Source organism: Rhinoraja longicauda, chromosome 1 (assembly GCF_053455715.1).
Source record: "Rhinoraja longicauda isolate Sanriku21f chromosome 1, sRhiLon1.1, whole genome shotgun sequence".
NCBI lineage: Eukaryota > Metazoa > Chordata > Chondrichthyes > Rajiformes > Arhynchobatidae > Rhinoraja > Rhinoraja longicauda.
In genome coordinates this window covers 68,737,094-68,881,272 of record NC_135953.1, presented here as the reverse complement: position 1 = coordinate 68,881,272, position 144,179 = coordinate 68,737,094, and the positions used below count along the sequence as shown (strand labels likewise).

At 40.3% G+C, this 144,179-nt stretch overlaps 2 protein-coding genes across 5 annotated transcripts in view; one reads left to right on the top strand and one right to left on the bottom strand.

Moving 5' to 3' along the window:
• Window positions 1–77,766, top strand: part of wdr19 (WD repeat domain 19) — an 85,962-nt gene extending 8,196 nt beyond the window's left edge. For 2 of the 3 annotated variants that reach the window (XM_078399836.1, XM_078399854.1), the window contains exons 3-37: window positions 2,485–2,550; window positions 2,831–2,956; window positions 4,302–4,417; window positions 6,239–6,354; window positions 9,140–9,220; window positions 14,477–14,589; window positions 16,183–16,356; window positions 16,619–16,689; window positions 17,617–17,789; window positions 18,109–18,223; window positions 19,352–19,458; window positions 27,620–27,742; window positions 29,638–29,787; window positions 30,131–30,278; window positions 32,789–32,993; window positions 35,768–35,927; window positions 39,587–39,697; window positions 40,592–40,701; window positions 43,096–43,153; window positions 46,521–46,667; window positions 48,847–48,929; window positions 50,033–50,116; window positions 52,009–52,155; window positions 52,748–52,872; window positions 54,081–54,190; window positions 55,459–55,527; window positions 63,850–63,927; window positions 64,678–64,774; window positions 65,741–65,865; window positions 66,409–66,490; window positions 69,786–69,936; window positions 72,761–72,884; window positions 75,092–75,168; window positions 75,425–75,568; window positions 77,628–77,765. In XM_078399836.1, coding sequence (XP_078255962.1) covers window positions 2,485–2,550; window positions 2,831–2,956; window positions 4,302–4,417; window positions 6,239–6,354; window positions 9,140–9,220; window positions 14,477–14,589; window positions 16,183–16,356; window positions 16,619–16,689; window positions 17,617–17,789; window positions 18,109–18,223; window positions 19,352–19,458; window positions 27,620–27,742; window positions 29,638–29,787; window positions 30,131–30,278; window positions 32,789–32,993; window positions 35,768–35,927; window positions 39,587–39,697; window positions 40,592–40,701; window positions 43,096–43,153; window positions 46,521–46,667; window positions 48,847–48,929; window positions 50,033–50,116; window positions 52,009–52,155; window positions 52,748–52,872; window positions 54,081–54,190; window positions 55,459–55,527; window positions 63,850–63,927; window positions 64,678–64,774; window positions 65,741–65,865; window positions 66,409–66,490; window positions 69,786–69,936; window positions 72,761–72,884; window positions 75,092–75,168; window positions 75,425–75,536 — 3,934 coding nt within the window. In that variant the 3' untranslated portion in view covers window positions 75,537–75,568; window positions 77,628–77,765. Of the gene's footprint in view, window positions 1–2,484; window positions 2,551–2,830; window positions 2,957–4,301; window positions 4,418–6,238; window positions 6,355–9,139; window positions 9,221–14,476; window positions 14,590–16,182; window positions 16,357–16,618; window positions 16,690–17,616; window positions 17,790–18,108; window positions 18,224–19,351; window positions 19,459–27,619; window positions 27,743–29,637; window positions 29,788–30,130; window positions 30,279–32,788; window positions 32,994–35,767; window positions 35,928–39,586; window positions 39,698–40,591; window positions 40,702–43,095; window positions 43,154–46,520; window positions 46,668–48,846; window positions 48,930–50,032; window positions 50,117–52,008; window positions 52,156–52,747; window positions 52,873–54,080; window positions 54,191–55,458; window positions 55,528–63,849; window positions 63,928–64,677; window positions 64,775–65,740; window positions 65,866–66,408; window positions 66,491–69,785; window positions 69,937–72,760; window positions 72,885–75,091; window positions 75,169–75,424; window positions 75,569–77,616 lie in introns of all 3 variants that reach the window. The other variant, XM_078399846.1, reaches the window with a different exon arrangement.
• A 2,732-nt stretch (window positions 77,767–80,498) lies between these two features.
• On the bottom strand, window positions 80,499–139,510 carry rfc1 (replication factor C (activator 1) 1). 2 transcript variants are annotated; one of them, XM_078399814.1, is made up of 26 exons: window positions 139,446–139,469; window positions 135,450–135,536; window positions 132,178–132,294; window positions 131,944–132,019; window positions 127,819–127,926; window positions 126,637–126,872; window positions 122,788–122,862; window positions 122,149–122,226; window positions 119,288–119,384; window positions 117,544–117,956; window positions 116,567–116,674; window positions 114,414–114,593; window positions 114,010–114,114; window positions 111,528–111,903; window positions 109,262–109,371; window positions 106,258–106,372; window positions 106,070–106,155; window positions 105,147–105,284; window positions 104,488–104,583; window positions 102,756–102,854; window positions 102,186–102,340; window positions 98,270–98,387; window positions 95,362–95,507; window positions 94,277–94,490; window positions 93,923–94,117; window positions 80,499–91,452 (listed from the first exon to the last, which is right to left on the bottom strand). In XM_078399814.1, the coding sequence occupies exons 1-26, from the start codon at window positions 139,446–139,448 to the stop codon at window positions 91,357–91,359; spliced, it is 3,627 nt and encodes a 1,208-aa protein (XP_078255940.1). In that variant the 5' UTR covers window positions 139,449–139,469; the 3' UTR covers window positions 80,499–91,356. The 2 variants fall into 2 exon arrangements, with proteins under 2 accessions (XP_078255940.1, XP_078255949.1); XM_078399823.1 differs by lacking the exon at window positions 135,450–135,536 and having other exon boundaries at window positions 122,149–122,244; window positions 139,446–139,510.
• Window positions 139,511–144,179: the final 4,669 nt, after the last annotated feature.

Sequence of the window (144,179 nt, the reverse complement as noted above, 5' to 3'; positions counted from 1 at the left end):
GACGGAGGAACTGAAGGAAATCCACATTAGGCAGGAAATGGTGTTGGGTAGACTGATGGGACTGAAGGCTGATAAATCCCCAGGGCCTGATGGTCTGCAACCTAGGGTACTCAGGAGGTGGCTCGAGAAATTGTGGATGCATTGGTGATCATTTTCTAATGTTCTATAGATACTGGATCAGTTCCTGTGGATTGGAAGGTAGCTAATGTTATCCCACTTTTTAAGAAAGGAGGGAGAGAGAAAGCATGGAATTATAGACCAGTTAGCCTGACATCAGTGGTGGGGAAGATGCTGGAGTCAATTATTAAAGGTGTAATAGCGGCACATTTGGATGACAGTAACAGGATCGGTCCAAGTCAGCATGGATTTACAAAGGGGAAATCTTGCTTGACTAATCTTCTGGACTTTTTGAGGATGTAACAAGTAAAATGGATAAGGGAGAGCCAGTGGATATAGTGTATCTGAACTTTCAGAAAGTCTTTGATAAGGTCCCACACAGGAGATTAGTGGGCAAAATTAGAGCACATGGTATAGGGGGTAGGGTATTGACATGGATAGAAAATTGGTTGGCAGACAGGAAACAACGACTAGGAATTAACGTTAAAAGTAACATTAGCAGATTTGCAGATGACACAATGCTGGGTGGCAGTGTGAACTGTGAAGAGGATGCTATAAGGGTGCAGGGTGACTTGGATAAGTTAGGTGAATGGGCACATGCATGGCAGATGCAGTATAATGTGGATAAATGTGAGGTTATCCACTTTGGTGGCAAGACCAAGAAGGCAGATTATTATCTGAATGGTGTCAGATTAGGAAAAGGGGAAGTGCAATGTGACCTTGTCCTTGTACATCAGTCACTGAAAGTAAGCATGCAAGTACAGCAGGCAGTGAAGAAAGCTAATGGCATGTTGGCCTTCATAATGAGAGGATTTGAGTAGAGGACCAAAGAGGTCCTTCTGCAGTTGTACAGGGCCCTGGTGAGACCACACGTGGAGTATTGCGTGCAGTTTTGGTCTCCTAATTTGAGGAAAGACATTCTTGCTATTGAGGGAGTGCTGCGTAGGTTCACAAGGTTAATTCCCGGGATGGTGGGACTGTCATATGATGAAAGAATGGAATGACTGGGCTTGTATTCACTGGACTTTAGAAGGATGAGAGGGGATCTTATAGAAACATAAAATTATTAAGAAATTAGACACGCTAGATGCAAGAAACATGTTCCCGATGTTGGGGGAGTCCAGAACCAGAGGCCACAGTTTAAGAATAAGGGGTAGGCCATTTAGAACTTAGATGGGGAAAAACTATTTCACCCAGAGAGTTGTGAATTTGTGGTATTCTCTGCCTCAGAAAGCTTTGGAGGCCGATTCACAGGATGCATTCAAAAGAGAGTTACATAGAGCTCTTAGGGTTAGTGGATCAAAGGATATGGGGAGATGGCAGGAAGGGGGTACTGATTGTGGATGACCAGCCATGATCACATTGAATGGCGGTGCTGGCTCGAAGGGCTGAATGGCCCACTCCTGCACCTATTTTCTATCAATCTATATACTAAAACTCTTGTTTGTTTGTTTGTTCCTGAACTACAGCCAAAACATTACATGATAGCGCGACAATTTTAGGCCCACCTTACTCACCGTCGTCCCTTTGGTGCTAACGGAAAAAGTTTCATTGAAATCGGTGTTATATTTTTAGTTATTCACATTTTAAAGTTTAAATCTATCTCCTAGGGAGGAATGGAGGGAGGGAGGGAGGGAGGAGGAGGAGGAGGGAGGATAAGGGGGGTTGAGGGGGATGGAGTGTGGGGGAGGGGAAGGGGGGAGGGGAGGGGGAGAGGAGAATGGAGGGGGGGGTTGGAGGGAGGGGATGGGGAGGGGATGGGGAGGAGGGAGGGGGACAGAGGGTGGAGGAGGGAGGGAGGGGGATGGGGGGAGAGGGGAGGGGAGGGGGGGAGGAGAGGGTGCTGCACCAATGAAGGAGAGGGTTGGACCCAACGGGTCCACTTGGTCTAGTCTATAAAAGTGAGCATGAAGGTACAGCAAATAATTATGTTTTGCATATTGAGTGGACTGTAAAAGTTAGGAAGAGACAAGAGACCACAGATGCTGTAATTTGGAGCAATAAAGTAAAAGTAAGGAAGCCTTGCTAGAAAGGCTTACAAGGAATTATATGTCCACATCAGATATAGTGCATGGCTTCAATCAGGAGCAACATGCAACCTGATGTGGAGATGGCTGGTCACAGTACTTTTACAGATTTGCTGGTTAAATGAAAACAAAGACGATTAGAAAACATATCCTACCCACATTTGATGATGATGATGATTATTCCCACAATGATTTTGGTTTGATGGTCATAGAAAAACTGCAGAATGGATTTAACAATTAACTGCACTTCGTCAATGCATGGTCATAGTCATTTAATCTTTGAGGAGCTTACACATATTGATGTTTTTAAACTTACTGTAGACTTATTGGTTTGTCTCAGGTCTGACCACACAGTGAAGATCTTTGATCGACATGGACACAAAAGGAATGAAATTAATCTTACAGGGTATGAAGAAAATCATTGTATTTTGAATGGCTGCTTATAAAGGCAGCATCCCCCAGTGTGATTAAAATTACTTTAGAATTTTTTTAAATTTGCACCTTACCACTCAGGTGGGAGTTTATAGTCCAATTTAACTGTATATTCATCAATAATCTGCACCATTAAATAAATATAACATTTTAGAAGTGGGAATCTCCAACAATTACCTCCAAGCAAATAAAAATAAATTCTCAAGTTAAGGTTAAGCTTATATATGAATATCTTTTCCTTCTGGGTCATCTAGACTTTGCATTTCTATGGATTGGGATAAAGATGGAGATGCCTTGGCTGTGATTGCTGACAAATCAAATACTATCTACCTATGGGATGCAAACACTCATAAAACATCACAACTGGACAGTGGTATGAGGTGAGCTGACTAATACTGAAGTAAATATTTTTCTTATTTTCTAATAAATTCCTTTACTTTTGGGAAGTTACATATTTTCTGTAGCTATTTTGCTCAAACTGGGTTTTCTGGGTCACCAAGAGAATAATTATAGTATCAAAAATTACTAAACAAGTACAAACTACAGATGCTGGTTTACAAAAAAAGACACAAAGTGCTGGAGTAATTCAGCGGCTCAGGCAGCATCTCTGGAGAATGGATCAGGGCCCTTCAGGCCCTCTGAAGAAGTGTCCTGACCCAAAATGTGAGCTATCCATGTTCTCCAAAGATGCTGCCAGACCCACTGAGTTACTCCAGCAGTACGTGTGCTTTTAAAAAAGCTATTGTTTTTAATAACTTTTAATTTTTTCAGCTTTCCCAGATGTCTCTGAAACAATGAAAAGAACTTCTGACAGCACGGGCTGTCAGAAGACAGTCTTTGAAGTCTAATGTCCATTTACTGCTCATGCTGTGCAGAATAGCTGCAAGGGTGAGGTTTTGGTTATTGGGATTTACAATGATTACTATAAAGTTGAGATGGTTCCAGCAAGATCTGAACCATTGAAGGTGAAGTGGGGGGGGGGGGGGGGGGGGCGTGGAAGGGGGAGGGTGTGTTGATGGTAATTTTTTTAATGGAAATTGAAAACACATGACAGCTTGCATGTAATATCCAATTTAGGAAATTATGACCAAAATAGATAAACAGAAGGTAGACAAAATGCTGGAGTAACTCAACCGGACAGGCAGCAACTCTGGAGAGAAGGAATGGGTGACGTTTCGAGTCGAGACCTTTCTTCAGACTGATAAATAGATAAACAGAAACTTGAACGTCATTAGTATTATTAGAAATAATTTGTCCGTTAATTGCATTAACTGCAAGATGTTCTATTTCAGAAAGACAATTGGCTAATTGATATTTTAAAGTAGTTAATGTAACATAACTTCAATTTAGGCATAAGAATAAGTACTGTTGAATTAGAATTGTTAATTAGGGATAGGAGGCTGCTTCATTATGAGTTGGATAGACTACATTAAAATTTCTTTATGTGTTATTTTATGTAAATTACATGTTAAGTCTCAAGCAAGATCTGAAAGCTTTTGTATGTTGGAAGTTTTTCCTTTCGTGGCAGCAGTTTGGATGAAGTACTATTTACCAAGATCTGGTAGATCTTTCTGGATAATAACCATCCAATTTATTTTCTCACCTCTGCCGAAAGTTATGCAGTTTCTGCAAATTCTTGGCATGCGACGCAGGATTTACTTTGATAACCCTCTGCATTTCACCTTCAGTCTATTTATTATTCTTAGTTATGATATATTTTTGCAGGGACCAGATGTCATTTTTGCTGTGGTCAAAAGCAGGATCACAACTTGCTGTCGGAACAACCAAAGGAAATCTGCTTGTCTATAACTTACAGACTTCCCGTAAAGTCCCAGTCCTAGGTGAGTAAAATGTGACCTATGTGAGATCCAAAATATTTATGTTCCTCTATCTTTTGAAAGTTTACAGTGATTTTGCCAGTTAGTCTGAAGCTGATTTACATTTCCTATGTGTTTAATATCAAAATTCTGGAGTAACCTTTTATATTTACACATCTTAACCTTAATTTCCTCTTGTATGTGGTTGGATGATGTCTTACGTGGATGGAGAATCACTTTACACTGAAATGGATTTCAGCCAATGTTCTGACTTAAAAGGAGAATAGCAAAAATACAAAGATTCTGGAAATCTGAAATAAAAAACTCTGAGAATGTCACATTGCATGTGTACAGAAAAAAATAATTAATGTTTCAGGTCCATAAATATGCATTAAACACCAAGTAGGAATAGTCATTTGTAGGAGTGGGAAAGAATGGAGAATTATGATGTCCACTGCCACTCTGACTCTCAATCCTTGCCCTCTTACACCAATTTAACAAATCCATCACAGGCTTGAGGAACAGAATCTCATCTTCTGACTATGCCTGTAACAGCATTTAAGACTCCATGTTGATTACACCATCTTTAGATAATCAACCTTTCCAGTTTGTATTAGAATGTGTCAGTTCTGATTTTAAAAAGTCATCCAACTCCAACGTTATTTCAGTTTTTCTCTCTTGGATTTGAGTCAGAGAATGTATTAACTGGGAGTGGGAGTGTGAGTGGGTTGATAATAATGGTGGTAGAACAAAGAGAGGCCTCGGAGTGTAAACAGGGCAGAGAGAGGATTGAAGGAATGAGGAAATGTCAATGAGAGGAAATGAAAGTATACATGTTTGAAAATCTCAGGAAGTCCGACAAGATCTGTGGAAGAGAAACAGTTAACATTTCAGGTTAAAAAGAGGATTATGGATGTATGGTGGAGCACGGTTTGGGCAGGGCAGGTGATAAAAATGATTATGGGAACATTTATGCAGCTGGATATTTAGGGAGGATGATTAGCATTGGGGATTTGAACAGTTAACAGAAAAGTTTGGATAGTTGATGACGGAATTCAGAAAGATGATTGATGGTTGCATTACTGCAGAGAGTTGAGAGATTTGTACAGTCGATAGAGATGTTTGAAGAATGATGTGAAGAATTGGATTTGGTGATAATAAGTTGACAGACTGATCAGATCTGTTCCGTAAAGCTGTATTCTGTGAAACGCTGCCCTATTTGGTGCCTTGAAGAGAAAAAATAAAAGGGCAGGTGTTCTATAATCTGTGATTGCATGGGAAAGTGCTGTGGGAACAGAGTTTGTTCCCAGCGCTGGTTGAAGTATCCTTGACATGAAATATTGACTCTGATGCTGTTTGATATTCTGTTTTTCTTACCTTTTGTACAGGCCATCACCAGGTTACGAACACCCAACTTATGGGTGCCTGAAGTGTGAATAAATTCACATAACATTATTAAATTCAGAAGTCCGATGTATGAACAAACCATTGTTTTTATGAACAACGAACTAGCTTCCTTTTTCCACTTTTAGTAATCGTTCTTATCAGTCTTATATGCTTTTGATGCCATTCATCACAAAACCGTAGCAGTCTGGTTATCTTACCCAGTGATTTTTGTGTATTTTCCAGCCTATGGACAAAATCAACTTCTGGATGTGTGTAAAAATGGAACCTGTTCATTACCTGGAGCGGCCTGTATACTGTTAGACATTACCGCACGTTCTAGCTATTCCTGTGCTTCACTTGCATGGAAATGTTAGCAACAGTATCTGTTCCTGAACTTATTCACTAAAACTTTGGGCTTCTTTAATCTAAACTAGCTTTCCTATCTATTTTCTTTCTCAGGGAAACACACAAAACGCATCACTTGTGGTTGCTGGAGTACCCAGAATCTGCTTGCATTGGGTAGTGAAGACAAAGCAATAACTGTTAGCAATCAGGAGGGAGATACCATTAGGCAGGTAAAAGAGAGAACATGTTATAGTTTTCTTTTCCAATTGATATTATGTTAAAACTACTGACATTTGAAATATGTTAATTTTGATATTAAAATTATCCCAGATAGGAAATGTAGTCTTAAAAGCCTGCAGAGTCTTTGAATAAAATTTATTGTGTAGAATTTATAAGTTCGTGATTAAAGACTGCATATCGTATAAACTACATCGTGACCTAAAATGACAGAGTTCTGAACTTTTAAGAAGTCCAAATTAAACATTATTGAATTTTTAAAAATAAAATCCAGGAGTTGGGATAATCCAATGTTTTTCTTTTATTGAACTAATTTAAAGTTGCTGATGCCTACCTCCAAAACTGTAAAATATTCCTTTATCCTCAAAATTGCTAAAATGGCGAAATAGTTTGCATTCTCCTAGCCCCAAACTATACTACAGCAAAACCTTCTTCACAAAGTCCATCAATGAAACATGTAGGTTAATTGGCTGGGTAAAATGTAAAAATTGTCCCTAGTGGGTGTAGGATAGTGTTGATGTACGGGGATCGCTGGGCGGCACGGACTTGGTGGGCCGAAAAGGCCTGTTTCCGGCTGTATATATATGATATGATATGATATGTGAAATCTTACTTCTCAGTAGAGGTTACTTGGTCTGTTGGTCATTTTGAACGCAGTTAACAATGAAACTAATCCTGCCAGACTCATACAGCACAAAAACAGACTCTTCAACCCAATTTGCGCACGCTGAGCAAGATGCCCTATTTATACTAGTCACACCTGCCCGTGTTTGGCCCATATCCCTCTAAATCTTTCCTATCCATGAATCTGTCCAAATGGCCTACTCCTGCACCTATTGTCTATTGTCTAAATGTTGTTATAGTACCTGCCTGAACTACATCATGTGGCAGCTTGTTCAATATACCCACTACTCTCTTTGTGAAAAAGTTGCCCCTTGGGTTCCTATTAAATTTTCCCCCTCTCATCTTAAACCCATGTCCTCTGATTCTTACACACTCCTTCCTGTAGCAGGGTGACCACAATACTCCAAATCTGGCCTCACCAATGTCTTGTACACCTGTAACATAACATCCCAACTTCTATACTCAATACTCTGAATGATTAAGGCCTTCTAGATCACCCTATCTACTCCTCAGGGCCCTGAAATTCACTGTGAAGGTCCTGCCCTGGGTTTGACTTCCCAAAAAGCAATACCTTGCACTTACACCAATGAGCCAAAATATCATGACAGGTAAAGTGAATAACATTGATTATCTTGTTACAATGGCACCTGGCAAGGGATAGGATATATTAGGCAGCAAGTGAACAGTCAGCTCTTGAAGTCGATGTGTTGGATGCAGGAGAAATGGGCAGGAGTAAAGACCTGAGCGACTTTGACAAAGGCCAAATTGTTATGGCCAGACGACTGGGTCAGAGCATCTCTGAAACAGCAAGGCTTGTGGGGTGCTCCCGGTCAGCAGTGGTGAGTACCTACCGACAGTGGTCCGAGGAGGGACAAACCACAAACCGGCGACAGGGTGTTGGGCGCCCAAGGCTCATAGATGCACAAGGGCAACGACGGCTATCCCGTCTGGTCTGAAACGAAAGAAGGTCTACTGTGGCACAAGTCACAGAAAATTTTAATGGTGGTCACGGGAGGAATGTGTCACAATACACAATGCATCGCATCCTGCTGCGTATGGGGCTGCGTAGCCGCAGACCGGTCAGAGTGCCCATGTTGACCCCTGTCCACCGTCAGAAGCGCCTACATTGGGCACTCTAGCGTGGGAACTGGACCTTGGAGCAGTGGAAGAAGGTCGTCTGATCCGATGAGTTCCGTTTTCTTTTAGATCACATGGATGGCCTTGCATGTGTGCGCGGTTTACCTGGGGAAGTGATGGCACCAGGATGCACCATGGGAAGACAACAAGCCGGTGGGGGGAGTGTGATGCTCTGGGCAATGTTCTGCTGGGAAACCCTGGGTCCGGTCGTTCATGTGGACGTCAATTTGACACGTGTCACCTACCTAAACATAGTTGCAACCAGGTACACCCCTTCATGGCAATGGTATTCCCTGATGGCAGTGGCCTCTTTCAGCAGGATAATGCGCCCCGCCACACTGCACACATTGTTTGGGAATAGTTTGAGGAGCATGATGAAGTGTTCACGGTGTTGCCCTGGCCTCCAAATTCTCCAGATCTCAATCCGATTAAGCATCTGTGGGATGTGCTGGTTCGACAAGTCCGATCCACGGCGGCTCCACCTCGTAACTTACAGGACTTGAAGGATCTGCTGCTAATGTTTTGGTGCCAGATACCACAGGACACCTTCATGGGTCTTGTAGAGTCCATGCCTCGGCGGGTCGGCACTGTTTTGCCAGCACACAGAGGACCAACGGTATATTAGGCAGGTAGTCATATTGTTTTGGCTCATCAGTGTTTATGCATTGAACTCCATTAACCATTTCTCAGCACACTTGCCCAACAGATCAATATCCTGTAAGTAATATAAAGGAACTACAGATGTTGGTTTATACCAAACAAAGACACAAAATGTTGGAATAACTCTGCGGGTAAGGTGGTGTCTCTGGAGAAAATGGATAGGTGACGTTTCAGAGCAGAACCATTCTTCAGTTAGACCCAAAGCATCACATTTCCATTTTCTCCAGTGATGCTGCCTGACTTGATGAGTTACTCCAGCATTTTGTGTCTAAGATCCTGTAAGTCTTGTTCTTATTTTTTAAAGATTTCTCTGGATTTATTCCATTTGATCATCCGACATCATTTTTGTTTCCACAGACCACCCTGAGAGCAGAGCCAAGCGACATTCAATTCTCGATGATGAAGACTGATGAGCGGGCATCTGTGGGAGAAAGCACGGTTTGTTCCAAAGAAAAAACAATGATATATGTTCATGCAATTCTTATGAAATGGATTGACCACCTGAAAATTGTGCTGTGAGAAGGTGTGTTGAGATTGTTCAGAGTTGTTTTACTTAGAAGGACCAAAATTCCCTGAGGCCTCATTCACCACTGGATATTTAATGAGGTTTAAATCCAGCTCTCCAGGTATATTGTCAGTTCCTTCCCAAAGGCTATGGGTTGTCAAGAAACGAAAGATGAGGGTTTGCACTATTTATAGAATGTTGTGGTTATCTGTCCTATGGTGTACCAAGAAGATTGGAGTAACTTCTGAATAGTCCATCAAGCAGTGTAATTTTGTCGTAAAGATAGAAACATAGAAACATAGAAAATAGGTGCAGGAGTAGGCCATTCGGCCCTTCGAGCCTACACCGCCATTCAATATGATCATGGTTGATCATCCAACTCAGTATCCCGTACCTGCCTTCTCTCCATACCCCCTGATCCCTTTAGCAACAAGGGCCACATCTAACTCCCTCTTAAATATAGCCAATGAACTGGCCTCAACCACCTTCTGTGGCAGAGAATTCCACAGATTCACCACTCTCTGTGTGAAAAAAAACTTTCTCATCTCGGTCAATAGACAATAGAAAATAGGTGCAGGAGAAGGCCATTCGGCCCTTCGAGCCAGCACCACCATTCAATGTGATCATGGCTGATCATTCTCAATCAGTACCCCGTTCCTGCCTTCTCCCCATACCCCCTGACTCCGCTATCCTTAAGAGCTCTCTCTCTTGAATGTATTCAGAGAATTGGCCTCCACTGCCCTCTGAGGCAGAGAATTCCACAGATTCACAACTCTCTGACTAAAAAAGTTTTTCCTCATCTCTGTTCTAAATGGCCTACCCCTTATTCTTAAACTGTGGGCCCTGGTTCTGGACTCCCCCAACATTGGGAACATGTTTCCTGCCTCTAACGTGTCCAACCCCTTAATAATTTTATACGTTTCGATAAGATCCCCTCTCATCCTTCTAAATTCCAGTGTATATAAACCTAGTCGCTCCAGTCTTTCAACATATGACAGTCCCGCCATTCCGGGAATTAACCTAGAAGACCTACGCTGCACGCCCTCAATAGCAAGAATATCCTTCCTCAAATTTGGAGACCAAAACTGCACACAGTACTCCAGGTGCGGTCTCACTAGGGCCCTGTACAACTGCAGAAGGACCTCTTTGCTCCTATACTCAACTCCTCTTGTTATTAAGGCCAACATTCCATTGGCTTTCTTCACTGCCTGCTGTACCTGCATGCTTCCTTTCAGTGACTGATGCACTAAGACACCCAGATCACGTTGTACGTCCCCTTTTCCTAACTTGACACCATTCAGATAATAATCTGCCTTCCTATTCTTACCACCAAAGTGGATAACCTCACACTTATCTACATTAAACTGCATCTGCCATGCATGCGCCCACTCACACAACCTGTCCAAGTCACCCTGCAACCTCATAGCATCTTCCTCACAGTTCACATTGCCACCTAGCTTTGTATCATCGGCAAATTTGCTAATGGTACTTTTAATCCCTTCATCCAAGTCATTGATGTATATTGTAAATAGCTGCGGTCCCAACACCGAGCCTTGCGGTACCCCACTAGTCACTGCCTGCCATTCTGAAAGGGACCCATTTATCCCCACTCTTTGCTTTCTGTCTGTCAACCAACTTTCTATCCATGTCAGTACCCTACCTCCAATACCATGTACTCTAATTTTGCCCACCAATCTCCTATGTGGGACCTTGTCGAAGGCTTTCTGAAAGTCGAGGTACACCACATCCACCGGCTCCCCCCTGTCAATTTTCCTAGTTACATCCTCAAAAAATTCCAGTAGATTAGTCAAGCACGATTTCCCCTTCGTAAATCCATGCTGACTCTGAACGATCCTATTACTGCGATCCAAATGCTCAGCAATTTCATCTTTTATAATTGACTCCAGCATCTTCCCCACCACTGATGTCAGACTAACTGGTCTATCATTTCCCGTTTTCTCTCTCCCTCCTTTCTTGAAAAGTGGGATAACATTAGCTACCGTCCAATCCACAGGAACTGACCCGGAATCTATAGAACATTGGAAAATAATCACTAATGCGTCCACAATTTCTAGAGCCACCTCCTTAAGCACCCTGGGATGCAGACCATCAGGCCCTGGGGATTTATCAGCCTTGAGTCCCATCAGTCTACCCAAAACTTTTTCCTGCCTAATGTGGATTTCCTCCAGTTCCTCTGTCACCCTAGGATCTCTGGCCACTAGAACATCTGGGAGATTGTTTGTATCCTCCTTAGTGAAGACGGATCCAAAGTACCGGTTCAACTCGTCTGCCATTTCCTTGTTCCCCATAATAAATTCCCCTGCTACTGCCTTGACTATTTTTTTCCTCTTCACATACCTAAAAAAGCTTTTACTATCCTCCTTTATATTATTGGCTAGTTTACCCTCGTACCTCATCTTTTCTCCCCGTATTGCCTTTTTAGTTATCTTCTGTTGCTCTTTAAAAGAGTCCCAATCCTCTGGCTTCCCACTCTTCTTTGCTATGTTATACTTCTTCCCTTTTATTTTTATGCTGTCCTTGACTTCCCTTGTCAGCCACGGGTGCCTCTTACTCCCCTTAGAATCTTTCCTCCTCTTTGGGATAAATTGATCCTGCAACTTCTGCATTATTCCCAGGAATACCTGCCATTGCTGTTCCACAGTCTTCCCTGCTAGGGCCTCCTTCCAGTCAATTTTGGCCAGCTCCTGCCTCATGCCTCCATAATCCCCTTTGCTATACTGTAATACTGACACCTCCGATTTTCCCTTCTCCCTCTCAATTTGTAGATTAAAACTTATCATATTGTGGTCACTGCCTCCTAATGGCTCTTTTACCTCAAGTCCCCTTATCAGGTCAGGTTCATTACATAACACTAAATCCAGAATTGCCTTCTCCCTGGTAGGCTCCAGTACAAGCTGTTCTAAGAATCCATCTCGGAGGCACTCCACAAACTCTCTTTCCTGGGGTCCATTACCAACCTGATTTTCCCAGTCTACCTGCATGTTGAAATCTCCCATGACCACCGTAGCATTACATTTGCGACATGCCAATTTTAGCTCCTGATTCAACTTGCACCCTATGTCGAGGCTACTGTTTGGGGGCCTGTAGATGACTCCCATTAGGGTCTTTTTATCCTTACAATTCCTCATCTCTATCCATATTGATTCTACATCTCCTGATTCTATGTCACTCCTTGCAAGGGAGTGAATATCATTCCTTACCACCAGAGCTACCCCGCCCCCTCTCCCCACCTGCCTGTTTTTTCTGTACGTTGTGTACCCCTGAATATTCAGCTCCCAGCCCTGGTCCTCATGTAGCCATGTCTCAGTGATTCCCACAACATCATACTTGCCAATGTCTAACTGAGCCTCAAGATCATCCACTTTATTTTTTATACTTCGCGCATTTAAATACAACACTTTAACTTCGGTATTAACCTCCCCTCTCACACCGGTCACAATTGGCCCTGACCTTACTCTCATATCCCTTCTAGAACTTCCCTTCCCATTCATTCGAGAGTCCTTTACAATTTCTCCTGTATTCGCTTCCCCTTTAACTCCATCTTCATATTCCCAATTTGTCAACCCCTCCTCCCCACTACTTAGTTTAAACCCAAGTCCTAAAAGACTTTCCCCTTATCCTTAAACTGTGACCCCTTGTTCTGGACTTCCCCAACATCGGGAACAATCTTCCTGCATCTAGCCTGTCCAACCCCTTAAGAATTTTGTAAGTTTCTATAAGATCCCCCCTCAATCTTCTAAATTCCAGCGAGTACAAGCCGAGTCTATCCAGTCTTTCTTCATATGAAAGTCCTGCCATCCCAGGAATCAATCTGGTGAACCTTCTCTGTACTCCCTCTATAAGCACATTTGTTATGATTCTACAAATTATTTTAAACTTAGATTTTCCTTGCTTCTCTGTTCCCATCAGAAAAACAATTTATTTGATGCCACTTTTATCAAAAAACATTCATATATGGTCTCTTCATGCAAAAGTACATGGCCCATGGATGAAAAAGGCAGAACTGGTGTAAATTTTGACATCTGTCCACATCCCAGTTTTCATTCTGCCCTCCCAACCCAGTAATTTCAGAATTATTTCAGGATCTACAGAGGCTGGTTTACAAAAAAAAACATGAAGTGCTGGAGTAACTGCACTTTGTGTCTTTTTTTGTAAACCAGGTGACATTTCAAGTCAGGACTTAAAGAAGCATCCCGACCCGAAATGTCACTTGTCTATGTTCTCTGGAGATGCTGCTTGGCCCACTGAGTTACTCCAGCACTCTGTCAATTTCAGAAACATGATTGTTGATGGGTTATTATTCTTCTAAGGAGCTTCATAGTTCTACTTATTTTCATGGTCTCAATAATATTGGCTAGGATTTATGTAAGTCATGCTGGCGTGCAGCGACAAAACCCATATCTCTAGAACCTTTGCCAGCATAACCATAAGAACAGTAAAATTATTTTATGTCTCATAACTGCACATAGCAGTACAGATCAGAACCTCGCCCAATATTTTTCCACCTTTCCAACTCAGAAATGCTGAGAGCATTTATAGACTCCCAATATGATCTAGATTGAGGATGAATTCGAGTTTTGTAATAATTTGCTCAATCATTCTGAAATTCTGCTCCAAAATTTATTTTTATTTTGAGCAATATGTTGTAACTTTCCTCCTCTTCACTTCATGGGTAATCCCTCTATTACATGAATGACTTGATCCCGCTCCAGTTTTGTGAATTCTAAGATTGCTGATGAACTCACTGTGGGAACCACAGACACTTCCACAGGCATGATGGGCACCTCAGGTGAGGTGCTGCTGCTTATGTTGTGTTACTGCATGCTGCCAATGCACGGACTGGAGTTCTCCTTACCATTGCAAATGCTCTTCTTTGAGCAATCATGGGCCAGAGATCCTCAGGAGTGAATGAGTATATTGCATTGCTTCAAGAAGAATTTTGCAGAGTCAATGTTGGTAGTATTTTTTCAGTGTCTTGTGGTACCTGCTGCTATGCGTAGTCCAGGTCTCAGAAATATACAGTGGGGCAGGGATCACTGCTGCTCTATACACTGAGTTTTGTTCCGGGTCTGAAGTATTAACCTTGAAAAACCTCTTTCCTCAATAAAGCTATACTTTTGTAAAGGCTCTGTGGATTTAATTTGTTGCCCTTGTCTTTTTTTTATCAGGTCAGTGCTATTGTGGGCAAGAAAACACTCTTTCTGTTTAATTTGGGCGATCCTGATAACCCTATTGAATTGGCATTCCAGCAACATTATGGAACCATTATATCTTACAGATGGTGAGTTTATGTTAATCTGCATGATGGGAGTTAAATGGATAGCGATGAGGGTCTATTTGAATGGTTAAAAAGGGGAGAGACAATGCATCATTAATCACTGTTGCATTGCCACAGATTTGTTGGTATTATTTAAAGACTACAGAGTTCTCATTTGTGCCTGGCTAACTTTCTTGATGACATATAGGTTTCTAAATAAATGTGACATTTCATGCTTTCTCTGTCAGTCTACTTTAGGCAATTTGAGTATTGTGTTTTTCACGGTGGCAATAAATATGTAGTGTCCTTTTTTTCTAAATAAATTATAAAATTACAGTGAATTTTCCTTATCTTTCAAACGTTCAATTGTATTGTATGTTTAAAAACAGAGATAGACAATAGACAATAGGTGCAGGAGGAGGCCTTTCGGCCCTTCGAGCCAGCACCGCCATTCAATGTGATCATGGCTGATCATTCTCAATCAGTACCCCGTTCCTGCCTTCTCCCCATACCCCCTGACTCCGCTATCCTTAAGAGCTCTATCTAGCTCTCTCTTGAATGCATTCAGAGAATTGGCCTCCACTGCCTTCTGAGGCAGAGAATTCCACAGATTCACAACTCTCTGACTGAAAAAGTTTTTCCTCATCTCAGTTCTAAATGGCCTACCCCTTATTCTTAAACTGTGGCCCCTTGTTCTGGACTCCCCCAACATTGGGAACATGTTTCCGGCCTCTAACATGTCCAACCCCTTAATAATCTTATACGTTTTGAAAAGATCTCCTCTCATCCTTCTAAATCCCAGTGTATACAAGCCTAGTCGCTCCAGTCTTTCAACATATGATAGTCCCGCCATTCCGGGAATTAACCTAGTAAACCTACGCTGCACACCCTCAATAGCAAGAATATCCTTCCTCAAATTTGGAGACCAAAACTGCACACAGTACTCCAGATGCGGTCTCACTAGGGCCCTGCAGAAGAACCTCTTTGCTCCTATACTCAACTCCTCTTGTTATGAAGGCCAACATTCCATTGGATTTCTTCACTGCCTGCTGTACCTGCATGCTTCCTTTCAGTGACTGATGCACTAGGACACCCAGATCTCGTTGTACAATAGGTGCAGGTCTGTTCCAATAGGTGCTGTTCCTAACTTGACACCATTCAGATAATACTCTGCCTTCCTATTCTTACCACCAAAGTGGATAACCTCACACTTATCCACATTAAACTGCATCTGCCATGCATCCGCCCACTCACACAACCTGTCCAAGTCACCCTGCAACCTCATAGCATCTTCCTCACAGTTCACACTACCACCCAGCTTTGTATCATCTGCAAATTTGAAGTATTTTGAAGAGTAACATGCAAGATCAAACATGGTACCAATTGTTGCAATGCCACGGTTATCTTACTATTAATATTTCAGTTAAGATAGTGTCCAGTGTTTTTTACATATTGAGAAAACCTCTAAGAGATTTTGCTGTAGTATAATGTATTGGAAGTACAAAACACTTGCAATATGTTGCTATGTTTTCAATTTATACTTATTATTTCCTTTTTTTATTTGGTGAATGGCTGTTTTTTATCTTTTTGTAATACTACACCCATCTTGTGTTTCAGGTATGGCGATGGGTACATCATGATTGGCTTCTCTCAAGGTTACTTTATAGTAATTTCAACACATATTTGTGAGATTGGCCAAGAACTTTTCCAAGTCCACAACCATAAAGACAGTTTAACAAGTATTGCCATCTCTCAATCCTTGAACAAAGCTGCTTCATGTGGTGACAACTGGTATGTTATTTTTTGATTATTTCATTTATCTTGTCTGGCTTTATGGCTGTTAAGAAATTAATTATCTTTATTTGCCTTTTCTTGCCCTAATTTAAGGCGAGTCCTGTATATAATTTGTGCAAATATCTCTGTGAACATTCATAGATGTTAAGAAAAGTTTCTAACCTACTACTTTGGTAGGTAGATTGCTTCTATTGAGGAATCCTGTTTCTTAATTAGGTGTCTCTTCCGATCAAGTAATTCTAATATTATTTCTTACCAGCATTAAGATCCACGATCTGTCAGAAATGAAAGAAATGTATGCTATTATAAACCTGGATGATGAAACCAAAGGTAACTACTGGAAAAGAAAGTTTGATAAACCTTTGCACTATAATGGTATCAACACATGTTCAGTTTTGGGGTACTTTAGACATTTTGAGATTCTGAAGGTGATATATAAATGCGAGCTGTTTTTTCCTTTGCATGAGAAAAATTACTCTGAGATCAATGTACTGCACAGTCACAGTCAGAAATGTTCCTATGTCAGAAAATTCTTCAACTGAGCTAGAAGGGTACTCCTAATTTGGGCCAAGAGAACCTGACTAGCAAGGGTAAGCAGATGGACACAGATGCGGTTGATCTGGACAGAAAGGAGACAGGAATAGCAGAAATAAGAAGACAAATAGAAATCAAGAAAGGGAATACACTGATGTGGCATGCAGCTGATCTAGATGCACTAGCAGCTTCTAATGATCCTGTTACCTGTCATTGACAGAAGCTGTAAGTGATGGCCTATAAACATATGTAAGAGTCACAACCTGAGAATCGGGATTATGATTTTCAGGGCTAATCTCTGTCTCAGCAAAACTATAAAATATTTTTTAAATAAATAACCCCATGGAGAGAAGAATCATGTTTGGGACTATTTGTTAAGGTGTCAAGACCATCTGAACCAAAATGCTTTAACAATAGGTGCACGTATAGCTTTGGAAACTCCTTCATTGGACATCAGTATAATTGGATACATGTTCAACAGCTCATAAATGCTTAATGATGGAGTATAAGTTTGAACGACATAGCATAAGAAGGAACCCCACAAATGTGTATACGACATATGAACTCAAATGCATAGATAATTGAGTGGCTACATTTACATTCAGAAAATGTAATAAAACCAGCAATTCTGTTTTGTACTAGCATTTACCCACTGTATTTATCTCTGAGATTAATTAAATTGCAAACAATATTATGTACCGTATTTTAATATCAAACTTTCAGGTCTGGATCAACTATCTTGGACAGATGATGGACAGTTGCTTGCAGTATCCACACAGAGTGGGACTCTGCATGTTTTCCTTACAAAACTTCCAGTTCTTGGAGATGCATGTGGAACCCGCATTGCTTTCTTAACCTCTCTGCTGGAAGTCACAGTGGCCAATCATGTTGAGGGAGTATGTGCATTTATAAAGTTATCTTGAAATTTGACTTGTAGAGCAGAAAGTTATGAAACTCATTATTTACTCTTTGCAAATGACAGTTGATGCAAATCATTTCTCAACTCTCTTTAATTAATAAAAAACTTTGATCTAACATCAATTTACGGGGGGGAATTTGGGGCTCTTATATGTGATTTTATTATTAATTTAGAACAATTTGATTGGTGTTTGATTTTAAAAATGTTAGAGATCAAGCATTAAGTGCATCATTTTGTCTAACGTTAATTTTGTCTAACTGAAATCTTAATTAGTTACCTGTATTTATTTTCCCCAGGAACCAGAAATCACAGTTTCTGTTGAGGTAGAGCCTAACTTTATTGCCGTAGGCCCATATCACGTGGCTGTTGGAATGAATAACCGAGCTTGGTTTTATGCCTTTGGAGAAAATCGTAGGTTCACAAAAATGCATTGTCCAAATATCAAAAATTAATGAAGAATTGAAACTAATAGTTTGGAATGTATTTATAAAAGGCTTTATTTTATATTATTTAACTGCAATGAAGAGAAACATGTGAGTGCTTCCAAATTTTCTAATGGCAACAAATGAATTTTAAATTTGGTTAAAATGTTAAGCCTTTCTAAATTAATGCTCGAGATTTTTTTTAACATTTTCCGTAATTTTCTCTCATCCCCATTTCCTTTAAAACCGTTATTCATAGTCCAATCGTGTTTATTTACACCTGCCTTAAAAGATTCAGACCCTGGCTTTTCCATAGTTTGAGGAAGACCGATGACCTCCTTGTAGATTAAAATTTTGACTTATCTCTGCATTAAATGGATAATCCTAATGTTTTAACTGTGGCCTCCAGATCCTCCCACAAGAGGAAATATCCTCTCCACGTCCATCCTGGAAAGATTGCTTAGAATCTTAAATGGTGAAGGCCTCGGACACAACTGCAATGGCAGCAATGACAGAAATAATCATCAGCACCCAACCAATCTACTTTAGTATAGTTTAGAAATACAGTGCGGAAACAGGCCCTTCAACCCACCGAATCCACGCTGACTAGCAATCACCCATACACTAGTTCTATCCTACACTAGGGACAATTTACAGAAGCCAATTAACCTACAAACTCGCACGTCTTTAGAATGTGGGAGGAAACTAGAGCACCCAGAAAAGTCCCAGACAGTCACTGAGAGAACATACAAATTCCGCACATCTCTGGTCAGGATTGACCAGGGTCTCTGGCACTGTAAGGCGGCAACTCCACCACCGTCTCACCGTGCCTCCCCCCTTCCCCCACCGTACCCCCTCGGCACTTGATGCACTAGGTCAAGGGGCCTCCAGGCTTCCACAGTAACGTCACTTGCATAGAATTCTGCTCTGACATCAACTTTCTCCAGATAGCTGTCTTCTTTACCTTTGCCCTGTTACTAATTGAATTAAGAAGAGTGGTTGCCTAAACTTGGCATGAGCTCCCCTAAAATTGAGGGGCTTCCAAATTGGTTTTGTGAATGACATATTTTATCCCAAAAAGCACTTATTGATTTGTTGCTTTGTTTGACATTTTTAGGAGTGGCGAAGCTAAAAGACATGGAGTACTTGGGTACTGTAACTAATATGTGCTTGAATTCAGATTATGCAGCAGTACTTTTTGAGGGAAGAGTTCAGCTACATATGGTAAATATGCAAAATAGTTCACATTTTGTACTTCACTTTACAATTAGCTATTTTTGCTTCAGATTTTCAAGTTCGAATAAATATTTGTTTTATCAGTCTAGACTGTTAGAAACATAGAAACATAGAAAATAGGTGCAGGAGGAGGCCGTTCAGTCCTTCGAGCCAGCACCGCCATTCATTGTGATCATGGCTGATCATCCACAATCAGTAACCCGTGCCTGCCTTCTCCCCATTTCCCTTGATTCCACTAGTCCCTCGAGCTCTATCTAACTCTCTCTTAAATCCATCCAGTGATTTGGCCTCCACTGCCCTCTGTGGCAGAGAACTCCACAAATTCAAAACTCTCTGGGTGAAAAAGTTCCTTCTCACCTCAGTTTTAAATGGCCTCTCCTTTATTCTAAGACTGTGGCCCCTGGTTCTGGACTCCCGCAACATTGGGAACATTTTTCCTGCATCTAGCCTGTCCAGTCCTTTTATAATTTTATATGTATATACTAAAACTCTCGTTTGTTTGTTTGTTTGGAGGAGGGAGGGGGGGGGTTGGGAAGGGAAGGGAGGAGGAGGGAGGGGGTGGAAGGGAGCGAGGGAGGGGGAGTGGAGGAGGGAGGGAGGGGGAGGGAGGGAGGGGGAGGGGGGGTGGGAGGGGAGGGGTGGGGGAGGAGAGGGTGCTGCACCAATGCAGGAGAGGTTTGGGCCCAACGGGTCCACTTGGTCTAGTGTCTCTATAAGATCTTCTCTCATCCTTCTAAACTCATTGTTAAAGTACCTAAACAATATAGATCTTCCTCTCTCATCTGGATTTTTTTTAAAGCCTTATTTCAGATATGTACAAAGATGCATCCCTGTCAATAAAATATTCAAATTTGGGTCATCAATAATACTCTCTCATTGAGTTAATGTTTGCTTGAGATGATGTGTGCATGCACAATATCTTCACAACACTTAGTAGATTGGGTGAGCCATGCCTTAAGGGCCTTAACTATTCACAAGGGACCTACTGAGCAGTAATCAGCAAAATACATGCATCTGAGCAATTTGTTGTCAATCCAAGGGAAAATATGTTTAGGATTATATTAGAAATATAGAAACATAGAAAATAGGTGCAGGAGTAGGCCATTCGGCCCTTCGAGCCTGCACCGCCATTCAATATGATCATGGCTGATCATCCAACTCAGTATCCTGTACCTGGCTTCTCTCCATACCCCCTGATCCCTTTAGCCACAAGGGCCATATCTAACTCCCTCTTAAATATAGCCAATGAACTGGCCTCAACTACCCTCTGTGGCAGAGAATTCCACAGATTCACCACTCTGTGTGAAAAAAAACTTTCTCATCTTGGTCCTAAAAGACTTCCTCCTTATCCTTAATCTGTGACCGCTTGTTCTGGACTTCCCCATAATCGGGAACAATCTTCCTGCATCTAGCCTGTCCAACCCCTTAAGAATTTTGTAAGTTTCTATACGATCCCCCCTTGTTAGGATTATAACAAGATTCTTAGGATTATAACAAGATTATATGTGAAAGTCAAGTAATCATTTCCTAATGACAGATCTGGTCTTCCACTTCTTAGAGATGTCCATGTTATCTTGTTTGTACTCAAAGAGTATTTTGAAACATCGCACAATGCTGTATGCCTTCAGGTCTGGCATCATCATCATTTTCATCATCTGTTACAGTTTGCTATATTCAGCACAGACAACTGTAAGGAGTGAGAACATTTAATTTCAGTTCTTTAAAAATCAAGAATAATTTGTTTTTACACAAGTAGACATAAGTACGAAAAAACACGCAAAGTGCGGGAGTAACTCATAGTCAGACAACATCTCTGGAGGACATGGATAAGCAACGTTTTGGGTCTAAAGAAGGGTCTCAACCCAAAATGTCACCTATTCATGACCTCCAGAGATGATGCCTGACCCACTGAGTTATTCCAGCACTTTTTTTTGTAAACCAGGATCTACAGTTCCGAGTGTATACATAAATAAGACATTGTTGTGGTTAATCATGTAAGCGGAGTTATTTTGGGTTTCCAACCCATTTTCACATAACTATCAGCTTTGTATTAGTTTTTCCCAATTTTTATCTCTTCCCTTTCCTCACTAAACAATTTTAAATTAATATTTTGGTCAGTGTAATTCTTTGTGAAGAATGCATGGGGTTTATAATGCATGACTTGCGCAATCTGTGGACAATGTATAATTTAACAATAAGCTCATAGTATGTCTGTCCTAAATATTAGATTATTATAGACAATAGACAATAGGTGTAGGAGTAGGCCATTCAGCCCTTCGAGCCAGCACCGCCATTCAATGCGATCATGGCTGATCACTCTCAATCAGTACCCCGTTCCTGCCTTCTCCCCATACCCCCTCACTCCGCTATCCTTAAGAGCTCTATCCAGCTCTCTCTTGAAAGCATCCAACGAACTGGCCTCCACTGCCTTCTGAGGCAGAGAATTCCACACCTTCACCACTCTCTGACTGAAAAGGTTCTTCCTCATCTCCGTTCTAAATGGCCTACCCCTTATTCTTAAACTGTGGCCCCTTGTTCTGGACTTCCCCAACATTGGGAACATGTTTCCTGCCTCTAATGTGTCCAATCCCCTAATTATCTTATATGTTTCAATAAGATCCCCCCTCACCCTTCTAAATTCCAGTGTATACAAGCCTAATTGCTCCAGCCTTTCAACATACGACAGTCCCGCCATTCCGGGAATTATCCTAGTGAACCTATGCTGCACGCCCTCAATAGCAAGAATATCCTTCCTCAAATTTGGAGACCAAAACTGCACACAGTACTCCAGGTGCGGTCTCACTTGGGCCCTGTACAACTGCAGAAGGACCTCTTTGCTCCTATACTCAACTCCTCTTGTTATAAAGGCCAACATTCCATTGGCTTTCTTCACTGCCTGCTGTACCTGCATGCTCCCTTTCAGTGACTGATGCACTAGGACACCCAGATCTCGTTGAACATTGACTCTTCCTAACTTGACACCATTCAGATAATAATCTGCCTTTCTATTCTTACTTCCAAAGTGAATAACCTCACACTTATCTACATTAAACTGCATCTGCCATGTATCCGCCCACTCACACAACCTGTCCAAGTCACCCTGCAGCCTTATTGCATCTTCCTCACAATTCACACTACCCCCCAGCTTAGTATCATCTGCAAATTTGCTAATGGTACTTTTAATCCCTTCATCTAAGTCATTAATGTATATCGTAAATAGCTGGGGTCCCAGCACCGAACCTTGCGGTACCACTGGTCACTGCCTGCCATTCCGAAAGGGACCCATTTATCCCCACTCTTTGCTTTCTGTCTGTCAACCAATTTTCTATCCATGTCAGTACCCTACCCCCAATACCATGTGCTCTAATTTTGCCCACTAATCTCCTATGTGGGACCTTGTCGAAGGCTTTCTGAAAGTCGAGGTACACCACATCCACTGACTCTCCCCTGTCAATTTTCCTAGTTACATCCTCAAAAAATTCCAGTAGATTTGTCAAGCATGATTTCCCCTTTGTAAATCCATGCTGACTCGGAATGATCCTGTTACTGCTATCCAAATGCTCAGCAATTTCGTCTTTTATAATTGACTCCAGCATCTTCCCCACCACTAATGTCAGACTAACTGGTCTATAATTACCCGTTTTCTCTCTCCCTCCTTTCTTAAAAAGTGGGATAACATTTGCTATCCTCCAATCCACAGGAACTGATCCTGAATCTATAGAACATTCTGAAGTACATGTCAACAGTTTAGGGCTATACCTTCAAGGAGCTATTTTCAAAATTTCAAATTGGTATTCAAAACTTCATCTCCTAAAACTAATATGTCGAAATGATCCTATTTCTAAAGTCAGGGTTTCAGCTTCTTACTGGAGCGTTTGAATAGTTAGCTGTATTAATACAGGTAATACAATCTGCTGTAATGTATGTTTCCATAACGCAAGATGGATATAGAGCGATTGATGAATTAGTGAACACTATTTGTACCACGTAGGCCTAATTGGTAATAACGCAATTTCAGTCGTGAACTAGAGAACCACTTAAAAGTTACTTAAGAAATTTGCCAGCAGAATAATATGCTGTTTTGGAAATAAAAACTGCTTCCATGTAACTCCCCTGCAGTAATCAGACATCATTGCCTCCTAAGAACACAGAGCTACTTTTACTGTTGTGGGGCATTTGAAATTGGCAACAATTGCTTCTTTTGACAATTGTGCAATGATACTATTAAACAATGTAACATATAGCCTTAAACTTGCAATGAGAAAAATAAACATGGTTATTAAAAATACCTTTATTTTTGAAAATTCTGCAGGTAAAAATAATTGTTGCTGCGATTCTGAATTTCTCTACCCTCTAACTCACTTTTCCCATTGACATAATTATTTTTATAGCACCATTTCCTATTACACAAGGTTTTTTTAGGAGCGCAACCCTTATAGCAGAACCACCTGTACTTGGTTTGAAATAGAACAATTAGTTTTGCGTATAATGTAAAGCCTAAAAGATCTTTAGCAATTTTAGATCTTTAGAAAAAAATAGTAATTTTGGGCACCATATCTGACGAAGGATGTGCTGGCCCTGGAGGGGGTCCAGAGGAGGTTCACAAAAATGATCTCAGGAATGAGTGGATTAACGTATGATGAGCGCTTGACGACTCTGGGCCTGTACTCGCTGGAGTTTAGAAGAATGAGGGGGGACCTTATTGAAACGTACCGAATAGTGAATGGCTTGGATAGAGTGGATGTGGAGAGGATGTTTCCAGAGTGAGAGAGTCTAGGACTTGAGGTCATAGCCTCAGAATTAAAGGACCTTCCTTTAGGAAGGAGATGAGAAGGAATTTCTTTAGTCAGAGGGTGGTGAATCTGTGGAATTCTTTGCCACAGAGAAGGCTGTGGAGGCCAAGTCAATGGATATTTTTAAGGTCGAGATAGATAGATTCTTGATTAGTATGGATGTCTGGGGTTATGGGGAGAAGGCAGGAGAATAGGGTTACCTAATTCTGCTCCTATTATTTATGACCTTTAGTTTTAAAATGTTGGTTTAATTGCTTTTTCCAAAGTACCTGCAGAAACAATGTATAAAAGCAAAGGTACACATTTGTATCTGTCTGTAGTAGAATTTGTTCCTAAAACTAAAATTGTTTTCAGCAGTCACGATCGAGGCATTTTATGTTATTGCCTTCTTCCTTTATTTATTTTGACACCAAACAATTACACTATTGTGTTGGACATTGATTTATTTTCCCATTGTGTTCCAAGCTGGACCATGTACTGAATTCAAATAAATTGTATTCTAGTAAAATACAATCATCCAACCCAGGATTCTTGCTGAGGTCAAAAGTGAAGCTAGACTACCAGATGGTGGGAAATATGCTGTTACTGACATATTTAATTAGAAGACATCTTGAAATTGGAAAAGAAAACACAAAAATATCATTATGTGCCAAATATTTTCATCTTAGAGCACTCCAGTATTAATGCAGAAATAACCCTAGGACTGGCAGCATTGATCCTGCTACATTAGCAATGTTAATAAAAGAAACAACTTTGCATATAATGTTATAGTTCTTAAGCTTAGAATGTTTTTTTTTGCTGTACACCTTCCTCATAATATTACATTACACTAGAACTAAGACCATTACTAATGATGTTGAGGTTTTTTCCTTTGTAGGTCTGTTCCAGCTTTTTTTTTTGTTGCTAAGCAACAGATATAATGGTTATTTGGAAAGGGTACTGAAATGAACCAGGCAATAAGAATTGCTTTTGTTTAAATGTGACATTTATTTAGTCTAGTTATATTTGGGATAACTCATGTGTGGAATGGCAACATAGAAATATTTAATTAATCTTTAATTAATTTTTCTGATTTTTTTTTTATACTACTGGCATAGTAGTATACAATACCCGAGTTATAAAAGCCCTAACATGAATTATCTTTATGAAAATTTTCTGATAAATATCTGCACAATTTTTAAAAAAAAGTTATATTGCCCTAACATTTTAGCAGAGCTACACAGCTACACAGCTATAGAAGAAATACTGCAGAGTATTTCTTGGGAGCTTGGGACATCAGCTGGTTGGATTTTCTGGCTGCTGCAGGACTACAGGCAGCTTCTGCCTGTGGGAAAGGAGCATTTTTGCATACCTTTTCTCTCGAGCCAAGTTGATTTTTATTCCAGGACCAAATTTCCTAGCACAATCCAAACAAATTCCTGATGTACCCTTTCTGGTGCTATCACCTTTCGTTAACTATATTGTGATCACCATAAAGTATATGCAAATAGTAATCAAGTCTGGCATTACTAGTGCATTACTTGGTTCAAGCATTACCTCCATGCTCTATTGTTCTTGTTTTGTTTGCCACAACCAAAAAAAGGAAAAACAAGGAAAAAAACCATTATACCTTCTTATCAACTATCTATTTCTAATGGTATTTTCAATGAGTCAGTCACTGTAAGGTCCTTTTGTTCATTGACACTTCTAACTATCCTATCGTTTACTTTTTATTCTTTGTCTTGTTTGTTCTCTCAAATATATTCACTCAGCCTTCTTCAGATTGAATTCCATTTACTACTTTTCTGCCCACCTAACCAGTATATTGAAATTTTACGGCAGCCTACAACTGATTCTCTTTCATCAATGTGCAGCCTACAACCGACTCTCTAAATAATCAATTATACTGTCTTTCTAACTAACTCATACCTGGCTACAGTTGATTGCATGACATTATTCTTTCAACCAGAGGCCTGGAATCTTGGATTTCCCCACATGAATAAATAACATTAAAGAGTTAGGGAAGAGAGGGGCAAATAGTAATTTCCAAAATTATGAATCATATTGAGAAGGTAAATATGAAAGGTTATTTCCAATAATTGACAGATCAGATTTATTGAGGTGGAAATATAACATTTTGTAAAGTGTTAAATCAGTTGTTATCAAATTGAAAGAACTTGAAAGAAATGGGGAAGTGCTTGGGAGAAATATGTTGTGATCAATTAGCTCTAAATGGAGAGCAACCACTGCCATAGGTAATGGGCTGAATAATCTCCTTCAGCATTGTGGTTTTTGTCTTTTGGTATAGTAAAATAGGTAATTAATTACCCCATAAAAATCCTAAAAGCAGATTATAAATTCTCATTATTTCAAAATGTAGTCATCGCTGCGTCTTCCACAGTACTTTCAAACTTTAACTTCTATTATTGTTAATAGAACAGAATTTTGGAAGTGGAATAGAATATGCAGCCATTACTATTCATGTTTTATTGCTTACGGTTAAGGATGAGTTTCGGGGCAACATTTATGGACATATCTGTCCCATCATTACTTTAGCATAATATTTGAAACTTAATTTGGGCTTCTTTTCAGGAAAATGCAAAAAAACTGACCTGAAAATTAATTTGCACACTCAAAATAAAAAGTACAACGTAGTAGAATACTGGCTTAATTTGCATATAATTCTACAGTAGGTATCAATGCACTTGTCAGAAACTTCAACTACAGGTTTTCAATGCTGTGTTCTTTTGCCCAGCATCCAGCGTAAAATTCCTTCAACAATAGTTGAACACACAGAATTAATGTGCAGCAACACTCAAACTGCATTCTTTGTTCTCACTGAAATTTAAGACTCATTGCAAGTTTAACTCAGTTACGTTATCTTACAAATGGACGGGTAAGTGAAACAGTGTAATGTTGCAAAAATAATATCAAGAAATCTGTCTAAAACCTTTGTTTTGGGTGAGCCAGAAGCACCAGCTGTGCTTCCAGAACCCATCTGCCTGGCAACTTAATGCCAGAGATGACTGTTTCATTGGTGAATGCTGCCACCTAAGCTGCAAACTAAAATATTAACCCTGATTCTTTCCACAGATCCTGTCTAATCTGCTGAGTGTTTTCAGCATTTTCTTTTTTCACTTTATATGTAGAGGAATGGCCAAAATTATTTTTCTGATGCACTTTTTCAATGTAAACTGCTGTCAAAGAAATTATTTCATATTAGTTAGAAAATTGCCTCATGTATCTTTTGAACTTCCAGAATTGGTTATGTTAGTCCATATGAAAACTGCTTTGAGTTTAATGAAATTAAAATGTTGCAATTTATGGTAAATGAGTCATTAATTTACTTAACATGTATAATTCTAATTTGGTTACAGATTGAAATCGAAGGTATTGAAGCGCAGGAGGAAAGAGAAGCTCGTCTTTTTCCTGGACATGATGACAAATGCCGAGTTACATGCCATGCACTTACTGCTGACTTCTTGATTTACGGGACAGATGTGAGTTCCTTGCCAATGTCCTACAATCTCCACCCCAGATGATCTATTTAATAATCCAGGGTACCACCCTGTCATGTAATGGTCACCAGCCCCTCTGCGTTGTGTAATGATCCCAGCCCTGATAGGGATGATCATTACCTCATGGCTGAGCTACTGAACTCCTTTTTTTTTAAGCCATTGCAGCTTAGTAGACTGAATTACCTCTTTTTATGCTATGGTATTCCAATATCCAGTACGTTAAAACACAAAGACCTTCAGCTGACTTATTCTTCCACCAAACCCAAAAGGAAGCTATTTTTTAATGTTCACTTTATATCCAGTACATTTAAATAGGAAGCTGGATGGCTTTCTGCCTAAAGATTATAATAGTACATACAAAAAGGAGAGGAGTTATTAATTAATCTGCTCCACAGTGTTGTTCACAGATGAGGTCATCTCTGCCCAAATCCATCACAACCTATTTCTCCTTTTGTCTTTCTGTATCCATCCTTAGTTTAAAAATATGCTCCAAAGCCATTTGTTGTTGCGCATTCTAAATCACAAATGCCTTACTCGTGGCCTTTCATTTCCTGCAACATCACTACAGCTTCTTCAAGCACATTGTTGATGTTCTTACATTGACTGAATCTTGACCTTCATCCTGATCAATGCCTCATCCTGAAAGTCAGGAAGAACCCTGCATACATGTTGGTGCTGGATTCTACTAAGTTGCCCAGCCATGCTGCATTTTTGAGGTCCCTGGAGATTTCACTACAGAATGCTTTGATCAAACGTATGTAGTAAGTGCAGTGGATCTTCTGCTTCTCGGGCTTTTGATGTAATACCAGGTTAAACCCCTACCTGCATTTGTATAGGATAGTTGGCAATAAAGATATAACAGTAAACTACTGCCCCCATCTACACCCCTAGGATGGAAGTGGAGCTGCAGGTAATGGTGGTCTCGTGGCTGAAGTAAACTGTTTGATTCTGACCTCCGGTGCTGTAAATGTAGGGTTTGCACATTCTTCCTGTGACATGTGGGTTTTCCTCTGGTTTCCTCTCATATGCTAAAGATTTGCTGGTTGTTTGGATGATTGGCTGCTATAAATCACCACAGTGGGTGGTAAGAGAATCAGGTTTGTGTTAATTGAGGGAAAGGTTACAGGGAAATAAATGAGAATGGAAATGATGGGATTACATTGAGAACCGGCAGGGACTTGATGGCCATGTACGGTTTCGTGAGGCATACAATCAGAAAACAGGATGCTTGGAGACAAGATTTTGTGAAACAGGTGCTCTGCTTCCAATCTTGTTTATTAGTACTTTGCACAGGAGCCTTAGGCATGTGCCACTTCTATTCATTTTAGACAATTTTGAAGGCATCCTTTTCAAGGGAGACTTTTTATTTTGTTTAAATTCTACTCGTCGTGTTGGCTGGATTTAAAATTTCTCTACAATTTGGACACATATTAATATGGTTGATTTTTAGATAAAGACCAAGTGGTGGAATAACTCAGTGCGTCAGGCAGCATCTCTGGAGAACATGGATAGGCGACTTTTCAGGTTGGGACTTCTTCAGACTGATTGTAGTGGGGCGGAGAAAGTTTGAAGAGTGGAGGGGCAGGACAAATCCTGGCGAGTGATAGGTGGGGGGGGTTGATAGGCAAATGGTTTGACATAGGCCAGAGATGAAAAGACAAAAGGTGTTAATTATGAGGCCAGGGGACACAATGTAGGTGGAGGGAGAAGGTAAAGGGAGAAATGGGTGCAAGTCAAGGTGGGATACAGAGGAGGGGTAGGGAAACAGAATTGTGAACAATGGTTGCAAGTTGCTGTAGGATACAAGTGTATCACTTAAGACTTTTATATCACAAATTTCACCAAATTGCTTATAAACATTGAATTCCTCCTTTCAGACTGGCATCATCCATTATTTCTTCATTGAGGACTGGCAATATGTGAATGAATATCGACATTCAGTCAGTATTCGTAAAGTTTTCCCTGATCCCACTGGAACCAGAATGGCATTCATTGATGACAAGAGTGATGGGTTTGTCTATTGCCCAGTAAGTGCCATTCTTTTCAGTATCCTCGGACATCGTAGCATTGTGAACTTATTGTACTATTTTAATTATCCTCCTTATCTTTATATATTATAGACATTCTTTAAAGGGAATTGTGATGCCAATAGCATTTTATTAATAAAAATTAAGATATTCTTAATGTGATCATTTCACTAGTAAATATTCAGCTTAATGGCAACATCTCAGTTACCTAAATCTTGTATACTGAGGGACACTTGTTTTTATAGTGCAGCTTATTATAATTCTCAAACAAAGCATTCAAGATTCTAGATGTGTTTTTTTTTAATAAGTGGATTTGATTCTCATTAACCTTGTTCTTTTAAAGGTGAATGATAGTGTATATGAGATCCCGAATTTTCCAACAACTGTCAGAAGCATCCTCTGGGAACACTTCACAATGGATAAAGGAGTCTTTATTGCTTATGATGATGATAAAGTATATACCTATGTCTTTCACAAGGGCACAATTCAAGGTAATGTATTTGTGCATGAATAAAATACAAAGTTTTCATGCTGTACTCCCATTGCCATCCTTACTCTCAGGAATAAAATTTATCAGAAACATCAATAAGGGAAGTACAATAGCAACTGTAGTGTGTCCAATAAAACGTAATATTAATTCATACCTATTCTGCCTCCCTACTACAATGAATTATCAGCTAACTGGAAAAGTTGGTTTTGTTTCTTCTTTACGGTGCCTTGATGTGCCAACATTATGATTGCATACTATATGGGGCTTTCTTTCTAGATTTTCATTTAATTTTTGCATAATACCTTTACTGCAATTTTCTCACTGCTGTAGTTGAGGAATAAAGTCCTTGGTTGCTGACTTAAGAGTCAGGTACTTATGTTAATAGTAAAAAAAGCAGTTATATATTTTATTTCCAGTTTTGTGTCTGATTTGCTTTTCTATTGAATTTGGGGGAGAAGGTGGGGGGATATCTTTCTGTAACTTCGTCCAAAGCACAACAGAATAGCTTAACAACAAGTGCACATTTTCTGTGCCTATACTGCTTAATCCTTTTATTTATTTTGGATACATTCATCAAATCTCCTCTCAGTTTTCACACTTTTGAGAATATGACCTTAGTTGTTCCAGCGCTTCATCACAACTCAGTCTCATGATTTCTGATATGATCTTAAATTTGTTGAATTCCATTTGTACTTTGTCTGTAGTTGAGCATTATATTTTTTTCTGTTGAAAGGAGCCAGAAGTATAAAATCAGTATCAGTGGACAAATAAACAAAGTACCAAATAGCACAGAACAGCAAATGCTTGGGTTCATTTTAATGAAGTGCTTAAAGAAGGAAGGGAAATGGAGAAATGTATCAGCATAGGAAAAGAGAGGTCTGGAAATCTAAAGGCATGCTTAGCACTGAAACGAGAGTAGGAGAAAAGATGCCACTATTAGAGAAATGTAGAGTTCCTGGAGGTTATAAGAAGAGGAAAGCTGGAGTTATGGTAAGGAGTAAGAAACTCACAAGATTGAACATCAATGCTAGTTCTAGAGGAGAATTGTGCCTTTAAGAACCTTTGTGAGGTATAGTCAGTGTAAGAAACAAGGCAACTAGTTGTGTGGAGAAAGCTCCCATTAGTAATAACCAGATAACCCACTGGAATAATTTGATTGAGGGATTATTGCCAGAATAGCAGGAGAACTCCCTGCGCTGCCTCAAAAGAAACACTGTCTAATATTTAATATTTCTGAATGATGGCAATGTAAATAATGAAGCACTTGTAAGTTATTGCACTAAAATGTTTTTTTTAGACTTCCTTGCTCAAAGCCGTGGATTAGGACTTTAATCTGTAACTTTACAGTTTGGATGAGAGAATATGCTTGATACTGTGCTTAATAGGATTTGGTGTGAAAAATTGTGTGGAAAGCAGTGTTTTCGATCAGCTCTTAATTTCCATGGCCATGTGAGCAATATTGTTATAAAAGTGCACATTATAAGCAGCAGGTAGATAGTGGTAGATTTATGTACAGAAGTGGAGGCATGTTGTTTCTGTCATGGAAGAGTTTTAGGATTTAGAGCTCAATTCATGGTTGATATGAATGCTGAGACTAAGACTAGTCTGGTTCAATTTGAAATAGTGCTTATGAAAATAAATAGAATTCTTCACAAGTATGTGAAGTTTGTAGCAGAGATTGAAGGCATTGGCATCAGCCTTGATGGGAGGGGGGGGTGGGGGGAATTCTATTCACTCAACTGGATTGATAACATAGGTTATGAAGCAATTAAGGGAAGACACTGTCAGTTGTCAGCCTTAATTTGAAAGTTAGCCTCGTATCTATGCATAATGTTAGCAAGGGCAATGTACAAGTGATCAAAGGAAGAGGCCTAAGGATAGTTCCTTAAAGGGCACAGAAAATACAAAGGTGGGAAGATATGTTGTTGTTTGAGGTACTCTAGCAATGATTGATACATTATAATGGAACCAAATAAAAACTCTTCTACAAATGTGGTCATCTAATACGAGTTGTGAAGGATATTGTGGCGAACTGCATCAAAGTTGGTGTAGAGGCTGATGAACTTGGGGACAGATAGTGTATTGTCCTGATCATACGATGCCATTTATGCCAAGGCAGATACTGTCGACTTACACCTTTTGCCTCCACAGATGTTACTTGACCCTCTGAATCCTTCCATCCATCACACTATTTTTGTTCCAGATTCCAGTCTCTTTTGGCTTCAGGATAGACACTTGACATGAGAGGTTAATTATGCAAGTGTTCACTAGGTGCACTTGGTATTTGGGATCTACGTGTTCAAGGATTAAAGAGAGGAAATGGAGAGCTCTCACAATGCAAATCCAAAGTATCCTTTAGTGTCTTGACCGTTTTGATCTAATCATTCACTTTTATATGCTTTCAAACCAGACTGAGTGGTTTACCATTTAAAATGTTCCATAAACTAATTCTAGTAATTTCTCTGTTAATGATTTTGTGAAATCTTATGATAGCATTTGCTTAATTCACAGGGTCCAAGGTCATACTGGCTGGTGGCACTAAACTTCCATTTTCTCACAAGCCACTGTTGTTGTATAACGGGGAGTTAACCTGCCAGATGCAGAGTGGGAAAATCAACACTACTTTCTTAACCACGCACTCTTTCCTCAGTGGATTGAAGGATCTTGGAAGTAATGACCTTCAATCAGTTTTAACCCAGAGTTTAATGCTGAAAAGGTGGGATACGTTTCGTAAACAATAATAAAGACATGCCCGTGGAAATTAATTTAATGAAAAATTTAAACATTTCGAATTGTCACTTTTAATCAATGACAGAGTGATTTATAATGATGCTAATAGATTTTGAAATGAAGTTCCAGACTATTTTACTCATACTTTTGAGCACCACTGCCACAAAAGAAATTTAATTGACTTTGATAAGATGGTGACTGCTTTCTCTAAATCCGTCTAAGATAGAGAGACTCTCTGTGATGTTGGAGAGAGACTTCTAAATTGTTGACACAATGATGATGAAGGAGCAGCAATATTTTTGTGTAGTTTGGAGATACAGCACGGAAACAGGCTCTTCAGCACACTAAGTCTATGGCAACCAGCGATCACCCATAGACTAGTTCTATCCTACACACTAGGGACAATTTACAGAAGATAATTAACCTACAAATCTGCACGTCTTTGGAATGACAAAAACTGTGTGACTTAAGAGGAAACCTGCAGGTGGAAGTGTTCCCATATGTCTGTTGCCCTCATCGTTCTACTGAGAACATAGAACAGTACAGTACATGAACAGTCCCTTCGGCCCACAATGTCTGTGCCGAACACAATGCCATGGTGACTTGGTATGGTCATCAGGGCCTGGGGTAAGGTCAGAGATCGTGTACATGGATGAACCATAATCAAGTAAGTGGCTGGAGTGGCTTGATTGAGTGAGGAGAGTTAGAGGGTCACAGGACAGTGTTGGATTGTTTGGATTGGAAGATTATAAAGTTGAGAATGGAGAGTCTTGGGAGCTATAGTATTTGGGATATCAAAGGACTGGGTGGAGCTCAGAGCATTTGATTTGTTGGGGAGGTGGGGGGGGGGTGGTGTGAGTAAGGAGCACTGTCAGTGACATAGGGGTGAGGGACTTGAGGATTAAAATTAAGGATAAGATTGAGGTAAGATTCATAGAGTTGCAATTCATTGCTGTGCTATGGAGACCCAGTTGGTCCCCAGATAATCGATAATAAATGTTTCCAGGGCCATGCCTTCCTCCCTGGGAAATGTCGTAATTCAAGGCCTGAAAGCATACCTTGTACAATGATGTACAAAAACTGAATGTCTGAAATGGAGTCACACCTGGAAATAATTGTTAAAATGTTTTACTGCATGGTAATTATTATCTTTAATCTCATAGCACTGAGAAAACAAAAGCTCTGCACAATCTTATTTCTAGGCTAGCCTTTTGAGTCTTGAAATGACAAACAAGTTGCTTCCAAATGGGGACTCCAGTTTGCAACATAGTCTTAAATTGTTTCAACTATAAGTTCATCAGTCATAGAAGCAGAATTAGGCCATTATTCCCATGAAGTAATTCAATCGTGGCTGATCTATCTATCCCTCTCAACCCTATTCTCCCCATAACCTTTGACACCCTTACTAATCAAGAACTGGTCAATTTCCACTTTAAAAATACCCAATGCCTCCACGGAGGTCTGTAGCAACGAATTCCACAGATTCACTACTAAAGAAATTCCTCCTTAATTCTTTTCTAATGGAATGTCCTTTTATTCTGAGGCTGCGCTCTCTGGTCCTAGATACTCCCACTGGTGGAAACAACTTCTCCACATCTACTCTATCCAGGCCTTCACTAAGTTTCAATGAAGTCCCCCCTCATCCTTCTAAACTCCAGCGAGTACACACCCAGAGCCGTCAAACATCATACATTAATCCAATCATCCCCGGAATTATTCTCGTAAACCTCCTCTCGACCCTCTCCAACGGCAGCACATCCCTCCTCTGATATGGGGCACAAAACTACTCACAATAGTCCAAATGCGGTCTGACTAATGTCTTATGAAGCCTCAGCATTACATCCCTGTTTTTATATTCTAGTCGTCTTGAAATTAATGCTAACATTGCATTTGTTTTCTTTACTATTGATTCAACTTGCGAAATATCCTTTTGGGAATCCTGCACCAACACCTGCAAGTACTTATGCACCTTTGATTTCTGAATTCTCTCCCCATTTAGAAAATAGTCTATGACTTTATTCCTCCTACCAAAGTGCATGGCCGCATACTTTGCTATGTTATTGCTGCTCCACTGTCATTTCTGCCAGGGTCCCTCTCCAATCAATCTTAGTCAGTTCCTCCCTCATGCCCCTGTAGTTATCTTTACTCAACAGTATTACCGACACATCCGTTTTCATCTTCCACCTCTCAAACTGCAGGTGAAATGTTATCATATTATGGTCACTACCTCCTAGGAGATCCAATCAAATCCAGAATTGCCTTTTCCCTGTGAGGCTCAACTACAAGCTGCTATAAGAAGCCATCTAGTGGGCACTCTATAAATTCTTTACTTGGGATCCAGTACCAACCTGATTTTCCCAGGCATATTGAAATCCACCATGACCACTAACATCGTCTTTCTTGCATGCCAATTGTATCTCCTGACATAATTTGTATGCTGGCTACTGTTCAGAGACCTGTATATAAGTCCTATCAGGGGCCTTTTATCCTGACTGGAAGGAGGAAATTTTCATTAAGATTGTTTACAGATGACATTACTTTTTAGACTACCTTTGGGCCAGAGATTCTCAAATTAATTGTTGTCTTCCATTGTTATGCTGGCTCAATTTAACACACACTTCGATCTGAAATGTTCCTGATCTCAGGACCTTGGCTCTAAAAGTACACCGTGCATTTATCTATTTGGATCATGCTTGGCATTCGTATCATTCTGACTTCAGATTATTAATCTGTGTTCAAATTTTCTTTTATCCCATGCAGGTTTACTGAAGCGTGGGATGTGTGCAATATGCTTAATGATCCTGCAACATGGACGGAGCTAGCACGCGCTTGCCTCCACCACATGGAGGTGGATTTCGCAATACGTGTCTATCGAATGATTGGAAATGTAGGAATGGTCATTTCATTGGAGCAGATCAAGGTTGGTTCTAATGAGGTTGAATGAAAATATTGATTACGAATATTTATGTTCTTATTTGGAGTCATATTATTCATAATAAGAATATGATTATGGGAAAAGATTTTTATTTTAACATGTCTTCATTAAAGTTTATTTTTTAAAGCCTCAGTGATGCACAAAATAGATTATCTTGGAATGTTGTCAACAGCAATAGCTCAGTGAAGTGAAACGGAAAAATGTTAGAAGCAGGTCACGCAACATTAGTGGGGGCAAAAACAGATTTATCGTTTCAGGCCAAGGATCCTTCATTAGAACTGGAAAAGTGTGAAGGCAAGCTTAGTTTAAATTACAGAGATGGAGAGAGGCATATAGAATAGAGGGAATATTAATTAGAGTGAAACCAAAGCTGTTAAGTTAATAATTGCATTAAATAGGAGTTGGAGACCAAGGAGAAAACTGGAACAAATTGAAAAAAGATACAGCCACAGCTGTGGAAAGAGAAAAAGAACATGTTGTTCAATTAAAATTAAAACAAAACTGCCAATGCTGAAAAACTGAAATAAAAGCAGGGGACGCTTAAGCTGGTCAGGAAGCATTTGTGGAAAGAGATGCAGAGTTAACGTTTCAGGTCAACGATCCTTCATCAGTTCATATCGAATATTCCTTTTCAATTCTGCTCTAATGAGTGCTTTTAGCATTTTCTGTTTGTATTCTGGCAGTATTTAATATTAAATCCCAAAGACTGCAATTTGGAAAATGAGGAGCAGTTCCTTTACCTTGCATTAGACAAACCTGGAGCAATGTCAGAGCTTGAAGATGGAGAAATCAGAGTGGGTGTATGACAAACAACTAAAGAGATAGGTGACTGAAAGCTCAGGACAGCCCTTCCAAAGGGGTCATCCAGTCTCCATGGTTTCTCCAATATAGGAGAGACTATATTGTCAGCATTAAATACAATACAGTGATCTAGAAGAAGTTCTTCACTTGGAAGGATTGTCTGTGTCCCTAGGTTGTGGGAATGAAACAGTTAAAACAACCAACACATGCTGCATGCCCTGAGATTGCAGAGGACAGAAGGGAATTGATTGGTGCAGATGGAAGAGTAGACCAGGGAATCATAAGGGCCAAAGGAACCATGTCCTTTTTCTGGCAGAGAGGAGAGAATGGAAATGGAGGAGTCATTTCCTTTAAACTATGTTGGGAAAGATATGGTTAAGGAGAAAGGAAGAAATATTGAAGGCAGTGGTGTGGAAAGTCTCATAATTGGAGCAGATATGAAAAGAAAAAAGAAACTGGGAGATTGGAATGGAGTCTTACCTGAAAGCAGGGTGGTTGCTAGAGATGGGTCAGCAACTGATATCCATAGTAAGCCACCAGCTCCCACTTTAATCTTGACTGCACAATCTCCCAATCTACTTCCTGTAAAAGCTTCATTCTATTCTCATGATTTCTCTCTTTCCATCATATCTACCCTGATAATCCAACTTTCTGTAGGAGTGTTGATTAAGTTATCTTTTTTTCTTAACTGTGGCTTCTCTTCCTCCATAGTTGTCAAGGCTCTGAACTGTGTCCATTCTATTTCCCATACCTCTTCTTGCAGCAGAATAAGTAGAGGCCTATCTTTGTCCTCACCTTCCACTCAGGGCATAGCGGTAGAGTTGCCACCTGAGACCTGGGACTAGGAGTGCTGCCTGTACAGAGCTTTACGTTCTCGCTGTGACCGTGTTGGTTTTCTCCGGGTGCTCCGGTTTCCTCCCACATTCCAAAGACATGCAGGTTCATTGGCTTCTGTAAATTATCCCTAGTGTGCAGGATAGAACTAGTATATGGATGATTCTTGGTCGGCACGGACTCAGCGGGCCGAAGGGCATCTTTCCACGCTGTATCTCTAAATCAACTTATGGACATCTATCATAAAACCCATTTGTTATGGAACGATGGCTGGTAATTGTCACCTTGACAACTTGACATTCTTTCATAGATATTCCCTTTTTTCTCTGCACTCGTTTCTCTCTTTGCAACTTAAATATGCTTGTTTTCTAAAGCCAACTCTGCATCTCTCCTATTTGATGCTACCTAACTTTTTTTTAAATTCCAACATTTGCATGATTTTATATTGACTCAAAGTGAATTAAATTGGGCCGTTCATGTATATCTGGTGCACCTAATTTCTTTGAATAGGCCACTACCTTTCGATAAGATTCAATATACGTCCTCCCCAGGTTATGAAAGGATTCAGCTCCTGAGAACTGTTCATACCCAAACATTTCGTAAATCGAAAATTAGATTCAAACATGGGCGAACCTAGGGCATTGTGTATTTAAACTAGGGTGTTTATCTCAACCATTCAGATATTGTCACAAACTATGTTCTCATATAGCACGGTAGCGCAGCGGTAGAGTTGCTGCTTTACAGCGAATGCAGCGCCGGAGACTCAGGTTCGATCCTGACTACGGGTGCTGCACTGTAAGGAGTTTGTACGTTCTCCCCGTGACCTGCGTGGGTTTTCTCCGAGATCTTCGGTTTCCTCCCACACTCCAAAGACGTACAGGTATGTAGGTTAATTGGCTGGGTAAATGTTAAAAAAAGAAGAATGTTAAAAAAAAAAATTGTCCCTAGTGGGTGTAGGATAGTGTTAATGTACGGGGATCACTGGGCGGCACGGACTTGGAGGGCCGAAAAGGCCTATTTACGGCTGTATATATATGATATGATGATATGATATGATAAGATGCCTCCCACCTCACAGCAGCCATCAAATCCATCTGGCCACTCTCCCAAATGCTCCATCATGTGTATGGGCCGTATATAGGTATATGTAACCTGGGAGGTCTTTATCGTCTAGTAATTGATATCTGTATCTTTTTCTAATTTTATCACTCAAAGATGAATTTCTAATTGCAGTTAAATTTGACCATTATTTTGAAGTGCTGTGACAGAGTGAAAGAAAAGTAACTTTGCACTAATTATACCAGTTCAGTGCTTAATTTTGTGTTCTATACATCAGAGATATTCAGTTTTGTTCTATACATCTCAGAATGTTGAATGGAAGGAATCTCTTTACACTTGTATCAGTTTTTTTCACAAAATGGTGAATTATGTAGCCTGCTAATAGGACTTTGATAGTTAGAAAGAGTCAATGCTAATGGATTACCTGCGAGAGAAAGGCTTTTTCTAATGTCTGAGACAAATAAACAAAGAACTGCAAGTGCCAATGAATTAGAAACTAGGTGAGTATAGTAAGATATTCTTGCTTATTCCTCCCATTTCATGCATTTCTTCTCTTAAAACAAAAGATATCTTGATCAGGCAATAAACACTTCCAGCCCACGTCACTTGAGTGTCACATTCAGCTTATCTGATTTTCTACTCTAGGTCATGATTACAGTGGCAAATCTGATATTGAAGAGTTGGCTGTTAAATGGAAAACCACATGGAAATTGCATTCAGATATGTTTAGTAAAACATAATCACCAGACTTCATATCTGTATATATTTTTTATTATCTTCCTAGCTAATTTAGGAACAGATACCATCAGGGTAATTAGTTTTTTTTGCAAACTAAGTTAAGCAATGAGAAAAAGATTTTAAAAGTTAATAGGATACATTAACAAGTACTTTAACTGCTGTATCCCTTGCCAAAATTGGTTTCTGTTAGTGCCATATTATTAATCTTTTAGGGAATAGAAGACCACCATTTACTTGCTGGACATCTGGCCATGTTTGCAAATGAATTTAATCTGGCTCAGGATCTGTATCTGTCTTCTAGCTGTCCAATTGCTGCTCTGGAGGTACGTTTACTGTTTTTATAGAAACCCTCAATCTTTCAACCTGTTTAATTTTTTAAGGTGCTGATGCTTTTATTTCATATGTTTTATGTTTCTTAGGGTGTTTAAAATATTGGTTCAAACTTGCAGAAGATGACTCTCAATATTCGCATTTATTATAATGTTTAAGAATATACAAAATATTTAAAATGTAAAAATATCCAGTATTGACTGGCCATAATCTAACAATAAATGGCAAGAAGACAATGATAGAAGTCCTCCCTAGTTACGACAGGGATCCATTCCTGTGAACTGTTCGCGACACGTAGAATTCGCATGTCGGAAATGTGGCCACAAACCGAATCTCCCCACAGAAGATGCCTGCAGCCTTGCAGCATGCAACAAATTTAATTCTACTAGACCAAGCGGACCCGTTGGGCCCAAACCTCTCCTGCATTGGTGCAGCACCCTCTCCTCCCCCGCTCTCCCCTCCTCTCTCTCCCCTCTCCTCCTCCCCCCCTCCCTCCACCCCCTCCCTCTCTCCCCTTCCCTTCCCCCTCCCCCACTCCATCCCCCTCAACCCCCCCTTATCCTCCCTCCTCCCCCTCCCTCCCTCCCTAGGAGATAGATTTAAATTTTAAAAATATAACTCCGATTTCAATTAAACTTCTTCCATTGGCACCAAAGGAACGACAGTAAGGTGGGCCTAAAATTGTTGCGCTATCATGTACCGTTTTGACTGTAGTTCAGTATCAAACAAATAAACAAACAAGAGTTTTAGTATATAGATAATATATATTGTAATCTAAAGCACTCTGTGAATACCAGCTCATTCCAAAATAATTATTGTTATTTTTGAATCATGGTGCAGATATTTTTACATTTTACTTCTTGAGTGACACACTTTTCATTGCACAGATGCGGAGGGATTTGCAACATTGGGACAGTGCTTTGCAGTTAGCAAAACGATTGGCGCCGGATCAAATTCCATTTATCTCCAAAGAATATGCAATTCAGCTGGAATTCACGTAAGTATAACAATGGACAGAGGGTCAGTGGTCCTTTTACAGTAAAAACTATAATTAATTAATAATAATAATTTATTTGAAAAAGGGACAATGTACATTAATTGACATTCAAACAAATGTAAATGTACTCGAGTTAGCCGAGAGGCTAGTTCTCATCGACAGTCCCTTAGCCTGATGTTGTTAGGCATCCTAGAAAAGAAATACAATACAATATGTGCAATAGTTAAAAACATAGTACATTACCATACAAAACAATACAGTTAATTAAAATGAGCAGACAAAACCCAAATAGTAGATGTAAAAATACAGTGTGAGTACAGTCTTAATTTAAAGTTTACATGTTTAAGTTTTAAAAGTCACATTCAAGTTGGATAAAACTAGCATCAGTGTTGACATTGTTGGTTCTCAATAAGCCATTTCTTGACGTTACACTTAAATGAATAATATGATGGGGACTCTCTAACTGATTGTGGTACTGAATTCCATTGATGTGATGCTCTGAAGGAAAAGATAGCCTGGCTAAATGCAGTTTTCCTGAATGGGATAGTGCAGTCCCCCCGAGCTGCACGTTGAGTAGCTCGGTTTGCAGTAGATTTGAAGTTGATGAAACCAGACAGAGGAGGAGGAACTAAACCATGCAGAATCTTATAAACTAAGCAGACATTTTTCTATTTGATGAGATTTTCACAGCTAAGCAGATTATATTTCTTTAGAATGTGGCAATGATAAAAACTGAATGGCTTCTTGTCCAAAGTTTTAAGTGCTTGTTTATATAATGATTCCAGTGATTTTATGGCTGTAGGGTGTGTATTAGACCAACTTATCAGACAATAGGTGATGTGAGAGAGAACCATTGAGGAACTATTGGTTCCTATTTAATGCCGTGCTGGTATACAGTTTGTCATTGTACACCAAATGCTTTTTTTCCCCAGTAACTAGAATTTGCAGATTGTTTGCAATAAAAGTTATAGTTTTTCCACTTTTCTGCAAGTAGTTCATCCTGGTCAGCATGTGTTATGTATTAGCAGAAACAGTGTGAGCTGCTGACTGGGAACAAATTACTTGCATGGAGCAACCACTTTTCCACATCTGCTTTTTTTTTGCATGTAAATGCAGCTGTATTTTGCTTACAATTCTAATATTAAAATTTTCAATGCACATAAAATACATTGTTCGTGTGGGGGTGTTGAAAAAAAGTGTAAAAACTATCTCATTTTACCTACAACTACATGTTCTGTTATATATGAATAAAATTATAATGTGTCACAAATAGGCCCTTTTGCCCAACTTGCCCACACCAGCCAACCTGTCCCAGCTACACTAGTCCCACCTGCATGCGTTTGGACCATATCCCTCCAAACCTGTCCTATCCATGTACCTGTCTATCTGTTTCTTAAATGTTGGGTTAGTCCCTGCCTCAACTGGTAGCTTGTTCCATACACCCACCACCCTTTGTGTGAAAAAGTTACCCCTCAGATTCCTATTAAATCTTTTCCCCTTCACCTTAAACCTATGTCCTCTGGTCATCGGTTCACCGATTCACTGGCGGCGATACTCCAGCACCGTCTTTTGTAAATTAGCACCTGCAGTTTCTAGAAAGTGCTTTGTAACATTGATAATATTGTGGAGAACTAAAGGGTTGTGCAAGGGTTGTGTATTTATGATACCGAAGCAGTAGAAACAAGAACGGCAGATGCTGATTTATATGAAAATTAGGCACAAAGTGCTGGAGTAACTCAGCAAGTCGGGCACCATCTCTGGAGGCAAAGGATAGGTGATGTTTTGGGTCATAGTCATAGAGTGATACAGTGTAGAAACAGGCCCTTTGACCCAACTTGTCCACACCAGTCAACATGTCCCAGCTACACTAGTCCCACCTACCTGCGTTTGGTCCATATCCCTCCAAACCTGGCCTATCCATGCACCTGTCTAACTATTTCTTAAACGTTGGAATTGTCCCAGCATCAACTATTTCCTCTGGCAGCTTGTTCCATACACCCATCAACCTTTGTGTGAAAAGGTTGCCCCTCAGATTCCTATTAAATCTCTTCACCTTAAACCTATGTCCTCTGGTCCTTGATTCACCTACTCTGGGCAAGGGACTCTGTGCATCTACCCAATCTATTTCTCTCATGATTTCATACACCTCAATAAGATCACGCCTCATCCTCCTGTGCTCCAAGGAATAGAGTCCCAGCCTACTCAACCTCTTCCTATAGCTCAGAACCCTCTAGCCCTGGCAACATCCTTGTACATCTTCTCTGTACCCTTTCCAGCTTGATAACATATTTCCTATAACGGTGCGCAGAACTGAACACAATCGTCTCAATGAACAGCATCCTCTAATTGTTAAAATTATGCTTTTTGTCACATTGACGAATCTGTGTTTTTCAGGGGTGACTATGTGAATGCACTGGCACATTATGAGAAAGGCGTGACTGGAGATAATAAGGCAAGATATCAATTAATTTACCCTGCTTAACGGTAAACGCAAGAGCATTATGCTATTGCATAAATGGACTTTAACCACCTGGTATTATTTTCCTTCTATAATATGCAAATCAACAGAACAGATTTAACAAAGTCCCACATACAAGACTGGTGCACCTAGTTGTGGCATTAGAATTAAATGAGTTAATGACAACATGGATTAATGATATGGCTCAAGGTCAAAATGCAGAGAGTTATGGCAAATGGTTGTCACGCGCAAGCAGAGGGACTGAGGTGTGTAGATGCATAAATCTTTGAAAGCGTAAGGAAATGTCAAGAAAGCTGTTAGTAAAGAATTTGTTATCCTGACTTTCATAAGTAAAGTACATAAGCAGAAAAATCAATTTGAAAGTTTATAAAATGCTGGTTAGGTCCTACCTGGATTATTGTAATCAACTCTGGTCATATTATGTTTAAAAGTGCTTGAAGGTCATCAAGAGAGTGCTGAAGAGATTTACTGGAATGGTACCAGGGAGGAGAGATTTCAGCTGTCAGTTTAATATGGAGTAGCTGGGACTGTTCACCTTGGAGCAAAGAAAATTGAAGAGAATTATGACTGGTTTGAATGAGATAAAATGGGGATACTTGCTATTAGCAAATGGTTCAAGGACCAGGAAAATTTAAAGTTTTAGGCCTGATATACAGGAAAAACTGTGGAAGTCTTTATTCTGAAGGTGGACACAAAAAGCTGGAGTAACTCAGCGGGACAGGCAGCATCTCTGGAGAGAAGGAATGGGTGATGTTTCAGGTCAAGACCCTTCTTCATCTTCAATGATCTAAAAATGTAGAGGAAACTGTCAGTTATGGGTTTCAAAAGGAAATTGAGGAGGAATTTGAAGGAAAATAATTTGCCTGTCTGTGGGAAAAGAACAAGCAAATGGGAATGAATGGAACAATGTACTGGAAACCTCCCAGGGCTTGGCAGGCTGAACGACTTCCTTTGGAGCTGTATCAATTCCACAATTCTAAATGCTGAATATTCCCAGTCAATTTTCATTGATAATCATATTAAATATTCAAAGAATATCAATGTACTAATCATACATGATGGTACTGAAAAATTGAATGTGATTGTGCGAGCCATTTTGCATTTATTAGTTATTTTTGCTTATTAATATTTTTACCCTGTATCCTGCTGTAGTTTGGACACTATAGAGTTAATGCAATGCTTACGTAGGGGCTGGGCGGAGCTAATTGATAGACGAGAAGCTGGCCGTTACATCGCCATTATGCTGTATGCTTATCGCTGACCCGGTCGATGTAGCAGCCAGCTTCTCGTCTATCAATTAGCACCCAAGCTGCCACTTGCATAGACCGGGTCAGCGATAAGCATAACGACTCGAACAAATATAAATAACAGAGATCCTCCTTGACGTATGAACAGTTAGTCTTTATTTTGGCGGTGCAATAAACATATTGGCATATCTCTTGTCATCGACTGTTTATTGATTTGCTAGGTAAAATTCCATATCTTACCACAGTTTATGTGATCGATACGAACTGCCAGATCTAACTTCGGCGGAGTCTGTATTAATCTTCTTGTTAATAAGATCTTACAACCGATTACATCTTAGCTAATAAATCTTTTGGCGGAGCCTTTGGCTGAACCTCTGTCAGCACCTCCCGGCTCACACACACCCTGCCAGCACATACCCAAACTGCCAGCTCTCAAGCTCCGCCCAGCCCCTACGTAAGCATTGCATTAATATAGTGTCCAAACTACAGCAGGATACAAGGTAATAATATTAATAAGCAAAAATAACTAATAAATGCAATATGGCTCCTACAGTGATATTAGGATTACATTGACAGCTGGCTTTCCCCATCAATACCAGGGACTACACTGTCCAAGAAGTGCTTTTGAAGCGTCTGAATGTACAGTGTAATTAAAAGTCAATTTTTTCTGGTTATCTTAATCTGTTTTTGTTGTACAAAAATCCAGTAAATATTTTAGTGCTTTCTTATAATTTGCTATATTTACACCCACATAATTTAAACCAAAACAAAACATGATTAGTGAAAAGAAAATCAATTTGATTTCTTGATTAAGCAACTTGCCACTTTTCATTTAGTTTGCATATTTTAGTTTTGCCTCTTCCACATTTTCTTTCTCTTTTCAAAATGCATAGTAGGTGTTGATTGTCCCTTGAAGGTGATCATTATTGAATGTGCAGTCAAAATCAGCTCATAACTAAAGGGAATGAACTGCAGAGCATTTGAATGTTCTTGGGAATTAAGTAGGCATGTGGCAAATGATATTCAGTCCAGGAACCTGAAAGGTTGGGGCAAATTGAAGGAGATCCAATTAAATGGAAAGCAGACAATCGACATAAAAAATGAGAGACAATAAATGAGAGATCAACAATAAATTAAATGTATCCATCAATGCTCAGTGGTGGTGAATAATAACTTTACATTGGGCCAAATACTATATAGTCACAGTTCTGTAGTACATGTATTGCATCAATTGAGGAAATACTGTAAAGATCAATCGGAGTAATGAGGGAAACGAGAAACTGAATTATAGGTTTAACGGACAATGCGTAAGTAGACAGTGACTCACAGGAAAAGGCAAGGTTGAGTAGAGATGAGATATTTGTTCTTTGGATTCTAATAACCTGGATGATGTAGAGCATGACAAACTGTTTAACTATGTTCAGAATTATAGAACCAGAGGATGTAGAAAAATTATTTAACCTTGTCTGGTGGTAGAAGCAGAGATGGTCAAAGGGAAAACATTTTAAAACTAAGCCAGAGGTGGAATACTTCAGTAAAAGATTAATCAATGTATAGAAAAAAGCTCATGGTGGTCAAAAATGGTAGTGTAAATTCGTTCAAATAGTAATCTTAAAATAACCTGGTTATTTGTAACATTCAACCTGTGATTCGTCCTATTCTTTTTATCACAGAATCCCATGTTGTGGAATAATTGACATGAATAATTTCTCTGGTGTCCTCCCACATTCTAAAGACGTGCTGGTTTGTAGGTTAATTGGCTTCTGTACATTTTCCTTAATGTGTAGGACTGAACTAATGTAAGGGTGATTATGGTTGACGCAAACTTTGTGGGCAGAAAAACCTGTTTCCACGATGTGTCTTTTTAAAATTAATTGTAAATGTATTGATTGTATCTGTAAAAGTTTTTTTCTAAAAATACTTGCTTCCCCTCTGCAATCCTGCCAGCCTTGTCACTTTCTGTGATGTTTTCTGTGCAGTTCTTCCAAACTCAATCATTCTGCCCATCAACACATTTCTGCTTCATTGTATGCCTATCTAACAGACCTTCTCCATGCTAATTATTATTTACTGGTTTCTTCTTTTCTGCATAGTACCTCGACCATGACGAAAATTGTTCAGCTGGAATTGCAAGAATGTCAATACGCATGGGTGATATTCGACGTGGAGTCAACCAGGCCATCAGACACAACAGCAGAGTTTTGAAAAAAGACTGTGGTGCTCTTCTAGAGAGCATGAAGGTATGAAAAGATCTATTGACAAGTCAGTTCTTGTATAACTACAAGCATTAGCAAAATTGTCATTACACTCAAGTAGCTCAAAAGGACTTTTGGTATTCTTGATGTTGTGGTTTAGTTTATTGGCGTCCAGAGAAAACAATCCAAATCTATCCAAACTCTCCCTGTAGCTGATAGCCTCTAATCCAGGCAGCATTCTGGTAAAGACTCGACATCTTTCCTGTAATGGGGCGACCAGAACTGCACGCAATATTCCAAATGCGGCCTAACCAATGTCCGAAAGAGCTGCATTATGACTTCCCGACTCTTGTATTTAATGCCCTTTGCAATGAAGGCAGGCATATCACATGCCTTGTTTACCACCCTATCTACTTGTATTGCCACCTTTAGTGAGCTATGAACTTGGATTCCAAGATCCCTCTGCACGTCCGTGCTGTTAAGGGACTTGTATTCTGTAGAAACAAAGAGCTGTGGATGCTGGTTTATACCAAAGTGCTGGAGTGACTCGGCGGGTCAGGCAGCATCTCTGGAGAAAAAGGATGGTTGATGTTTCAGGTCATGAAACTTCTTCAGACCAGGATGTGCAGAGGGATCTTGGAATCCAAGTTCATAGCTCATATGATATTGCCTATCTTCATTGCTAAGGGCATTGAATACAAATGTCAGGAAGTCACGATGCAGCTTTTATATATATCTTTTATATACACCGATCAGCCAAAACATTATGACCACCTACCTAATATGCTGTTGGTCCTCCGTGTGCCACCAAAACCGCGCCAATCCGCGGAGGCATGGACTCTACTAGACCCCTGAAGGTGTCCTGTGGTATCTGGCACCAAAATATTGGCAGCAGATCCTTCAAGTCTTGTAAGTTGCGAGGTGGAGCTGCCGTGGATCGGACTTGTTGATCCAGCACATCCCACAGATGCTCAATCGGATTGAGATCTGGAGAATTTGGAGGCCAGGGCCACACCGTGAACACTTCATCATTTTCCTCAAACTATTCCCGAACAATGTAGGCAGTGTGGCAGGATGCATTATCTTGCTGAAAGAGGCCACTGCCATCAGGAAATACCATTGCCATGAAGGGGTGTACCTGGTCTGCAATGATGTTTAAGTAGGTGACACGTGTCAAATTGACGTCCATATGAATGGCCGGACCCAGGGTTTTCCAGCAGAACATTGCCCAGACTATCACTCTCCCTCCACCTGCTTGTCGTCTTCCCACAGTCGGTTTGGACCAGACGGATAGCCTTCGTTGCCCTCGCGCATCGATGAGCCTTGGACGCCCAACACCCTGTCGCCGGTTTGTCCCTCCTCAGACCACTGTACTCACCACTGCTGACCGGGAGCACCCCACAAGCCTTGCCGTTTCAGAGATGCTCTGACCCAGTCGTCTGGCCATAATAATTTGGCCCTTGTCAAAGTCGCTCAGGTCTTTACTCCTGCGCATTTCTCCTGCAACCAACACATCAACTTCAAGAACTGACTGTTCACTTGTTGCCACCCCTTGACAGGTGCCATTGTAACAAGATAACCAATGTTGTTCACTTCACCTGTCAGTGATCATAATGTTTTGGCTGATCGGTGTATATCACAAACAACTGAGGTCAAAGCATAGCTCCCTACCGAACACCACTGGTCACAAACCCCCAGCTCGACTGACTCCCTGCCACCCCTACCCTCTTCTATTGGTGAGCCATTTCTGAATCCAAACTACCAAATCACCATGCATCCAATGAATCTAAATCTTCAGGATCAGGCTACCATCAGGGACCTTATCGAATGCTATATGGTAGTCCATGTAGACAATACCCACTGTCCTACCTTTATTATTCTCCTATGCCACCTCTTCCAAAATCTCAATTAAGTCAGTAAGACATGCCCTGCCTCATGCAAAGCCAAGCTGATTGTCCCTGATCTGTCCATTCTCTTACAAATGTGAGTAACTTCTATCCCAAAGAATCCTCTACAATAGCTTCCCTGTCACGATGAATCACATAAACCAAGCCTATAATTTCCTGGATTTCTGTACTTAACAGGAAATTCCTGTCCTTGTGCACTATAGTTCCCTGTTAATAATGCAGATCTAAATGAAATTGTAATACTGATCGAATAGAAATCCAGAACCATCACTCTATAAGTGTTTTTTACAATATAACATTATTTCATTTTCTCGCAGCAATTCTCCGAGGCTGCTCAATTATATGAAAAAGGACAGTATTATGAGAAGGCTGCATCTGTTTACATCCGTTGTAAAAACTGGTAAGAAAATGATTACAGATATATTACAGTTCGCTTTAAAATAAGTGATGAATTACTAACTCAAACATGTCTTATAAAGGGGAAAATAAGCAGAAATGGAAATGCTAGGCAATTTCAGCCAGTCAAGCACATCTGAGGAAATGGAAACCAGTTCATGTTTTTTTATTCTTGCCTATTCTAATAAAATTACCTTTTTTATTCCATTTGGGGTTAGAGAATTAGGTCCTTTCAACCTGATTGTCAGAAAGGGAGATACTGAATCCAGTTTTGCACCCTGTATTTCATAACAGCAAAGAAGAACACAAGCTAACATGTATGATAATAGAGCATACTTTAGCTATGCTGGACTGAGGAGATATAGAATGTCATCTCCTGGCAAGATGGGAGGAGTCCTGAAGTTGCTGCTGTACATTCCCTTGTTCTTGACTAAAAAAAACAATCATTGTAAAAGCCTGGAATTTTATCACCTATGTTGTTGGGGATCTTTAACTTGATTAGTTCATGTTTCAGGAGAACCAGAGGAAAAAAAGTGAGCTATTATTGATTCGGTGAATTAGTGATCTGAACACTACAAAAACGTTTCCCAAAATGTTTGTTCTCAGTGACTTTACCTCCTATTGCTCAAAATAGCCCAACTGCAGCAATGATATCAATAGATGCTTGGCAAATTTTGTAAAATAGATGTAAAGAAAATGGCCTATAAATTGTTCTATGTCTCAAAAAGACCATAAACCAGAACTGAACACAGAGCCATTGTTTTAAAAAATATATATTTTATAAAGTTAGTGAAGGAACTTGATTAGTAGATAACAAGTACAAATTGCGGGGGGCGGTATGGTAGGAACGGTTGGAGTTTTAGTTGAGAAGGAAATTGGTGCTATTCGGAAGGGTGGTGGACACAAGCAGCTGCAGGGAGGTGTACTCTAGCAAATGGGTCAGGTCCAGTTGTCAGTTCCTGAAATTGACTGAGGTAAAAATACAATAGATTGTTTAAAAATATATTATCTTATTTCAATATTGACTTGAGTAACTTTGGTCTTGCATGTTTCTTCAGTGAAAACATTTACATTGGGTACAGATATTTCAATTTTTTTTTTATACAGGGCAAAGATTGGTGAGCTTCTGCCTCATGTAACATCTCCTAAGATACATCTGCAGTACGCAAAATCTAAAGAAGCTGATGGCAGGTACTGTCATGAACAACTGAAATATAATTGCAGTAGGTAAAAGATATATAGGAAAACATATAGACCTGCAAGTCCTTCAAGGCTGTTCTAGCTTTAGTCATATCAAAATTAATCGTTATCTCAGTTTGTCAGCCTGTAGTTCATATTTCTTGATAACCTTGCCTAAAATAAAAATATATTGATTAATTGAACATTTCAGTTAACTCAGCATCTGCATCCTGTTCAAGAAAGACAGTCCATATTTTAACTGTTCTTACAATGTAACTTGAGTGGCTTGTTCTCATGGAAAACATTGTTTCCTGTCATGTGGGATGGCAGAATATTGGAGGTGGGGAGACAATTTTGTTCATTTAACATCGGATCCCTCCATTAGTTTCAACATCTTGCTTGGCATTTACTTGACTCTTCATGGAGAATGCAATTTTAATCTAACATATTGGACATAATGATGTGATATTGCAGGTTCTACATTCCCAAATTATTCTGCTGGTTATCAGTTACATTGTAATGTGAGCAGTGAATCAAATGGAAGTCTGTTGATATCCAGGTTGTTCTTCTATTTCATGAATCAAGTTGGAAATACCATTTAAATATTTACATTGTACCTAATTACACTGCATAATGTCTGAAGCCAAAGCTATTGGATGCAAAATGTACTTCTAACTTAATTCACATATGTACCACTTATTTAAATTTAATTTGGGTTATTTACCTGAGGTTTGTAGTAATTTTGAACCTCAAAATTAGTGAGTTGATGTCCTGTGGTAAATTCATATTTCAAAAATATTCCCAAGCCTTCTCCATCACTTCCAGATTCAGAAGAGGCTAGTTAGGAGTTGCTCTATTAACCTGTAATCAAAAGGTGGGCTGGTTGTTAAAAACCTTTAAGGAACTCTGCACCTCCATTTCACCAAAATTTCTATTTTGCCATGTAATTTAATTTAGTTTATATATACAGCATGGAAACAGGCACTTGGACCCTCCGAGTCCATGCTGCCCATTGCTCATGGTACAGTGGCGCAGCTGTAGAATTGCTGCCTTACAGCGCTTGTAGCGCCGGAGACCCGGGTTCGATCCCGAATATGGGTGCTATTTGTACGGAGATGGTAAGTTCTCCCCGTGACCATGTGGGTTTTCTCTGAGATCTTCGGTTTCCTTCCACACTCCAAAGATGTACAGGTTTGTAGGTTAATTGGCTTGGGTTTGTATACTTGGTATAAGTGTAATTTGTCCCTCGTGTGTGAAGGCTTGTGTTAATGTGCAGGGATCGCTGGTCGGTGTGGCCTCGGTGGGCCAAAGGGCCTGTATCCACGCTGTATCTCTAAACTAAACTAAACCTATGCACTAGTTCTACGTTATACCACTTTCGCATCCTGCACACTAAGGGGGATTTACAGAAGCAAATTAACCTACAAAACTGTATGTCTTTGGAATGTGGGAGGAAACCAAAGCACCCGGATAAAACCCACGTGGTCATAGGGAGAACGTACAAACTCCACATAGACAGAACCCATGGTCAGGAGTGAACCCCGAGCTGAGGCAGCAAATCTACCACAGTGCCACTATGCCTCCCCATGTAGGTCATGTGTCCCCAGCTGCAACAAACTCTTTGGGTTAATGGAGAGAACAGCAGAATCCATACACTGGCAGGGCTATTTGTGGGTGAGGAGGAACAAAAGTGCCCTTACCTCTTCTCCTTCCCCACCCTTTATCACCACAATTCAACAAGCTTGTTCTGTAAACCCTCTTACTTGTCTACTTCTTGACGTCATGTGTAATGGTAATTATTGGATAGAATTGGTGATAAATACTTTTATATCCAGTCTTCATTGCTGAAACTGTTGTCTTTACTTGGTAATTTATAATTGAACTGCATTCTTGTACACTTTTAGATATAAAGAAGCTGCAACAGCTTATGAAAATGCAAAAGATTGGGACAATGTAATTCGAATTCATTTGGATCATCTCAGTAATCCAGAAGAAGCTGTTCGTATCATCCGAGAAACCCAGTCAATTGATGGAGCCAAAATGGTAGCCAGGTACGCAATCTGCTATATTCAACTAAAATTATTTACTTATGTACAAATCTAGGATAATTGTGCCCCAATAGATTTCAGAAATGAAACTGTTTACACTAGTTACTACTTACAACAATCATACAAGAATCTTACAAGAATCACTATGCATCTTGGTAGAAACAATATGGACTTTGAGGACACAGACTGGAGCTTCATTGCAAAGCTTTCCTAGCACCTTGATTAATTAATGGAATATAAATGTATTATCAGAGTTGCTATTCTCTAAGTTAGGAGGTTAGACTGCCCACCTCCTCGGTTAGGCATACTGTAAATGATCCCATAACATTGCACATGGTTTCCTGCTTTCTATGTCAACATTCTTCTTTGCACCTACATATGCAAGATTGATTAAGTAAACATCAGAATTAATTGATAAATTAATTAGTGGGGGGGAACCTGTGAATGCAAAAGATACTAATTAATCTTTGGTATTTCAATTGTTGACCAGTTGCTATAATCAAGACTTAATAACACTAAAACTTTGAGCCGACATTAAGAAAAACTTAAGCTTCCTTAAGTTAGTGTTATAACAATAAAGAGGATTTTTGTTTAGGTTTTTCCTGCACCTTGGTGACTATGGCTCTGCCATTCAATTCCTGGTGATGTCCAAGTGTAATGATGAAGCCTTCCGACTCGCACAGCAACACAATCAAATGGAAATTTATGCTGACATCATTGGTAAGCCTACATGTGGGAGAGAAGGAACTGCATTGAAACCAGACAAAGCACAAACTTGGCACAGGTGTTTGTAGCAGCTTACCGTAATAGTTTCAGCAAAACATTGTTTCTTGAACAATGTAAAACCCAGTGGCCATATTGAATAAGAGTTGTCTAGAACAAATAAATGTATGGAAACAAAGAATAATTACAGTACAGAAGGTGGTTATTTGGCTTTTGACCCCGTGCCATTTCTTTGAGGCAGCAATGCAGTTAGTCCCATTCCATACACTTTCAATTTAGCCTTGCAGTATTTTTTTTCTTTCTGTATTCTGTATTGATTGCCTCTCAGAGTGAAAGAGGTAGATTCAATGTATTGCATGTGATAATCACCCCGTTTAAAAATGTGTTTTTCCTAATGGCTTTGGTCTTGTCAATCATAAATCTGTCATCTGGCTCTCCACTCATTTATAGACAGGTATAATTTTTCTTTATCTTCTCTTGTCTAAACCTCTTATTTCAAATACAACAAATATGTCTGTGCTCTTTTGCAATACCAATTCCAACTTCTTGAGCCTTTCTTGTATTACCTGTATAACAATGTGCACTGATCAACCTTCCTAAGTTCTCTCAAATTCCATTTTAATGTAGTCTCACGTAATAGCATTGAATGGCATGAGAATTGGCAATTTACTGATTATTAAAATTTTATTTCAAACCAACTGATGGCTGCAGATCAGAGGGCACAAATCAATGCTAATTGGTCTAAGGCAAAGATTAATAACAGAAGACAAAGTAATACTTCAAACTGTAGCAAATACATTTTCTCTTGCCTTTGATCATTTTTGATTTCTTCATCTCTAGGTTTTCTCCCAGCTGTTTTACCTTCATGTAATAGTTATTGTGTCGATGGCTAGTCGTTGAGACCAGTATTCCCAGCCAATTTTCTCCTGAAGGGTGAATTCTTACTGCAGGGATTCTGACTGTTTTATGTGCCTCTACACTCACTAATCTTGGCTAAAGATAATCTTATTTAGGCCTCTGAAGATTGCCCCCTAGGCTAATCTGATCCACATTGTGTACATTCATGCATCATTGTAGACAAATACATTGTTTTTTAAAATATTTGGACTTTAATGAATATATTTTTTTAAAGTTAAAAGCATTAAGGTATGGCAGGTAGCTTTGTTTAGATTCCAGTGCATGAAATTGCATCTCCTTTTCTGCAGGTTCTGGGGCCAGTAATGAAGACTATCAGAGTATTGCATTGTACTTTGAAGGTGAAAAAAAAAATTTCCTTGCTGGAAAATTCTTCATGCTTTGTGGCCAGTATACCCGAGTAAGTACATGCAGATTTATTTTGTGTTGTCTTTCTAGACCAGAATGTTTGAAATGGCTACAGTTGTAGGCAAGAGATGAGTTACAATTGGGTTTTCTATCCATTTCAGAGTTTGACAGTTTTTAGATAAAAAGATGATGCTATACAAATGTTCATGCATGTGAAAGAACCACAGTCGGGATGTGTAACGAAAGGTTAAATGTATTAAGCGGTATGATTAATAAGTTTGCTGAGATACAAATGTTAGTGCTGTAGATAGTGAGGGAGGTCGGCTATGGCTATAGCAGAATACAGATCGGATGGAAAGTTGGGCAGGATGCCAGCAGGTGGAATTTAATCCCAACAAATGAGAGCTGATGCATTTTGGGAAGTCAAGTAGGAGTAGGACATAAACTGTAAATGGTAGGGCATTGAAGAATGTTGATGAACAAAGGGAAGTGGAGGTTCAAGTCCACAGTTACCTTAAAATGGAAAAACAGTAGATAGGGTGGTGAAGGCATATGGCATGCTGTACGTATTGGGCATCGAATATAAAAAATAGGGATGTGGCATTGCAACTTTACAAAGAAACGTTGAGATTACACGTAGAATATCATGTGCAGCTCTGGTTGCCACACTAAAGAAAGATGTGGTTGTGCTGGTGATAGTGCAGACGGGTTTCACTAGGATATTGCCTGGATTGGAGGACTTTAACTATGGGATGAGATTGAATAGGCTGGTTTTTTTCTTCCCTGGATCAAAGGAAGCCGAGGGGTGAATTGATTTAGGTATATGAAATTATAAGCGGCATACACAGCCTGTTATTGCACTTTAAGCCCTGTAAAACGCTATGATTAGAAAAATAGTCTAAAATGCTGAATTGGGATTCATTCTAAGCTAATTCAAAATTAATAGAAATAAAAATCCTTACATAGCACTGTAAGATGACATATTATACCATTGTTCAATAGTACCAGAAACAAACAGATCAATTAGTCATGCTTCAATTGTATATTTAATCTGAATGGCCAAATCATTGTGAAAGCTTGAGAGTTAATGTATTAATTTGTAAATGGGAGTGATGTTTCACTCATTTGAATTCATGAAGCAGTAGATGAAGCTACACAGAAGACTGAAAGAAATTATGAGTAAACACTTCTGAGAATTCTGTACCTAAAACTAATTTTAGTACCTGAAAGTCATATAAATACAAGTGTTTGCTTTTGCCTCAAATATTTAAAGCATTAATTGAAACATCTGACCCTATTCTTTTAAATTTTGTTCAATAGGCATTGAAACACTTCTTGAAATGTCCAGTGTGTGAAGATGGCCAAGCCATTGAGATGGCTATTGAAGCAGTAAGAACCATTAATTGTCAATTGTAGAAAAGATTATTCTTTTGCATTGTTAAGGAACACAGCAATTTTTTATTTAATTCAAAAGTTAATTTCATCATAGAAGGGAAAAGATAAATAGATTATTGTATTAACATTAACTAGCAATTACTGAATTAATGCTGTTTACAGGTAACCAGAAACATGGTTATCCACGTCTTCATTTAACTTGTGTAGGAACTGCAGATGACTTAACTTTCGTTTAACTTACTAGAATAAAAAACTCGGTCCTTAATAAACATATTGTGAACCAACTTGAGTACTGATGATACACATCTTCACCTTTCCTTTCCCCAACAATAAGATTTCTCCATACTTCCCTGGACACCTCGCATCTCAAGTTCCTCCGTTGCAGACGAGAACATAACCTAGTTATTAAGACTTACTTCTTGAAAGGTTGCATTTCCCAGTAATTCATTGCCTTTTCCCGATCTTAAGAAATTTGATTTGCTACATCAGTACTTCAACAAATTCATTCCACAGTATGGAATACATAGATGTCTATGTTAATTTTAATGTTAACTAGAACAAGTGTGCCCGTTCAAAGCGGGCCCGTTGGGCCCGTCCCCACACCCCCCATTCTCTCCTCCCCCAGCCCCACTCTTACTCTCCAAGTGTGCCCGTTGGGCCCGTCCTTCTGATCTGTGTATGTCAAGTGACCACTATAACCTTCTTTTTTTTTTTTTTTCCTAATCAGATGTGCAGCACTTTGGTCAACATGGGTTGTTTTTAAATGTGCTATACAAATATAATTGACTTGACTTGACTTGACTTGACTTGCAATAACAAAACAATCAGTGCTTTTCTGGAAGCTTTTCGAAACAATGTAGCCGTCACAAGCTGAAAACTAAATCCTTTTCTGGAAACTTTTCGAAACAAATGTAGCCGTCACAAGCCACAAGCTGAAAACTAAATCTGCACCGCAGCGCCCCCCTGAAAAAGGGGGGGGGCAGCGCTTTAAAACCTCTGTAACTTAAAAAACACGCGACCAAATTAAATGAAAATATCACGGCCGAGCGAGCGCGAGATTGGCGATTGAGGCGGTGCGAAAACCGTCGTGCTACGGTCCGCCGTTTTGCTGCAATCGCTGTTACGTATAAATATACGATATATTCAGGTCAAACCCAAAAAAAATATATATATATATTCACAAGATCTGAGTTTTAGTATTATACTAGAACAAGTGTGCCCGTTCAAAGCGGGCCCGTTGGGCCCGTCCCCACACCCCCCATTCTCTCCTCCCCCAGCCCCACTCTTACTCTCCAAGTGACTCTTACTCTCCAAGTGTGCCCTTTGGGCCCGTCCTCCTGATCTGTGTATGTCAAGTGACCACTATAACCTTCTTTTTTTTTTTTTTTCCTAATCAGATGTGCAGCACTTTGGTCAACATGGGTTGTTTTTAAATGTGCTATACAAATATAATTGACTTGACTTGACTTGACTTGCAATAACAATTTAGCTTTTCAAAACAATGTAGCCGTCACAAGCTGAAAACTAAATCCTTTTCTGGAAACTTTTCGAAACAAATGTAGCCGTCACAAGCCACAAGCTGAAAACTAAATCTGCACCGCAGCGCCCCCTATAATTTAGGGGGGGGGGAGCGCTTTAAAACCTCTGTAACTTAAAAAACATGCGACTGAATTAAATAAAAAACAATTTTGCAGCAGATAACCGCGTGGTGATTAAGGCGGTGCAAAAATCGTGGCGCTACGGTTCACCGTTTTGACGAAATCAGAGAAACCGCTGTTACGCGCATATATATATATATAACACAAGATCTGAGTTTTAGTAGTATACTAGAACAAGTGTGCCCGTTCAAAGCGGGCCCGTTGGGCCCGTCCCCACACCCCCCATTCTCTCCTCCCCCAGCCCACTCTTACTCTCCAAGTGTGCCCGTTGGGCCCGTCCTCCTGATCTGTGTATGTCAAGTGACCACTATAACCTTAATCAGATGTGCAGCACTTTGGTCAACATGGGTTGTTTTTAAATGTGCTATACAAATATAATTGACTTGACTTGACTTGCAATAACAAAACAATCAGTGCTTTTCTGGAAGCTTTTCGAAACAATGTAGCCGTCACAAGCTGAAAACTAAATCCTTTTCTGGAAACTTTTCGAAACAAATGTAGCCGTCACAAGCCACAAGCTGAAATTTGCACCGCAGCGCCCCCCTGAAAAAGGGGGGGGCAGCGCTTTAAAACCTCTGTAACTTAAAAAACACGCGACCAAATTAAATGAAAATATCACGGCCGAGCGAGCGCGAGATTGGGGATTGAGGCGGTGCGAAAACCGTCGTGCTACGGTCCGCCGTTTTGCTGCAATCGCTGTTACGTATAAATATACGATATATTCAGGTCAAACCCAAAAAATATATATATATATATTCACAAGATCTGAGTTTTAGTATTATACTAGAACAAGTGTGCCCGTTCAAAGCGGGCCCTTTGGGCCCGTCCCCACACCTCCCATTTTCTCCTTCCCCAGCCCCACTCTTACTCTCCCCACACCCTCCCCTTGGGCGGTGAGGTAGTGGTGGAGGGAGGGAGGTGTTGAAGATGGACCCGGGGGGGGGGATAGCGGGGAGATGTTCTCCCGGGTGTGGGAGAGAGGAGAGAAGCAGGGGGGGAGAGGAGAGGTGAGCCGGTGATCGCGGGCTGGCGCCGCTAACGGCGTCCATTTTTTTGTTGCGAGTGAGGAGATTCCGCGCATGCGTGCTGAGCACAGAGTGAGGAGATTCCGCGCATGCGTACTGAGCACTGCCTCACCGCAGCGCCCTCTATCGAAACCTCAATAAGGGGGGGGGCATTGCATTAAAACCTGTGTAACTTAAAAAATATGCGACAGAATTAAATAAAAAAATCATTTTCCAGCATTGGCCCGCGTGGTGATTAAGGCGGTACAAAAATCGTGGCGCTACGGTTCACCGTTTTGCCGTATTCAGCCGACATCAGTGGAATATATATACAACGCTACAAGATCTGAGTTTTAGAGATAGATAGATAGATAGATAGATAGATAGATAGATAGATAGATAGATAGATAGATAGATAGATAGATAGATAGATAGATAGATAGATAGATAGATAGATAGATAGATAGATAGATAGATAGATAGATAGATAGATAGATAGATAGATAGATAGATAGATAGATAGATAGATAGATAGATAGATAGATAGATAGATAGATAGATAGATAGATAGATAGATAGATAGATAGATAGATAGATAGATAGATAGATAGATAGATAGATAGATAGATAGATAGATAGATAGATAGATAGATAGATAGATAGATAGATAGATAGATAGATAGATAGATAGATAGATAGATAGATAGATAGATAGATAGATAGATAGATAGATAGATAGATAGATAGATAGATAGATAGATAGATAGATAGATAGATAGATAGATAGATAGATAGATAGATAGATAGATAGATAGATAGATAGATAGATAGATAGATAGATAGATAGATAGATAGATAGATAGATAGATAGATAGATAGATAGATAGATAGATAGATAGATAGATAGATAGATAGATAGATAGATAGATAGATAGATAGATAGATAGATAGATAGATAGATAGATAGATAGATAGATAGATAGATAGATAGATAGATAGATAGATAGATAGATAGATAGATAGATAGATAGATAGATAGATAGATAGATAGATAGATAGATAGATAGATAGATAGATAGATAGATAGATAGATAGATAGATAGATAGATAGATAGATAGATAGATAGATAGATAGATAGATAGATAGATAGATAGATAGATAGATAGATAGATAGATAGATAGATAGATAGATAGATAGATAGATAGATAGATAGATAGATAGATAGATAGATAGATAGATAGATAGATAGATAGATAGATAGATAGATAGATAGATAGATAGATAGATAGATAGATAGATAGATAGATAGATAGATAGATAGATAGATAGATAGATAGATAGATAGATAGATAGATAGATAGATAGATAGATAGATAGATAGATAGATAGATAGATAGATAGATAGATAGATAGATAGATAGATAGATAGATAGATAGATAGATAGATAGATAGATAGATAGATAGATAGATAGATAGATAGATAGATAGATAGATAGATAGATAGATAGATAGATAGATAGATAGATAGATAGATAGATAGATAGATAGATAGATAGATAGATAGATAGATAGATAGATAGATAGATAGATAGATAGATAGATAGATAGATAGATAGATAGATAGATAGATAGATAGATAGATAGATAGATAGATAGATAGATAGATAGATAGATAGATAGATAGATAGATAGATAGATAGATAGATAGATAGATAGATAGATAGATAGATAGATAGATAGATAGATAGATAGATAGATAGATAGATAGATAGATAGATAGATAGATAGATAGATAGATAGATAGATAGATAGATAGATAGATAGATAGATAGATAGATAGATAGATAGATAGATAGATAGATAGATAGATAGATAGATAGATAGATAGATAGATAGATAGATAGATAGATAGATAGATAGATAGATAGATAGATAGATAGATAGATAGATAGATAGATAGATAGATAGATAGATAGATAGATAGATAGATAGATAGATAGATAGATAGATAGATAGATAGATAGATAGATAGATAGATAGATAGATAGATAGATAGATAGATAGATAGATAGATAGATAGATAGATAGATAGATAGATAGATAGATAGATAGATAGATAGATAGATAGATAGATAGATAGATAGATAGATAGATAGATAGATAGATAGATAGATAGATAGATAGATAGATAGATAGATAGATAGATAGATAGATAGATAGATAGATAGATAGATAGATAGATAGATAGATAGATAGATAGATAGATAGATAGATAGATAGATAGATAGATAGATAGATAGATAGATAGATAGATAGATAGATAGATAGATAGATAGATAGATAGATAGATAGATAGATAGATAGATAGATAGATAGATAGATAGATAGATAGATAGATAGATAGATAGATAGATAGATAGATAGATAGATAGATAGATAGATAGATAGATAGATAGATAGATAGATAGATAGATAGATAGATAGATAGATAGATAGATAGATAGATAGATAGATAGATAGATAGATAGATAGATAGATAGATAGATAGATAGATAGATAGATAGATAGATAGATAGATAGATAGATAGATAGATAGATAGATAGATAGATAGATAGATAGATAGATAGATAGATAGATAGATAGATAGATAGATAGATAGATAGATAGATAGATAGATAGATAGATAGATAGATAGATAGATAGATAGATAGATAGATAGATAGATAGATAGATAGATAGATAGATAGATAGATAGATAGATAGATAGATAGATAGATAGATAGATAGATAGATAGATAGATAGATAGATAGATAGATAGATAGATAGATAGATAGATAGATAGATAGATAGATAGATAGATAGATAGATAGATAGATAGATAGATAGATAGATAGATAGATAGATAGATAGATAGATAGATAGATAGATAGATAGATAGATAGATAGATAGATAGATAGATAGATAGATAGATAGATAGATAGATAGATAGATAGATAGATAGATAGATAGATAGATAGATAGATAGATAGATAGATAGATAGATAGATAGATAGATAGATAGATAGATAGATAGATAGATAGATAGATAGATAGATAGATAGATAGATAGATAGATAGATAGATAGATAGATAGATAGATAGATAGATAGATAGATAGATAGATAGATAGATAGATAGATAGATAGATAGATAGATAGATAGATAGATAGATAGATAGATAGATAGATAGATAGATAGATAGATAGATAGATAGATAGATAGATAGATAGATAGATAGATAGATAGATAGATAGATAGATAGATAGATAGATAGATAGATAGATAGATAGATAGATAGATAGATAGATAGATAGATAGATAGATAGATAGATAGATAGATAGATAGATAGATAGATAGATAGATAGATAGATAGATAGATAGATAGATAGATAGATAGATAGATAGATAGATAGATAGATAGATAGATAGATAGATAGATAGATAGATAGATAGATAGATAGATAGATAGATAGATAGATAGATAGATAGATAGATAGATAGATAGATAGATAGATAGATAGATAGATAGATAGATAGATAGATAGATAGATAGATAGATAGATAGATAGATAGATAGATAGATAGATAGATAGATAGATAGATAGATAGATAGATAGATAGATAGATAGATAGATAGATAGATAGATAGATAGATAGATAGATAGATAGATAGATAGATAGATAGATAGATAGATAGATAGATAGATAGATAGATAGATAGATAGATAGATAGATAGATAGATAGATAGATAGATAGATAGATAGATAGATAGATAGATAGATAGATAGATAGATAGATAGATAGATAGATAGATAGATAGATAGATAGATAGATAGATAGATAGATAGATAGATAGATAGATAGATAGATAGATAGATAGATAGATAGATAGATAGATAGATAGATAGATAGATAGATAGATAGATAGATAGATAGATAGATAGATAGATAGATAGATAGATAGATAGATAGATAGATAGATAGATAGATAGATAGATAGATAGATAGATAGATAGATAGATAGATAGATAGATAGATAGATAGATAGATAGATAGATAGATAGATAGATAGATAGATAGATAGATAGATAGATAGATAGATAGATAGATAGATAGATAGATAGATAGATAGATAGATAGATAGATAGATAGATAGATAGATAGATAGATAGATAGATAGATAGATAGATAGATAGATAGATAGATAGATAGATAGATAGATAGATAGATAGATAGATAGATAGATAGATAGATAGATAGATAGATAGATAGATAGATAGATAGATAGATAGATAGATAGATAGATAGATAGATAGATAGATAGATAGATAGATAGATAGATAGATAGATAGATAGATAGATAGATAGATAGATAGATAGATAGATAGATAGATAGATAGATAGATAGATAGATAGATAGATAGATAGATAGATAGATAGATAGATAGATAGATAGATAGATAGATAGATAGATAGATAGATAGATAGATAGATAGATAGATAGATAGATAGATAGATAGATAGATAGATAGATAGATAGATAGATAGATAGATAGATAGATAGATAGATAGATAGATAGATAGATAGATAGATAGATAGATAGATAGATAGATAGATAGATAGATAGATAGATAGATAGATAGATAGATAGATAGATAGATAGATAGATAGATAGATAGATAGATAGATAGATAGATAGATAGATAGATAGATAGATAGATAGATAGATAGATAGATAGATAGATAGATAGATAGATAGATAGATAGATAGATAGATAGATAGATAGATAGATAGATAGATAGATAGATAGATAGATAGATAGATAGATAGATAGATAGATAGATAGATAGATAGATAGATAGATAGATAGATAGATAGATAGATAGATAGATAGATAGATAGATAGATAGATAGATAGATAGATAGATAGATAGATAGATAGATAGATAGATAGATAGATAGATAGATAGATAGATAGATAGATAGATAGATAGATAGATAGATAGATAGATAGATAGATAGATAGATAGATAGATAGATAGATAGATGTTATTAAATTTGCTGCTCCCAGTTTGAAGTGGGAAGACAATCCATCTGTTCTCATTAAATATAAATGTTGTCACATATCAGCAAGTATTTAGTTTCTGTATGACAAATGTAACTAAGTCTAACTAAGTTTCCGACTATGCAAAAAGTAACTCTTCAAAATTATACATTGCCCAGTTGTTTGCCAGTCAATATGTACCATAGCAGACATTGGAGAATCTGAGGAAATATTCTATTGGTGTGTTCTCTACTTCTTAAGCAGTCAGCAATCTTTTCTTGAGAATGATACTTTATTCTGCAGTAATTTTCTTTATTTATTTTTACTACAATAAACAAACGGAAATCTCTACAAAGCTGTGAAACCTTTCCAAGAATAAAATAAAATATTTCTGCTTATTGTATAGAAGTTTTATTATTAATTCTCACTGCATCTAAAGGGACCATATGGTGGTAACTTGTTAAGAGTTTGCATGTGTTTCTGAGTTATGTAGCGTACTATTCTAATGATGAAGAGGTCAATAGAATGCCTTTCAATCAAAGTTTGTTTGGTGTTTCCAAGGTTGGACAAGCCAAGGATGAAGTTCTAACTAATCAGCTGATAGATTACCTGATGGGTGAAGGAGATGGAATGCCCAAGGTAATTAGTTTGATCCGCTATTATATATGCAAATTATTTTTTTGCATGCTACATTTTGCATATTTAATATAATATTCAAAATTGAAAAAATAACCTGGCGTCATACGACACTGCTTAGTGCCTACTAAGTTGTTACAAAGGTAATTGCATTGACTATAGCTTTAATGCAAAGGAAAAATTACCTATTGGTTACTAATTGTGCTCACCAACCAGACATTGTTGCTGTGTGCCAGATTTAATGCAAGCAACTAGCTCATAGATGTGAATTAGACTTTAAAAAAAATTTAAATAGGCAATTTAATCGGACAGCTATTCATTTTATTATTTCCAATGCATGTGTTTCAGATACCAATCATTTTCTAGGGAAAGAATTGTGGTCAATAAGATCAGTTATCTTTTCATTATTTTTGTAATTCACTAAAGAAATGGCAATTCTGGTTCAGCTATCTGATCAAGACAAAGTCAGAATCTGGATTCTTGTTGGAATTGTTTTTATTAAAATTCAAAAATAAATTATGTATTTGATCCACCAATTTTAGATGCAATATCAGGCTTCAGAGAAAGGGGTGGCAAGATGCTGATTTTCCACCAAGTGTTCTTGTAGCATTTTCATAGAAATGCAGACCAAAAAAAATCAGTAAAGGGTTTTGTAAGATTTTTGTATGCAGTTAAAGTGAAATTAAAAAATGCATTTTAAGCAAATTGCTTCTTTTATCCCACTCACAATCCCTAAAAAATCTCCTAATACAGGATGCAAAGTATCTTTTCCGCCTATATATGGCATTAAAGCACTATCGGGAGGCAGCCAGAACAGCCATAATCATTGCCAGAGAAGAACAATGTGCAGGTATGAATATCTAAAAGAATAATGAAAGGCCTGGATAGAGTGGATGTGGAGAGGATGTTTCCACTGGCGGGAGAGTCTAGGATATGAGGAGGAATTTCTTTAGTCAGGAGGTGGTAAATCTGTGGAATTCTTTGCCACAGAAGGCTATGGAGGCCAAGTCGGTGGATATATTTAAGGCAGAGATAGATAGATTCTTGAATAGTTCTGGTGTCAGAGGTTATGGGGAGAAGGCAGGAGAATGGGGTTAGGAGGGAGAGATAGATCAGCCATGATTGAATGGCGGAGTGGACTTGATGGGTCAAATGGCCTAATTCTGCTCCTATCACTTTTGACATGATCAGAGAAGAATATGAGGAAGCCTGCTTTTCCTTTTAAACTTTTGGCAGGAAACCTTTAAGATGTCAACTGCAAAAGCATTGATCTAAAAATAATATTTAACTGTTAACGCAACTAATAAATGTATTGTTATGCTAGAGTAATCACAAATTTTAAATTCAAAAACTTAACACTTGCCTATACTGACTCATGTAAGAGAAAATATCTGGAGAGACTCAAGTCTTGAGTGTGTTTCGTTTACGTAGTGTGGCCTAGTACATAATCAAAAATTACTTAACTTACAGCACCATGTTCCATTCATTTTGAAATAATTTCAAAGTTTGAGGTACATAGTGATATAAATGTTTTTGTAAAGTATATTATAGAAAGTAATTCATTGCAAAAGACTAAATTACCCAAATTGACAATGCTAACAATGGCCAAGCATATTTTAGATTTTACGTGCAGCTTTTTCATAAATCTCATACACCAGAAATTAGCTGTGAATAATCAAACTGAGGCCTGTTTTTTAAAATTCCTAGAGCATGTTGATCTTGCACATTAGTGGTACTTTAATTGCCAAACAATGCATATGTGGATAATTATGCAGAAAAGATCATTAGAGTTATTGCATGATTTCCTTTGCTCCAGGAAACTATAGGAATGCACACGATGTGCTTTTTAGCATGTACACCGAGCTCAAAGCACAGAAGATCAAAATCCCTTCAGAAATGGTAACAAACCTTATGATTCTGCACAGCTACATCCTGGTAAAGGTAGGAAACCAGCCATGGTTTATGTTATACAAGTATGAACGATTTTATGCCTGATGTCTGTGGTATTGCATATTTACTAAATGTTGTTGATTTGAAAATATCCATGAGTTGTCCACATTGCTGCCTCAAATGGCCATTTTTGTGTCTCATGCACTTACACCTGAGAAACCATATTTAATGGTCACCTCTAATTGCCCTTGAGAAAGTAGTGGCAATATGCTGCTAATTGTAATAAGTAGTTGCCCCTTCACATTGTAAATAAAACATTCCAGTTTGTTCAGGCAATTAAAGTGCCCCATATACCAACAATGAATGGAAATAAATGGGATGATGAGTAAGTGGAAAGTGGGAGAAAAAATGGTGCAGAAACAAATCATCTTCTGCACTCTAGTGGACAAAAATTGAAGAACATAAATACTCATATTATTGAAGCAGTTATTAGGAATGTTAAGAAAGATGGTGGCTTGATGCAAGGAAAACTCAGATTAATTGTAGACATTTTTGCAGCAAGTTATTTTTTACTAACTTGTGAATCTTTTTAAGACTCATGTGAAGCGTGGGGACCACATGAAAGGAGCAAGGATGCTAATCCGAGTTGCAAACAACATCAGCAAGTTTCCATCTCGTGAGTATTCAGTGTGAATGTTTGTGGTTTCAAAGAGATTGGCAAATTAGACAATTTGTATAGCTGTACAAAAATACAATCCTACTTTATAGGTACCAACTGTAGTGTGAACTGTATGCATTTTCTGTTAAATACAAATTGGATATGCACTGAACTGGAACTTGCCAAAAACGTAGATAACATGCACCAGAAGTTCTGCAGATTCAAACAACTTATTCAATCTTATCCTCTTTAAACTAAGAATTTAAACATACGATTTACTTTCCTTCCATGGTATTAGAATATACTGTATTCCATGTGCTTTGGCTAGGTGGCCATCTGTATGCCTAGAGGTGAACATAGAACACCACAGCACAGGAACAAGCCCACAATGTCTGTGCCGAACATGATGCCAAGTGAAACTACTACCCAAAAGCCTCTTAAATGCCACTATCATATCCGCCTCCACCATATACTCCATACCCTGAACAATGAAGGCAAGCATATAATACGCCTTCTTTACCACGATCTACTTGTGTTGCCACTTTTGGGGAGCTATGGTTTTGCACCGCAAGAACCCTGTCCATCAATGGTGTTAACTGTTGCCATTAACTGTATACTTTCAACCTCACAAAGTGCAATACCTCACATTTAGTCAAATTAATCTGTCATTTCTCTGCCCATTTCTGTAGCTGATCTATATCCTGCTGAACACTTTAACAGCCTTCCAGTGTGCGACCCGACCAATGTTAGTGTCATCTGCAAACTTACTAATTAACCCATCTATTTCCAAATCATTTATGCATTATCAATCACCTCCTCAAAAATCTCAACTAAGTTCATAAGACAGGACCTGCCGCAGACAAACACAGCTGTCCCCAAGTTACACATTCTCTTGCAATTACAAGCAATAATGGTGAAGTCAAATTGGGAACAAGGCTATTTTCCACCATTATGCCAGAACCTGTGCACATTATCTATCACTCCCTTTCCCTTTTCACATATCCCATCTCAAACGTACCCCCATTCACAAAATTCCTGTAAAGCAAGCATGTATTGCATTATTATTGTAAAGTATACAACGTTACAGTGAAAAGCTTTTGTTTGTGTGCAATCCAGTCAAATCAAATCATACTCTACAGGAGTACAATCAAGCAGTACACAAGTACAACTGGTAGTGCAAAGTGAAAAATACCAGAGTGCAGCACAGTGGTGCAGTTGGTAGAGCTACTGCCTCACAGCACCAGAGACACGGATTCAGTCCTGAACTCAGGTGCTGTCTGCTTAGAGTTTGTACTGTGACTGCGTGAGTTTCCTGCGGTTTCCTCCCCATTTCAAAAACGTGTTTGTAGGTCAATTGGCCTTTTGTAAATTGCCCCAATGTGTCGCGAGTGGGTGAGAAGGTGGGATAACAGAATTAATGTGAACTGGTGATCAACAGCATGGTCTCGTAGGCCAAAGGGTCTGTTTCCATGTTGTATTTCCAAACTAAAATAGTGTTATTGTACTGTAGCGTTACATTTAGAGAAAATGTCCAACTTCCATAATATTTAGTTTAGTTTAACGTCATGTGTACCGAGGTGCAGTGAATAGCTTTTGTTGAGTCATAACTAGTCAGCTGAAAGATAATATGAATACAATCGAGCTATTTACAATGCATAGATACATAAGGGAATAACATTTAGCGCAAGGTAAAGCCAATAAATTCTGATCAAAGATCGTCCAAAGGTCACCAATGAGGTAGATAGTAGTTTAGGACTGCTCTCTGGTTGTGGCAAGATGATATAGTTGCCTAATAATAGCTGGGAAGAAACTTCCCCTGCATCTGGATGTGCGTGTTATCACACTTCTGTACCTTTTGCCTGATGGGAGAGGGGAGAAGAGGGAGTAGCCAGGGTGCGACTCGTCCTTGATTATGCTGCTGGCCTTGCTGAGGCAGCGTGAGGTATAAATGGAGTCAATGGAAGGGAGGTTGGTTTGTGTGATGGTCTGGGCTGCGTCCACAATTCACTGCAATTTCTTGCGGTCTTGGATGGAGCTGTTCCCAAACTAAGCTGTGATGCATCCCGATAAAATGTTTTATATGGTGCAACTGTAGACGTTGGTAAGAGTTGTTGGGGACATGCCAAACTTCCTAAGCCTTAATGAAGTAAGTTGGAAGATTAGGACTACACTCCAGTGGTGTCATCTGCAACTTGTAGATGGGAGTTAGGGTAGAATTCGGCTGCAATGTCAGGAGTGTATAGTTGGGGGCTAGAATGCATCCTCAGAGGACAACCATGTTGAGAATTCCAAAGAACTCAGCTGAAGCATGTAATATTTGTTTGGTACTATAGTTAAGTATTGTTAACAATATTAACAATGACTTCTTGGACAATATTAATTTCAATAAAGTTAAACTAGCTCAAAATTATTAAAATATATTTGACTTTACAACTGCTTACACTCCAGGTCTGAAGAAGGGTCTGGAAAGGGACAGAGAAGATTTATGAGGATGTTGCCAGGACTAGAGGGTCTGAGCTGTAGGGAGAGGTTGAGTAGGCTGGGACTCTATTCCCTGGAGCGCAGGAGGATGAGGGGTGATCTTATAGAGGTGTATAAGATCATGAGAGAAATAGATTGGGTAGATGCACAGAGTCCCTTGCCCAGAGTAGGTGAATCAAGGACCAGAGGACATAGGTTTAAGGTGAAGAGATTTAATAGGAATCTGAGGGGCAACCTTTTCACACAAAGGTTGATGGGTGTATGGAACAAGCTGCCAGAGGAAATAGTTGATGCTGGGACAATTCCAACGTTTAAGAAATAGTTAGACAGGTGCATGGATAGGCCAGGTTTGGAGGGATATGGACCAAACGCAGGTAGGTGGGACTAGTGTAGCTGGGACATGTTGACTGGTGTGGACAAGTTGGGTCAAAGGGCCTGTTTCTACACTGTATCACTCTATGACTATGACCCAAAACATCACCTATCCTTTGCCTCCAGAGATGGTGCCCGACTTGCTGAGTTACTCCAGCACTTTGTGCCTAATTTTCATATAAATCAGCATCTGCCGTTCTTGTTTCTACTGCTTCGGTATCATAAATACACAACCCTTGCGTTCTCCACAATATTATCAATGTTACAAAGCACTTTCTAGAAACTGCAGGTGCTAATTTACAAAAGACGGTGCTGGAGTATCGCCGCCAGTCAGGTAGCATCTCGGGAGAACATGGATCGGCAACGGTTTGGGTCAGGACCCTTCTTCAGACAGAAAAACCACTCGGGCACTGTCTTTTATTTACTTTCTAAGTTGCTCATATGCAAATTTTTCTGACAGATATCGTGCCCATTCTGACATCAACGGTAATTGAATGTCACCGAGCAGGGTTGAGGAATTCTGCGTTCAGCTTTGCTGCCATGCTGATGAGACCAGAGTACAGGAACAAAATTGATGCAAAGTATAAAAAGAAGATCGAGGCTATGGTTAGGTAAGCATTTGTTTAAAACAGCACATTGAAAATCTTAATCTTTCCATTTACCATTGTGTTAAATGGAATTTCAAGTTAATAATAGATAGGGTGGCATATTAGGGTTATTCAAGATTATGTGGACAAGTAAAATTCAAAATCTCAGACTTGAGAACATGGTCCTTTATTGATTTTACCTGCAGTTTTAAAGGTGATACAACTAGCTTTAGTGTCACTGGATGGAGGGATAAAGAATGAATTAATTCCAAAAATGTTTAGTTTTCAGTTACATTATAACAATATTTCTGCAGGAAGTGATGTAATCTGGTTCTAACATGTTTCATCTTTCAAAGCTACAATCTGAAATGAGAAATCACTTTTGTCCATCATTCAATTAAAATCAATGACCAATTTTATGTCGTAGCAGTTGACATTTAAGCGAATTTTACATGTAATTGACCAAAGGATGCACCCCCGCAATAACACCACACTACATTTTTGGTTATTGATCTCTAGACAATTCTAAATGGTGATACACTGGTTCTACTTTAACGGAGTAAGAGGCCTGCATGATTTCATGCCCTGCATGATTTCAGAAATCCCAAAACATAACCAATTAAATGCATTCACAATGTAGTTACTATCATAATGAACATATGCAGCCAATTTATGTAGAAAACAGACCGGAAAGAAATAGGATGCAAAGTGAGCCCCTGCTCGTCTGTGAAGACCCCCTGAGCAGAGCCAGACCACAAGGCTGGTGAACCACATTGCTAAAACCTCCAACAGTCCCTTAGTATTACACTGACGTATCAGCCTTATGTTCAGCTCTCTGGAATGGGGCTTGAGTCCACGTTCCTGACGAATGGTCCCGACCCAAAAAGTCACCAATCCTCCTCCTTCCCAGCTCTCCCTCTATCTTCCTGTCTCCACCCCTATCCTTCCTTTGTCCCACCCCCGACATCAGTCTGAAGAAGGGTCTCGACCCGAAACGTCACCCATTCCTTCTCTCCCGAGATGCTGCCTGACCTGCTGAGTTACTCCAGCATTTTGTGAATAAGTCACCAATCCATGTTCGTCAAAGATGCTACCCGAGCCGTTGAGCCAGTACTTTGTGTCTTTTTTGTAAGCCAGCATCTGCCATTCCTTGTATCTCCACTTTATTTTAGTTGAGCCAGAAGTGCCTCAGAGCAAATTGTGTTATGAGCCGTCAAATTTTGATATTTGCATAAGATCCAGGTGAATTTTGAGTACAATTAGCATTTAAATATGAGTGGGAAATATAGTAATGGTTGAACTTAAAAGATACAGTTCTTACAAATTTGTATTACTGCCTAGCATTCTTGTCTGTTTGGGGGTATTAAGTAAAAATAGAATGAAGATATAAAAAAGTGAACTGATTCCATGGTCTTCCACATTAATTAAAAACACCGATGAGCCAAAACATTATGACCACTGACAGGTGAAGTAAATAACATTGGTTATCTTGCTACAATGGCACCTGTCAAGGTGTGGGATATATTAGGCAGAAAGTGAACAGTCAGTTCTTGAAGTTGATGTGTTGGATGCAGGAGAAATGGACAGGAGTAAAGACCTGAGCGACTTTGACAAGGGCCAAATTGTTATGGCCAGACAACTGGGTCAGAGCATCTCTGAAACGGCAAGGCTTGTGGGGTGCTCCCAGTCAGCAGTGGTGAGTACCTACCGGCGCAGAGGTCCGAGGAGGGACAAACCACAAACCGACGACAGGGTGTTGGGTGCCCAAGGCTTATTCGATGCGCAAGGGCAATGAAGACTATCCCGTCTGGTCCGAACCGACTGTGGGAAGATGACAAGTTGGTGGACGGTGTGTGATGGTCTGGGCAATGTTCTGCTGGGAAACCCTGGGTCCAGCCATTCATGTGGACGTCAATTTGACACGTGTCACCTACCTAAACATCGTTGCAGACCAGGTACACCCCTTCATGGTAATGGTATTCCCTGATGGCAGTGGACTCTTTCAGCAGGATAATGCGCCCCGCCACACTGCACACATTGTTTGGGAATGGTTGAGGAACATGACGAAATGTTCACGGTGTGGCCCTGGCCTCCAAATTCTCCAGATCTCAAACTGATTGAGCATCTGTGGGATGTGCTGGATCAACAAGTCTGATCCACGGCAGCTCCACCTCGCAACTTAAAAGACTTGAAGGATCTGCTGCCAATATTTTGGCGCCAGATACCACAGGACATCTTCAGGGGCCTTGTGGAGTCCATGCCTCGGCGGGTCGGTGTTGTTTTGGCAGCATATTAGGCAGGTATTCATAATGTTTTGGCTGATCGGTGTATATCTGCAAGGATTTACTTTCTATTTTTATATAAAAACAGTACTGTTAAACAACAGAATGTCAGGCAGCATGTGTGAGAGACCTTAATATACTTCATTTTGAAGATCAGTGGTCAGACAATGTGCACGTCGAGCATTTTCTGTTTTATTTCAGATTAAGTATCTCCAGTTCATTGTTTCCCCATTTTTGACCATTTGTCCTTTAGAAATATTGTTCATGAAATTTTAGAGACCTTGTTAGAAACAAAAAGAGGCCATTGTATATTGCATGGCATTTTGATTCTCTTAAAATATGATTAACTGTAACAGAGGATAATTAATGTGTGCATGTATTAGATGACTCATGCCACAAGTATTGAACCTCATATAAGACTTCGTGTAAATGAGTGAATTCAGATGGAATGGAGATAAAGATCTCAGCTGGAGGCATGGGCAACAAGATTGTGTGTATCATTAAATTATTATAGCACATTATAACTTAGCTTTCAACAATAAAAAGTTGTTTATGATCTGCATTAGGCGTCCTGATGCATCAGAAGTGGAAGAATTAATTACAGCGTGCCCATACTGCGCTTTTCAGTTACCCGAGTGCGAGCTACTATGTCCAGGCTGTAAAAACAATCTGCCTTACTGCATAGTTACTGTGAGTATTAGAAAATAGAGGGGGGAAAAGCATCCTCTAATAAGATGGCTCTGTTTTGTGGAGGATACATGTTTATTGTTCTCGAGTAACAGAGAATGAAGTACTTGCTTGACTTCAGAAACTTGCTTTGAACTAAAATTTAGTTGTCTGGCATCTTGTACTAATCCTAGATTTTAATGGTTTATCTTTGGATTTCTATTAAAACACTAATTCTAAGAATACAATGTCCTTTAACTACATTTTAAGTTACATTTGAGTATCCTGCTTTCCCAATCATGTTATCCTGAAATCAACCACTAAGGCTTATCTATAATGGTCTAACATCTTACCCCACTATAAACTACTTAATGCCCCCATGTTGCTGAGCACTTAGTTGTAGAGCATAGAAAACTATAGAGCCACTATCTCACAGCCAGAAACTCGGGTTCAAATCAAACCTCAGGTATTTCTGTCTGTTTGGAGTTTGCATATTCTCCCTGGAACCACTGATTTTCACCAGCAGGTTTGGTTTCTTCTCATATCCCAAAGATTTGCATGGTGGTGGGTTATTTAGCCATTAAATTGCCCCTTGTTTGGTACATTGAGTGGTAGAATCTGTAGTAGGGGTAGATGAGAATTATGGCGAGACTATTTTGTTCTAGAATTATCTCCTGCCATCCTCGGTAGTCTTAATCTATCCCTGGTAGAAATTAGCTATTATCAGGCAACTGGACCATTCTAACATCAACTAGAGAGCAGTCCTGACCTACCATCTACCTCATTGGAGACCCTCAGACTATCTTTAATCGGAGCTTACTGGACTTTATTTTGCACCCAACGTTATTCCCTTTATCCTGTATCTGTACACTGTGGACTTGATTGTAATCACCGACAGTCTTTAAGCTGATTGGATGGCAAGCAAAATAGTTTTTCACTCTACCTCAGTACACATGATGCCAACTTATTTACATCGGAGAAACCAAGCGCAGGCTCGCCGATCGCTTCGCTGAACACCTGCGCTCGGTCCGCATTAACAAAACTGATCTCCCGGCGGCCGAGCACTTTAACTCCCCCTCCCATTTCCAGTCTGACCTTTCTGTCATGGGCCTCCTCCAGTGCCATAGTGAGGCCCACCGGAAATTGGAGGAACAGCACCTCATATTTCGCCTGGGCAGTTTGCAGCCCGGTGGTATGAACGTCGACTTCTCCAACTTTAGATAGCTCCTCTGTCCCTCCCTTCCCCTCCTCCTTCCCAGATCTCCCTCTATCTTCCTGTCTCCACCTATATCCTTCCTTTGTCCCACCCTCCTGACATCAGTCTGAAGAAGGGTCTCGACCCGAAACGTCACCCATTCCTTCTCTCCCGAGATGCTGCCCGACCTGCTGAGTTACTCCAGCATTTTGTGAATAAATCGATTTGTACCAGCATCTGCAGTTATTTTCTTATAATAAACTAAACCAATTGGCCTTCTTACACAATGCCAGGTAATCCTTGAAAGCCATGTGGGAATTCTGTGTAGGAAAAAAAATTGCAGATGCTGGTTTAAATCGAAGGTAGACACAAATTGCTGGAGTAACTCAGTCTGAAGAAGCATCTCAACCCAAAACATCACCCATTCCTTCTCTCCCGTGATGCTGCCTGACCCGCTGAGTTACTCCAGCATTTTGTGTCTACCATGTGGGAATTCTGTTCACGGTAATATCTTGCCGAGAAAGGTGAATGATTAATTTAAATACCCTGGTTTAGCTATACCTGCCCTTGGTTGGCTTAAGTTATTTAAATATATTCCAGGTCAACCACATTTCCAACTTACAAACTGTTCTAGTTGTGAATGGTTCTCAGGAACAGAACTCTGTTATAACCCGAGGCGTACTTGTATCCTCTTTTCATGCCTTCTTTAATGGACTTAAGCAATTTGTGAGTACCTAATGTTGAATGAATGCCATAGCAAAAGCATTGCATTTCTTAACATATGCAGAGCTGTACTGCTGCCTTAAAAAATATATATCCTTTATATAGCCTAAAACAGAACTAATTTAACTTTATAGTTAGATTAAAAAATTATAATTAATTTAAAACCTTTCGTTTCTAAGCATTAAGTTTTAAGGTAGACTTACAATATTCCAACAAACCATTTAACTCTTCAAATATGTGAACAATAGTTACCATGTGAGTGTAAATAGAAACTTGAGTGTTACAATACCCAGTGTTGGAATTTGTTTAACAGGGTCGCCATATGGTGAAGGATGACTGGACAGTTTGCCCTCACTGTGACTTTCCTGGATTGTACTCAGAGTTCAAAATGTGAGTTAAAAACTATAACATCCACAGCATGTATATTCCAAGAAGTGTGGTAATTCCATGGGATGTAGCTGCAGTCACAATCAGAAGCAAAACATCATTCCTCTGGGAGCAGCTGGACTCAATTTTCTCATCTATGTGTGCTTTAAGTGTGCACAAAAATAGAATTCACTAAATTAGATTTAAAAGTTTAGAATAAGAACATTTACCAATATAAATTACTGGTATTGCTTTTCTTGTCACACAATTTCATATGTAGACTACTAGCTACAGAGAAGACCTGTCCAATGTGTGCAGAAAAACTGAGTGCAGAGCAGCTGTCAAAAATCTTTGAACCAGCACCGTACATCCTGCACGAGGATGCTGATTAAGAGAAGGTTGAATGAAGCTTGCAATGTACAAGGTACGCATAAAGTTCACTTTAAACTCATGCATGTTATTGAATGCATTTAATCTCCTCTAATCCAGAATATTTCCCTAAATAAGGTCACAGCAGTTCACTTGGTCAAAGTAGATGCGACCCTTCAAAACCGTTAGGGTGGCAAAATTGAGTTCCTGCCATGTGATTTTTAGGAAATACTAGACCGTGGACGGGTTGGGTCCAAACCTCTCCTGTATTGGTGCAGCACTCCTCCACCAATCCCCCTCCCCTTCACCCCCCCCCCCCCCCACCCCACTCACTTCCCCCATCCCTTCCCTCCATCCTGACCCTCACCCCTCCAACCCTCACCACCATCCCCTTGACCCCCTCCCCCCCCCCCCTTGCCCGCCTATGGCAACGGAGTGCCCCCGTCAAAATAGGCGGGCAAGGGGGGGACAGGGAAAAGGCACTGACCTCTGCCCAGTTTCTTCTGCGGGCCAGGCCTGGAGCCGAAGCGTCTCTTGCAGCTCGGCTACGAGCGGCGGGGACGGCCATCTTGTGGATCATCTGCTGCCGCGCACTGCACCACGCCAGTCCTCCCGCTGGTCCTCCAGGGAGGGGGGGAGCGCATTTATTAAAGTTTATTAGATAAATTGTTTTCAAAAAGTAACAAAAGTGGATTTATTCAGACCACAGGGGAATGGTGAATAGGGTGGGCCTAAAATTGTCACGCTGTCATGCACCGTTTTGGCTGTGTAGAGGGCATGGTACACCCATAAACACAAACATATACACACAAAGAAAACGAGTTTTAGTAATATATATATATATATATACTAGATAACTGCTCAGTGAGATTAATTGAACAAAGACAGTTTTATGAAGTACACTATTCATGCAATCTTCGCAGTAAATCTCAAATTTCTTTCAAGCACATTGCAAAATCTATTTGATCATCAATCTCATATTAAACTGATTCAATTAGTGATAATTTTTAAGAAACAAGTTCTTGCATCATTCAAAATCTAAATTAACAAAAGCACTCTCAGGCAACCCAAAAAGAAATTGGGTAGTGATCTGTAGCCTAGTCATCCCAACCATTGTAACAGAATTCAGAGAAGGTAAAACCCCTTAAGGTTCTTTAGTATGAAGCAGTTGCTACAGTTGAAATTTAACTTTGAACTTGTACAGCCTGGAATCTAATTTGTCAATCAGCAACCATTTGTTTGTTAAGGCACCAGGTTTTGGAGGATCGTGATTTGATGTGCTAGGCTAAACACTGCAAGTTTACATAAGTAAAATAATTTTCACATCAACATGCACAACTTAGTGATCGACTACATATTGTCCCAAACCATTTCATCACTGTTCTTTGGAGTGCTCCATCAATGCTCAAGTCCCTCCGAATACTGCATCATCTTTCAACCAAGATGTCCACCCTGCTCACAGACCACTGAATTCCATTAAAAAAAGTGATCCATCTTTATTTTCTGCAAAGCTTGGCCAAACTGATCACTCAACGAGTACATCCACAGTTGAGTCTCTAATATTCTTAAATCATTTGCAATACTGTAAATGCCATTTGACCAGCAATGAACAAAGCAGGAGAATAGCCAAGCTCAAATATTCCAGATGGGGACAAGATCTTGGCATTACAATTATCTTCATCCTTCATGGACCAGGAATGTTTTCCCACCTGGGCCTGCGTTCACTAACCATCAATAGGTAAAGTAGTACTTCATTGAGAGAAAGTGATAAACAATCAAGATACCTTCGCAAGATGTTCAATGTGATGCACACAGTAACTGCTCCAGCAATATGTCAGCAATGAAACACTGCAGGCTAAATAACTAACAAAGATAATTCACTATTTTGCATAAAGTCAATTTTGTGTGTAGTTTGCTGCTTTTTAAAAAACAAACCCAGAATAACAAAGCAGTCATGCGATATGAAACACAACAATTTGTAGAAAACAGGCTCTGGAAAACTTGCCATCGATCTAAAATAATCAAAGCAATATCTCATCTTTAAATCAATGTTTAATTGTAATTTTTACTGCTCAAAGTTCAAAATAACTTACATTGCTCTAGTTATTTTGCAGATTCAGCAGGAGACGCTCAAGACACCAAGTATGAAGCTCTAACACAAGCTTAGTATAGATCTACTTTCCTTTTTAAATATTTATGGACAGAAAATGTATATAACCTCTTAGCAGAAATGCAAATTACATTTATATTATGTATTAAATTTTTAATAGTTTTTAGTAAATGCATGATTAATGAGTGATTTCAAAAATCAACCTATCGTGACCTAGAACACATTGGAGCTAATTCAACTTTTATTCTGTTGTCTCCATCAATCACAATCTCAGTGGTTTACACGCACCTTTCATGAACTCTTGAGTTAGTTGCTTGAGTTAGTTGCTTGGTAGCGCACCTCAAAACATTGTCTTTGATTAAAATAATAATTTCAATTTTTAAAATCTAATTTAAAAGTTCCACAATGTCCCCAAACAAATTAGTTGAGTAGAAGCTAGCATCGCATTGTTGGGGAATAACTTACAAGCACATATTTAGGAATGAATAATTCCTCTTCGGCTCCACTGCCAAACCCCTTCTAATCCTGCCCAGTGAAGAAACCTCACATCTTTAAAGTATTTCAGTGATAAAATTAGCGACTTACAACACTCCACTTGGGTTACACAGCAAGCCGATTACTGACCTGGTATTTCCAACTGCGATGTTTAGTTCATAAGCACACAAGGTGATGTACAGCCATATTACCAATTTATGAAGTTCTTTTATATTGCTCTTCAATCCACTTTATTGATGATCTTACAGTCCCAAGTATCAGATTGTTCCCTCGACTCATTTATAACACAAAGTAATTAATATTCACACATTACTTAAATACATCAGGGAAAGAATAAGTGCTTGTTAGAGGAAGTGCAGGGAAATCGCATTAGAAACATAGAAAATAGGTGCAGGCCATTCGGTCCTTCGTTGAGCAATGCTTCTTGAGAAGTCGGTCGAGTCAGTCAAGTAAAGTTCAGTGATGGGTAGAAAACCACAGTTCGTAGGATATAACATAACATATATAACATATAACAACTACAGCATGGAAACAGGCCTGTCCGGCCCTACCAGTCCACGCCGACCATTCTCCCTGACCTAGTCTCATCTACCTGCACTCAGACCATAACCCTCCAATCCCCTCCTATCCATATACCTATCCAATTTACTCTTAAATAATAAAATCGAGCCAGCCTCCACCACTTCCACCGGAAGCCCATTCCATACAGCCACAACCGTCTGAGTAAAGAAGTTCCCCCTCATGTTACCCCTAAACCTTTGTCCCTCAATTCTGAAGCTATGTCCCCTTGTTGGAATCTTCCCCACTCTCAAAGGGAAAAGCCTACCCACGTCAACTCTGTCCGTCCCTCTCAAAATTTTAAAAACCTCTATCAAGTCCCCCCTCAACCTTCTACGCTCCAAAGAATAAAGACCCAACCTGTTCAACCTCTCTCTGTAGCCTAAGTGCTGAAACCCAGGCAACATTCTAGTAAATCTCCTCTGTACCCTCTCCATTTTGTCGACATCCTTCCTATAATTTGGCGACCAGAACTGCACACCATACTCCAGATTTGGCCTCACCAATGCCCTGTACAATTTCAACATTACATCCCAACTTCTATACTCGATGCTCTGATTTATAAAGGCAAGCATACCAAACGCCTTCTTCACCACCCTATCCACATGAGATTCCACCTTCAGGGAACAATGCACAGTTATTCCCAGATCCCTCTGTTCCACTGCATTCCTCAATTCCCTACCATTTACCCTGTACGTCCTATTTTGATTTGTCCTACCAAAATGCAGCACCTCACACTTATCAGCATTAAACTCCATCTGCCATCTTTCAGCCCACCCTTCCAAAAGGCCCAAGTCTCTCTGTAGACTTTGAAAATCTACCTCACTATCAACTACTCCACCTATCTTAGTATCATCTGCATATTTACTAATCCAATTTGCCACACCATCATCCAGATCATTAATGTAAATGACAAACAACAGTGGACCCAACACAGATCCTTGGGGCACTCCACTAGACACTGGCCTCCAACCTGACATACAATTGTCAACCGTTACCCTCTGGTATCTCCCATTCAGCCATTGTTGAATCCATCTTGCAACCTCACTATTAATACCCAACGATTTAACCTTCTTAATCAACCTTCCATGTGGAACCTTGTCAAATGCCTTACTGAAGTCCATATAGACAACATCCACAGCCTTGCCCTTATCAATTTCCCTGGTAACCTCTTCAAAAAATTCAAGAAGATTAGTCAAACATGACCTTCCAGGCACAAATCCATGTTGACTGTTTCTAATCAGGCCTTGATTATCCAAATAATTATATATATTGTCCCTAAGTATCTTTTCCATTAATTTTCCCACCACAGACGTCAAACTAATAGGTCTATAATTGCTAGGTTTACTTTTAGAACCTTTTTTAAACAAAGGCACAACATGCGCAATGCGCCAATCTTCCGGCACCATCCCTGTTTCTAATGACGTTTGAAATATTTCCGTCATAGCCCCTGCTATTTCTGCACTAACTTCCCTCAATGTCCTAGGGAATATCCTATCAGGACCTGGAGACTTATCCACTTTTATATTCTTCAAAAGTGTCCGTACCTCCTCTTCTTTAATCCTCCTAATTTCCATCACTACTCTACTTGTTTCGCTTACCTCACATAATTCAATATCCTTCTCCTCGGTAAATACCGAAGAAAAGAAATTGTTTAATATCTCCCCCATTTCTTCCGGCTCAGCACATAGCTGTCCACTCTGACTCTCTAATGGACCAATTTTATCCCTCACTATCCTTTTGCTATTGACATATCTGTAGAACCCCTTGGGGTTTACTTTTACATTACTTGCCAAAGCAGCCTCATATCTTTTTTTCGCTTTTCTAATTTCCTTTTTAAGATTCCTTTTACATTCTTTATATTCCTCAAGAACCTCATTTACTCCCTGCCGCTTATATTATCACCCCTCTTATTAATGAGGGAACAAGTGCTGTAGAGGAGGATGTAGGTGGTGGGGAGGTTAATCTGCCAGTCAGGGAGAACAAACGGTGGGCTGAAACCAAGAGTTAAATGGCCTAGGGCAAGTGAAAGCAAGGAATGGGAAACTGCTAATATAGAAACATAGAAAATAGGTGCAGGAGTAGGCCATTCGGCCATTCGAGCCTGCACCGCCATTCAATATGATCATGGCTGATCATCCAGCTCAGTAACCTGTACCTGCCTTCTCTCCATACCCTCTGATCCCTTTAGCCACAGGGGCCACATCTAACTCCCTCTTAAATATAGCCAATGAACTGGCCTCAACTACCTTCTGTGGCAGAGAATTCCACAGACTCACCACTCTCTGTGTGAAGAAATGTTTTCTCATCTCGGTCCTAAAAGACTTCCCCCTTATCCTTAAGCTGTGACCCCTGGTTCTGGACTTCCCCAACATCTGGAACAATCTTCCCACATCTAGCCTCTCCAACCCCTTAAGAATTGTATATGTTTCAATAAGATCCCCCCTCAGTCTTCTAAATTCCAGCGAGTATAAGCCTAGTCTATCCAGTCTTTCTTCATATGAAAGTCCTGCCATCCCAGGGATCAATCTGGTGAACCTTCTCTGTACTCCCTCCAAGGCTAGAATGTCTTTCCTCAGATTAGGAGACCAAAACTGTACACAATACTCCAGGTGCGGTCTCACCAAGGCCCTGTGCAACTGCAGCAGAACTCCCTGCTCCTATACTCAAATCCTCTTGCTATTAATGCTAACATACCATTCGCTTTCTTCACTGCCTGCTGCACCTGCATGCCTACTTTCAATGACTGGTGCACCATGACACCCAGGTCACGTTGCATCTCCCCTTTTCCTAATTGGCCACCATTCAGGTAATACTCTGCTTTCCTGTTCTTGCCGCCAAAGTGGATAACCTCACATTTATCCACATTATATTGCATCTGCCATGCATTTGCCCACTCTCCAAATCTATCCAAGTCACTCTGCAGCCTCCTAGCATCCTCCTCGCAGCTAACACTGCCACCCAGCTTCGCGTCATCCGCAAACTTAGAGATGTTGCATTCAATTCCCTCGTCCAAATCATTAATATATATTGTAAATAACTGGGGTCCCAGCACTGAGCCTTGCGGTACCCCACTAGTCACTGCCTGCCATTCCGAAAAGGACCCGTTTATTCCTACTCTTTGCTTCCTGTCCGCCAACCAATTCTCTATCCACCTCAACACTGAACCCCCAATACCGTGTGCTTTAAGTTTGTACCCCAATCTCCTATGTGGGACCTTGTCGAAGATTTGGTAAAGGCGTTAGATCCTGACAGATGCAAAACAAGTTAGATAAAATGGGAGAGTTTATTTATCAATTATGGTGCGGACAGGTTTGGTGTTATTGAGAAAAAGGTACCGGCTCTACAGGTGTTTAGATCTAGACGAGAGAGAAATCAAGAGATTAGTGAAGGAGAGGAGACAGTTGAGAAAGCAGTGGAGAAAGGCTATAGTTGATGAGAGGGATTTAATGTTTTGCAAGAAGAGTTAAGAAATCATTTAGCAATATTAAGGGCAGAATACCTTAGGAGGAAGAGAAAGAAGGAGCGAGTCAGGTCAGCATTTTATAGGGTACCATTAAAAAAAATTTAATGAATGTTTAGTCAGGAAAAAAGCTGAAAGCTCAAAGCTTCAAATGAAGAGTTAGAGGAATATCTAAAAAGGACATACTCAGATCCAGAAAAGGGGAATGGGTCTCCCTCCAGATATACCACCCTTAGGTGAGATAGAGTATGTTAGATGTTTTGCCACCAAAGTGGAAGGAAGTGGAAGCCGTAACAAGGTGTGCAAAGGCTTCTTCGGCCCCAGGGCCGAATGGAGTCCCTTTCCGGGTATATAAAAATGCACCTGCTGTGCTTAGATTCTTGTGGATGCTCTGGCGTATAGTCTGGGAGAAGCAGGTCATACCAAGGGTTTGGATAGAGCAGGGGGAGTTTTCATTCCCAAGGAGAAAGAGTCTTGAGTTAAGTCAGTTTAGGCCTATATGTCTCCTAAATGTAGATGGTAAGATTTTCTTTAGCATAGTGGCACAGAGGTTGGCAAGTTATTTAGAAAGGAACAGGTTAATAGATACCACAGTGCAGAAAACAAGAATCCCAGGTTTTGCAGGTTGCTTAGAACACATTGGTGTAATATGGTACCAGGTTCAGACAGCCAAGCTCGTGAGAAGAGATTTGTATGTAGTGTTTTTGGACCTGGCAAATGTGTTTGAATCTGTGCCACATAGTCTTATTTGGAGTGCTTTTGATTTCTTTAGAGTTCCAGGATCAATAGTAAATTTAGTGAAAGCATATTTCCAAGATGTCCGAATGTGTTTTAGTACAGCAGACTTTACGACAGCATGACAGAGACTAGAGATGGGCATTATGGCAAGGTGTACTATTTCCCCGGTAGCGTTTACAATGGAGTTGGTGATTAGAGCGTCACGGTGGGTCGGCGGCGGGGAGAGAAGGCAAGACAGACTGCGCCTCCCTCCAATCAGGGCCTAGATGGTTAAGATAAATGTGGGTCCCTTGAAGACAGAAACAGGTGAATTTATTATGGGGAACAAGGAAATGGCAGATGAGTTGAACAGGTACTCTGGTTCTGTCTTCACTAAGGAACACACAATCTCCCAGCTGTACTAGGGGACAGAGGATTAGGGCGATGGCCTAACTCAACAAAACACCAATGAAGGGAGGTGCTCACTTGATAACCCCAATGATTATACTTGCTACAGGATGGTTTTTTTTTTAAAGAGCTAATTAATATGTAGGTAGCTGGGTTTTCTCTGCATATGAAGTTATTTATTCTAAGTTGGTATATTTAGTTAGATAATACCTTGGTTTGGGGCTTGGTTTTCTTAGTTGAACACTTATCCTGGAGTTAAAGCACGTACTTTATGTTTATTTGTAATTTACTGCCCCTCTACCACATCCAATCATAATCTCAAACATGGACAGTCCTCTTTATTCATTCATTTTCAAGATCTGGGCTGGCAAGACGAGCATTTATTGTCCTCCTCTATTTGCTCTTGAGAAAGTCATGGTGAGCTGCTACCATGAACCACTGCAGTCTTTCTGGTGAAGCGTTTCCCCACAATGTTAAGTGAAGAGTTAGAGATTTAGACCTAGTGATGAGATGGGAACTGATATATTTACAAGTCACTGTGGTAAGTTGGAGAGGAACTTGAAGCTGGTGCGAGATGCTGCCTGACCTGCTGAGTTACTCCAGCATTTTGTGAATAAATCAAAAAGACTTTCCAAGTCTGCTGCCCTTGGGGGTGGTAATAAACGTTGTGGGTTTGGAGGTGCTGCTGGAACAGCCTGCCTGTGAAACCAGACAGCATTTTATAAATGGTACACACTGCAACAATGCACTAATAGTGGAACAGGATGAAATGGTTGGCAAAGTCCAATCAAGCAGCTTGTTTTCTCCTGGATGATGTTGCCATTTGAGTTTTGGAACAGTGCTCATCCAGGCAGAGAGCATTCAATCACAATCGTAGATGTTGGTAAGGCCTTGACATGAGGTGGCGAGTCACTTGCCTGCCACAGGTTATCCAGCCTCTTCCCTGCTTGTGAAGCTACAGTATTTATATGGTTGACTTTCTTACCAATGACATACCAATGCAACTAAATCTAAAGAGTCAGTGGTTACTTGCGTTTTGATGACAGAATGTTTGCTGATAACCACAACAATTTCTACATATGCAGTGTTTCATAAAAGTATTCGTGCCAAAGATCTGATATAGCGATTGCGAATCTTAAACATTTTATTGTGGCATGGGTGTGTGTATATTAACTTTAAGTGGAATCCTTGGGAAGACCAAAAAAGTCAAAATACAAGAAATGAAAATAACAGACTGCAAAACCGCAATGGTTACCACAGCAAATGTTTTGAAACAGCAAGAATTAAGGAAATTAAGTGTAATGTTTGGACATCCAAAAATCCATCGATAAAGTTCTGCGATTTGGACACATGATTAAAATGCAGAACACTGAAGTCAAAATTGAAATAGGCTACAAAAGTTTTAAAAAACAGTGGGACATGGGGATCAACTTTTGATCAACACAGAGATCAACACTTGTAGAACTCATTAACTAACAGCATGGTCACACATTGATTCTCCTTGCAAATGTAGACATTTGAAACAGGGATAAAGCAGCAAAGGGATCAAAGGGTAATCACAAATTACCTAAAGGTACCTAAAGGTACCAAGATTGGGTTTTTTTAGGGGGCATAGAGGGGCAGAGATTAATCTGAGGAAATACTGGGATACATTTGAATAAGAAAGTGAGGTCATGTAAGAGTTCTTACCAAGTTAACAGTTTCAAATTAATGAAAGCATGTGACAACCTTTTTCTCTAGTTATGAGACCAATCTACAGTCTGGACTACACTTCTTCTCACCCTGTCTCTTGCAAAAAGTCTATCCCCTACTCCCAATTCCTCCGTCTACGCAGCATCTGCTCCCGGGATGAGGCGTTTCACACTAGGGCATCAGAGAATGTCCTCATTCTTCAGGAAACGGGGCTTTCCCTCTTCCATTATAGATGAGGCTCTCACTAGGGCCTCTTCTACATACCGCAGCTCCACTCTTGCTCCCCCTCCCCCCATTCGTAACAAGGACAGAATCCCCCTCGTTCTCACCTTCCACCCCATCAGCCAGCGTATCCAACAAATCATCCTCCAACATTTCCGTCACCTGCAACGGGACCCCACTACTGGCCACATCTTCCCATCCCCTCCCCTTTCTGCGTTCCGCAGACTGTTCCCTCCATAACTCCCTGGTCCCCTCGTCCCTTCCTACCCAAACCACCCCATCCCCGGGCACTTTCCCCTGCAACCGCAGGAGATGCAACACCTGTCCCTTTACCTCCCCCTCAACTCCATCCAAGGACCCAAATAGTCTTTCCAGGTGAGACAGAGGTTCACCTGCACCTCCTCCAACCTCATCTACTGTATCCGCTGCTCTAGATGTCAACTTCTTTACATCGGCGAAACCAAACACAGGTTCGGTGATCGTTTCGCTCAGTTCACCTTAACCAACCTGATCTCCCAGTGGCTGAGCACTTCAACTCCCCCTCCCACTCCAAGTCTGACCTTTCTGTCGTGGGCCTCCTCCAGTGCCATAGTGAGGCCCACCGGAAATTGAAGGAACAGCACCTCATATTTTGCTTGGGCAGCTTGCAGCCCAGCGGTATGAACATTGACTTCTCCAACTTTAGATAGTTCCTCCGTCCCTCTCTTCCCCTCCCCCTTCCCAGCTCTCCCTCTATCTTCCGGTCTCCACCTATATCCTTCCTTTGTCCCGCCCCCCTGACATCAGTCTGAAGAAGGGTCTCGACCCGAAACATCACCCATTCCTTCTCTCCCGAGATGCTGCCTGACCTGCTGAGTTACTCCAGCATTTTGTGAAATAAATACCTTCAGCATCTGCAGTTATTTTCTTACACAGACCAATCTACAGAGCATCTATAAGTTCTCTAATATAAAGTCCAAAACTGAGGGTGAACAATTTCTGGCTTAGGATTCAATGTACAAGACTAACATAATTTCAAACATAACCTCGGTTACCCCAAATTTGGAATTCAGTACTATTCCATATAAAATAAGATCGAAGCAAAATGGTTTAAAGTTTCCAATAAATGCTTTACAACCGAAAAAAACTTTTGCAAGTGGATAGACATATCTGCTTGCACAAACTTGAATTAAAGCACCTTTAAACAAAATAGCCTATTAATAAATGCAGTATGGAATTTCTATGGATTATTTTATTCTGCAACAATTTTAAATTAAAGTTATGTGCCCTCAAAAGAAACCTAGGATTTCTGCTCAAATATTACAAGCAATGTTGCCAATTTATAAACAACATATTATCAGCATTTTTTGTTTGTAATCTTGATTACTTTTTGGATTTATTTACACAAAGAAATTTATAACAAGCCAAGTTCTACAGGAACAGCTTTTTTCTCCTCCTGTTAGATTCATAAAAGGTCGTTATATGCTAGGGATGAATTCCCAACCTTATAAATATCTCATTGCAACCTTTGAATTTGTTTTTAAATCTGCACTTTCACTGCAGCTAGACTATATTTTGCACTCTTCATTTCCTCTTTTACACTACCCGAGGTACTTATGTTTATGATTTGCCTGAATAGCTTGCAAAACCGTTTTCACCATAACTTAGTACACATGACAATAAACTAACACCAATAAAAGTATTTGAATATTCTGAACGATGTGCGTATGTACTCTGCAAGTGCGTTTTGTTTACAAACCCAATTGTCATAATCATAATGTTCCCCTCAGAAGCTTTTATTTCATTTTTTTATTTTTATTAAATCTCATCTTTTACAGTTTATCCAATTTAGACACAAGACCATCTTCCACAGGAAGTACCTTACTCATTCTTCCAATGTTGACCATACTGCATTATACCAGCACCAAATCCACCTTTCTGCGAGTTTAAAACAACAACATTTTCAACTGATGCCAGTATCAGTCATCAAGATAGTTTTATGGGTTTGGGTCTAAATTGCCAGGGATAGATAATATCCTCCAGTTGAGATATTAACACTAGATTTATTGTGGCACCTCCAGTGCCCGCTAAACATTTTAATGAGAAGCACTTTTGTTCAACAAGCAGCACAAAAAGCGTTAACTGCATTCATGTCCCATGCCAAATTTGACTTTAACGCTATCTGCAGGTTTCACCAACAGGTGGCGCCATTTGTGGCAGCCTCGCCAACAGCCTGTCTCGTCCCTTTCTTCTTTTGGTCTATTTTTACTTGTATATTTTAATGTACTTTTAGTTTTAGTATTATGTGGGGGGGGCGCGCTTTATCTCTTCCCTCGACGGAGATGCGACTTTTTCCGTATCGTGTCTCCGTCCGCACTGCGGCCTTAACATCGTTTGTTAGGGATCGACTTCGGGAGCCCCAACCGCAGGAGCTTCGACCGCGGGAGCCCCAATCGCCCCGATGCGGGGCTTCGATCGCCGACTGCGGGAGCTTCAATCGCCCCGACTGCAGATGTTTCAATTTCCCCGACCGCGGGAGAAAAGGAGGAAGAAGGTACAAGTTATTTGCCTTCCATCACAGTGGGGAATGTGCGGTCGCCAAAAAACAAGATGGACGTGCTGCCTGCACTGGTGAGGACTGAGGGAGTGCCATGAGTGCAGTGATCTGTGTTTGCAGGGACATGGCTCCATGAGAACATCCTGGAGTCTGGTGTGAGTGTGAACGGCTTTCTGACTGTTCGGGTGGACAGCCTGCAGAGAGAGTGACAGTCGTCGGTACAACTCTGATCACATCACGGTGAAGGAGCCTGTGTGTGGCCCTGACATTGAACTGATGGCTGTGGGTCTCCGCTTTTGCTGTGTGCCCTGGGGATTCTCACACGCCATTGTGGCGGCTGTTTAAGGCTATGTTTAATCTTTATGTAGTTATGTATCTTATTGCTTTTTTGTATGACTATGGCTAATCAAATTTCACTGTACCTCAGTACACATGACAATAAAGTTCCATTGAGGACAATAAAAACTTTCCTCAATATGAGCAAGACGAAGGAGCTAGTTACTGACTTCAGAAAGCATGGTGGAGTATATGCCCAGTCAGCCTCAATGGTGCATAAGTGGAAATGGATGAAAGTTTCAAGTTCCTTGGTGTTAATATTACTAATGATCTGCTCTGGACCAACCACATCGATGTGATAGCCAAGACACACCAATGCCTGTATTTCCTGAGAAATGGGAGGAAATGTGGCATATCCTCAGTAACTCATGGATTTTGACAGAGGCACAATAAAGAGCACACAGTCAGGTTGCTTCACAGTTTGGGACGGTCATAAGTGATAGGAGAATTGGGCCATTCGGCCCATCAATACTCCACCATTCTATCATGGCTGATCTCTATTCCCTCCTAACCCCATTCTCCTGGCTTCTCCACATAACTCCCGACACCTGTACGAATCAAGAATTTATCTTTCTCTGTCTTAAAAATATTCATTGACGGCTCCACGGCCTTCTGTGGAAAAGAATTCCACAGATTCACCACCATCTGACTAAATAATTTTCTCATCTTCTTAAAGGAATGTCCTTTCATTCTGAGGCTATGATCTCCAGGCCTAGACTCTCCCGCTAGTGGAAACATCCTTTCCACATCAACTCTATCCAAGCCTTTCAGTATTCGTTAGGCTTCAACGGGGACCCCCTTATCCTGAACTCTAGCGGAGTACAGGCACAGTGCCATCAAACGCTCAGCATATGTTAACCCACTCATTCCTCGGATCATTTTTGTAAACCACTTGACTCTCTCCATAGCCAGCACATCCTTTCTTAGATATGCTGCCCAAAATTGCTCACAATACTCCAAATGCGGCCTGGCCAGCGCCTTATAGCGGGGGAAAAGCTCTGCCCGACCACAAGAAAATGGAGTGTGTTGTAGATGTAGTCCAGTCTATCATACAGAACAGGCTTCCCACCATTGACTCTATCTACAATACGAGCCACATCAGAAAAGTAGCCAGCATAACCAAATACCTTCTCCCTGCTCCAAATGGCAGAGAGCTGCAGAGTCATGGACGTGGCCCCGACCATCATGTAAACTAACCTCCCTTCCATTGACTCCATCTACACTTCACGTTTCCTCAGCAAGGCCACCAGCGTAATTAAGGACCAGTCACACTGCAGTCACGAACTCTTCTCCCCCTCCCATCAGGCAAGAGGTACAGAAGTTTGAAAACGCATACCTCCAGATACATGAACAGTTTTTTCCCCAGCTGTTATTAAGCTACTGAACCGCCTTCTCACCAGCTGGTGTGCGGTTCTGACCTCACATCTACCTCATTGGAGACCTTTGAACTAACTTTAATCGGACATCATCTTGCACTAAATGTTGTACCCTTTATCTATAGACCGTGGACAACGCAATTGTAATCATTATAGTCTTTGTCTGGATAGCACATAAAGCTTTTCACTGTACCTCAGTACACATGACAATAATAAAACCAAATTAAGGTACAGAAGCTTAAAAGCACATACCACCAGTCTCGGGAACAGCTTCCTCCCATCTTATCAGACTTCTGAACGGCCCTTCCATAAGCCGTCCGTTCACCTCTACCCAACTACAATGCTGAGAACTATATTCTACATTCTGTACCTTCCCCTTTGCGCTATCTATTGTACTTGAGTTTAAACTATGCAAAACAGCTTTCCACTATACCCGATATGAGAATAAACCTATTAAACGAATTTGAACATGTTCAGAACACAAGTATCACATAAATGCATATCCTATTATATAATTCACTAGAATTTCAGCGTACGTGTTCAAATGCATAGCCCAAGGGGTGACATTTACCTTGCACTGGGAAAAAAATGCTGCTTGGCTAAAATATACCCTCTTCTCACAAGCTGGATAAATTAAGAAAATTGTTTTTGTACTTTTTTTAAATTCAATATAAAAATAACAGAGCTGATCCAAGTTAGTAGAGCAGAGGCAGGGAAATGCCAGGAACTCCTCTGTAAGTCCAGTAGGAAAGCAAATCTTAAGGCTTCAGCACATCAGAAGGAGGTAGGTACATATGACAATTTAAAAACTCTCGACTTGAACCAGACTGATCCATTTGTGGACCGAAAAGCCTGTATTGGACAATGTAGGAGCTTGGCCCAATGAAAGTTAGATACAAGCTAGTATTCCCGATAAATGATTAGTGGAATTTTCACTATAAATGAATGCAAAATCTTTTTTGAATCACCAAACCTCAGGTTAAAGGACCAAGTCTTGCGAGCCTTTGAATTATCAATGATGTACCACAATTTGCTTTAACTTTCAAATAAAAGTGCAAATCAATTAGTTTCTGTGCAAGACCTAGGTAACCCAACAGGATCAGGTGCTGAGTTAAACACTACAGAAATATGGCTGGAACCAAGTCTACCTGATCAATAATTTTCTTTGCTCACATCAAGCCAAGTTTATCAACCAAGATGATAATACATTATTAATTATTATTATTATTGAGCTCTTACCAAGTTAAGTTTAAATCTAATGAAAGCATGTGGCATAACCTTTTTTTCTCTAGTTATGAGACAAATCTACTTCAATATTGATCTAAGATCTAAGTACTACAAAGATTGATATTTCTCCGATAGAAAGTGCAAAACCGTGAATAGGAAGGATATTAACCGTGAATAACGTGGCTTAGGAAGACAATGCACACACGATTATCAACATGATTTCACCACACTGCTGTTGCTCTGGACCTGGGGGCCAAACTAATTCCCAAGTAGGGCCACAACAAAAACTTGCCAAAGTTTTTACAGATTCTGACAGGCCGTTACAGAGAATAGCTCCACTAATCCTCCCATCTTTTATAAACAGTTTCCAATTATGTCTGCACAGGAACCAATACAGGGCTCATCTTCCTGATGCAGGTGACACTGCAAAAATTACTTTATTCAAAAAAACCTGTGCCACATTTTGTTAATATACAGTTTCAAAAATACCTAAAAAGGATAGTTTTGTTTTTGCATATGTACAGAAAAATATAGACATCTTTACTCGAGAGTAAAGATTGTAAATAATCTTGCTTAAAGAATTCAAAAGAAAATTGCCCTCTGAAATAAATCGGTTCAAGCCCTGGGTATAATCCCTAGTCCCTCCAGTCAACAGTCCTGCAGCTAGTTAAAACAAACCCAATCTCTCCAGGCAAAAAAAAAATCACTTTGTGGCCTTTTTCTTTCCCTTATCTTTTCTTCCTTTATGCTGTGGCAATTTTTCTTCTGTTTTGCTCTTCGATGCTTTAGATTTCTTTGGCTAAAAAAGAAAATAAGTTTTAAGAAATCATAATTGCACATGGTACAACTCGTTCTCCCCATTTTCAAAGATCTCAGAAGAAATAACTAGAATGTTCATCATTCCCTATTTCTTCACCCACAGCTCGTTGTCCTTCAAGCCACATCTGACAATTTCAATCTCAAGTTCTGTCTTCAACGATGAAACTAATTAAAATTGCACCCTGACCAAGCATTATCATTCTTCCAAATAATATCATTCTGATTATATTAATTGAATAGCAATTAGCCTGTGAGATTCTTTATATGCAAACCTCTTAGGATATAATGCAATTTCTTCCCAGTCTTTAGGGTTTTATATTTAATGGGACTTGTACCAATGGAGCAGACTTTCAATATCTACTGGCTACAATCAGCAACTTCAAATTTCTATCGCCAGGAAGATCAGGCTCAAATTGACAATGATGAGGGGAATGAGGCAAGATGAAGTGTTGCTATTCCTGCTGGAGATGCAAAGGCTAAATGGCCACTTTAAGTATCCATCCCATTGCTGCTTGGCCAGCTTGTGGTCTCCTCGCTGTTAGAATGGGACACAATGCAAATTCGAGGAACACCACCACGCCTTCCATCTGGGCACATTGAAGTCTTCAGGACTCTATATCGCAATCTCCAAGTTTAACTCACTCATTCTTTCTATCTGTATCAGACTGGCAATATGCACCATAGATTAGTGGGCAAAATTAGGGCACATGGTATTGGGGGTAGGGTACTGACATGGATAGAAAATTGGTTGACAGACAGAAAGCAAAGAGTGGGGATAAATGGGTCCCTTTCGGAATGGCAGGCAGTGACCAGTGGGGTACCGCAAGGTTCGGTGCTGGGACCCCAGCTATTTACGATATACATTAATGACTTAGACGAAGGGATTAAAAGTACCATTAGCAAATTTGCAGATGATACTAAGTTGGGGGGTAGTGTGAATTGTGAGGAAGATGCAATAAGGCTGCAGGGTGACTTGGACAGGTTGTGTGAGTGGGCGGATACATGGCAGATGCAGTTTAATGTAGATAAGTGTGAGGTTATTCACTTTGGAAGTAAGAATAGAAAGGCAGATTATTATCTGAATGGTGTCAAGTTATGAGGAGGGGGAGTTCAACGAGATCTGGGTGTCCTAGTGCATCAGTCAATGAAAGGAAGCATGCAGGTTCAGCAGGCAGTGAAGAAAGCCAATGGAATGTTGGCCTTCGTAACAAGAGGAGTTGAGTATAGGAGCAAAGAGGTCCTTCTACAGTTGTACCGGGCCCTGGTGAGACCGCACCTGGAGTACTGTGTGCAGTTTTGGTCTCCAAATTTGAGGAAGGATATTCTTGCTATGGAGGGCGTGCAGCGTAGGTTCACTAGGTTAATTCCCGGAATGGCGGGACTGTCGTATGTTGAAAGGCTGGAGCGATTGGGCTTGTATACACTGGAATTTAGAAGGATGAGGGGGGATCTTATTGAAACATATAAGATAATTAGGGGATTGGACACATTAGAGGCAGATAACATGTTCCCAATGTTGGGGGAGTCCAGAACAAGGGGTCACAGTTTGAGAATAAGGGGTAGGCCATTTAGAACGGAGATGAGGAAGAACTTTTTCAGTCAGAGGGTGGTGAAGGTGTGGAATTCTCTGCCTCAGAAGGCAGTGGAGGCCAGTTCGTTGGATGCTTTCAAGAGAGAGCTGGATAGAGCTCTTAAGGATAGCGGAGTGAGGGGGTATGGGGAGAAGGCAGGAACGGGGTACTGATTGAGAATGATCAGCCATGATCGCATTGAATGGCGGTGCTGGCTCGAAGGGCTGAATGGCCTACTCCTGCACCTATTGTCTATTGTCTATTGTCTATTGTCATCACACCAGTCATCACTTTAGCTCAGTTTTTATTTTCCAATTAGTAGTCAGGACTGCTGAGCCTTTGCCATAAGCAGCACACAACACAGATAAAAAGCATAATGTGCTTCTAACTTTCACAGTATCCCATTTGGTCTTATCCTATCAGTGATATTCCCTTTGCTTTACCCACCCTTCCCCCCACCTTATTTACTACAGAAAAATTGCTTGTTATTCCACGTTCTGACAAGGGGTCTCTTTCTGCAGATGCTGCCTGACCCGCTGAGTGTTTTAGTTTAAATTTCCATTATTTTCAGCTGTTTTTGATTTTCTGCTATAATCCTGATACACTTTAGTCCAACTTGTTGTTATAATCCAATCAGCTATTATTACTGGAATGTTATTCAATTGGATTTCACAAAAGATAAATTGGGAACAGAGAACAAGACTTCCATCTCTCCTTTGAAGATACGCTACCATCCTTTCTCAGACAACTCAACATCAATTTTCCTTTGCAAAGCAATGCCTTTTTGTTCCTCCATAACAAACATCAAGCAATCCTAATAAGGTATTTGGTGTCTAGATGACTTAAGAAAACCATTCAAATTCAAGATGAGGTTCCTACCTTAATCATTCCATCCATTTCCAAGTTATCCTCGGCTTCATCCGCTTGCACGTCCTCAGTTTGCAAGTCACCATTAAGCTCAGAGTCAACAGATGATCCAGCACTATTGTCATGTTTCAATTTCTTTATAGCTTGTAAGGCGTAGGGAGTCATGTGTCTCTCTTTGTTATAGGTGCGTGTAAATGCAGCTTTCACCTAATAAGGGTTGAGAAGAAATAGAATTGAAGTGCATCAAGTAATCTCAATCAAGGATTGAAGCTTCTGTTATATCTCCTAGACCTGGAACAAGCTAATTTAATCTCACTAGAAATAGATTGTGATTACGTGTGGTCTATAGAAACGGGCTTGGATTACCTTTGGGTCTAGTTTGGAGAATGGATCGGGCCGTCCACCCCAGCTGCTAATCTCCATGATACAATCCACGTCCTCCTTCATCAGATAATATGCATCCATCGTTTCAACGGCCTCTTGAACACCATTTGTTCCCTGAAGTGCAAGAGGCCGCACCAGTGTATCCCGCAGGTAAGGAAGATAATCCAAGTTCACTGCCCGTTTACTGGCATGTGTCCTTTGAATCAGTATTAGAAGTACAGATGTGAGGGCTCAGAATAAACGTCGACAAATACAAAAATAATGCGAGAAGCCACAGGACATTGAGCTGACCAACATACTTCTTAAAAGGTATATACCTGTTGAACTTAAATTTCCACTCTTTCTATTCAAAGCAGCGAGCCAAAACAGGACAGCACAGCAGTGGTAACTAGCTTCCTGAAGTTACCTGTATAGGCAAGAGCTTAGACCATGTACTGCAGGCCAGCTCTTCACAGAAACAATACAAAGTACTGTGCACTGGCAGCACAGTGGTAGAGCTGCTGCCTTACAGCACCAGAGACCCGGGTTAGATCCTGACCACGGGAGATGTCTGTATGGAGTTTGAATGTACTCTGTGATCCTGTGAGTTTTCTCCGGGTGCTCCAGTTTCGTCCCACACTCCAACGACGTATAGGTTTGTAGGTTAATTGGCTTTGGTAAAAAATTGTGAATTATCCCTAGTGTGTAAGATGTTAGTGTACAGGGCGATTAGTGTAGTGTAGGTGTGGACTCGGTGGGCCAATGGGCCCGCTTCCACACTGTATACCTAAAGTCTAAATAGATCTATTCAGACCTAATCACCATATAATCACCACTCATTATGGCAACCACACTACATAATGCCCTCCCACTTCCCACAGTTTAAGGAACCAAGGCTGTGGTTCCTTAAACCACAGTCTCAGGTATTTCAGATTATTTGACTGACCACAGATCATCTTGATTCCTTTAGCTCAGGATCACATCAAGCTGTTGCTGGAGGCTTGCAATGAGATCTTTTATTTTTTAAATAAGCACAATGTAAACATTTCATATGAAGCAACTATTCTGCGAAATTCATATCTCCATACCTTAAGCTCATGTGCCTGGTAAGTTCTTGAACAGTGCGGTCATGCTTGCCAGTTGATGAAAATTTTCCCAACCAACTTGGGAAAGTGGGAAATTGTGCCATGTAACCTCTCATCAATTCACCAGGGATCACACTGGCATAAATAGCCTGCAAAACAACAAGACCTGAATACTCTGCACTAGAAATTCATTTACATATTTATCATAGATTCGATACTAACTCATTCCATTTCATAAACAAATATCATTGTAGGAGACGTTTCATCCATGTTCTTTTATCATATTTTGTTTCCTCCATAATTTGTAACCCTGTCTCAATCTGATGCAAAGGCAGAGACAACCAAACTACTAATATATTTTAAACCAACTACTTATATATTTTAAACCAATAATATATTCAGAGGTGTGAAGCACATTGCATTCATCAGTACACTCGCTCCTTAAAAACCGAACTTCAAATTCACAACTAATCCTTCAACTTGCAATTATGTAGTTCTTTCTTTGGTAGCTAGTTTTCTTTGACCAGATTCTTTAAGAGGTTAGCTTGGCCTATAATTTCATTCAGTATTTCAGAGTTGCAGCCACCCTCATTTCTACACTCACCTAGCACTCGGTCCGTGAAACGAGTTGCTTTCAAATAGAAAAGTTAATTTTAACAGCCAAAAATTAGTATTTGTTTCTGTAAGCTAAAAATACTAAAGGTTGTTTGGTACATTGTTTAATGCAGTATCTTTGCATAAGAGTCGATCAAAGCAATTGCTTGCCCATTTCAATAACCTGCCACAGTGTAATTAGCAGCCTTTGTTCTTAAAGAGACAGCAGTGTCTGATTACTATGGGGACCCTCCATCCAGTGCAACCAAAATCTCTTGGAGGTCTGTAATGTTAATCTGGTTATCAAAATTTGAGGGGTTTTAAAAAAACAATTTTTGTTGAAAAAAACTATTAAGTAAATAAAATAAACAAAACCAACAGTAAGATGATGGTAGATCAAGAGATGTTCTTTAAATTTCAGGTGATCTATGATGACTATACTATTACAATATTTCTCAAGCAATAGGACAGGTCAGGTTGAAATCCTGCAGTTGAACTTCTACAATTAAAACAGCACAAATCTGCGCTGACAAGTGGCTAATCCATTTAACTGGATTAGCTTTCTTCCAATCTCCCGATGGCAGTGGAGTTCCTGGCAGCAGGGTAACCACCGACCTCAGAATTCCACCATGAGAATAGTGCCTGGAAGAGCCGGGAAAGCTTCCATTGTGCCCAATAACATGGTCCTATCATAGCCGGGGACTTCAATAAGGCTAGTTTGCAGTCACATCCTAATTGTCGCCAGCACGTGTCCTGTACCACCAGAGGAACAAACATTCTCAACCACTGCGCATCGACCAGAGATGCCTATCCATCACTCATACTCACTTTTTGAAATCATACCACTTTCATAAATCACAACATCTGGTTCTTCCTACGTATAGCCTGCATCTAAAGAGCACAGCCCCAGCAGTGGGGACTGCACAGAGCTGGTCATGGGAGACAGCACTCCCGGCCAAGCTCAACATGGTCTCTCTTTGAAAGGGAGAACACCAATGTGCCTTCTGAGGCCCCCACAGCCCCCAATGGCATTGTAACCTCAGTCAGCAATGCAGACATCAGAAGATCCTTCATGAGGGTGAACCTTCAGAAAGCCTCTAACCCTGATGGTATACCTGGTCATGTCCTCAAAACCTGTGCGGACCAACTGGCTGCAGTTTTTGCAGACATCTTCAACCTCTCATTAATAAGGCTCAAGGTTCCCACCAGCATTTAAAGGCCTTTTATTATATATTACATAAATCACTTAAATTTCATTATTATAATGCACATGACACTTTCAATGTCTTGTAACTGTATTTACAACTGGTGGCAGCCCAATTGCCCTCTGGGATAAATAAAGTTGTATCGTAATCGTATAATACCGATGCCCAAGAGAAGCAAGGTGACATGTCTCAGTGACTACTGACCAGTGCCAATTAAGTGCTTTGAGAGGTTGGTTATGGTACATAACAGGAACTTGGACCCACTACAATTTGCTTACTGCCACAATAGATCAATGGAGGAAATGCAATCCAGATAGCTCTCCAATCTGCAGTGGATTATTTGGACAATAAGAACACATACATCAGGCTGTGTTCTACAGTTCAGCGTTCAACACCATCATCTCCTTCAAACCTATCAAACTCAGGGAACTGGGTCTCTGCCCATCCCCATGTAACTGGATCCTTGTCTTCCTCCTCAGCAACAACACTTCCTCTTCGATGACCATCAGCACAGGGGGACCTCAAGACTGCGCTCAGTCCCGCTCTACTCCCTCTTTACCCATGATTGCTTTTATTCCATCTATAAATTCATCAACGACAGCACTGCTGTTGGAGGAATAACTGGCAATAATTACTCAAAGTACAGTAGTGAGATTGAAAATCTGATTAAATGGTACCAGAACAAACTAGCTCTTATTGCCAATAAGACCAAGAAGCTGATTGTTAATTTTAGAAAGGGAAAGACGAGGATCCACAAACCTCACTTCATTGATGGGTTAGCAGTGGAGAAAGTCCATAGCCAATAAATTATGGTTGGAGTACAGTTGCAGCTCAGTAGGGAAATAGGCATAAATGAACAAACGATGGCAATTCTAGCATTCCTTTGTTGTCAAAGCCAATATTCTCAGTTGTGGTGAGGTGGAACCTCACTGGAATTTAAATTGTTTTGAGTTTTGAAAGCAACAAAAACTAATTTCAATTTGTAATTTGAAATGTACAAATAGAAAAATGATTGTGCAGGTCAAGACAAGTAGATCTTGAGATTGACAATACCATGCAAAAATAAAGAATACCTTACTACTCAATACATGACACCTCATTATAGCACTGACCTGAGTAGGGAGAAGATGCCAGGCCTGCCGAGAACGGATTCGTTTATCAACATGGTCTCCATCACAAATACTATCTGCCGTTTTACTCAGCAGCATTAAATGCTTTTTGAGGTTTGATCTAAAATGCAAGCACAGCACAACTAACAGTTGCATTCATAAAGGGTTCAAAGACCAGAACGAGAGCGCAAAATAACAGGAAAAGAACGTAAACAGGCAGATCATTCGTTTACAAAGGGGATTCGAAACAAACTTAAATGATCAATAAAACCAAGACTTTGAAAATATGAAAACAAAACTCTAGGCTAGAAATACTCAGCAGGAAATGCAGCAGATATCGAGAGGTGATTAATGTTTCTGGTCGTTGAAACTTTTATCAGAATTAAGCAGCCATTAAATTATTGAACAGGTATTCAGACAAAAATGTACCATGCTAATGTCTGCTTTGAAAATTCTAGTTCATTGTGATCAAAGATACAACCATTTATAAAAAAAAAACATTTTTCTATCAAAAACAAATATTTCTGTCACATTCTAAATCCATTCTTCAACTATTGCCCCACACTAACATTACAATGTTGCAGGAAATTCAACTTGCAATACTACATTTACATTCTCATCCATTCTTACATTGGAATCTGGGCTTGATAATGGGTTTGTATATGTGCATTATAATGTGCAAATATGTTAGTGATACATAAAAGGTTACCTAAAATTCTTTACCATAGTTATGAGGAAATTTGAAGATAGAACTGTACAGCACAGCAACAGGCCATTTGGCCCACAATGTCTGGGCCGAACCGGATGCCAAGACCAATTCGTATCTGCCTGCACATAATCCATATCCCACACATCCATCTGCCTATCCAGAAGTCTCTTAAATGCCAGTATTGTGCCTGACTCCATCGCCATCCCCAGTAGCACATCCAGGCACTCGCCACCCTCTGTGAAAAACACTTGAGCCACACATTTCCTTTGAACATTGCCATTCTCACCATAAAAGCTATGCCCTCGCACTTGCTCTTTCTTTCCTGGGAAAAGGGTTCTGAATGTCATCCTGACTCGCCTTCAATGGCCAGACTAATGGAACTAGCTAGCATATGCCTTCTCTACTACTCTATCCACTTGCGTTGCCACTCGGAGTTATGGACTTGGCCCCCAAAACTTTCTCTGTACCCCATTGATGTTAAGGGTCATGCCTGACACTTGCGCAGATTAAACTCCATCTGCCATTTCTCTGCCATATGTATAGCTGATCTATTTCCCACTTTAAAAATCTTCCTCACGTCCTCGACCCCAGCAATCTTGGTATAATCTGCAAACTTATTAACCAACCAGTCTACATGCAATTCATTTTTATATTCATCGTAAAAAAGAGGTTGCAACACACAGATCCCTGCAGACCTCCACTGCCACGGATCTCCAGCCTGAATATTGTTCTTCCATCACAACCCTGTCTTCTATCAGCAAGCCAGTTCTGAATGCATATGAACAAGTTACTATTAATCCCGTGCATCTTAATCTTCTGGATCAGCCTGCTATGGAGGACTTTATCAAATACCTTACTAAAATCCATATAGATAACATCTGCCATCCCACCATCTTCACCTCCTCTAAAATATCAATAAAGTAAAAAAAGACACGACCTGCCGCGTACAAAACCATGCTGACCATTTACCTTTCTCTTTCAAATCTGAGTAAATTCCATTCCAAAAAATCCCCTCCAATAGCTTTCCTACCAATGGCATGATGCTCAACGGCATATTATACCCTGAATTCTCTCCACTTCCCTTCGTAAACAAACAAAGAACATTAGCTACTCCCCAGTCTTCCAGGACCTTGCCAGTGGCTAAAGACGCAAACATCTTCGACAAGGTTCCTGCAATCTCCTCTTACCTCTAGATACCATCAGACCCTGGAGATTTATCCACCTTAATGCTCAAGAGTCACAACACTACCTATTTTTTAATCTCAAACTGCTCTTGTATATTAGTATTCTACATACTGATGTCACTGTCCTCTGTATCCTTCCGCTTGGTAAACATAGATGCAAAGTACTCGTTTAGTACATTGCCTACATCCCTTACCCCAAACACAAATTCCCTCCTTTATTCTTGAGTGGTCCTACTTCTCTCTGCTTACCCTCATTTTTAATATAGGTACAAAAAGCTTTGGGATTTTCTTTAATCAGTCCCAGTTATTTTGTGGCACATTTTAATCGCCTGCTTGAGTTCTGTCCTCTGTTAATATTCCTCAAAGGGCTTGTCTGATTCCATCCTCTTAAACTTTGCATGCACTTCCTTTATCTTTTTGACCAAATTTCCAACCTCATGGGGTGTGTGGAATAAATTTACAATTGGAGGGTCCGTGATACCACACACTTATTAAAATGTAAATGTAACGATTTAAAGTTAGGCCATTAACAATGACGAAGAGGTTCCTCCAAATTTACCCTTCGCTACGTTCCATTGGTCAGTGCTGAACGAGATTTCAGCCTCGGATGGCAACCGAGAGGTCCCGTTACCAAATTTATTAAGCCCAGAATGACCTGGTATATTTCTAGTCATTTCAATAGTTCACCAACAGCTACTAAAATCTTCTGGAATTTTTTGAGGATGTAACTAGGAAATTGGACAAGGAAGAACCAGTGGATGTAGTGTACCTGGACTTTCAGAAAGCCTTTGATAAGGTCCCACAAAGAATAGTGGGCAGGATTAGAGCACATGGTATTGGGGGTAGGGTACTGACATGGATAGAAAATTGGTTGGCAGACAGAAAACAAAGAGTAGGGATTAACGGGTCCCTTTCAGAATGGCAGGCAGTGACTAGTGGGGTACCGCAAGGCTTAGTGCTGGGACTGCAGCTATTTACAATATGCATTAATGACTTAGATGAAGGGGTTAAAAGTAACATTAGCAAATTTGCGGATGACACAAAGCTGGGTGGCAGTGTGAACTGTGAGGAGGATGCAGGGTGACTTGGACAGGTTGTGTGAGTGGGCAGATGCATGGCAGATGCAGTTTAATGTGGATAAATGTGAGGTTATCCACTTTGGTGGAAAGAACAGGAAGGCAGATTATTATCTGAATGGTGCCAAGTTAGGAAATAGGGAAGTACAAAGAGATCTGGGTGTCCTTGTTCATCAGTCACTTAAAGTTAGCATGCAGGTACAGCAGGGAGTGAAGAAAGCTAATGGCATGTTGGCCTTTATGACAAGAGGAGTTGAGTATAGGAGCAAAGAGGTCCTTCTGCAGTTGTACAGGGCCCTAGTGAGACCGCACCTGGAGTACCGTGTGCAGCTTTGGTCTCCAAATTTGAGGTAGGATACTCTTGCCATTGAGGGCGTGTAGCATAGGTTCACTAGGTTAATTCCCGGAATGGCAGGACAGTCGTATGTGGAAAGACTGGAGCGACTAGGCTTGTATACGCTGGAATTTAGGATGAGAGAGGACCTTATTGAAACATAAGATTATTAAGGGATTGGACACGTTAGAGGCAGGAAACATGTTTCCAATGTTGGGGGAGTCCAGAACCAGGGACCACAGTTTAAGAATAAGGGGCAGGCCATTTAGAACAGAGATGAGGAAAATCTTTTAAGTCAGAGTTGTAAATCTGTGGAATTCTCTGCCTCAGAATGCAGTGGAGGCCAACTCTCTGGATGCTTTCAAGAGAGCTAGGTAGAGCTCTTAAAGATAACGGAGTCAGGGGGTATGGGGAGAAGGCAGGAACGGGGTACTGATTGTGAGTGATCAGCCATGATCACATTGAATGGCGTTGCTATAAAAAGGAACGCCAGAGCACAAATACGAAGAACCTATAACCAGATTCAAGATTTTTCACCAAAATCATTTCAGTTCATAAGATGGATATATATCCAAGATGACACAAAGCAACAAAAAAAAAGTTGGTCTTTACTTACCCAGAGGCTGCCGGCTTCACATGCAGATAGTTTTCTTGAACAAACAGTGGTGAAAGTGAATAATCATGGAAGAAGAGGTCAGACTTATCTATTAAACTCATGGAAGTAGTTTCCTCTCCAGCAGAAAACACTTTCCTCACAACATCAAATGGACCCTGAAATTAGAACGCCAAATTTTTGTAATCACTATTTATTTATTATGTGCAAAAAAAACAGACATTTCTAATGCAATAGGGAAAAGGTTTTTTTTTAAACTAAGATTTATACCTTGCTCTAAATAGTTAGTTGCTGGATTATCAGAAATATTAATGCACAAAGTATTGAACCGGGTAAAGTATGTGATTTTCATTCTTCCCCCGTCGCACTTTTGTCTGACAATTTTTAATAACTTGATATTCAATATGGGAAGAGAACCAACATCCCAAGATAACCAGAAAATATAAAATGAACAAGGCAAGAACAAATCAGTATGAGATGGTACACAAAGTCATGTATCTTGTCAGGAATTTGAATATTATTTCAATCCCCAAAATATATCTTCAATAAATTGCTGTTGAAATAAAAACCAACCAGTTTAATGTCCTTCTTGGTCTTCTTGCCATTTTCTTTCGCCTGATCGTACGTCAGTGACTTGTCTGTTGCACACCACATACTGAGATTATGCAGGATCTAAAAACAAAATGTTGAAACAACAAAAAATGACAATGCTTCATAATTTACGGGAATCTACAGGGCATGAAGGAGCCCATGCCAGCAGAAAAATACACATATCCAACCTCACCAATATTTGGCTACTACAAAAACCATTTCAAGTGCTTAGCCAAGTATTTCTTAAAATGTTGAAACAAGGAACTGCAGATGCTGGTAAATAAAAGACAAGTGCTGAAGAGGGTCCCGACCTGAAACATCTATCCATGTTCTCCAGGAATGCTGCCTGATCCACTGAATTACTCTAGCACTGTGTATCTTGCGTCTTAAATGCCATGCCTTTACTTTTCTCTCAGGCAATGTATCCCAAACTCATGCACACTTAAAAATTCAGCACTTTAATCTTTCTACAAATCACTTAAGTTAATCACCTTGTTACTTGCCTTTGCTAAATGGAAAACAGATCCTTCCTATCCATTATTTTTATGCCTCAACAACACCTTCACTTTATTGGATTTAAAGAAGGCATCCCACACCATTCAATCCAATCTTTCCTCAGTAAAATTTCCCATATATTTCTCCAAACATTCTGAATGCCTTATTGGGTAATCGGAGGTCTGGGATGACGTATCTCCACTTTTGTTCTGCGTGAGGTGATGTAATCTTCAGTTGGAGCTCGTGGATGGATTGCTTACGGCGATGTGCCTCTTCCACTGTTTGTGCTTAATCCATGAAATCGGAGACAGACAAGAAGTACTAGGCAACTTTAGGTAAGGTTCCCCAATCTGTGCAGCCTTGAGTCAGGGATTCCTTGCTGTCAGTGAGGACATTACATATTCTGTGGTGGTTGCTAACCTTAACTGAGCAGAAATATAGACTGTTGGGAGTCTGGTGTCAGGCATCCAGACTGCAACTCACTTCACTATTGGTTAAACAATATCAGTGCCTTAATGCTGGGGTTGTTGGCCAGGAAGCAAACACCCACATTGGTTTACTTTTCCCGCAAATGGTTTTCGGGCACATCACTGACATATATGGTTTGGGGGGCGGGGAGGGGCAGATTACTACAGCCCATTAGAGCTTATTGGCAGGTTTAAGATTTTGATCTTTTAACACTTTTCTTCAGGCAGCACAAACTTAAAGTAATAGGTGAAAGAATAGAGGAAAGAAAAACAAAATTTTACAAGAATATGCTCATTGCCCGAAAGGGTGTTAGAGGCAGAAACCTCATCAAATTTAAGAGTACAAGGATGTGCATTTGAAAAGGTTTACCGATGAAACCATCAGATTAGACTGCTGCCAACACCAAGAACTGGGACCTTGATAGCAAGTCCCATTGGCAACGGGAAAGATTTTTTTTCTATTTTCATTTTATCTGGGGAGTAGCAAGTTATCTTAACCACTTCTAAATTATGTGATAATGGACGTAAAAAATGACTGAAAACCAAATTGAGGGGAAAGCATTTCAAATTTTCAAACAGCAACAATTAGCATTGAGTTTAATACAACACATTTGGATCATTGTAAGCTTTCTTGAGCTTACAATGATACAAATAATAAGAACAAAATTGCAAATTAACAATATCACCAGAGTCTGCAGTGATGCACATAATATCTTGTTAGCAACTCTACCATTAATATTGCAAACACTAACCTGTCTGATATCTTGACTGGCCGCAAGTATAATTTCATTCATAGCTGGAGGGGGGATCTTCAAGCCTTCTTTAAAAGCAACAGTCATCATTGCACCCTGAAGGGAGGGAAAAAATTGGTTTACAGAAGAATTTACTGAGGGTCAATGTTCGCAATATTTCTAAAGGATTGGGGCCAACAATAACATTAGCATTCCTTTCAATGCTGATCATTGGTGCGTTTGTGCAGACAGAAGGTTTAAAGTAATTTCTAAAAAATAAAATGCTGCCATTGCCATGTGAAAATTTGCTGTACCTCAAAATATTTGCCAATTTTAGCCCATCATAAACTTGCCTTGATTGCACAAAAGGTGAACAAAATCATAAAACAAAATGAGCAGTTCAATGGTGCAAATGTTAACAAAGCCGGGCTCCTAAGATGTAATGAAGAAGAATTTTAACAGACAAGGGTGAGAGATTGTACCTAGTCCTTGGCAGGTGGAAGTGTCAAGAATTTGTGAGGGAAGTGCAGGGGGACTACAGGACACAGGGAGCATAATTAGGGTTCAATCTGTTTCTGTCTTCATAGAGTGAGTTTTGCACCAATTCTAAACAAACAAGTAGCCACAGTAACTCGGAGAGGATCAAATGATGAGATAGACATTAACTACTCGAGCCACACCTTGATTTGCTCTAGTCGAGGCCGCTGGAAGCGGAGGTCAAAACAGTAATTTGCTAACGAGCGGATCTTGGGATGGTTGCGATCATTACACATACAGATGATGGGAATCTTGGTCTGCTTAATGAGATAAATCAGCTCCTGAAACAGAACACACCCAATGTCAGACATATCTTTCCTCGCAAACAGTTGAAACAGGAACTCAACCTGCTTGCTAGTGTGACAAGACCAAGGAATTAGAAGGGAAATCGGTATTTAAAAATAATAATCTCCCACAGCAGTTTCTATTTTACTGCAGGGAAGCAGTAGCATTTCATTAAATACTTGCAAACAATAAATAGTGATAAGAAGCATTCATTCTTTCTAGACACCCTAGTCTCAATTAAACTGTAAAATATTTCAGGATTCTGGATAAAAATGATTTAAATGAATAAATCTCTGCAGAGAAGATTTACGAGAATGTTGCCAGTACGCAAGGGCCTGAGCTATAGGGAGAGGTTGGGCAGGCTAGGACTATATTCCTTGGAGCACAGGAATATCTTGTAGAGATGTACAAGATCACGAGGAGAATAGACAGGGTAAATGCACAGAATGTTTTACCCAGAATAGGGAAAGTCAAGAACCAGAGGACCAAGGTTTAAGGTGAGAGGGCAAAGATTTAATGGGAACCTGAGGAGCAAGTTTTTCACTCAGAGGGGTGGGTATATGGAACGAGCTGCTAGAATAGGTAAGTGAGGCAAGTACTATATCAACATTGATAAGACATTTGGACAGGTGCATGGATAGAAAGGTTTAGAGGGATATGAGCCATACGCGGGCAGGTGGGACTAGTATAGATGGGGCATACAGGTCAGCATGGGCATTTTGGGCCAAAGTGCCTATTTCCATGCCTATGACTATCAAATAACTCAGTCAAACAGTGTTACCTGAATTCCTCCCCGATCCTCATTACCAGCCATCCCATCCACCTCATCCATGATTAATGCGTGTTTGGTACTTAGCAATGAAGTTCCTGAAATGAACAATAGTTTAAAAATTGAATTAACCATAAGCATTGCAGTGCCAGCAACATCTTAGTAAGTCCTGATCTAAACCTTGCACATAGAGTACATACCAGAGCAGTAGCCTATGATGCTGGTGTTGTTCAGTGATTCTGCTATCACTTCTTTCAAAGTGTTCTTGCTGCGAGTGTCACTGGCATTGAGTTCAACATAGTTGTAGCCCAGTTCCTTCCAAACAAAGACACAATTGCAATTCAGCAGTTTAAGAATAAACCCTGTTAAAGGGACATGCGCTGTGCTGAACGACAGTCAGAGAGTAGAAAGAATACAAAATGCTAAGATACTTCATAGGACATACAGCAAAAGAAATAAACAGAATCATGGTTTACTTAAAAATGTTAATTCATTTGAACTCCAATTTCTCCACTTTTCCAAACCCCAGCTCCTGATCAGTCCCAAAGTTAAACTCTTCCACTTCAGAGTCCCCACAGCCCCCAAATCCCACTATGAAACACGAGATCTTCAAAATATCCAGCACATCAGTCATCAAATGTCCCCCAATGAAACTGAAGATCGGTAAACATGCATGTCTCCAGAAAAGTTAGAGATCGTGGGGTATTGAGCAGATCAAATTTAAAGTACAGGCGTTCCTTTATAATGTGCGTTTCCATAACACAAATTGGATACAATGCAATTGATAAATTAGGGAACATTACTGGTATTACACGAGACAAATTAGTTGTAACACAATTTCGAATTGGAGCTAGAAAATTACCCGAGTTTATTTGGCAATAGATAAGCAGAAAAATGGTGTCCTGGAAAAATGTCTTGGTATTACTCTCACGCATACCAAATTAGTGAAAAAAATCTACGATTGCAAGCTATCTAGTCAAATCATACTGCTCACGAGTTCAATCAACTCGTATGCAAGTACATCATGCAATGCAGAGAGACAAATAACAGTGCAGAATAAAATGTCATAGTTTCAGAGAAAGTGCAGATTTAGAAAAAAGTCCAAGAGCCACAATGAGGTAGGTTGGGAGATTGGAACTATATCTTTAGCTTACAAGAACCTGTTCAGTAGGCAGATAACAGAGCGAGAAGAATACATTTGTGAATCTGGTTGTACGCACATTCAGGCTTTTGCATCCTTTGCCTGATGGGAGAAGGAAGACAGAATGACCGGGATGCAAATGGTCCTTTATTATGTTGGCTGCTTTCTCCGAGGCGATAAAGTGTAGATGGGGATGCTGGGGTAGGGGAAGGAGGCTGGTTTTACGTGATGGACTGAGCTATATTCACTACTCCGCAATTTCTCGATAGCTTGGGGGGTGGGGACTCATTACTGACGCAATGGTCTCTAAAGAACAGATAGTTTCACTGCAACTGGCCATTAAAATTGACACGTGTTCACTTCTATTGACACTTATGCAATTAACCAATAACGTATTGTCTTTAGTATTTCACACTGAAAGAGCAAAATTATACTTAGTTATTATAAAGATCTTTATTTTTGAAAATCCCACAGGGGAAAAAAAAACTGAGTCTGAAACTCTGTACTCCCTAACCCTTTCTCCCCCATTGACACAATTGCTTGTTTCAGGCAATTTTGCATTATAACAGAACTAACCGTAATGCACAGAAAGACACTGTACTCTGGCTAAGTCAAACCTGGAGCCCTACACACATTTTTGATCGCGCAACAGGCGATCCAGCTAAGCTAGATAGGAGGTGCAATAACCAGATCCTACCGTGAGAATAAAGAGCAGTGAACAATGACATAAACCAGACAGGGAGAATGTCAGATGGCAGCCTATGGGGTAAAAAAAGGGCACCCGGCAGAAATGGCGATAATTAGTTGCACTTTTATGCCGTACAGCAGAAATAGAAACATTTGTGGCCAGAAGGTTTCTACAAGAGACAAATTTCTCCACCGCCCCCAAATATTAACTTTTTTAAAAACCATTAATGTACAAATAGAAGACCACAAATATGTTATTCATGAATAATTAGACCAATTGGTCCAAAAGGACCCATCATAATCCTCTCGTTGGGAGAGAAAGCTAATGCAAATGTAGAGGATGCAAAGTTCAGAGAGGTGGTTGAAAGATTGCACAGTATATTAATGTTTTCTCTTCTCACCCCCATTCAACACAAACGATTGATTAAAGATTGTGAATCAATTAGCAAAAATACAAATTACACAAATTAGATGCACTCATCACCAAACAAAGGAAATGCAACGTTTGTATTTGGGCATTAACTTTTTCACAGTTTCTACATTGATCAATTGCCAGGAGCAGCAGCAAAGGTTCCAGTTATATGTGCTTTGGCAAGCAGAATTCTTACCCCCAACAGTTTAAATGTTTTAAGTTGGTGAATGTAAGCAGCCTGATTCAGCATATATGCATAAAGGAAGTCTAAGTGAACTTAGTGCTCAGAATACTACCCCCATTACATTCTAAAGCTTAAGCAATGAGGGAAAAGTGGAGAAACAAGGAACTGCAGATGCTAGTTTACAAAAAAAAAGACAAAGTGCTGGAGTAACTCCAGAGAAACAAAGTGCCCCGAGAATCATTTCTTTAACAAATTTATCATGCCAATAAACCACCGAAAAGGCCAACAACAGTCCTCCATTCTCAATTGCTCAAGAAACCATTGGTGAACAACTTACTTGGGAAATCAAGAGGCATACCATTTCAGAGGAAAGCAAGAACTAACACAGTACTGTGGATATGGGGTCATGCAGAATTCATCAGGTGATATACTTGGCCTAATGGGCATTGGTAAACTTTTATTATAGCATTCCTATGGTTTGTGCGCAATATTATGGATATTAATGAATGTAAAATGTATTCAATCAACTGAATTTAAATCACCAAAAAGACTTGTGGGATTGAAATTCTTATTTCTAGATCGTTGGACTTCAAACAATCAAACAACATAACCATGAAGCTGCCACTTTAATGATATCACAGTGGATTGGGATTCGGTCTCATTGCTAGATTCATTGCTCTGATTTGTGGCTGCTGAATACAAAGCCTGCATTATAAAAAGATGTTGCATGTGAATTATAGAAGAGAAACTCATTTTGTCCCAATACTCAAGTATTCGTACCTTGCATACTAGCGTAGCAGTTGTTGTTTTACCGACACCAGGAGGACCAGACAGCAGAGCAGCTTTGAAACTTGAACCATTGTCCTTCCCACCAAATTTACTGAATTTCGCTGTACAATGAACACAAAAAGACATTTGCACCTCACATTACATTTAAGCTGGAATCGTGCACAAATTATATTGATTTTTTTTGTAAGAATGTCCAATGTATTCTTGAGATCCTTTCATTAGGAATGATTAGATTGAGTGAATTTTGTTTTTAGGCAGAAGACCTGGGAGGAGAAATAAGAACTTATTCCACGTTATATCTTGAATGTGCAAGCTTTTCTACACAATACCTAAAATGCACTGCAGTTGCTTTTCAAGCTAATTTGACCGTACCTTCTATACCTGCACACACTGCTACTACCTAGCAGGTCATGGTCAGCAGGCCAAACCACCTGATGCCCCTCCAGGTTGCACACTACCCCAACTTGAATATATTGTTGTTCCTTCAGACTCTAGGTTTAAATCCTGGAACTCCCTTCTTAATGCCCCAGAAATTCTGCTGCAGTTCAAGGGAATGATTCAGTCATTCTCAAAGCCGACTTGCACGGCACATACATTATGCCTTTGGTCCCAGACACAGACAAAAATATTTTTTCAATTCTTCATTCAACATCCCAATAAATCACATGCTTATGTATTTATTTGACAAAACTGGCAGAATTATCAAAGTATTGGCAAGTCATGGATGATAGAGTGGATCAATGCTCTCCTTATAATAGCTGCTCCATATTTCTACTGGTTAGTCTTCAAGAAGTCACTACTCACAGTCCAAGGATGCAGAGCCTCAAAACCCTAATCACTCACTCCGCTCGCCCCCACACTTCAGTGGAAGTGCATTCATTCCAAACTTTAATTTCTGAGATTAAAGAGAAATAGGCAGAAAATGCATTTTTCCACTGACAGAGAAACGGGTGTTTTCTGAATAGGTGGATGTATCCCAGCAAACCACAATCCTCCCTCTTAACAGGGGTCTTGTACAGCCTTAGTTATCCTTAGGAATATTCCTGAATGGGATATGAAATTTCCCCATGTCTGACATGTTTCAATTTATCATAAATGGGGTGGAGAAATATGTTGAATGTTGAAATCTTGGGCAAAACACAGGTGCTGGGCCAACTTAGCATTTCTGGAGGACATGGATAAGTGATGTTTTGGGTTAGGATCCTTGTTAAGGTGTGGAGTTTGAGGAACACTTCACTGAGATTTGCTATCACACAAGTTACTGGACACTGCACATGACATGTCGGATTTCTTCAATCCCCTCTCCTTTGACAGAGTTACATTTAAAATTGGGGTCCTTGTGAACAAATGACCTTCCACAAGTTTGCCCCACACTTCCTCCGGTTACATCGCCCTCGTATCAGTTTCTTGAAATCTGTCGTTTTGCAGTTTGTAGTTTAGAGATACAGCATGGAAACAGACTCTTCGGCCCATCGAGTCAACACTGACCAACGATCATCCTTACACTAGTTATATCCTACACACTAGGAACAATTTAGAGAAGCCAATTAACCCACAAACCTGCATGTCCTTGGGATGTGGAAGGAAACCCGAGCACCTGGAGAACACCCACGCGGTCACAGGGAGAACGTACAAACTCTGCACAGACAGCACCTGTAGTTGGGATCAAACCTGGGTATCTGGCACTGTGTGGCAGCAACTCAACCGCTGTGTCACAGTGCCGTCCCATTTGTGGAACCCCACCCTGCCCACACCCATTTGTGGAACCCCACACTGCCCGCACACATTTGTGGAATTCCATCCTCTCCATGAGTGGCTGTGCCTTTAGCTGCTTCAACCAGGAATTCAAATGTCATTACTGAACAGCCTCTCCTTTTAAGTTGCCCTCAAAACTAATCATCAGATAATCTTTTGTTCAACGTGCTTGGTGTTAAATTTAGTCTTATGAAACATCTTAAGACCATGTTTGAAGATGCAATATAAAAGTCAGATTCTCGTGCTGTTTCACACATCATACAACATTTCCCCAGAGATCCGTTTGTAGAAAAAACATAGAGTGTCCTCCTTTATCAGTTGGGTTAAAATGTAAAGAAAATATTTAAATTTAAATAGATTGGGCATTTCAACAATTCTAAACAGAATGTCAATGCAATACCTTTATCATTTAGATAATTAATAATACAGCCCAAACAGATATTACCAATTCCAACTGAACAAATATGACAAACAAGTTGCAAAGAAACAGCATCACTCTCACCTGCAGGTTTGCTGCCTCCAGTGTAGTTCGAATGCCACTTTTTCAGCCAGCGGACCAATTTATTTGCACAACTCTGTTCCCCTTGTTGCCCTATTATATTCTTCAGCGCTGCGGGTCTGTATTTATCCACCCACAGCAAACTATACTCCTTCAACCCCTGGGGCTGGCGATCACACTTCGATGTAGAATTATTGGTGAAAGTTTTAGCTCCAAATGAAATGCTCCTCATACTTCCTGAGGATTCGCCGTTCTCTGCTGCAGGGCTGCTCTTTTTATGCTTGTTTTGTTTTGTCGATGGTGGCGAGATTCTTTTAGTATGCTCATTTTTGTCCGCTATCTTTGGAGATTCTAGCACTTTGGATTTTGTCTTTCTAACCTGCAATTTCAAAACAAAACAAAAAATCTGCCTTTTAGAAAAAAAAATTTTAACTGAGGGCGATTCTTTTTTTTAAATTGCAAAGAAAACTTTATCATTAGCATTGATGCAGGTCCTGATCATATATACAAAATCCAGCTTTAAGGGTCTGTCCCACTTTAGGCGATTTTAGGAAACATCGCAAAATTCCCACGCCGTCAATGTTTCTCCGGCGTCCTAATTTTTGCTGAAATCACTGACAAGTCGGTAAGTACTTGAGAGTTTTGAACTATAACATCTTGTATGGGTTACTTAAAAACCAAGCTTCACTGTAACAAGGCATAAACTGGATTTACTTCCAGTTTACTAATAGCTGTATTAAAAATAATAATTTAAAAAGTGGTTAAGTGGATTTTTGTGACAAGTGTGTGGGCATTCTTTGAAAATGCACGGGAGATGCATATCTGGTTTCTGGGTTGCATATCTGGGTTGGGAGCCCACTTTAAATGTAATGGCTGAGGGCCATAAACATCGCGAAATTCCCACGCTTACCTGACCGTCAAACTGTCGCCTCCAAACTACCTGTCAAATGTCCTGACGGTAAATAAATTGGTCAAACACAAGCATTTTATGGTATTTTGAAATGACTTTACTTATTTTAATATTATGCGCTTCTAAATGCATCTAAGAGAACCTAGCAAACCTGGGGACAGCAGGCGACAGCACCCGCAATAAGCAACGCTACCTGGCGACAAGAGAAATTTCACTCCGGATGATTTCTCAGCGATGCGCTGAGATCCACTACGATTCTTGGAAGACTCCTCACGATCATGCCCGCGACACCTGGCGAACTGTCGGCGACAGCCTAGTCACTGGCAGTCGCCTTAAAATCGCCTAAAGTGGGACAGGCCCTTTACTGGTTATTCGCTCAAATGCCTGGATTAAGGGCCTGGGCATTTTACTTGTCCAGCTTCTTTCACTGCATTCAATTCTCTTAAAAATGCACCACAACTCCCACAAATGTTTCAGATTATTCAGACAAAGATAATTTGACTATAAACTTCATTACTCTGCACTCCACATGCTTCAGCTTTGGGGTTTTTTAGTTAGGTATGACACTAACCCAATAGTGCAGGCATAACATGAGAGATGGGGTTTCAGAAATAAGCCAAAAAGCAATTGTAACAGAATTTAAGAGCCTTAAAACCACATATGTTGTTTTATGGTTACTAAATGAATCATTGATATGCAACTGTATGAAAAAGACTTTGGATGAACATTCACGTTAAATTTATCAGGATAATCCACATGTGGTGCAAAGATCAACTTCAATCAAGTTTACTTACTGGGGAGCTGTGCGCGCCGTGGGAGCATCGTGCAGCCGTGCAGCAAGTAGAAACTAAGGACTCCCCTGCCCGGTGGGCCCGACTCACCCACCGAAGAACCGTGACGTGGACCGGAACCTGCATGGTAGGCCTGATTCGCCCCCACAGGCCTCCCAGGAGGTTGTGGAGAAGCCGGGCGTCAAAGGGTGCCTGGACCAATGGAGCTAGGGCCTCGGCAGCCGACAGAGCCTCACAATGGCGGCAAAACCATGCGGGATGCCCCACGGTCATTGTGTGGGAGGGATGGGGAACAACGAAGGAGGACCCGCTGTTGGAGGAGAAAGAATAATGAAGGGGAACTGCCGTGAGGTGGGGGGGGGAGAAGAACAAAGGAGGAGCCGGCGGGGTACTTTGTAACTTTGTCAGCGCCATATGTGGTGACTATTTGCATACCTCGGGTTTGCAAACAAAGAATTTCACTGCCTTGTCACATGTGACAATAAAGTATTCCATTCCAAATTACCTACATAACTGGAAAGAATTCAGAATGCTCTGCCACCAAGAGAGAAACAAAGTAAAACTGCCACTGAATTCAATTAAGATATGTTGGAATTTGATCACCATGTGATAAACCATTGTAAATATTGACTACTTACTTCTTCAACTCATAACCGTAAAACAACAGCCATGTTTTTGTTTAAGCAGAAAGATACCAGTCCTGATCAGCTCACATGTTCCTCATGTTCTTGTGCAGGACACAAAACTAAAATGTTAGAAAGTACTTAGTCTCTTCAAAACTGACCTCTTCTTCAGCTGCAATCTCATACTTGGACCTCTTTCCTGGCATTCGACGAATCAGATTCAACAGCCCATCTTCATCGATCTGTTTTGTTCGAAAACTTTCTGCCTAAATTATTTTTTAAAGGAAATAAAATACTTAATTTGAATGAAAAAAGATCAACTACTTATCTGATGCTTTCAGGATGCAACAAAGGACAAAATAACATCAAAAATTTGTAAAAGCAACAATGGAAAAAAACCATGCAATTTCCGAGTTATATGATTACAGCAGTGCACCAGTTTTTTGTGGCGATATTAAAGATCACCAACACCAATGCTACTATTATCAGTAGTATTGAAATCTAGAGGTATCAATTGTAACTCACATATTTTTACGGTTGGCATTCCCTACAAACAGCTACTCACTTTGTCGAGTTTTGATTGCCCACCATCGCGACCAGTAACCAGGTAATTTGTTTTCTTGCTAACATTTCCTGTCAGTTTCCCTCCGTGGCGCTCAATTAAAGATTTTGCATCATCGCGTTCCATGGATTCCAAGACTCCTGTAATGACGAACGAAAGACCTTCCAGGCAATTTTCAGCTCCCTTAATGACAAGAATTTGTAGTCATTACAATCGTAAAATGCAAACAATTCTATGCGAGGGCTCATGATGTAGAAAGATGATATGACAGAGCAATGCAATAGACAAGAAGATAGGGAGGAAGAACTATCTCCTGTCAAAAGATGAGTTTTGTATCCTTTTTTAGGAGAGCAAAAAAGTTGGAAAAGCCATCTATTTTCTGGAACCATTACACAAGCTTGGATGTGAGATTAAAGATCTTGTTAGAGGAAATGCCTCCAGGAGATGGTACTGGGGAAAAATGAGAGCTCCCTTAATGTGCACTGGAGATACTAAGTTGATAAAGTTAAATAAGGAATAGAACATAGAACAGTACAGCACAGGGACAAGCCTTTCTGCCTTTGCATTCCAGGCAACTGCCACCTTTGTGTATAAAATAATATCCCACACATTCTCCTTTAAACTTCCATCACCGAACCATAAAACTATGCCCTCCAGTATTTGACATTTCCACTCTGGAAAAAAGATTCTAAATGTCTACCCCAACTAGGCCTTTCATTATTTTATAAACTTCTATCAGGTCTCCCCTCAGACTCCTGAATGTATGCTTTGAAACTTCTAGTTCATTCTGATCAAAAGGTACAATCATTACTTTTATATACCAAAACCTATAATTTCAGTCACACTCTAAAACAATTCTTCACTTGAACATAGAACAATACAGCACAGGAACAGGCCCTTTGGTCCACAATGTTTGTGCGGAACATGATGCCAAACCAACTCTTTTCTGCCAAACATAATCCATACCCCACCACTGCCTACAGTTACATATGCCTTTCCAGAAGTCTACTGAATGTCTCTATTGTATCTGCCTCCATCACCAGCCCTAAAAAATGTTCCAGGCACTCACTGCCGTGTTTAAAATAACTTTCCCCGTACATCTTTTATCCTGCAAAAAAAAAGTTCTAACAGTCTACCCTATCTATACTTTCTTAAATTTATATCAAGCCTCTCCCCCAACCTCCGATGGTCCAGAACAAAAATAAAATCTAAATTTGTCCAACCTCTCCTCAGAGCTAAAAGACTCTAATCTGGGCATCTATAAAGGTAAACCTTTATAAAGTGTCTCCAAAGTCTCCACAACTTCTTGTGATGGGCAGCCAGAACTGCAAGCTAAACTCCAAATGTAGCCTAACCAATGTTTTTCCAAAGATGTAACATGGTTTTCTGATACGTATTCAGTGCCCCAACCAAAGAAGGCAAACATACCATATGCCTTCTTTACCATTCTATTTACTTGCATTGCCATTTTGAGACAAAGGACTTACACCCCAAGATCCCTCTGTACACCAGTGCTCAGGGCCCTGCTGCTACCTGCATATTTTTCTCTGCGTTTGACCTCTGAAAGCACAATAGCTCACACTTGCCCAGATTAAACTCCATCTGCCATTTCTATGGCCACATCTACAACTGATCTCTATCCTGCTGTGTTCATTGATAGCCTTCTTCACTGTCCACAACTCCACTGTGTTGCCTGGAAACGTACTAACTGTCCCATGTACACTTTCGTCCATGTCATTTATATATATATTTTTTTATTTTATGTTTTAAATCAGAGGTCCCAGCATTGATCCTTGCGGAACACATACTGGTCATAGACCCCCAGCCAAATAGCCAAAAAGGTTAGAATTTCTATCCACTGTTGAAATGCACAGTTTTTCTTGAAGAATATTATGAATTCAATGGTTCATTAATACAATTATTCAAGATCTATGAAACCAATGGAGATTACATGTACTAAGATCAACCATGGTTCTCCATTTAAATACAAACATATTCATATATATGGGCAACACATACAATAAAACAATGCAATGGCCTTTAAGTGTTTTTGATCAATGCAAATGAACACTGTACAAATAACCATCCTTGGGTTTCAAGCAAGTTTTCATTGAAGTTCTACAATGTGTCGTAAATGAATGTTGTCGCTCTCCTACCTGGGGGATTTCTTTTGACCCCAAAGCTCGTGGGCCATCACGATTTAAAAAGCTGCGATAAGCTAAGTAATTCTGACGCTTCTTTTCAGTATCTTCTGGGCTCTTGGACTAAAGAAACAAAGATGCAAATACAATTCGCACAACACAAAACTACCCCAAACAGATTATCTCCCAAATTCATACATTTCTGCTTTAGATCTTTCAAAAGAACCACAAATCATCCTACCACAACTACAGAGCAGTCCTGAACTACTCTCTAACTCATTGGTGACCCTCGGACTATCTTTGATTGGACTTTACTAGCTTTACTTTGCATTAAACTTTATTCCCTTATGTATCTATATAGTGCAAGTGACTCGATTGCAATCATGTATTGTCTTTCCGCTGACTGGGTAGTGTGCAACAAAGGTTTTTCACTGTACTTCGGTACACGTGACAATAAACTAAACTTACAATAAAGTAGAATAAAATTAAACACACTCAAGACTCTGAAAACGCAACAAACTCAGCAATACATCAAACAGACTTGCCAACTGGCTGTTAAAGAAACTTTAGTAAACTTATTTAGTATATTTGACTCATGTCAATTTGGTCCATCTTTATTCTCTCAAAATCTAAATTAACCCTTCTTTAATAGCAGCAATTTGGGAAAGTTCAAGACATGTACTTTCTGTTTAATGGGTCCAATACCAGAATCATACTTTCCTTTTCCCCTCCACTTGCTCACTCAAGCAATTTCTAAACTGTGACCTAGTAAAAAGTCAGAAATCTATTTTTCACCTTAGTGTGAAGGAAATCATAATCTGAAAATGATATAGCAGGCACCCAACCCAAGATACAGTAACCCGAAACATCACCCATTCCTTCTCTCCCGAGATGCTGCCTGACCTGCTGAGTTACTCCAGCATTTTGTGAATAAATCGATTTGTACCAGCATCTGCAGTTATTTTCTTATACTACAGTAAAATGCTTCCTACCTCAGATTTACTTGGGGATACTTTCTCCTTTGTGGTTGGTGAAACAGTTTGTTCCTCCTCCTTTCGAAAAACTTTCTGCTCGCTTTTCTTTGAAGAACTAGTTTTCTCCTTTTTGGGAGAAATCTTTGTTTCTCCTTTCTTTGAAGAAAGGGTTTTCTCCTCTTTCCTTGGAGAACTTCTCGTTGCTCGGACTGGCTTCGTTGGACTGTCCTTTATTACTGTAACTGACTCTACTTTACGCTTCATGTTGGCCAATTTTGCACTCACTTTTGCTGGGGATGCTTTGTTAAGTGACTTTTCCATATTAGTACTAGAAGATTCCATTGAAAGTTGGGAAGAAATCCTCGTGCTCTGATATTTACTGAACGTTTCACTGCAGTTCTTCACGTAATCAGCTTCACTCAACATCTTAGCTGAAAATGAACAGAGGCTGATCAGTGGTACACCAAGGCATGGACAAGAGTAGGTGGATCCCTTTCCCATGACATGGCCATGCAAAGGAGCAACGGTCACTCCAACCCCGAAATGGTATAATTGCACTTAACAGCACACTTGGTGACTTGGTAGTTTGGATTCAGAACAGGTCTGCCTCCGTTGTTTGTGATGTGCACAAATAACTTGGCCAAAAATATAATTAGGTTGGTTGGTAACTTTGTGGATGACACAAAACATAGATGGAATTGGAAACGGTGAATAAAGGTGTTAAAAAATACAGCCGCATAGAGATCAGTTACTAATATGAGCAGAGAAATGACAGAGTTGAAACCAGGCAAATGTGAGTTGTTGCCCTTTGGGAGGTCAAATACAAGGCAAAAGTACAGTTAATGGTATGAGCTATGACAGCGTTAATATAGAGGGAGCTTGAGTCCAAGTCCATAGTCCCTGAAAGGAACAACATGGGCAGATAAAAGTAGTAAAGAAGGCATGTTGGTACATTTGCTTTCTTTAGTCAGGGCACTAAGTACATAAGTTGGCAAGTCATACTGCAGCTTGATTAAACTTTGGTTTGTCCACATTTGGAATAGTGTATTCATTTTTGGACTCCCCATTACAGAAAACATGGAGGCTTTAGAGACAGTTCAGTAAGGTTTACCAGGATGCTACCTAGATTAGGTGGCATTAGTTACAAGGAGACATTGGAGACATTTTTTTTTTGTCTCTGGAATGTCAGAAATGAGGGAGAACTGAGAGACATGATAGCAGCGTTTAAGAGGATTTTCGACAGGCATATTAATATGCAGGGAATGGAGAGCTATGGATCTATGCCTGTGGATCAAGGCAATAGTTTAATTTGCCATCATGTTTGGCGCAGGCATCGTGGATTGAAAGGCCTAATCTTCTGCACAGTTCTATATTCTAATGGGCTAAATGCCCTCCTTTGTCACAAGTCAATTTAAAATCCCATATTTTTATCATTTTGTCTGATCTGCCGTTTGTCAACCCCATAGATGTGCCATCAATAAACTCCAGCAACATGTTTTTTGTTAAATTATATATCAAAATGGCAGATATTTCTATTGGGAGAATAAAGAAAACCAGGAAAATATGAGTGTCTCAAAAATAATTACAGGCACTCTTAGCTCAAAACTCAAATTAGAATCTGCTGCCGTCTACTCTAAAAACAAATGACTGACCCAAGGAGGCTGAAAATCAATGGAGTTGATAGATGCAAAGTATTAAACAGAATTGACTCAGCAGTTCCAGAAAGAATCTAATCTTGCTATGTTTAAAAACACATATTCACCTGAATGTTCTGCTGTCTGCTCATCAGCCGTTTTTCTAGGTTCAGCCTTTACAACCAAGGATAAAGATAACTCCTGGCTTTCAGGATCCGTTCGTGCCTGAAAAGGATCAGAATGAAGTCAATCAGATTCAGGAACAGCTTCCAACTCGCTATCAGACTCTTGAACATAGAAAATAGGTGCAGCAGTAGGCCATTCGCCCCTTTGAGCCAGCACCGCCATTCAGTGTGATCATGGCTGATCATCTAAAATCAGTATCCCGTTCCGGCTTTTTCCCTATACCCCATGATTCCGTTAGCCTTAAGAGCTAAATCTAACATCCAGTGAATCGGTCTCCACTGCCTTCTGTGGCAGTGAATTGCACAGATTCACAACTCTCTGGGTGAAAAAGTTTCTCCTCATCTCAGTCCTAAATGACCTACCCCTTGTTCTTAAACTGTGACCCCTGGTTCTGGACTCCCCCAATGAGAAGATTTTTCCTGCATCTACCCTGTCCAATCCTCTAAGAATTTTATATGTTTCTATAAGATTCCCTCTCATCCTTCTAAATTCCAGCGAATACAAGCCCAGTCGACCCATTCATTCATCATATGACAGTCCCGCCATCCCGCGAATTAACCTGGTGAACCTAAGCTGCACTCCCTCAATAGCAATAATGTTCTTCCTCAAATTAGGAGACCAAAATTGCACACAATATTCCAGGTGTGGTCTCACCAGGGCCCTGTACAAATGCAGTAGAATCTCCTTGCTCCTAAACTCAAATCCACTCGCAATGAAGGCCAACATGCCATTGGCGTTCTTCACTGCCTGCTGTACCTGCATGCTTACTTTCGGTGACTGATGTACAAGCACATCCCAGGACTCTTTACACCTCCCTTTTCCCTAATCTGACACCATTCAGATAATAATCTGCCTTCCTGTTCTTGCCACCAAAGTGGATAACCTCACATTTATCCACATTATACTGCATCCACCATGCATCTGCCCACTCATCCACACTATCCAAGTCACCCTGCAGGCTCATAGCATCCTCCTCACAGCTCATGCTGCCACACAGCTTTGTGTCATCTGCAAACTTAGAAATGTTCCATTTAATTCCCTCATCTAAATCGTTAATATAGATTGTAAATAACTGGGGTCCCAGCACCGAGCCTTGCAGCACCCCACTAGTCACTGCCTGCCATTCTGAAAAGGACCATTTTAATACCTACTCTTTGCTTTCTGTCTGCCAACCAGTTCTCTATCCATGTCAATGCCCTACCCCCAATACCATGTGCTCTAATTTTGCCCATTAATCTCTTGTCAAAGGCTTTTTGAAATCCAGCTACACCACATCCACTGGCTCTCCCTTATCCATTCTACTACCAAAAAATTAGTCAAGCATGATTTCCCCTTCATAAATCCATGGGAACTTTGACCGATCACATCACTACTTTCCAAATGTGCTGCTATTACATCTTTAATAATTGACTCCAGCATCTTTCCTAGGTACACACAAAGTGCTGGAGTAACTCAGTGGGTCAGGCAGCATCTCTGGAGAGAAGGAATGGGTGACTTTTCGGGTCGAGAGTCTCAAGAGATCCTTCTCTCCAGAGATCCTGCCTGACCTGCTGAGTTACTCCAGCATTTTGTGTCTACCTTCGATTTAAACCAGCATCTGCCGTTTTCTTTCCCACTACCGATGTAAGGCTAATTGGTTTATAATTCCCCGTTTTCTCTCTCCTTCCTTTCTTAAAAGTTGAGTTAAATTGGCTACCCTCCAGTCCACAGGAACTGATCCAGAGTCGAGGGAACATTGGAAAATGATCACCAATGCATCCACGATTTCTAGGGCCACCTCCTTGAGTACTCTGGGATACAGACCATCTGGCCCTGGGGATTTATCTGCCTTCATTTCCAACAGTATACCTAACACTATTTCTGACTAATGTGGACTCCCTGCAGTTCCTCCCTCCCACTAGATCCTCGGTCCTCTAGTATTTCCAGGGGCTCTAGGAATCCTCTTTACTGATCATATCACTCCTTTGAATTGATACGGTTTTATTCCTTAAGAGACATGGTTAACACGAGGTATTTTATTTGTCATGACTTGCTGTGACAAATAGTTTGCCACATATTCTTCATGTGACATGAATCCTAGCATTTGCCTCACATGCCCTTGGGACTCACAACTACCAACAAACAGCTCAATGTAGGTTGTTATGGAGATTTGATTCCCTGCGGCAAAATAAGTGACTGAATGAATAAACATAACCCTAAAAGCAAGTCAGATAAGATCAGTCTTGAAAGGGATTGGTATGGTCATCTTTCCTATTCACCTATATCTTTTGTTCTGACAACCAATTTTCAATTTGAAATGTTCCCTTCTCTTCCCACTGATGTAGCCTGACCCCACACTATTTCCAGCATTCTCTGCTTTACATTGCCAGCAGCTGCAGGTTCTTTTTTCGGTTTTCATTTAACATAGAAAACAGGTGCGGGAGTAGGCCATTCGGCCCTTCGAGCCAGCACCGCCATTCAATATGATCATGGCTGATCATCCAATATTAGTACCCCTTTCCTGCTTTTTCCCCATATCCCTTGATTCCCTTAGCCCTAAGAGCTAAATCTAACACTCTCTTGAAATCATCCAGTGAATTGGCCTCCAATTCAGATACGGGTACCAAGTTAAACATACAGAAATATATTCCTACTCAAGACTTATCCAAGAAATTGTAAAAAACTTTTGTAGCATTGCGTACAGAGCATTTTCAAACAAATAACCACAGTTTAAACACATTCATAAGCAATAATTATTCCATTAGCTAGGTAAATCCGTTTTAATCGTTTAAAGTAAAACAATAGATCCAGTTTCAGAAATCACCTTTTTACTTTTGGGCAAGTCATCCAACATTGCCAATGTTCTAGCAAATTCCTCATCTTCGTGCAACTGCCGCTCCAGCTTAAAAAAAGTTGGAAACTTAGAATGTCGTTAGAAAATAACGAGACAAAAATCAAGCAATCAACGTTACTAACACAATCGACACGAGTACAATGACTCGTCAAGGACAAACGCCTATCAAAGGGCAATAAAGTTTCTCAATCAAGAGCAAATGCATTCAATAGGATTGACTATCCCAATCAGAAGCCCATTAGCAGGAAGTGCAAGGGAAGATTTCAACTAATGGAGGCAAGAATAATTACAACAGAGCAAGACAGATTGAGGTGGTCCATAAACGACACTGTGAAAATGGATGAGGATTCATGTTGAGGTCTATCGTGCTTTGTGCAAAAGAGGAGGAAAGTTACATATTGCAGAATTACTACAAAATTGACTGCAAACAATAACCCGAGAATAAAGATGACATTCCAATGACTGGTCCAAATTCAAACAAATAACAAAAGTAGAAGATATTCACTTCTAGTTAAACCTATTGTTCGGTACAATGTATAAAAGTCAAGATGCACCAGAAGGAATTGCTTGTATCTTCCCTTCGAATACAAATGTTTTAGCTTCAATTACCTCTGCATCTTCATCAAGTTGCAGCTGGCGAGCAAGCTCCTCGTCATCCGCAGTGGAATCAAAACTGGGAGACGGCTAAGATCAAAAGGACCAAAGTTAATTCATCTCACCTTTCCCATTCAGACAATTGCTAATGTTTTGCATCACACACAGTACTTATTCTCCATTCCCAACCAAAGTGACAAGTTCTTGCACACCTCATCTATTTGGTTATATGCCACATCCTAAATACCCAGTCTCACCTTTGAGCATGCAATTAACAGGAATTACAACAAATTAACACACAGAAATCTGTAATCCAACCTTTTCTAATCCAAAATTTCAATTAATCCAGTCCCTATATTCTCATTTTGAAAGAGGTCAGGACTGGGATACCCCTGGTATGATAACTTAGGACATCATAGTCAGAGGTTAAGGAGAGATCTAATAGGTATATAAAATTATGAAGGGCATAGATAGGGTAGACAGTCAGAACTAGTTTTCCCCAGGATGAAAATAACTAATACTAGAGGGCACATTAAGGTGAGAGGGGCAACGTTTAAAGATGTGCTGGGCAGGTTTGTCTTCACATAAAAGGTGACTGGAACATGTTGCTGAGGGTGGGGGGTGGTGGTGGAGGCAGATATGATAGTGGCATTTGAAAGACCTTGGATAGGCATATGGATATGCATGGAATGGAGGGATACGGCATCATGTTTGGCACAGACAGTGCGGGTCAAAGGGACTGTTCTTGTGCTGCATTATTCTATAGCAATATTCTATGAGTGTTTTATCTGTTGGTAGATGGATTAATCGCAGATGATAAATTACCCCGTGTAAATGGCTGGCACGGAAATCAGGGTGGAATTGATGGACGCGAGACGAAAAGTCACAGCAAAAATAAGGGAATGGGATCGATGGTTTTCTCCAAAACAGGCATGGAAGCCTTCCTTCCAGCCCCTTAACTATGACAAATAAATAGGAGAATTAAATGAGACCATTCCAAAGATGTATTATGACATTATAGGAATTATAGGAGCACCAAGGACCCTTGTGTATTCAAATAAGTGGTCATGGAGAGTCAGAGTGATAGTGTGGAAACTGGCCCTTTGGCCCAACTAGCCCACACCTGCCAACATGTCCCAGCTATACTAGTCCCACCTGCCTGCATTTGGTCCATATCCCTCCAAACCTGTCCTATCCATGCATCTGTCTAACTGTTTCTTAAATGTTGGGATAGTCACTGCCTCAACTACCTCCTCTGGCAGCTTGTTCCAGACATCCATCACCCTTGGTGTGAAAAGGGTACCCCTCAGATTCCTATTAAATCTTTTCTCTTTCACCTTAAACCTATGTCCTCGATTCACAAACTCTGGGCAAGAGACTCTGCATCTACCCGATCTATTCCTCTCATGATCTAAAACACCTCTAAGATCACCCCTCATCCTCCTGCACTCCAAGGAATTGAGTCCCAGCCTACTCAACCTCTGGCTATAGCTCAGACCTCCCAGTCCTGACATCCTCGTAATCTTCTCCGAATCCTTTCCAGCTTGACAACATCTTTTCTATAACACGATGCCCAGAACTGAACACAATACTTTAAATGTGGCCTCACCAACGTCTTACACAACTGCAACATGACCTAACTTTAAACTCAATACTCTGGCTGATGAAGGCCAATGTGCCAAAAGTCACAAATTCAATTAGACGTCTGCTGAATTAGCCAACTTTAATCATGGGCAGGAACAAATTTGACTTTCATACACCAAGAAAAATGGTGCCAGAACAATAACCTTGCTCCGAACATCAGCTAAATCAAGGAGCTGATTAATGACTTCAAAAAGGAAAACCCAGGGTTCGTGAACCTATCTTCATGGGTGGGATGGGAGCCGAGAGGATCGACAACTGAAGTTCTTGGCCACACTTATCTCAGAAAATCTGTTCTGGGCCCAGCACATTGATGCAATCACAAAGGTGATTCATCAACACCTCTACTTCCTCATTAGATTAAGAAGAACTGGTATTTTGCTAGTTTATTTTTAAACAAGTGTACAGTAGAAAGCATACTGACTGGTTGCATCACGCCCTGGTTCGGTAATTTAAATGCTCAAGAACAAAGAAGGCTATAAAAGTGACTCGTTCATCACAGATATTGATCTCCCCACCACCGAAGGGATCTATGAAATGGGATCTCAAAAAGGCAGCGAATATCAGGGCGGCACAGTGGCAGAGTTGCTGCATTACTGCACCAGAAACCCGGGTTGGATCATGGCAACGGGTGCTGTCTGTACAGAGTTTGCACGTTCTCCCTGTGATCGTGTGCATTTTGTCTGGGTGCAGTGGTCTCTGCCCACACTTCAACTTACAGGTTTGTAGGTTTATAGGCTTCGGTAAAATTGTAAAATGTCCCTAGTGGGTAGAATAGTGCTAGCTTATGGAGTAATCGCTGATCAAAGCGGACTCGGAATGTCGAAGGCCTGTTTCCACATTGTATCTCAACTAAACTAAGTAACCTGATCAAGAACTCTGCCCAGTACCTACTCCCATTTCCATGCTCTATCATGAAAGGAAAGGAGAGGTCGAGTAGGCTGGGCCTCCATTCCTTGGAGCGCAGGTGGATGAGAGGGGATCTTATGGAGGTGTATAAAATCATGAGGATAGATCAGGTAGATGCACAGAATCTCTTGCCCAGAGTAGGGGAATCAAGGACCAGAAGACATAGGTTCAAGGTGAAGGGGAAAAGATTTAATAGGAATCTGAGGGGTATCTTTTTCACACAAAGGGAGGTGGGTGTATAGAACAAGCAGCCAGAAGAGGTAGTTGTGGCTGGGACTATCCCAACATTTAAGAAACAGTTAGATAGATACATGGATAGGACAAGTTTGGAGGGATATGAACCAAGCGCAGGCTGGTGGGACTAGTGTAGCTGGGACATGTTGGCCGGTGTGGGCAAGTTGGGCCGCAGGGCCTATTTCAACACTGTATCACTCTGATTCTATAAAACTAAAGTATATCAAAGAACCTCACTACTCCAGCCACACTCTCATCTCGCTGCCACCATAAGGAAGGAATCGAAGCCAGAGAATCATTATCTCCAGGTTTAAGAACAGCTTCTTGCCAACAACCATGGGCTCTCATGGAGATTACCAGAACCACACTGCACAACGTTCCCCAGCAACAAACTACTATGGACTTAATAGTTTGCACCAAACACTTTGGTTTACGCCATTATCGTCTGGTTAACCAGTTTTACTGATAATCTGTTTATTGTATATTTGCTGCGATGTTGCATTAATGTGCCTTTAAAGCTGCAGTTTGCAAGGAATCTCACTGTTCCATTCCCTGTGCATTTGACAATTAATCACTTTTGACTGTTGAATAATTACTAAATGCACTGGCCATGGCAGGACCCAACCAAATAAACCAAAATGGGTTGAACTTCGCTACCCAATCAGCTAGTAACTTTGTTTATTTTTATTAAAATATTGTTGGAAATTAATACAAAAGTATAAGCCTTCCCATGCCCTCAATTGGGATGCTCTGCAAAGTCTAACAACCAATTAACACGCATCAACAAGAAATGGCACCATGAAGAATAGCTGCTGACAAGTGTGATAATGCTACAGTAGAGAAAAACAAAAAAAGTGTACGGTACAACAGATCTGAAGATCGTGGCCGGCCAAAATGAGGAACTTTATGCAAGTGAATAAATGCAAGAAGGGCAAAAAAAGATTGTGTGGGGTTCTGAACTAACAGCACCCAGGTTAAAAAAGACAGGTTATACTTTGGAAATGAAGCCTACTACCTAGTTTAAAACAGAATCATTGATAAATACAAGAAGAATAGGAACATAATGCAAACAATCCTTACTGCTTTCCTTTTGCTGGCCACCAGTTTTTTACTTGATCTGTGCACACTGCCCAAGCCAAAGAAATCTTCAACTGACGTGGCTGTAACTTTTACTGGACTTGCTGATTTGAGCTTCGTTGGTTTGAGTTGTGATTTTGTATCTGCGGTTCTTCCAGATCCTGACGTTCCAGGGTGACCACCATTTTCCCTGGATTTCTGAGCCACCTTCTTACTTTGCAAAATGTCATCCTCGTCATCTGAAGTTAGAAAGGTAAAAAGGAATGTGCCATTCTCAGGTGGTAAATGGAACAAGTGACAATGAGAGCTCCCAGCACTGTTTTTAGACATTATTACACAAAACAAATAATCCCAATACCATCATGTAGAATATCCAACCTCTAAATGTGGACGACTTAAACCACTTCGGCACATTGTTTGAAGTTTTGAGAAACACTGGTAATTTTTTTGTCAGTTCTATACAATTAACTTGGATGAAAATTCAGTACAATTGACAATTTTACTATGCCAGATACCATCACCATGGTTGATGGTTAATTCCTAGTCAAATCACATCTAGTCCACAACTAATTTGCAACCAACTGATATACTCAGTGGTGTACAGTTCAATGCCTACTTTACAAGTACAGGATGCCAAATACTTTTAGATATAGCAACCAAAGTTCAATCCTTTATACACTTGATTATTCATATTAAAGCAGCATCTTCTTTTAAATGCTTGCACTCAATTCTATTCTCCAAACATTAATAATTCAGGGAGGGAAGCCAATTAAAAGCTTTGGTTGAAAACAATTTGCCAATATCCCTGCCTCAGTAGTGGAGAATAGTAGATCCAATAACAGTCTAGTTTATCAATGAAGACTCCAACATTTACAACACAAGTAACTGAAAAGCACATGATCGCAGTGCATTCAAAATCTAGTGTTTTGACAAATTGCTCCAACATGATTGTAAGTTTACCCATGTCATAGTTGCATCATCTACAAAAAAATATTGATTTTGAAAAAGATTGGAGCTCATCAGGAGCAGTCATGCCCAATAATCTAGTTGTGCTTTCTGATCCAGATTAATGGACAAAAGAAAAGCAAGAAATAATGAGAGCTCATGCAAACTGATGTCATACTGCATTCTCTCAAAAACAGATCAGAATTACCTCCAGGAACATAGATCAAATCAATTTCTTACCAGTTTCAGAAATCACCACAGGTTCTGCTTTGGAGAATTTTGTATGTTTGGAGGAAGACGACTCCTTTTTGCTTTTCTTTTCTGGGGGTGATGCTTCTGGTTCAGAATCTGCAGTACAGCAATACATGCAAAACAAAAAAACACATTTCTTTACACGTAGCTCACCTTTCGTCAATACAAATATGCTCAAAGCATGCTGGAAACAATGAGTACACCCTTGCCCAGTTAACTATTTGGTAGTGTACTAATCACACAGATATAGAAAATCAAGGTTTCTTTGATAGCATTTGCATTGGAAGCAAAACTTGAACCGACTTGGAAAAATGAAGGGAGGATCACAACTTCAAGAATCGTACTATGGATATTAAATTCATCGGATACTGGGCTTTTCTAACACACAATAGTGCACTTTTGCTGTACAAGAGAGTTCTCATGTTGGATAATGGCCTAGCAATTTCATGATCAAATACCAACATTGTAAAAGAAGGAACTGCAGATGTTGGTTTACACTGAAGATAGACAAAATGCTGGAGTAACGTCACCTATTCCTTCACTCCAGAAGTGCTGCCTGTCCTGCTGAGTTACTCCCAGCATTTTGTGTCTACCAACATTGTAATGTTGTGCGTGTGAACAGCCATTCGGGTCCCAGTACCAGTAAACTGGGATTGTATCCTGGGTGGACACAAAAAGCTGGAGTAACTCAGCGTGTTAAGAAGGGTTTCAACCCAAAACGTCACCTATTCTTTTTCTCCAGAGATGCCATCTGACCTGCTGAGTTACTCCAGCTTTTTGTGTCTATCTTCGGTTTAAACCAGCATCTGCAGTTCTTTCCCACACATTGTATCCTGGGTGTTCTTCAGCCCTTCCAAGGTGGTAATAAAGGAGATGGACAAAAAACATACATATAACCTGTTCACGACACTCAATGTTAAAAATGAATTATTTTATTTATTATTGGAACATGATCAACACGTCTAAGTCAGTAGTTGCTGCAATTAAATCACAAAGAATCAGTCTCGTTGTACAAGGCTACAACAGGTCAGACAGCTGTTTTTTATTAAATGACAAATCCATGAGTTTCTCATCATTATTCACAACAGCTCCTTGTACCTGGCACACTATTGTACATAACACCATTATATGAAAACATTAAAGTCAAAAACCATAGTATTAAGTCCAAGGTCAGCACATCCCATTGCACAACCAAATACTTTTAGAATTATATCAATGCATGCTTTTAAATAGAGAATATACCAAATGACCTAGATAGAGCTCTTAAGGATAGTGGAGTCAGGGGGTATGGGGAGAAGGCAGGAACGGGGTACTGATTGAGAATGATCAGCCAAGATCACATTGAATGGTGGTGCTGGCTCGAAGGGCCGAATGGCCTACTCCTGCACCTATTGTCTATTGACCTCCTTATGGTTTAAATAACAGAATATCCAATTTGTATAACAAATCATTTGTAATTTAATTAATTTTGCAAACAAGTGAAATGTTTCACTCACCTATCACATTAGATCAGATGAACCGTTCTATTCAACTAAGAACCACAATCAATCTGACAACTGGGGCATAAAATAACCCAAGAAACACTGGCAATAAACTCTTTCTTCCAAGAAGATACTTTCACACAGTTCACCCCTGGTTACTAAAACAAGAGGAACTTTCCATCAACAGGTTCACAGTTCAGATGAATGGGAGAATTGCATTAACAATCGAAAGACAAAAGGTGGTTCAATAGCTTCTTATTGGGCATATGAAATGTTATTGCGTCTTAGTGCTATGACGGGCAAGGATTAGAAGATCAGAGGTTGAGATTCTCACAGCACACCAGGGGCAGGCTGCAGAGTTAGCAGAATGCACTATTGATATTTTTGTAGCGGTCTCTGGGGATTACGCCACTCCTTGGGTCGAGCCTCTCCGCACTAGATGGACAGGTCTGGGGGGGGGGGGGGGGGGGGGGCCTGAGCTATGGGGTTTCCCGGAGGGGCAGAGATCATTCCTTAGTCTGCCTCGTGACTAATGTAAATAAACAGATGTAAATAAACAACTTTCCTGAATCCTAGCCTCATTTCACACCCAACACCGATACACTTTCCAAAATTCCCACCCCTCTAGAATAATCCCAACGGTTTGGAAGGTAACAAATGTCACAGTGCCTTTTCAGACATGAGAAATAAGGAAATAGAGACTAGGTAGATTAACATTGGTTGTTAAAAAGAGATGTTGTGACAGACCACCTGCAAAGTCATCCGATTCAGAAACATAGCATAATCAGGCAGAGTGAACCTGATTTTATGAAGATAAATATCACATTTAACAAATAACTTTAAAATGTAGATGGAAGTATGGAGGATTAAGGATAAATAGTAATAGTCCATATTTTCTTCCAAAAAAAACATCTGATGTGGCACCAGCCAAAAGATTGTTACAGAAATTATGGGGTTGTATGAATGTCACATTTTAACATGGGGAAAGGATTGATTAAAAGAACAATGAGAATAAACGGATAGTTTTCTTTTCTCACACATTTACTGGTTGGATGCCACAGGGGCCAGTGGCTGGTAGCAGCTTACAAGTTTCGGATGAAACCGAATGGATGAAACATACCCAGCTTGCTGATCAAACAAAATTAGGTAAAAGAAAAATGAGTGAGAGAATAGCAGACACTGTCAAGTAATACATCAAAGTTAAAAATGAAATGAATGGGCAGATGAGGGTAGAGATGGAAGAGAGACTGGGCAAATGGATGGCTATGCACTCGACTTCAACCTACACTAAAACTTTAGAAGTGTACAAGATTCCAAAGGCAATTGACAGGGAAAATGTAGAGAGGATGTCTTCCCTCATGGGGGAATTTAAACAATGGAATATGTTTGTGAAATAAGGGGTCACCTTTCTAAGATGGAGATAAAGTGGAATTTCTTCCTCGAGTTGAGAATCTTTGGATTTCTTCATCCTAGAAAGGTTGCCAATCAATACCTTTGTGGCTAAGATGAACACACCATTGGACTGTCTAGTGGTAACAAAGAACAGGCTGGAAAGTACAATCGAGGACAAATTCAAAGCAGCCATGAACTTATTTGATTGGCAAAGTATGCTCGAAGGGTCCTATGCATGCATTTCTTACTTTTTAAATAAAAACAATAGTTCAATCACTATTTGAAAAATACCAAGTGTTGGTGTACTGAAGGATCTTCATCTGCTGATGCACAGAAAGTAAACATCTAAGACTTCAATCAATCTGAAGAAGGGTCTCGACCCGAAACACTACCCATTCCTTCTCTCCAGAGAAGCTGCCTGTCCCACTGTTGCTCCTGCATTGTGTCTAACATCAATCAGGAAGGTTAAGAATCACACAACAGTGCTCAATGCAAAGAACGTAAAGCATAAAAAAGGAAAACTCATTTCTAATGCACAAACCATTGACGTATACTACCAGTTATAGTTTCAATATGCAAAGAAGGATGTTGTTGCTTAGATCTCAGAGCAGCGTACATTCAGCAACTTATTTTGTAGACTGGAGGGATAATCCTACAAAGAGACAGCAAAACTGCCACAACTCAAAGGTTAGAAGAGGCAATCTTACCAAACCATTCAAGATTCAAAATGGAACTGAATGGATGACAACAGTTATTTCAGCTCACTGGAGAAGCCAACACTAGAGGGCGCCTCAACATAGATAATTTGCCATTCAGGAAGGAAAAAAGGACAATTCTTTCATGTAGGGAACATAAATATTTGCAATCATCTGAACAACATTTCTGCCATTAATCTGTTTTTGAATACTTAAGGGAATCAGAGGATATAGGTACCAGGTAGGAAAGCGAATCTGATCTGCAAGTTTGACTGGAATCTACAAGGAGCAGACTAAAGGCAGCAATTTTGTCTACTACTTGCTACAATCAGAGGATATGGAGCAGTGAAGCAGAGCCTGAATCAGAGTAGAGATATTTATCATTAAAACATGGGTTGTGGACATATTGACATTAAAACAAACTGCCCAACAGCAGCAAACAACAATCTAATATCATTATGGAAAGGAAGAAAAACTAGAAACTTCCCTTGTGCCTTCTTCCCCACAGGTTAGATGATACTTAGATAATGTTCTAAATACTTTACCTGAATCATATATAATGTGTTTTTTCCTGTGTACTGGCTTTTGTTTGACTGCTTTTGAATTGCACGAGTCCTTTCTCTGAAAGCATAAAGCAAACAGACTGGTCAGTCCTGATGACAAACAGGATCCACTCCATATTGCCTGCTGCCTTGGATGCAAGTTGGCAGGCATTCAATATACACATTTGATTGAATCAACGTGTAACTCAGAACTTTACAAAAATGACATAAACTAACCTTGACATCAGCTTTCTTCATATTTGACAACCCTTTGCCAACATTTTTCATTTTGTTCTTTTCTAAAGCCTCGCCCCCGGGCTTCTTTTCCGTAGGAGCAAAAAACCTTCGGATGTCCTGCGAATAAAAATTGCAACATTTTTCACTAAGAACTGAAAAGTCATAAGAGTCATGAAGTCATACAGCTTGACAGACAAGGAAAAATGTAAACATCCTAAATGAGAGGGGGAGAGAAAGAAAAATTAGAAGATGGGGCTGAGACAACAGAAGGCACAGCCATAAAATCTGGAAGAAAAAGACAAGATGCACAAGCTGGTATTGGAGGGACACACTGATTTGTACTGTGGATGAGCTCAGAGTTGAAAGGATTTCAGTGTGCAAGTGATCAGTAAATGGGATGTGTGCAGTTAAAGTACAAACTATGGGAAGTCTTGACACAGTGCCAGAGTAGGGATCGCCCTGCCTTGGTGATGTTGTCATTATCCTCCACCGCCGTTCTGTGCTGCTTCAGGCCGCATCTGACTTGCACACTTGTCTGACCTCTGTGGGGCCTCTCGTGGTGCCTGATCCACGTGATCCATTGTGCACACCCCCTGCAAATGCGCTATCCCCTCCCCTCCTGCAACCATCAGTGTACTGGAGTTGAATTTCAGAACCCCAAGAGCACTTCCAAGCTCACACACCACTCACCAGCTCTGATCTTGGAGTTGGGCTACTTTAGGCTACTCATATCAGTGACGTGGGTTTCATCCTGACCTCCTGTGTTGTGTTTGTGTGTATGTGGTTTGCACAGAACCTCCATTGTATTACAACTTCCACAAATTCTGTGTCAACCTCTCCATGACAGGACTTTGAACACTACAGCACATGAATGCCCCCTTCGGCCCAATGTTTGTGCCAAACATGATGCCTAGCTGAACTAATCATATCTACGTGCAAGTGATCCATATCCTTCCATTCCCAGCAAAACCATGTACCTGTCCAAAAGCTGCTAATATATCTTGTCTTGGCCTTAACAGCCTGACCCAGTGCTGCCACCAGGACAACAGGCTAAGGCCAAGATAAGACTCAATATCTGTAATAACGATACTTGGACACCAAAAGTGGCCACCAGAAATGTGCCAACTATGTGCACTTCCTCAAAAGCAGCTTTTTTTTTAAAAAGTAGTTATCATTGTACTCTAGTACTAATGTATGCTTGTGCTTATGTATTGTATTACTGAATTGTATGCAAAACAAAGCATTTCACTTGATCTAAGTACATATGACAATAAAGAACTATTGAATTATTGAATTGATTTTGTATGACTCCCAATACGAAACCCTCCTACAACTAAACACTAATACCGATCACGGGGGGGTCACATACACTGAGATTTTAGATAATAGTAACTCCCTGCTGTGATCAGTAAAACAAGACTCTTCTGTGCTAACAGAAAGAGAACGAGATCAAACAACCCTTAGCTGCACTTATTCTCTCAATATTCACGAGTGGAAAGATACCGACTGATTTTGACAACCCTATCAAACATGGATAACTAGATTAATTGTAATAATGGACAGTCTTTTCTCTGACTGGATAGCACACATACAAAAGCCTTTCATTGTACCTCAGCACATAACTAAATGAACTCAAAGTTTTTCAGTAATATTTCTTCCATACAAAACAGTGGACATTTTCAATAATAATATTCATAATCTTGATTCGTCTAGATACAACACACGGGGAAGGAAAATCAAATAGTTAATCAATCTCAAGAAATTAGGTAGAGACAAAGGCTGAAAAGTGATGTGGAATTAGATAAGGGAGTAATGGTGGGCAGAAGGAAAGATATGGTGATAGACATGTAGACAATGGGAGAAGAAACCCAGCTGGAAGGCATGTGAATGATGGGCAGATGGAAATGGGAAAGATAAACAAGAAAGGTTACGAGAACCAATGTGGACCAGTAGAGGTGGGAAAGGAACACAGAGTGGTTATCAAAAGTTGGAAAAATGGAATTTGAGCCGTTGGGACTTCAAGTGAAATACAAGGGGTTATTAATCTAGTTTGCGTTTCGCCTCATGTCGGCAGTGGAGATGGCAGAGCAGACAGGTCAGTGTGGGAATGGGAAAGATAGCACCTCAATTCCCACTCAGATTTCAGCACTCAGTTGAGTCTGATCAAATCCTCACGTCTAGAATTGAAACTAGGCTGCATCGTGAAATAAACAGAAACATTGCATGCTTGGTTCTCACTTGCACCAGGCTTTGGATCTCCTCAGGTTTTGCCCTGATACAAGGGCTGAAATTGTTTCTGCAGGCATCAAATTAAGCATAGAATGGACTCAACTGGGCCTGTACTTGCTGGAGTTTGGAAGAATGAGGGGGGACCTCATTGAAACTTACTGAATAATGAAAGGCCTAAATAGAGTGGATGTAGAGAGGATGTTTCCATTAGTGGGTCGAGGACCAGAGGCCATAGCCTTAGAATAAAAGGACATGCCTTTAGAAAGGAGATGAAAAGGAATTTCTTTAGTCAGAGGGTGGCGAATCTGTGGAATTCATTGCCACAGATAGCTGTGGAGGCCAAGGCAATGGATGTTTTTAAGGCAGAAATAGATAGATTCTTGCTTAGTAATATGCATAGGCGTTATGGGGGAAGGCAGGAGAATGGGATTGAGAGGGAAAGATAGATCAGCAATGATTAAAAAGCAAAGTAGACTTGATGGGCCAAATGGCCTAATTCTCCCCCTACAACTTAAGAACTGAAACGCCCAACATAGCAGGGCTGTTTGCTGCCTTTTAATAAAGTCAAAAATAAAGGCATTTGGGTGAGAATATTCTGTTCTTGCAATGAGGCAAAGAGGTTCCTCACTCCATTCCTTCTTTTACTGATGCAGTCCATAGAGACTTCTGTTTGGAAACCCAGTCACTGTTGCTTCAGGGGAAAGAATCTACTTGTCTAGTGTTTCTGTACGTTCATGTTCCAGGCTCATTTGACTCTTAATCACACCTAATGCCAAGAAAGAATTCCAAATTCACGGTAGTTTTATATGCAAATACAAGGGGAGCAAACGTGGCACTGGTCACTGCTGTGTACGTAAAAGACGACACTAAAATAAACACTCAAACTAACAACTACATTGAGATACAAGGATGCAAGGATCCCCTTTGGGGATACAAGAAACTGCAGATGCTGATTTACAACGACAAAGTGCTGGAGTAACTCAATGGTCATGCAATATCTCTGGAGAAAATTAATTGGTGGTGTTTCAGGTCGTGATCCTTACTTTGAGATAATCAGCTCGGTGTACAGGCATCTCACATCTCAGTGGTCGAGTAGAAACATATGCACCAGCTTCATACCAATTCAATTCCTAGTTGAATATTCATCTCAATTAACTTTAGAGACAGTCTGCAAAACCAACACAACCACTACAAAATGTATGAACTCAATAAATTTTTTACAAAACATTCACTTAGACTTTGTTGTAGAGAAAGTCCAATAGCAAAGAAAAGAAAATTAGTTTACTACTTCCTCTCTTTTTAATTTTTGGATCTCAAACAATAAAGGATGGAAAGGGACAAATGCAATTTTAACTTTAGGACCACTCGAGTGGTCAAGGGTGAAAATGAAAATAAATTGCAACACTGAAGTAAAAAAAGTATGCAAATTTTTGGAAACTTATTCAGAAGATCTGGAAGTCCACCTTTCAATAACCTCCAATTTCAAATTACCATTAAAACCAGCAATTTCGGAAGATTTTGATGCAGGGATTGAAGGCTTTGTGGCCAAGTTTGCATATTATACAAAAATAGGTGGAGAGGTAGGTAGTGTAGAGAAAGCAGGGACTCTGCAGGAGGACTTGGACAGATTGGGAGAGTGGGCAAAGAAGTGGCAGATGGAATATAGTGCAGCAAAGTGTGGAGCTTTGCATTTTGGTGGTAGGAATAAAGGTGTAGACTATTTTCTAAATGGAGAGAAATCAGAGGTGCAAAGGGACTTGGGAGTACTTGTGCAGGATTCCCAAAACGTTAATCTGCAAGTCGAATCGGTAATAAAGAATGGCAAACATATTTATTTCAAGAGGGCTCGAACACAAAAACAGGAATGTAAAGCTGAGTCTCTAAGACGCTGGTCAAGCCGCATTTGGAGTACTGTGAGCAATTTTCGGCATCATATCTGAGGAATGATGCGCTGGCTCTGGAGAGGGTCCACAGGAGGTTTACAAAAATGATTCCGGTAATGAGTGGGTTAACATATGATGAGCGTTTGATGGCACTGGGCCTGTAATTGCTGGAGTTTAGAAGAATGAGGGGGGGACCTCATTGAAACGTACCGAATAGTGAAAGGCCTGGATAGAGTGGATGCGGAGAAGTTGAGCCAACTAGGATTTATTCCTTGGAGCACAGGAGGATGAGAGGTGATCCTATAGACGTGTATAAGATCAAGAGAGTATTAGATAGGGTCAATGCCTACACTAGAGGAATCAAAAACCAGAGGATGTAGGTTTAAGGTAAGAGGGAAAAGGTTTGATAGGAATCTGAGGGGCAACTTTTTTTTTAATACACAAAGGGTGATGGGTATGCGGAATGAGCTGCCAGAGGAGATAATTGAGGCAAGTACTACCACAAAATTTAAAAGATATTTGGACAGTCACTTAGATAAGAGCCTGGATATAAAGATATGTGATCATGGAGGCAGGTGGGACTAGTGGTGCATGTTGACAGGCATGGGCAAATTGGGCCAAAGTGGCTGTTTCCATGCTGTGACTCTGATGTATCTACACACAATTTATATCCCTCCTTCCCAGCATATTTATGTGCCGAGCTAAAACCCTCTTAAATGCCACTTGTATCTGCCCTCACCACCATTCCTGGCAGCACATTCCAGGCACCCTGTGTGTGTAAAAAGACTTACCCTGCATATCTCCTTTAAACTTTACCCCTCCCACTTTAAACTGTGCCCTCTGGTCTTTGACATTTTATCCTAAGGAAAAAGGTTCCTATTATATGCTTATAGATTTCACCTTCATTAATCTTAAAACACAAGAAAACCTGATTTGCCAACAGAACAAGCAGTCAAAACCTCCAATGGCCTATATTTTTTTTATTTTTTTTTAAATCAAAAATTGTTTACTTTTCACCCCTTTCTTCTCAACCTGCACTGGCCTCACATCCAACAGCATTTATTTATATTCTCACCCATTATCACTTTTGTAAATGTGAATTTCACAAAGTGTCTCATTGAATATGTTCAGAGATAAGTGTCAATCAGGAAATGTTTTTCCTAGTCTCACATAGAACACCAAAGACTTTGAACATCACAACATTATGTTTCTGCATTTGTGATCAGTTGCGATTTCTCAAGGTAACAATCCACAAATTTTAATAGAATTATAATCCTATTCTCATCCCCATCTAGGCCTGTAGCCTGATCACTTCAACTCATGCTCACATCAAAGTGCCCTTCACAAATCACGACTTTCAACCACAAGTAGACCCATTCAAGTTTGCCGATGATACGAAAATAGGTGGAAGGGCAGGTAGTGTAGAGAAAGCAGGAACTCTGCAGAAAGACTTGGACAGGTTGCGAGAGTGGGCAGAGAAGTGGCAGATGGAATATAGCGTTGCAAAGTATGGAGTCATGCATTTTGGTAGTGGGAATAAAGGAGTAGACTATTTTCTAAATGGGGAATCCAGAAATCAGAGGTGCAAAGGGACTTGGGAGTGCTGGTGCTGGATTCCCAAAAAGTTAATCTGCAAGTCGAATCGGTAGTAAAGAAAGCAAACTCAATGCTAGCATTTATTTATTTCAAGAGGGCCTGTATACAAAAGCAGGGGTGTAATGCTAAAGCTCTTTTAGGCGCTGGTAAGGCCGCATTTGGAATATTGTGAGTAATCCGGGCACCATATCTGAGGAAGGATGTGCTGGCTCTGGAGAGAGTCCAGAGGTTTACAATAGACAATAGGTGCAGGAGTAGGCCATTCAGCCCTTCGAGCCAGCACCACCATTCAATGCGATCATGGCTGATCACTCTCAATCAGTACCCCGTTCCTGCCTTCTCCCCATACCCCCTCACTCCGCTATCCTTAAGAGCTCTATCCAGCTCTCTCTTAAAAGCATCCAACGAACTGGCCTCCACTGCCTTCTGAGGCAGAGAATTCCACACCTTCACCACTCTCTGACTGAAAAAGTTCTTCCTCATCTCCGTTCTAAATTTACAAGAATGATCCCAGTAGGTTAGCCTATGATGAGTGTTTATCGGCACTGGGCCTGTACTTGCTAAAGTTTAGAAGAATGAGGGGGGACCTCATTGAAACATAAATAGTGAAAGGCTTGGATAGAGTGGATGTGGAGAGGATGTTTCCACTAATGGGAGGGTCTAGAACGAGAGGTCATAGCCTCAGAATTAAAGGACGTTCTATTAGGAAGAGGAGTAGAAATTCCTTTAGTCAGAGGGTGGTGCATCTGTGGAATTCTTTGTCACAGAAGGCTGTAGAGGATGTCAGTGGATATTTTTAAGGCAGAGATAGATAGATTTTTGATTAGTACGGGTGTCAGAGGTTATGGGGAGAAGGCAGGAGAATGGGGTTAGGAGGGAGATAAATCAGCCATGATTGAATGGCAGAGTAGACTTGATGGGCCGAATGACCAAATGCTACTTTCATTTTTGACCTGATGAGCTGTATTGAGGAGGTAGGCAGGTAATTAAGCAAGGTTGAGCTCTGTTAACTCGGCCCGCTGAGAGCCTTAGTTCAGAGAAATAGATGACCTAGATTAGTGAGCATGTTGTACGAAACGTCACCCATTCCTTCTCTCCCGAGATGCTGCCTGACCTGCTGAGTTACTCCAGCATTTTGTGAATAAATACCTAGATTAGTGACGAGGTTTCGCGTGGCGCAGGCAACAGTCAGGGTTGTCGCACCTGGTGATGGCTGAGCAACCCCACCGCAGACAGCGAAAACCCGCATTGGACCAGGGAGACACATTCAACGGCAGCGGGGCGGGGCGGGGAGAGGCCGCCAGCGCGGACAATTCTGCCCGGCCCATGGGCGCCCTGTCCCGGTAACCGGGCCGATGCCGCCCCGAGGCCAGCGGACACGGGTGGTGCCGCCGCCGCCGCCGGGATGTGTCTGCAGCCCGACCCCGACACTGCCCCGCCCCGAGCCCGGGCCCGAAGCTGAACCCGCCCGCCCGCCCCCCCGCCGGTCACTGCCCCTGCCCTCCCGAGGCCCGCACCGCACCGCACCAGGCCCGGCCAGGCCAGGCCAGGCCCGCTCACCATGGTGATGTGATGGTGTCTCCTCCGCCACTACATTTGGCGCCAACTATTTCAACGCGCAGGCGTGCGGCGCGCGGCTATGACGCGAGTTCCAGTGACCGGCGCCCAGTCCCGGGTCAAAAACACAAACACACAGACAGGGTGTTGCAGTAACTCAGTGACACCCCCCCCACCCAGCACCCCCCCCCCCCCCACCCGACACCCCCCCCCCCACCCGACACCCCCCCCCCCACCCGACACCCCCCCCCCCACCCGACACCCCCCCCCCAGCACCCCCCCCCACCCAACACCCCCCCCCCACCCAAACCCCCCCCCCAGCACCCCCCCCCACCCAACACCCCCCCCCCACCCAAACCCCCCCCCCCCCCCCCCAAACCCCCCCCCCCCCCCCACACACAACACCCCCCCCACCCACACAACACCCCCCCCACCCCACCCAACACCCCCCCCACCCCACCCAACACCCACCCAACACCCACCCACACAACACCCCCCCAACACAACACCCCCCCCAACCCAACACAACACCCCCCCAACACAACACCCCCCCCCAACACAACACCCCCCCCCCAACACAACACCCCCCCCCCCCAACACAACACCCACCCACACACAGACAGGGTGCTACAGTAAATCAGAGACACACACCTCCCCAACACAACACCCACACACAATACCCACACACAATACCCACACAGGGTGCTGCAGTAACTCAGAGACACACACACACACCTCCCCAACACAACACCCCAACACCCACAAAGGGTGCTGCAGTAACTCAGAGACAACCCCACCGACCGCGCACACGGTGTTGCAGTAACCCAGAAACACACATAGACAGGGTGCTGCAGTAACTGAGAGACCCCCACACGGCACCTCCCCACACGGCACCCCCCCCCCCACACGGCACCCCCCCCCCCATACGGCACCCCCCCCCCCACACGGCACCCCCCCCCCACACGGCACCCCCCCCACCCACACAGACAGGGTGCTGCAGTAACTCAGAGACACACACACACCTCCCCAACACCCCCACACACAACACCCACAAAGGGTGCTGCAGTAACTCAGAGACACCCCCACCAACTACCAACCACCCCCCCCCTCCACCACACACAGGGTGTTGCAGTAACCCAGAGACACACATAAACAGGATGCTGTAGTAACAGAGACACAAACACCCCCACACACACAACACCCCCACACACACACAACACCCCCACACACACACAACACCCCCACACACACACAACACCCCCACACACACACAACACCCCCACACACACACAACACCCCCACACACACAACACCCCCACACAGGGTGCTGCAGTAACTCAGAGACACCCCCCCCCCCCACCCACCACAACACCCCCCCCCCCACCCACCACAACACCCCCCCCACCCACCACAACACCCCCCCCCCACCCACCACAACACCCCCCCCCACCACCACACCACACCCCCCCCCCACCCCACCCCCCACAACACCCCCCCCCACCCCCCACAACACCCCCCCCCCACCCCCCACAACACCCCCCCCCCCACCCACCCCCCACAACACCCCCCCCCCCACCCCCCACAACACCCCCCCCCCCACCTAGGCTCTCAAATAAACAAAATGGATCACAAATAGTGGAGTACAATGCAAAACCAAGGAAGTTAAAGTAAAATTTTAGATTTCATTGATTAAGACTCAGCAATATTATTATGTCCAATTCAAGATACTTCTCTTAAGGAAAGACATCAAGATTTTAGTAGGTGTACACAAAATGTTTACCAAAATGGGTAAAGAGATTTGACTTACATGAAGAGAATGTAAGGGGATCAGGAACCAAACACCCTCCCTCTCCCAAACTTTTGTCATTCACTTTAAACCTACACCCCAAATACTTGAATTATCCAATGATAGAAACACTTTGTTCTCACAACAAACTAGAATCACAACCCATCACAATTTTTAGTCTAATTATAAGACACTATTTTTACAAAAGGTTTATAACATTCACCAATTTCATACAGTCTATTACATTTAATAAAAGAGATGCATGTTTAAATTTTAACACAGCAGCTGGCTAATTTAAATTCAATAACATTACTAAATTAATTTGGAATTTTAAAAATAGCATTAATAACAACAATCGTGAAACGACTAGATTGAAACAGAAACCAGTTGCTTCACAACTATTATTTACCTCCTTGCTTGGGCTTGCCAGTAACTCCCGTACCTACATCAACATGATTGACTGTTAACTACCCTCTTAAATAGCCTATTAGGAGTGGCCAATGAATGTCAGTTGTACCCTCATCTTTAGATAAATATACACAAAGCACGATTTCACTTACATTTGTATTCTTGCACCATTTTAAAAGCTTATCTCAGAAAAAAAATCCATATTTTCATAGTCTCCATTGTAATGAGTTTATCATTATTAAAAATCTCCCTTCTAATAAGCAACAAGACAACAGAGTGTGCCTTGAGTCTGTTATGGTTCTTATTAGCAAGTTCCAGATCACAGTCAGGTGGAAAGAATCAGTGAGCAGGTATCCTTCATTGTTCTCCATTGCCCAGTCAGAGGAGAGAAAGTAGGAGAGTAACAGCAGAACAATTTATTAACCTGGTTAGGGATGGTGCAAGATTAAGAATACTTTAGGCAGAGTAAGCACAAACTAAATATTAAATTGAAGGAAAATGCACTTTTAGCTGCCCACAGACTTTTCAAGAGTTTTGAGCCATCGGTTGCTATCACTAGGCATGAGTTCTCTTATTGAGTTTCCCACAGAGGATATGGCACCAATAGGCAGAAAATGCCTGAAGTGTAGTTCTCCAAATAATCAGAATAAAGAATCTACAATGCAAAAACCAGGAAGTATGAAATATAAACACCAAAATCAAGAGGGGGAGATAAAAGAGAAAGAAAATGTTAAAATACATTTAAACATTTAAAATCTCAAATGCTAATTAAATTCTGAAGCCCTGACACCCTAAACTTAAATGTTACCTTCGTACAGCCAGAAAGAGAGTGTCTGGGTGTAATAAGCATTTATCATGATATTATAAATTCACTTACACCTAACTGAACCAATACTAATCTTTTGTGGCTTATTTCATGGTTAAATCCGCACTCCAGCCTTATGCTCTTACAATGGTTTCAAAGGCAATGCTATTGGCAAGAAACTACTATTGCTAATTCCACGACGAAGCAAACATAGTATCAATGGCTTATAAGGAATTTTAAATTCCTCTCAATCTATAATTACATTTTCATCAATTCATAAAGTTATTTAGATCATCTATACAATGCAATGAAATCCAAACTAACTCAACTAAATTCTATGGGTTAAACCCATGGGGTCACAAGGAGAATGGAGAAACTGCACAGAGAGAGAATCAGAGATCTGGATTGAACCAGAGTCTCTGAAGATGTGAGGCAACAACACTACCCACTGCAACACCGTGCCAGCTCCTAGTTGCTCATGGCGAAGGAGAAGAATATAGCCTTGCAAAATGAAGTTGACAAACCTGATGTTAGCATCACACTGCTACAACCACAGGCACAGAAATATAAAAGTGAGCCTCCTGGATCATTCTTTGGATGTTTCTTCAGATGCCCCTGGTGGTCTGTTGGATTACAGCAATGCAGCATGTCAGAGACCAGTGAGGGACTCGCTGAAGAGGGTGAGTTAACGCACTCCAGCAAAAGAAAGATAAAAATAACAAGCCAGCTGTGGTCATCCAATCTTTTTGTGGCAGTTTTTTTATAAGACTGCTGATGAGCCAACTTTCAGCAGAATTGGCCCATTCTCTGTTAAATACTTTTTTAACTCCCCTGCCCCTTAAATCTCTGATCTGATTTCCACCTCAAAATTAAGAAGGGCATTTTTGCTGAGCACAATAGATTGTTGCACCATGCAACATCAATAATACCCATAAATTAAAATATTCCAAGCCTCACACTGATGATGATGCACGATCAAAATGCACAACCCTTGCTACACTCATTTAAAACTATAATTTCCAATTGGATTATATCCGTTTAGTTTAGTTTATTGTTGCATCTACTGAGGTACAGTGAAAAAAGCTTTTGTTGAGTGCTAACCAGTCAGCAGAAAAGCAATACATGATTACAATCGATCCATTTACAGTGTATGGATACATGATAAGGGAATAATGTTTAGTGCAAGGTGTAGCCTACAAAGTCTGATCAAGGATAGTTCAAAGGTCATCAAAGAGGTAGATAGTAGTTCAACACTGCTCTCTGGTTGTGGTAGGATGATTCAGTTGCCTGAACAGCTGGGAAGAAACTGTCCCCAAATCTGTTGGTGTGCGTTTTCCCACTTCTATACCTTCTGCCTGATGGGAGTGGGGAAAAGAGGGAGTGGCCTGGGTGTGACTCGTCGTTGATTATGCTGCTGGCCTTGCCGAGGCAGCGTGAGGTTTAAATGGAGTCAATAGAAGGGAGGTTGGTTTGTGTGATGGCCTGGACTGCGTTGACAATTCGCAGCAATTTCTTGCGGTCTTGGATGGAGCTGTTCCCAAACTAAGTTGTGATGCATCCTGATAAAATGCCTTCTATGGTTCTTTCATAAGCCTTAGTTGCTCAAATGGAGAAGAAACCAAATATTTTGCTGATATGTTGAGATGCTTGTTAAAGTAGTTTCAGATTAGCTACACCAAAACAAAGCTTTGAGTGTCCACTTCTGTCCCCATGCAGCTGCCTGGCAAAAGGGAGGTCT

Bases quoted from the DNA above. Each gene is read 5' to 3' on its own strand.
- rfc1 (XM_078399814.1), bottom strand. The intron at 114,594-116,566 runs GTAGGAGAGCGA...CTTGTCATTAAG, and splicing joins GGTCAAAAGAAATCCCCCAG to GGAGCTGAAAATTGCCTGGA. The intron at 94,118-94,276 runs GTAATCCAAGCC...AACCCTTATTAG, and splicing joins TCTCCAAACTAGACCCAAAG to GTGAAAGCTGCATTTACACG.